Source organism: Vitis vinifera, chromosome 7 (assembly GCF_030704535.1).
Source record: "Vitis vinifera cultivar Pinot Noir 40024 chromosome 7, ASM3070453v1".
Lineage (NCBI taxonomy): Eukaryota > Viridiplantae > Streptophyta > Magnoliopsida > Vitales > Vitaceae > Vitis > Vitis vinifera.
In genome coordinates, this window is record NC_081811.1 from 23902097 (window position 1) to 24043113 (window position 141017).

General features: G+C 35.1%; 16 protein-coding genes and 1 long non-coding RNA gene across 25 annotated transcripts in view; 4 read left to right on the forward strand and 13 right to left on the reverse strand.

Moving 5' to 3' along the window:
• Nucleotides 1–1643: 1643 nt before the first annotated feature.
• LOC100245696 (polyadenylate-binding protein 2) lies at nt 1644–3349 on the reverse strand. The gene is made up of 3 exons (XM_002266986.5): nt 3067–3349; nt 2853–2955; nt 1644–1958 (listed from the first exon to the last, which is right to left on the reverse strand). The coding sequence occupies exons 1-3, from the start codon at nt 3187–3189 to the stop codon at nt 1816–1818; spliced, it is 369 nt and encodes a 122-aa protein (XP_002267022.2). The 5' UTR covers nt 3190–3349; the 3' UTR covers nt 1644–1815.
• Nucleotides 3350–6270: 2921 nt separating this feature from the next.
• LOC100262864 (ABC transporter G family member 1) lies at nt 6271–10908 on the reverse strand. Its single transcript, XM_002267081.5, has 8 exons — nt 9906–10908; nt 8787–8866; nt 7942–8406; nt 7761–7847; nt 7519–7644; nt 7229–7423; nt 7054–7140; nt 6271–6945 (listed from the first exon to the last, which is right to left on the reverse strand). Exons 1-8 carry the CDS (start codon nt 10864–10866, stop codon nt 6271–6273), a joined length of 2676 nt encoding a protein of 891 aa, XP_002267117.5. The 5' UTR covers nt 10867–10908.
• A 7427-nt stretch (nt 10909–18335) lies between these two features.
• Nucleotides 18336–28139, reverse strand: LOC100261064 (ABC transporter G family member 1). Its single transcript, XM_059738534.1, has 9 exons — nt 27711–28139; nt 21488–21631; nt 21078–21157; nt 20348–20812; nt 20178–20264; nt 19943–20068; nt 19636–19830; nt 19401–19487; nt 18336–19078 (listed from the first exon to the last, which is right to left on the reverse strand). The coding sequence occupies exons 1-9, from the start codon at nt 28060–28062 to the stop codon at nt 18389–18391; spliced, it is 2226 nt and encodes a 741-aa protein (XP_059594517.1). The 5' UTR covers nt 28063–28139; the 3' UTR covers nt 18336–18388.
• On the reverse strand, nt 25213–26310 carry LOC132254095 (uncharacterized). Its single transcript, XM_059738533.1, has 2 exons — nt 25815–26310; nt 25213–25707 (listed from the first exon to the last, which is right to left on the reverse strand). Exons 1-2 carry the CDS (start codon nt 26269–26271, stop codon nt 25679–25681), a joined length of 486 nt encoding a protein of 161 aa, XP_059594516.1. The 5' UTR covers nt 26272–26310; the 3' UTR covers nt 25213–25678.
• A 14824-nt stretch (nt 28140–42963) lies between the features above and the next one.
• Nucleotides 42964–43555, reverse strand: LOC132254096 (uncharacterized). The gene is made up of 2 exons (XR_009466221.1): nt 43467–43555; nt 42964–43376 (listed from the first exon to the last, which is right to left on the reverse strand). It is a non-coding gene; the product is annotated as an uncharacterized LOC132254096 (long non-coding RNA).
• On the forward strand, nt 43392–46354 carry LOC100262838 (ras-related protein Rab11A-like). Its single transcript, XM_002273494.5, has 2 exons — nt 43392–43832; nt 45667–46354. The coding sequence occupies exons 1-2, from the start codon at nt 43600–43602 to the stop codon at nt 46112–46114; spliced, it is 681 nt and encodes a 226-aa protein (XP_002273530.1). The 5' UTR covers nt 43392–43599; the 3' UTR covers nt 46115–46354.
• Nucleotides 46355–46747: 393 nt separating this feature from the next.
• On the reverse strand, nt 46748–60219 carry LOC100247473 (uncharacterized). Its single transcript, XM_010654371.3, has 15 exons — nt 59962–60219; nt 59548–59636; nt 55096–55162; nt 54865–54980; nt 54306–54372; nt 54094–54142; nt 53745–53830; nt 53313–53578; nt 53170–53225; nt 52255–52340; nt 50683–50775; nt 48822–49140; nt 47983–48521; nt 47304–47538; nt 46748–47219 (listed from the first exon to the last, which is right to left on the reverse strand). Exons 1-15 carry the CDS (start codon nt 60133–60135, stop codon nt 46948–46950), a joined length of 2514 nt encoding a protein of 837 aa, XP_010652673.2. The 5' UTR covers nt 60136–60219; the 3' UTR covers nt 46748–46947.
• Nucleotides 60220–65302: 5083 nt separating this feature from the next.
• On the forward strand, nt 65303–67484 carry LOC100242338 (peroxidase 17). The gene is made up of 3 exons (XM_002271047.4): nt 65303–66067; nt 66148–66339; nt 66696–67484. The coding sequence occupies exons 1-3, from the start codon at nt 65873–65875 to the stop codon at nt 67287–67289; spliced, it is 981 nt and encodes a 326-aa protein (XP_002271083.1). The 5' UTR covers nt 65303–65872; the 3' UTR covers nt 67290–67484.
• Nucleotides 67485–71225: 3741 nt separating this feature from the next.
• Nucleotides 71226–77399, reverse strand: LOC100257717 (small ribosomal subunit protein eS6). Of its 3 annotated transcripts, none has more exons than XM_010654374.3 (7): nt 77258–77399; nt 77099–77163; nt 73318–73375; nt 73125–73233; nt 72669–72941; nt 72284–72571; nt 71226–71600 (listed from the first exon to the last, which is right to left on the reverse strand). In XM_010654374.3, exons 1-6 carry the CDS (start codon nt 77261–77263, stop codon nt 72333–72335), a joined length of 750 nt encoding a protein of 249 aa, XP_010652676.1. In that variant the 5' UTR covers nt 77264–77399; the 3' UTR covers nt 71226–71600; nt 72284–72332. The 3 variants fall into 3 exon arrangements, with proteins under 3 accessions (XP_010652676.1, XP_010652675.1, XP_002273865.1); XM_010654373.3 differs by having other exon boundaries at nt 71226–71609; XM_002273829.5 differs by lacking the exon at nt 71226–71600 and having other exon boundaries at nt 72100–72571.
• A 2144-nt stretch (nt 77400–79543) lies between these two features.
• Nucleotides 79544–84033, reverse strand: LOC100260262 (serine/threonine-protein kinase SAPK2). Of its 2 annotated transcripts, XM_002262695.5 has the most exons (9): nt 82680–84027; nt 82404–82478; nt 81410–81511; nt 81044–81097; nt 80849–80941; nt 80678–80770; nt 80454–80558; nt 80261–80359; nt 79544–80174 (listed from the first exon to the last, which is right to left on the reverse strand). In XM_002262695.5, the coding sequence occupies exons 1-9, from the start codon at nt 82797–82799 to the stop codon at nt 79899–79901; spliced, it is 1017 nt and encodes a 338-aa protein (XP_002262731.2). In that variant the 5' UTR covers nt 82800–84027; the 3' UTR covers nt 79544–79898. The 2 variants fall into 2 exon arrangements, with proteins under 2 accessions (XP_002262731.2, XP_059594518.1); XM_059738535.1 differs by having other exon boundaries at nt 80678–80941; nt 82680–84033.
• A 609-nt stretch (nt 84034–84642) lies between these two features.
• On the reverse strand, nt 84643–89219 carry LOC100242628 (lanC-like protein GCL1). The gene is made up of 5 exons (XM_002262656.5): nt 88656–89219; nt 88370–88560; nt 87633–87744; nt 85683–86153; nt 84643–85237 (listed from the first exon to the last, which is right to left on the reverse strand). Exons 1-5 carry the CDS (start codon nt 88803–88805, stop codon nt 84896–84898), a joined length of 1266 nt encoding a protein of 421 aa, XP_002262692.1. The 5' UTR covers nt 88806–89219; the 3' UTR covers nt 84643–84895.
• Nucleotides 89220–101692: 12473 nt separating this feature from the next.
• Nucleotides 101693–104041, forward strand: LOC100264912 (14-3-3-like protein). Of its 2 annotated transcripts, XM_002262766.5 has the most exons (4): nt 101693–102471; nt 102866–102988; nt 103431–103547; nt 103639–104041. In XM_002262766.5, exons 1-4 carry the CDS (start codon nt 101995–101997, stop codon nt 103687–103689), a joined length of 768 nt encoding a protein of 255 aa, XP_002262802.1. In that variant the 5' UTR covers nt 101693–101994; the 3' UTR covers nt 103690–104041. The 2 variants fall into 2 exon arrangements, with proteins under 2 accessions (XP_002262802.1, XP_059594520.1); XM_059738537.1 differs by having other exon boundaries at nt 103431–104041.
• A 4560-nt stretch (nt 104042–108601) lies between these two features.
• On the reverse strand, nt 108602–111741 carry LOC100249503 (WEB family protein At3g02930, chloroplastic). Of its 3 annotated transcripts, none has more exons than XM_019221232.2 (3): nt 111470–111741; nt 111132–111290; nt 108602–110845 (listed from the first exon to the last, which is right to left on the reverse strand). In XM_019221232.2, the coding sequence occupies exon 3, from the start codon at nt 110815–110817 to the stop codon at nt 108787–108789; it is 2031 nt and encodes a 676-aa protein (XP_019076777.2). In that variant the 5' UTR covers nt 110818–110845; nt 111132–111290; nt 111470–111741; the 3' UTR covers nt 108602–108786. The 3 variants fall into 3 exon arrangements, with proteins under 3 accessions (XP_019076777.2, XP_059594519.1, XP_010652682.2); XM_059738536.1 differs by having other exon boundaries at nt 111406–111703; XM_010654380.3 differs by having other exon boundaries at nt 111384–111703.
• A 1008-nt stretch (nt 111742–112749) lies between these two features.
• On the reverse strand, nt 112750–117718 carry LOC100854306 (pentatricopeptide repeat-containing protein At4g02750). Of its 2 annotated transcripts, XM_010654383.3 has the most exons (3): nt 116813–117707; nt 114014–114076; nt 112750–113653 (listed from the first exon to the last, which is right to left on the reverse strand). In XM_010654383.3, exons 1-3 carry the CDS (start codon nt 117627–117629, stop codon nt 113121–113123), a joined length of 1413 nt encoding a protein of 470 aa, XP_010652685.2. In that variant the 5' UTR covers nt 117630–117707; the 3' UTR covers nt 112750–113120. The 2 variants fall into 2 exon arrangements, with proteins under 2 accessions (XP_010652685.2, XP_003632478.2); XM_003632430.4 differs by having other exon boundaries at nt 112750–114076; nt 116813–117718.
• A 2141-nt stretch (nt 117719–119859) lies between these two features.
• Nucleotides 119860–121398, reverse strand: LOC100265845 (histone H3.3). The gene is given in 5 exon segments (NM_001281103.1): nt 119860–120294; nt 120383–120473; nt 120629–120705; nt 120791–120862; nt 121372–121398. Coding segments are annotated over 4 exon segments (411 nt in total). The 5' UTR covers nt 121372–121398; the 3' UTR covers nt 119860–120123.
• Nucleotides 121399–122892: 1494 nt separating this feature from the next.
• Nucleotides 122893–132413, reverse strand: LOC100248830 (uncharacterized). Its single transcript, XM_003632427.4, has 9 exons — nt 131669–132413; nt 127172–127384; nt 126805–127059; nt 126059–126125; nt 125777–125968; nt 125504–125598; nt 124329–124511; nt 124082–124218; nt 122893–123637 (listed from the first exon to the last, which is right to left on the reverse strand). Exons 1-9 carry the CDS (start codon nt 132158–132160, stop codon nt 123451–123453), a joined length of 1821 nt encoding a protein of 606 aa, XP_003632475.2. The 5' UTR covers nt 132161–132413; the 3' UTR covers nt 122893–123450.
• Nucleotides 132414–140230: 7817 nt separating this feature from the next.
• LOC100263482 (uncharacterized) overlaps nt 140231–141017 on the forward strand; it is a 33734-nt gene continuing 32947 nt past the window's right edge. The window contains exons 1-2 of one of the 2 annotated variants that reach the window (XM_002264372.5): nt 140231–140654; nt 140884–140960. In XM_002264372.5, the coding sequence (XP_002264408.2) occupies nt 140487–140654; nt 140884–140960 (245 nt within the window). In that variant the 5' untranslated portion in view covers nt 140231–140486. The remainder of the gene's footprint in view (nt 140655–140883; nt 140961–141017) is intronic. The other variant, XM_019221043.2, reaches the window with a different exon arrangement.

The following is a 141017-nucleotide window of genomic DNA, read 5'->3' on the forward strand; positions in this document are numbered from 1 at the left end:
TGAAAATGTTGTCAAATAGACCCTTAATTTTTTAGATTTCTTTTTTACCAAGTTTGAGACCCACACTTCATTCCACCTCAAGCCTTACATCTAATCTCATTTAGAAAAAAAAAAGGCCTCAAGATCAGATTTAGCTTTTCAAAACATTGATTAGAACTGACATAGAATAGGACTCTTTACTCTCCTATAATAAACAGTGAGCATTTTCACAAAAGCAGAATGGTCATCATATCAGTGTTATACACACTACTTTGATGCACCTAGTATTGAACAATTTTTAACACTGATGATGTCTTAATGAGATGAATGATACTATGTTAAAGCTTTTGTATCAAATCTACAACCAAATATGATCAACAGCAATGCCCTCTAAGAGTATTACACTTCAGCTATTAGTAAGGGCAACAAGTGATCAAGTGGATCATGATATAAGATTTTTTTTTCCCTTGCAAATGCACAAGCATTTTACCAACAGACGAAGACGTGTACCATCTTTGATATGGCACATATGTTATGGCTTATTCAACCTTGGTAAAAAACGAGATCAAGGCAATTGGAAAAGCAAAAAATCATGGTGAATGGGATATCATGATTCCAATAGTGCATTACATTATTTAAGTAAAGAGTCTGAAATTATTGAGCTTAGAATCATAGGATGAACAAAGCTGGCAATTTCTGACCCAGGTTCGCCACCTGCCACCCATGCAAAATAGCCAGATAGAGGTAGGGATTTTCTGTTACAAAGTGGAATTGTATCCAGCTAAACAACCCAAACTCTGCTGGATCAATCAACTCCAAGGGGTGTAATTAAGGCTCTCATGATTAGAGTGGAATTTAATAATCAATTATTTTAACATTTTAAACCATATTATTCATATTGGTTCATTTTTTTCTTCATATCATCTTAATTTTAAAACAACTTTATATTTTAAAGCCAGTCAGTGGGTTAACCTGGGCCCATATTTTTCAGCCCATTAATAATAAAATAGAGCTTGAGCTAGATACTCTTGGATTCAACCCTACTTTAAAAACCCATAAATCCAAATGCGACTTTGTGAAGCCTACAGAAGATCCTATTTCCCAACAAATAAAATCATTATAAATTTCTAAAATTCATTAACTCCAACAAATAAAAATAAAAATTATGTCTTCTCATTACTCATATAACAATATCATACTCTCAGAAGTTTTTCTAAGATCATTTCCAGGATCTATTAACAGATGCATACAACAAAAACATTTCTGCGTTAACAAACTCCAAATATCATGACACCTACGGTCATATATGGTATTAATAAATGCATAATAGGACTTCAAACCAACTACTAGACATTTTAACTCTAACATATGATTAAAAAAAATTCAGCATACCCCAAAAGGTCCAATATACCTTGAGCAGCTTCTAACATATATATAGTTTTAGTGATCCGTTAACTACAAACAGAACTAGAACTTAATTAAAATATCTGCAAGAAGTATAAATAACTAAAAATATCACATATTTCCAGGAAATAATTAAAGGATACGAACAGGAAGAGAACATTATTCACAATCTGAAGATTTTGTGAGAAGAGAGGGGAGAGCATATGTCCCACAAGTATACAAATGGATATATGGAAAGAAAAACTAATTATGGCCAGTAGTGACTGCATAAATGTTTGATTGTAAGTTCCTTGATTGATTAAAACAAGAAGTTCCAGCCAATTAGAGATATTAAAAAAAAAAAAAAACTACTGATGCAATTCCAAGAAAACCGTATATCAGACATTTTTGTTTTGGATATATAAATAAAAAAACAATATATCAGACACATGTTCATACTTCATAAAAGAATAGTATTTTAGAAAAAGGAGAAGTATGAACAGAAGAAAGGAATCTGATTCTCACATTGCCCACAAACACCGACCGTGAATCAGCCTCCTCCTTGTTTGCTTGAGTAACAGCCGCACTAGCAGGATCTAAGACATGCACATAAATCAAATGAGCAGGGTATTTAAGTAATAAACTTAATTCCAAAGATGTGTTAGTGCCACTGTTTGAATAATTGAGACTTATAATAAGCAAGTTGCTTCAAATTGCTTTAAAGGAACAGAAAATGAGCAGCAGCATCCCCCTCGATTCAAATCATTTACCATTACAGATCTACCAGGCATTAACTGTACTATGCCTTCCCAAGACTACTGTACTTCTTATAGTGCAGCAAACTCATTAACACATCAGAATATATATATATAAGAGATAATCTAAAACATCGTCTCTAACATGAATATCAAACAATTCATCCAATCAATTATTCAACAAAATCAAAGAGAGCCAGAATTATCACCACCCAAAATGCATAAAATACTACACATGATCAAACAGAAGCAGCATCAAAACTGAATCCTAAACCTTAATGCCCCTTTGGTTGCTCAGACAAAGCAAGGGAATTTAAAAGAAAAAAAAACCAACGGTTTTTTTTTTTTTTTTTGGCTGCGTGTTTTGGATGAGAAAATAGAAGCTGTGATTAAGAGCACCTAACGACTAACGAGCTTATGGGGTGAAACCCAAGTACACTGGGAGTACCCAGAGAGTGCAAAAGCAAAAAAATAAAAATAAGTACAAAATAAAAACATAACAGCACAAAAACCAGAACTAAGGGAAAGCGCCTAAACAACCTGTCTATTAGTCAATTGCTCAAATGAAATCCATAAGGGAGAGGTCAAACCCCCAGGGGCCCTAGTCCAATCAAACAACATAGGATTCAAAACTTCACTTTTTCATCTTTTCCCAAATTGCCGCAGCAACCAAACAAAGGACACCAGATCCAAAACCCTAGATTCTAAGAAACAAAGAGGAAGAAAAAAAGGGACCTTGAACAGCGCCCATTTCCTTCTCCACTTTAGCTTGCATCTCACGAAGAGCCGCTGCCTCCTCCTCCATCTCCTTCAGCCTTTTCTTCATCTCATCCAGCTCCTGATCAAAACCAGATACATAAAATCGAAGCGATTAGGTTTGTTTCAAGTCATTAGGGTTTTGCTCTTCCTGTCAAAATTGAAAGAAAGAATGGAGGTAGAGAGAAAGGACCTTCACAGCGTCGTCGTCGTTGGTGGCCATATCGACGTCGGCGTTGTGAGCGTCCATGTCTCCTTCCATTTCGCCCTCGTCGGGGATCTCTCCTCCGTACACCTCGTGCTCTTCTTCGTCCATTTCACCGTTTTCTCTCTCTACAGATGAGGTTATTTGTATATATATACACGTGAGAATTGATAATGCCAAGGCTGGAGAGCCAGGATAGGATGCTCATGTAATAACCTAGGAAGAACGACGACGTTTTGAATAAAAAAGGAAAAACGTCGCCGTTTCATCTGGTTTCCTGCTATGAAGTGTCAAGCATGAACCATACAAAATTTAAAATACGAACGCCAAAATCTTTAAAGTAAAATTACCAAACAGGGTAAGGAAAAAATAAATAAGAAAAAGATATAAAAATCAAGAAAAATAGGTCAAAGGGAAAATAATAATAAAAATTATACAATTTTATTATAGGAAATTAAATTATTTGAAACATATTTTTCTCAAAAATAAATTAAAAAATTTTAGGTTTTTTTTTCCAAAAACCAGAAAAAGAAAAAAATAACAATTGTCAATTTATCTTTAATAAAAATTAAAATCCTAAGATTAGTGTGTTATTTTATGCAAGTAACAATAAATTTTAATAATTGTTCATGATTAAATAAAAACTTTATTACCCTAATAAAATGAGTAGTTATTTTTTATAGGCATTTATCAATTGAATAACACATAAATATTAGTAGAAAAAAAATTAAAAATTTTAAATTAAATTATATTATAATGTTAGTGTATTTGTAATAAAGGTATAATAAAAAAAAAATTAGTTTAAAAAAAAAAAAGTTCAATGTAGCTCGTTTTAGCCACATGGTTACAATTTTTTTATTAATAATGAAATAATATAACTATATGATAATTTTATAAAATAATACATGTTTGTATAAATTACTTTTAAAAACAACTAAAAGATATAAAGTTTGTTTGGAAATAGTTTTTTATTTTCTAGAACAAAAAAACTATAAAACACGTTTGATAACTAGAAATTATTTTCTATTATCAAAAAACAAAAATATGGTATTTTTAGATAATATATTTTAATTGTTTTCACTTATTTTTTTAGAGGTGTTTTAAAAAACAATTATACAAACATATATATATACAATGATTAAAACTAAACTTGTGGATATAAAAATTATTTTAAAAAATATTAAAAACAAGTTAAAAACATTTTAGGTTCCAAAATAGACTTTTGTTCTATAAAATAATAGAGAACAGTTTTCAAAAATGGTTCTTAAAAACTATTTTTTAGAATTGTTTTAAAAAATAATTGCCAATTAAGATCATATTTACCGTTTTTAATAAATTTTTATATTTTAAATCATAATTACTTGTCTAATCAGACATTTAGGTTAAGAACGAGTGTGAAAAATGGTAAAAGCATAAGTAAAAAGTTGTACAAAAATACAAAATATATAGGAATTAATGGTATCATTAGATTTACCTTGAAAATAATTTATCTTTAATATTAACAAAAATTTAAAACTACTATTTATTGGAAATTTTAAATAGTAATTTATAATACTTTTAATGAATATATTTTTCTTGTTAATTAATTTTTATATTTTAAAATAATATTAATTAACAGATCAACTATTTTACACTAAAGAAAAATATGCAAGAACAATATGCAATATATTTTAGAATTATTATTTTTTTAATAAAAGGGTCAAAGTTATAATAGTGTACTCTCGATAACATCAAATATATACCTAAAAGTTTTTAAAAAATTATGAATATAAGTTTCAGAAATTTTATTTTTAAAAGAATTTAAAAATTTAATTAAAAATCTTTCAATAGTTTTGGTAGATTTTATTTATTTTTATTTTTTTATCCTAGAAAGGTTTAAGAAAATTTAGAAAATCTTTTATATAAAGTAACGTAAAATTATATACAAGTTCTATGATGCGTGGAAACTTTCCATGGCATGGTACACATGCAAGTACTTTTTAAAATTAAATTAATAATTTTTTTATTTTTCCAAAACATATGAAAATTGATTGTGTACTAAATCTGCCGCCAGGTGAAATATTGTGATTTGATTAATTTTTATGATTGCATGTGTGAAAAGAAGGCCATGCAAATCTGAATTATCAAAAAAGTTACAGGTATTTACCTGCTAGGGCATCAAGAATAGTTGACTTGCCACAACCAGAAGGACCCAGTACCTCACCCGGTTGAGCATACCCGGTGAGCCCCTGTAGAATTGCTCGGCGTCCATTCTTGCCATCTGGCACGGTCACCCACAGGTCCTTCCATGTCAAGAATACACCATTCGGCTTGGCCATGGAACCGATATCAATGTGTGTAACAAAGTTTCCTTCTCCCTTCTGCTGCCCTACTGCGTCAACCTCCAGTGATTTTTCAAAGCTGGAATGGATCACTAGAGATGGCGATCTATGGATATCTGAGTGAGGATGTGGTGGTGCAGAATGGGAAAAATTTTCCCGTGCTAGAAAACATATCTTCTTCGGAACCTATGCTTCCCATCTTTGAATTGCCATCAACTTTCTCAGGTGATGCCGATGGGCTTGGAATGAGTGTCCATCTAGGCACATCGACTCTGTCATTTTTCATGGTATCGGTTGAAGGCGACCTTGGTGTCCATCTAGGCATATGAATCTGAGAGTCCATGCTGGATCTTATCAGAGTCTCAAAGCAAGAGAGATATAAAGCTGGAGAGTCTATTAGTTGAGCTTTCCGTATTGATGTGTGGCACCGCACATCGTCAACCAACACAAGCATAGACAGGGAGAGGCTTCCAACTCAAACCAACTTTGGACAGTTGCACCCAACATAATGAGATAGTTAATTGGAATATTTCCTCTAAGTTATAACCTTTGTTATAGTCCCTTAATTTGACTGGAATCCAATCTGGACAAAAGACACTCCTAGTTCAGGAAGTTCAAATTTATAATTGTTGACAGAGTGCGGACGTTGATTCATCAGTGTGTACATTTCAATAAAGCATAAAATAAGTCTAAAAAATTATTCATTCAGAATTTGAGAGTAATGAGAAGTTACATCATCAATTTTGAGATGACTGCAAATCATCCACTGACAAGCACGCAGCTGAATTTCAGAGTAATCAGGAGTTACATCTTTGACCTGCAGCTACTAGAATACAAGAAAAATAAATAGTACGCCAATAAAGTTTGGGGACTAGGCATATTGTGGATCAATAGGGTCTTCTAGAATTTGCTTGGACTTCTCAGGCGGAACAGCAAAAAGACCTCTGATCATAGGCTTAACCTTTTCAACGGTCTTTATTATCCCCAGAAACATGAGGCGGTACAGAACCACCATTCCAAATAAGATAGCAAGATCAATCCACTTAGAGTAGCCCATCTCCACTTGCCAAACGTTTTGCAGGATTTCTTCACCAGTAATGGTGGGTGCTCCTCCTACTTGATTGTTGGGAAATGTCAACCCTTCGAACTCATTTTTGTAGAATCCTTGGTTTGCATACTTATGGAAGGCAATGTAATACATCGGATATTTCCAAAAAGGATTGGGAAGATCATTCGGCAATCGGAAGAAGCCCCCGCACAGCATCATCACACCTTGAATTCCTGCGCCTGTTATGATTCCCATGAGGAAATCTGGTACGATACTCGCCACCATCATCATTAGGCTCTCAACCAACATCATGCACACAAACAATAGTATAGCGAAATAGACGAAGTGTTCAAATCCCTTCTGAAGGTGGACGAGGTAATAAGCGATTGCTCCGGGGATTAAAGATATCATAAGCAGGTAAGGAATTGAAGAAAGTGAGTTTCCTATAACAAATGCTCCAACGCCATAGTGCCCGTTTAATCTTTCTCGCCCAAAGATCTGATTATGATGAGGAAAAAGGTCAAAGGTCAAACGTCAACCACTATCAGTTAATATAGAACATATGTTTAACGAATTAATGAATTGACATTAAGAAAATAGACCAACCTTCATGTCCTCTACAAATGAAGGGAATCCACCAATTGCCATGAAAGTCAAGAATGCTGCAACAAACATGAGCATCGATCCCCTAGCCTGTAGATTTTGGAGCAGAGTTATTGGCTTAGATTTTGTGAATAATAATTGGAGACAACCAGTATTTGTGTCGTTCCTTATTAATTACCTGAATGGAGCCGTAAGAGAAGCCGATGTCATAGAAGATAGTCCCAACACATAAACACAATGCAATGTAGATTGCAAGTCGAAGCCAGTAATAGCCTAGATCACGATACATGTTCACGAAGGATCTCTTAGTAAGAACAAGACACTGGGTGGCGAAGCTAGCCTGGCTTCCCTTTTTCTCAAGCACTCCTCCTTTCTGCAAAACAAAAAGAGATCCGTTTGAGTAATCCCTTGTATATCTTTTTCAATAACTTGAAAACCAACTGTAGTCTGATTAAATTGCATGTATACCTGTTGGCATATCTCAGACACCCGCCCTTGAACCTGCTGGCAAGTCTCAGATGACTTATAGGCTCTTACAAGAATGTTAATTGCTTCTTCTGTGCTTGTTGCGCCACCAAGTCCTTCCTCGATGTCCTAAAATAGTAAGAGCCACAGTAGTAGTATATTAGAGTTTGAATAGGCTAAAAAGTGGTCGAGTACCTTGAATTCTTTATTAAGAACTGGGAATTGTATATAGGAAGACTGCTTACTAAGTCGAAGTCCTTGTTTATAGTTCTAAGGTAGTGATCAGATGGGTTTCTCAGAGATGGGCAAGGGAAGCCATTCTTAGCAAAAAACTGCAAATAAAATAGAAGAGGAATATTTCATAAAGTGGTAGGTGCAATGAAACGACTCTCGATTGTGAATGCATCTTGAAAGAGATTAAAATACCTCATTTGCCATTGAAGCAGGACCAAAGTAGACTGTTTTACCAGAGGAGAGAAGGCAGAGATTGTGAAAAAGCTCAAAAACCTCACTGCTAGGTTGATGGATTGATGCAATAACAGTGATTCCCTCTCGGTGAGCAAGCTTAACAATGCGGTCCATGACATGGTAAGAAGCTGCACTGTCTAGGCCACTGGTGGGCTCATCTAGAAAGAGTAGCTTTGGACGCGTCAAGATTTCAATGCAGATGCTAACCCTCCTCTTCTGTCCACCACTGAGGCCTTTCTTTCCCCACCCTCCTATTCTTGTCTCTATGCAGTCTTGCAACCCCATCTCGCATATCGTCATTTCAGCTCTTTCCTTCTTAGCCGAGGTAGGCATGGAGCCTGGGAGTTGGAGCTGTGCAGAATAGTGTACAGCTTCCCTTACTGTTAATGTGGTCATTAGAGTATCGTCTTGAGTCACATAGGCCTACATTATGAGAAACCATGGCAGAACCTTCATTACAACAAGGAAAATAAGTTCCTTTAAATCCCTTTAAAGCATTTAACTGGCCAAAAACCGCCAATGTTTGTACTCGTTTCTAGTGCAAGGTTTCGTCGAGAAATCAAATTCTTCGTCAGTTCATACCCTTTTCAAAAAGTCATCAAATCTGACGACAGATTGGCAAATAAAAACAATAAGGGAAAAGTGTGTTTGCACACACCCATCTGAGAAAAACGACGCTCTGGATTTGAAAGGAAAACGAAAAGACTCCCGACTTTTGCAAATTGGATATTTCTTGCATTAATTGCTATTGAACTTCAGATCATATCTTCAGAGTTTTGTCTCCTTTTTCAAAGTCTGCTTACCGAAGTTCCGAAAGCAAGTCTTTGCTTTCTACCATTAATGAGAATTTCCCCTGCTTGCCTTGTGTTTGAACCTAATCTTCCTGCAATAAATTCGCATATTTGTCAATAAGCGTTCTTCAACGTTCTCCCGCATGCATATAGTATGATGTAATTCACGAATAATATCATTTAAACTTAACACGTTTTTCATGGGTTTAGATTAATTATACTTGTGTTCGGTCAAAGATGTGTTCACCTATATAACACATTTAATAAATATATAATTTTTAGGTTAATATGCAGAACACGTAAATTTAATTCAAATTCAATCATTTAATAATATTAACCTAATTATAATTTTAAACTATTAAACTCAAATTTGAATTAATTTAATTTTTTCTAAATAAATTGGTTAATTAGATCAAAAAATATCTTGTTGGAATATTAATCATATAGACTTATATATGATTTAACTTAATTTTATTATTAAATAGGAGGATATAATTATTAAATAGATGATTTGACATGTGTTTAATAATTAGATAATGTTTAAGTTTATATTTTTTAAGCGATTACCTAAATTTTGATAATACAAAAACATGACACATCAAGGCAAAATGTCGTCCAAAAATATATCATCATATAATTTTATAGGAAAATGATGCATTTTTGTGATTTTGTTAGAAAAAAAAAATTGAATGATTCTAAACGTAACTAAGTGTTTAAAGGTAAGAATAATTAGGTTTTTGAACTATGTCGATAACTAAATCAATTTCAGAGTCACGTCATGGGTTCAACAACAGGAGCCCATGACGGGAGAGGAATCGTTAGGTGTGCCATGCTTAGTGTGTAAAGCTAGGAAATATGTAGGTCTTGCTATAAACCTCATGATGAATCCAGGCCTGAAAAAGGTTTTTTGTGTGGAAATTATTTAGGTCTTTGCTATAAATCTCATGATGAATACAAATACAGGCCTGAACAGGGTGTTTTGTGTGAAAAACGAAGAGTAAGTGTGAATGAGTGGAATCGGTGAATAGGATAAGATTAGCTTGATCTCACCTGCAAATGAGATATGGGTAAGTTCATCATGATGCAAGTGCGAGAAAAATGCTATTCAAGTTAGAGATAGACAAATCTTACCAGCTAATGCATCCAGAAGAGTTGACTTGCCACAGCCAGAAGGACCCATGATGGCCAATACCTCACCCGGCTGGGCATATCCAGTTAGGCGCTGTAGAATGGGACGTCGCCCACTTTGCTGGTCTGGCACCGTCACCCATAGGTCCTTCCAAGTCAAGAAAACACCATTGGATTTGGATGTGAAATCCATATCAATATTCCGCGTGACATTGTTTTTGTTTTGCTTTGGCTGTTCAACATCTGGTTTCTGCGATGACGTTTTTACCTTGGGAAGGTTTCTCAGAGATGGGGCTTCAAGCAGAAGTGAATCAAGTGGTGGTCTGGTGCTAGTTGAAATGGAGTCACTGTTGAATGGGAAAAACTTTTCCATGTCAGAGGACATGTCTTCCTCAGAAGCCACGCTTCCCCTCTCCAGATCATCAAAACTCTCATTCCTCGAGGGCCCTTTTGGTGATCTTGATGGGCTTGGACTTGGGGTCCACCTAGGGACATGGCTCGCCCTGGGTGAGCTTGGTGGGCTTAGTTCCAAACTCTCATTCTTCATGGCCCCTTTCGGTGAGCTTGGTGGGATTAGATTTTGGGTCCATGTTGGCAAATGGGTCCCCATCTCCAATTCATCAAAGTTCTCATCCCTTATTTGCCTTTTTGGCGAGCTTGGTCGGCTTGGACTTTGGTTCCATTTAGGCAAGTGGGTCCCTTTCGTTGAGCTTGGTTCGAAACTCTCATTCTGCATGTACCCTCTTGGTGAGCTTGTATTTGGCTCGTTTGGGTTCCATCTAGGCACCTGGTTCCCTCCTTGTGAGCTTGGTGGGTTTGACTCAAAACTCTCACTCTTCATGGCTCGTTTTGGTGAGCTTGGTGGACTTGGACTTGGTGCCCATCTAGGCACATTGGGTCCCCTTGGTGAGCTTGTAGGACTTGGAGTTGGGGTCCATCTAGGCACCTGAATTGTAGTCTCCATGCTCAACTTTCCATAGAGTGATGAAGCAATAGAATATTCAAGTGAAAAGAGAGCTATGATTTGCGTTGGTTCAATGACTCTACTCCTACCAGCATTTATAAGGTTGAAAAGCTACAATATTTGCCGCGTTATGCCGGCCTCTTCACCCACTAAAGCCAATTATCCAGATTCTATCTCTCTTTCATCCAAGAAAAAAATATAATAACAATCCAAAAAGATGAATACATTTTTTTTCTTTTTTTTATAAACGCATAGTTGTTGGAGACGATTTCAATTTGAAATGGTCAAGAAACATAAAGAACACTAGTCCAAAATGGAAATTATCCATAAGAATCATCAAAAACAATGACATAATTATAATAAATCAATCTATTTCACTTGCCTCCAACTCTATGAACCTCTCTACTTCCTAACATTTGAATTCTTCGGTCCAGGAAACTTCCAAAATGAGAATGGACCAGAGACATGGTCAAATTCGAGGATATAGTTCAATCCTATTCCATCACTGTAGACAGTGACAGGTGACAACACGCGGGTATGCTGAAATCCTCTATTCACGAGCTTAAGGTTGGCCGGCTGCAGCACCACTTGAGAACGACTCAAACTCAATCGTGTCATACGTACGTGTATTATGTGGATTCCATTCTTCAATTGTTAAAACGATTCTTAGTGAGTCTTAATATTTGATACCATCAGCTATGGAGTCAATATGTATATCATTTGTTTTCGTATGGTAAAAATAATAATAATAATAATAATAATAAAATATAATCCAATTTAAATTAATCATTTGTTAAAATATGATAGTGAGGCCAAAAGACATAGGAAGTGAGTCCCCTCGTACCATCATTGTTGAAACAGTTAGGAAGTTTGCTTTTCATGTCTACTTTGTTTTGTTTTTACTTATTTCCTCGTGTATAACAAAATTTTCCTCGACATCATCATCCCTATCAAGAGAAAATTAAAACAAGAAAAAGAAGAAAATACCAGCAGAGAGCCATGGTGATGATTTCTGTTTCATGCTAGATAAGATTAGGGAGAATTGTGTTTTGTGCCCAACTGGGCCCAAAAATTGATAAAAGATCCTCATAAGTTTCATATTTAAACCCAACACCTAAAGAAAGTCTACAAATTGAAAAGAAGGATATGAAACATTTAATTTTCCAAAAATGCCCTTTTATTGTCAAAAAGAAAAAGAAAACAACTAACTTCCCACTCTCTTTCATTCTTTTTTTCTCTCTCTCTTTCATCATTTACCTTATCTTTTTCTCTCACATATTAATTGGTGGGACATGTAAATTAATTATTTTCTAGAAATGTGTTACTATTTTCATCAATTATTTTTCTCCCAAAAACCATGCCTAATAAATTAAATATTGGTAATCAATGGTTGAAAAGGATTATTACTATATTTTTAAAGTAAATTTTTTTTAAATACTTCATAAAATATTTTTTTTAAACTTACAAAATATATAATAAATAATTTTTAAACACCTTAAAAAATATTATTATTCTTTTTTATCCAATATATATATAAATATCTTTAAGGTTGTAGACAATTATTTGAATATTTTCTCTATTTTTTGGACAATACATTGATATTGTTTTAATATATTATTTTGTAACATAATCATCTTTTAACTAATGGTGATAATTAATTTTTAATTGAATAATGTATTATAACTTAATAATTTGAAAAATATTCAAATGCCTTTTTAAATCTAAAATAGATGTGGACTTGACATGATTTAAATTATTAAAGCATAATGTCATTAAGTCAAGCAAATGTATCATATTAAGAGATGTGTATGTAAATTATATCATAATTTTCTCTTTTTTTATTTTTTTTCCTCGTACATGATATCTTTTGTATAAAGTTTTGTAGATGAAAAATAATAAAATCTTTTGTTATGTAAAGAGGTATAACAACACATTAAAATTGAAAAGAGAATATAATGGAATACAAATTAGATGAAAATCACTTTAAATAAGGATATAATAGAAAACATATAAATGTAAGAAAAAACCAATTTAGATGAAATTTAAAATAAAAAATCAAAGAAAATAAATTAAAAGTAATAATATAAAAATCGTAGAATCTTTAAAACTATAATTACAACAAAAAAATTATTTTAAATTAACTTGATAATTTAAATTAATGATTTTTTATTAAAAAAAATTACAAATGTTACAAAGATAATTTTTTATCCTTTTTAATTCTATTTAAATATGGTTTTTTTAATATCTGCTAACATTATGTTTATAAAGATAAAATAGTAAAAATATATATTTCATTCGGTTTACTTATAATAAACACTTTAAATGTGATTAATTTTAATTTTATTTCCTATGTTTTAATTTTGGTAGAGAAGATCTAAATGACATAGTTTGGTAAAAAAATATTCATAATTTTTCCTCAACAGTTATTATATGTTGTTTATATTGTCTTAAGTTATTTGAAACAATGACATTAATGTGTTATCCATTTATATTAATTTGATTTCACAAAAAAAAAAAGGTAATACCTAAATATTATGGTTAATTTTCCTTTATATAGGATGTAAATGTTGTAAGAAAAAATATTGTTAAAACTACTTAAATGAAATATGCAATTACAAATTTTGAATGATGAAATTTAAAATTTCAAATTAAAACAATTTTTAGGTGAAGGAATGTGTGGGGGAAAAGTGTTCAATCCTTAGGTGACAAGAAAAAAAAAAGTTCAGAATTGATTAAAATCTTGCATAAAAGATAACCTTGTACACCCTTGTATAATTAATACATTTACCCTATACAGTTAGTACATTGCCTTACACAGTGAGTGGAATACTCTTTTATAGTTAGTGTAACACCCTTATATAATAGTGCAAATTTCATAAACAATTTATGGGTAACAAAAAAAATAAAGAAATGATTCAAAATCGACTAAAATCTTTCACAAATGGTAGCCTTGTACACCCTTGTACACTTAGTATATTTCCCTTGTACACTTAGTACATTTCCCTTGTACAGTTAATGTAACATCATTGTACAATGGTGCAATATATCCTTCTTAAGTTGTGTGTCCACGTAGATATATTAATCTTATTTCTAATGGTTTGGCTAACAAAACGGTGGATGAATTACGATTAAATTTTTTTTCCCCAAACATTATTACTAAGAAAAGTATCGAAATTTTCATGTGAAAATTAAATAAATTGCATGACGTAGGTATGCAATCTATGGGTGACAAGGAAAATGAAAAAGTGATTCAAAATCGATTAAATTTTTTTATAGATGGTAGTCTTGCACACCCTTGTACACTTAGTACATTTTCCTTGTACAATTAGTGTAATACTATTGTACAATATATCTATCCTAAGTAATATGTCCATGTAGGTGTGTTAACCATAATTCTAATGGTTTAACTAATAAAAGGATGGATGAATTAGGGTTAATTTTTTTTTCCCCAAACATCATTATTGGAGAAAGTATCGGAATTTTCATATGGGAGTTAAATAAAGTGCATGACATGAGTATGCAATTTGTGGGTGACAAGGAAAATAAAGGAGTGGTTCAAAATAGATTGAAATCTTTTATAAATGGTAATCTTATACACTGCTTGTACACTTAGTACATTTCCCTTATACAATTAGTAAATACTCTTGTATAGTGACACAAATTTCATATTCCCGTAGTGCATATATGCCTATATTTGTATTAAACATGATTCTAGTAGTTTGATTAAAAAAATGATGAAAAACTTCAATCCAATTTTTTTATGAACATATTACATTTTTGTGAAAAAAATATACAATTGACCAATTCCTTTATTTAATTGTGAACATATTATATTTTAAAAATAAAAAAGAATAATTAATAAATGAAATTTAATTCTTTTTATTATCTTAGTATTAAACAAGGTCTTCAATTTTCATTTTTAAAAATATTTTTCATTTTTTTAATTAAATGTATTTTCAAAAAGAGACAATATAGAAAATAAAAATAGTTTTTAAAAATAAAAAAATAATAAAAACTAGAAAAATATTTTAAAACCAAACTCAAACATAATCTATATAATTTTTAACTACTTGTTTTTATTTAAAATGAGTAAACATATCATTTAACCCTTTTGTATGAGAAAAAAATCAATCTCTACTGTACTATGTATTGATATAATCCATTTCTAAATACGAAAACATTTTAGTTGGATATTTAAAATAAAAACTCTTCATCTATCCTCTTTCTCTCTTTTTCTTTTTTCTCATTTCAATAAATTTTCAATTAATTCAAATCATTAAAAAAATTCCTTAATAAACAAATTTGGAACATTCATATAACTTATTACAAAAGTCTATGTTCAAAAAATGATTAAACTATGGAAAGAAAAAGATTAAAAAAAAAACTTTAAACTTTTTATTTTATAATAATAAAAAAAATAAACTTTAAAATACTTTTTAGTATAAAAGAAAAAAATAGTAAATATATTTATTTTAAATAGTGTTTTAATCATTAAATTAATTACTTGTAAAATGTAAAAAATAATTTTTATTCATTTAAATTAATATTTTTTTCAAAAGTATGTTCCAAAATAATTTTTGAATCATTAATATAATTTTTATTTATTTATAATTTAAAAATAGAAAATAATGTTGATTTTTCAATTATTTTTAAAGGAGTTTAAAAAATAAAAAAAAATAAAAAAATGATTAAATAGAAGAGAATTTGATGGATGGGGCATGTAAAGAGTGGTGGTATAAAGACAAAATGATGGATGTAAGTAAAAATGGGTATTTTTGTCTATTCCAACTTTATATCCTTATAATCAATTATAGGTGTTTGGAGGATTTTTTATTAATTTTTGGGCCTAGCTGGCCCAAAACACAATTCTCCCATGAGATTAATGTTATCACAATGTGTATGTGTACGTGTATGGGTGTCTATTTCTAGGTAGATGTCTGACCACTTCAAATAATAATGCTTACGTAATATGGAAGTCCACGGTGCCAGTTGTTGTAGGCCTTCTCATACTTCATTTTTATTGTGGGGATGGCGGATTAATTAGATATTTAATAGAGGAAGAAAAAAAATACTTAAATTTCATCCTAAGATGTCCCCTTCTAATAGTATTCTATATCCTTGATAGCATCATTCTTGACATATATGGCATCCTTCTGCTTGTATGTCTCCCAGCAAAGCACACATATTTATAGCAAGACTAGGTGACTAGGTGATTACGTTTTCCTAATGTTATGACTTATGACTGGTGACTTAATGTGAGAGTGAGTTAGCTTAATGGAAAGGGTGTATGAAACTCATGGAGACGGGCTAACGTGCATCAAACTGAGACATGGAATGATCCAGCACCACTGCAAAAACAATGAAATTTTTCCTTGGTTCTCAAGATTGTGTTTGAAGCTCTCCAATAAATTAAGGAGCTTATTATATGGAGTCAATGCATTCTCTCCAACCCCATCTTACCCCCCGCATCCGCTTTATCTTTGTCAGGGTCCCTCGACCCTCTCATATCGATGTAGTTGGGTTCAACTGGTTGCATGATTCAAAGCCAACTGGTTGTAAAGGAATTTACTCTGGTTTCTAGTAAAGACTATGACAATACTTTTAGCTTAGTATTCAAGTTAACCTCTCTCTTTCTCTCTCTCTCTGAACATGCACCAACCAAATATCAAGAATGCTTTCTTAAATCATATGTATTTATTAAAAAAAGTCTTTGTATGCATGGCCTAAAACAAATGGCTTCTTCTTGGTTTAAAATTTTCTTTCAATTTTGTCTTCGTTTTGGTTTTTACTATGACATAATTGATTTGTCTTTATTTGTGTATTGTACCAACATTATGACTATGATCGATTCTTCTTACTTATATAGACGATATTCTTGTTTACAGCAATAGTGACAGTTTTATCAAAGACTTAATTGTCAAACTCATTGAGAAATTTGCATGTGGAAATTAAATGGCTCCCTAGTGGATTATCTCTCTCCCAAACAAAACACATGTAAAACTCACAAAAAACAAAGATGCTTGAAAGCTCTCTTATTGCGTTGATCAGCTGTGGCCATTAAAGCTAAGTCCACTTCTTACAATGCCGATCTTGTTGATGCTTTATCCATGTATCGTTGGTGCATTGCAATATTTAAGAAAAGACTTCATATTATTCATGTCATTAATCAGGTTCACCAACATTTGAACAATTATTTTAAAAAGTATTTTTAATATTTAAAAAATAAAAAATTTTAAATATTAAAAAAACTAAAAGTACTTTTTAAAATTATTATCAAATATATTTTTACAATATATTTGATAGTGATTTTATAAAGTATTTATAGTATTTATAATATTTGAAAATTTTTATTTTTAAAGTATTAAAGATGTTATAAACATTTCCTAAAATCATTGTCAAACATACTCTTAATTCACTTAGTAGCCAAATTAACAAATATCTTACAATATCCTAAAGAAATTAATCAAACATTTTGGACACAAAAAGGTTGTTATGGGAACTTTGTCACATGGCATATGGTCTCCTATGCTTCTCAACCGGTTAATATATACTTTTACAAAACGTTTGCTTAAAGTTACCTTTGCATTATTTTGAGCCAGTATTAAAGATGTTATTAACATTTTCTAAAATCATTGTCAAACATACTCTTAATTCATTTAATAGTCAAATTAACAAATATCTTACAATATCCTAAAGAAATTAATCGAACATTTCATTTTGGACACAGAAAGGTTGTTATGGGAACTTTGTCACATGGCATATGGTCTCCTATGCTTCTCAACCGGTTAATATATACTTTTACAAAACGTTTGCTAAAAGCTACCTTTGCATTATTTCGAGCCAAGCTGGGCATTTATTTTGATTCCGAACAAGTTTGGGGGGGTCGAGAAATAATCCTACGATCATGGAGGCACCCAATTGGACACTCAGATTGAGTGCCGAGTCACAGTTGCCAAAGATAGCACGGAGTTGAACCCCTTTGATAGTGACTGCCATGAATACAATTGTAATCTTTTTATTTTTATATCTTTTTGCACCTTATATATTTTGAACTTATTCACCAATAAAAAAAAATAAAAAAAATAAATGCTTCCATTGTCCAAAATATTAGATTTTTCAAATTATACACTCAATTTTACTAATTAACAAAAATAAATTTGTTAGACAATTTTTTCTTATAGTTTGCATACCTTCAAATTAAGTTCCATCCAAAATGTACCTCAGCATCTTATGACTTAGGTGATGTTTGTTTTTTTGACTTTTTACTGAAAACCATTTAGTTTTAGAATTTAAGTTGTTTGTTTTTTTACTTTTTCATGACTTATTATAAATTTTTTATTAAATAGAAAAAGCCAAAATATGTAGTTTTTTCTAAATAAAAAAAATAACATAATGATTTTTTTTATTTTTTAATACTTAATAGAAATAAAATACTACAAAAACAAAAATAAAATACTTAATAGAAGTAAGCTAACCAATAGGAACATCAAAGTACACCACGGACAAGATTATGAAGATCTCACTACATTTTTGCTGCATGTAAATAGGGGGATGACGGGGGATTTTCTATGATTTGCTTGGATTTCTCAGGAGAGGCAACCATCAGATCTTTGATCATGAGCTTAACCTTTTCAACAGTCTTTATAATTCCCAGAAATAGGAGTCGATAGAGAACCACCATCCCAAATAAGATAGCAACATCAACCCACTTAGAGTAACCCGTCTCCACTTGCCAAACGTTCTGCAAGATTTCTTCACCACTAATGGTGGGTGGTCCTCCTGCTTGATTGTTAGGGAATGTTAATCCTTGAAACTCGTTCTTGTAGAAGCCTTGGTTTGCATACTTATGGAAGGCAATGTAGTACATTGGGTATCTCCAAAAAGGCTTAGGAAGATCATTTGGCAATCGGAAGAAGCCCCCGTTCAACATCATCACACCCTGAATTCCTGCGCCTGTTATGATTCCCATGAGGAAGTCTGGCACGATGCTCGCCACAATCATCATTAGGCTCTCAACCAACATCATACATACAAATAGCATCAAAGCAAAGTAGACGAAGTGTTCAAACCCCTTGTGAAGTCCAACAAGGTAATACGCAATTACTCCAGGAATCAAAGAGATCATAAGCAAGTAAGGAATGGAAGAAAACGTGTTCCCCACCACAAATGCGCCAACACCGTAGTGACCATTTAATCTTTCTCGCCCAAATATCTGTTTTTTGATCAGAAAACAAATATATATATTTCAGTTAAATTAACAACATAAAATAGGATGACTAAAACAAACAGTTGGGCATTGACTAACAAAATAAACTAACCTTCATGTCCTCCACAAAAGAAGGGAACCCCCCAATTGCCATGAAAGTCAAGAATGCTGCAACAAACATGAGCATGGATCCTCTAGCCTGGAATTTCGTAAGTGAAATATTTGAGTGTATGTTTTGTGGATAATCATTTGGAAACCATAAATTCATGTAATTTTCTCTTCATATATAATAATATTTAATATTATTTGTAGGACAAAATAAACTAACCTTCATGTCCTCCACAAAAGAAGGGAACCCCCCAATTGCCATGAAAGTCAAGAATGCTGCAACAAACATGAGCATGGATCCTCTAGCCTGGAATTTCGTAAGTGAAATATTTGAGTGTATGTTTTGTGGATAATCATTTGGAAACCATAAATTCATGTAATTTTCTCTTCATATATAATAATATTTAATATTATTTGTAGGACATAAATGGATTCGTCCATCCTTGTTGAGTTACCTGAATTGAGCCATAGCTGAAGCCAATATCATAGAAGATAGTTCCCACACATAAACACAACGCAATATAGATTGCAAGACGGAGCCAGTAATAGCCTAGATCACGGTACATGTTCACAGAGGATCTCCTAGTAAGAACAAGGCACTGGGTAATGAAGCTAGCCTGGCTTCCCTTTTTCTCAAGTAGTCCTCCTTTCTACAAGACAAAAATCCATTACCCACTGAGTGTTGAGCTCTACATAAACCATCTAAATTGTACACAAATCTATATTAACCAAAAAAATGGCAGCATTTAATAATTTGCATACCAGTTGGCAGATCTCATATACCCGGCACTGAACTTGTTGGCAAATCTCAGATGACTTGTAGGACTTTATGAGAGTGTTAATGGCTTCTTCCGTGTTGGTGGTGCCACCATGCCCTTGTTCAGTATCCTAATTAATGACAGTATCCATAGTATTTATTAGATTTTGAAGAGTGGATGATCAGTAACTTCAAGGGCAGTCAAATAATATCTTACTCAGAATAAGGAAGAATACTTACCGAGTCGAAGTCCTTGTTTATGGTTCTAAGGTAGTGATCAGATGGGTTTCTCAGAGCCGGGCATGGGAAGCCATTCGAATCAAAAAACTGAAAAGAAAATTGAATAGGAATAAATAGAAGATAAAGTGATGGGTGCAATGAAGCAGAACCGAAGAGGCTATATGTAGTACCTCTTTTGCCATTGAAGCAGAACCGAAGTATACCGTTTTACCAGAAGAGAGAAGACACAGATTGTGAAAGACCTCAAAAACTTCACTGCTAGGTTGATGGATTGATGCAACAACAGTTATTCCATCATGACGAGCAAGCTTAACGATGCGGCTCATAACATGGTAAGAAGCTGCACTGTCTAGCCCACTGGTAGGCTCATCCAGAAAGAGGAGCCTGGGGCGTGTCAGGATTTCAATGCAAATGCTAACCCTCCTCTTTTGTCCACCACTAAGGCCTTTTACGCTCCACCCTCCTATTCTAGTGTTCATGGCATCTTGCAACCCCATTTCTCTTATTGTCATTTCAGCTCTTTCCTTCTTTTCAGATCTGGACATGGAGTCTGGCAGTTGGAGCTGCGCAGAGTAGTACACAGCTTCCCTTACGGTTAATGTGGTCATCAGAGTATCATCTTGAGTCACATAGGCCTACGTTGTGGGAATCCAGGAAAGACATCAGTTGCGTTGCAGGAAGAGCCACGGAAGCAAAGAGAAAAAAATATTCAGAAAAAAGTAAGAAGAAATATTAAAATGCCTTTTTAAAACAAAATTGGTGATGAAGGTTTGAAAAATATGTATTTTTTTTAATAATTTATTTCCTTTCCTCAACAAAAATATTTTTAAACTTTTTCTTATCTTTTTATTTTCTAATAGTTTTTTTCTTCATATTTTTCATTTTTATCCTCTTTCTTACCGAAGTTCCAAAAGCAAGTCTCTGTTTGCTACCATTGACAAGAATCTCCCCAGACTGCCTTGTGTTTGAAGCTAATCTCCCTGCAATAATAAGCAAATTTTTAGCAGGTACTCTTTCATTTCTGAAACAATCGGGGTCAACTTAAAACATTTCATGATCTCAATCACTTTCCAACCCCAGATTCAACATTAAAAGTCCACAAGAATTTGTCAAACAAACAAACGAAAATACAGAAAGACAGCAAGATTATCCAGCTAATTAGTCCTTAAACAATACAAGTTCAGATTGGCCAACTGCATGGAAAACTATAATTATATTGTTCTATTTCCTCATTGCATGCGTGAAAAGAGAAGGGAAAGCCCTGCCAAGTCTGAACACAAATATTTATGACTAGTTGCATTGTTACGTACCTGCCAACGCATCAAGAAGAGTTGACTTGCCACAACCAGAAGGACCCATGATGGCCAATACCTCACCCGGCTGAGCATACCCGGCTAGCCCCTGAAGGATTGCCCGGCGTCCACTTTCGTCGTCAGAGACAGTCACCCACAGGTGATAACAAAATTTCATGTCTTCTCCATTAACACCAAAACACACATATAGAATATATTCAACAATTAATCTTTAGATAGGAACCAACCTGAATCCATTTTGACGCTTTTGATGAAGACGGTATGGATCTTCTAAGGCTGATGGAGGGCACCACCTTTCTCTGAATTCTCTCAGGCAATGGGAGCGGGAGAGAGAGCGGTTTAGTTCTTTCAAAAGGATGTGATCATTACAAAAGACACAAGCCAAAGCCCTTTTATACCCTCCTGCCTTAGGGACCATACCCATTGGTTATTGGGCCTCACAGGCCTTAGGCCCATCATCTAAAGCCCGTGATGGCATTGGGCTCTACACATTAGGTGGCCCATACTCAAGATTAAATCATAAATTGCATGCGAAAAGATAGATTAATCCTGGACAATGTTTAATATATTGTCGGTCCACATTTATTCTATCAATCTCCCACTTGGACCACATATATATTACAAACAATGTTCATGATAATACTTTATTGAGCTCATCTTTGCTATCTTATTCAAAATATCCTTAAACAATCCGGTCTACTAATTATGCTAACATAGGATTAAAGCGGCCTTGGTTAATCATAATTATAACTTGACCTATCATCAATCACAACATTAACAAAATTAGCAACATGGATCAAGTATGGATGTGTAGCATGGAAATTACATAGAATATGATTTTTAATATGTCTATTTCCAATTGGTCTTATTTTACAACTAAAAGATAGTCAAATAACACTTTCAACACTTGATGCTAAACTGCTTCTGAAAGTCATCATTTCAATTCAGAGTGTTCAAATACAATAGTCTTTAAAATCAAAGTCTGTACAGATAACACAACATAATATCACATCAAGAAAATAAACACAATATCTAAATACAAACTCCCACTATTCTGACACATCATCAATGTGTACAACACCCATATGTGTGACGTGCTCATGATATACTTTGGGTGGCAAACCCTTAGTGAGTGGATCAGCAATCATGGAGTTTGTACTTATGTGTTCAATCGATACTTGAAGACTCTGAACTCTCTCTTTCACAACCAAGAACTTGATGTCAATGTGTTTGGACTTTGACGAACTTCGGTTGTTCTTAGAATATAATTCTGCGGCCTTATTATCATAGTTGATTCTCAATGGTTTCTCAACCCCATCAACTATTCGTAATTGAGTGACAAAATTCCGCAGCCATATCCCATGGTTTGATGCTTCGTAACAAGCTATGAATTCTGCCTCCATGGTGGAAGAAGCAACAAGTGTTTGTTTAACACTTTTCCATGAAACTGCTCCTCCAGCTAACATGAAGATGTAGCTTGAAGTGGATCTCCTACTATCAAGACATCCCGCGAAATCGGAATCCGAATATCCCACGATCTCTAAGTGACTTGATCTACGGTATGTGAGCATGTAATCTTTAGTTCTTTGTAAATACCGCATAACCCGTTTTGCCTTTTTCCAATGATCCATACCTGGGTTACTTAAATATCTGCCTAACATTCCAACAATGTACCCAATATCCGGACGCGTACAAACTTGTGCATACATGAGACTTCCTACTGCCGAGGCATAGGGAAATCTCTCCATATCTTTCTTCTCAAGTTCATTTTTCGGACATTGGTGCAAACTAAACTTATCGCCTTTTGCTACAGGCGTGTCTCCTGGTGCACAATTGCTCTTGCCAAATCTACTCAACACCTTATCGATGTAGGCCTTTTGTGATAACCCAAGTATACCTCTTGAACGATCCCTATGGATCTGTATACCCAACACAAAAGATGCATTACCAAGATCCTTCATGTCAAATTTACTAGACAGAAATCGCTTGGTTTCATGCAAAAGTCCCACATCACTGCTTGCAAGTAGAATATCATCAACATATAACACCAAGATAATGAATTTGCTCCCACTGAACTTAAGGTATATGCATTGATCAACAGTGTTCTCTTTAAAACCAAATGAAGTAATCACTTGATCAAACTTTCGGTACCATTGTCGGGATGCTTGCTTTAAACCATATATGGACCTTTTTAATCTGCATACAAGTTGCTTTGAATCTTTAGACTCAAAGTTCTCCGGTTGCACCATGTATATTGTCTCATCAATGTTGCCATTAAGAAACGCAGTTTTAACGTCCATTTGATGTAGCTCTAAATCATAATGAGCTACAAGTGCCATGATGATTCTAAAGGAGTCCTTTGATGAAACTGGTGAAAATGTCTCCTTATAATCAATGCCTTCCTTTTGAGTGAAACCTTTTGCAACTAGGCGTGCCTTATACCTAACAATATTGCCTTTTGAATCCCGCTTGGTTTTAAAAATCCATTTACAACCAATCGGTTTTACACCTTTAGGCAACTCTACTAGGTCCCAAACACCATTGTCTTTCATTGATTTCATCTCATCCTTCATGACTTCTATCCACTTTTCAGAATTAGAACTTTGTTTGACTTGACTTACTGAAATTGGATCGTCTTCCAGACCCATGTCAAACTCATGTTCTTGGAAATATACAACATAATCATCTGAAATTGTACTTCTCCTTTCTCTAGTGGATCTCCTTAGTGGCACTTGTACTTGAGGTTCTTGAGGTTGTTGAGTTACCTCTTGATGAACTTGAATCGGTTCCATAACTTGAGCAGGAGGAATCTCAGGTGTGTCTTGAATCCCTGTTATCGACTGTACATTCTGAATAGTGTCATTAAACATAATATGACCATGTCCAGTCGCAATAATAGGAATATTAACAAATTCCTCTTCAAAGACCACCTTTCTTAATGGCTCTCTCCCACTTAACTCAACATCCTCAATGAACTTAGCATTGCCCGTTTCAAAGAAGGATCTAGTTGAGGGATCATAAAATTTGAAACCTCTTGACCTTTCAGAATACCCTACAAAGTAGCAGCTCACTGTTCTGGAGTCCAATTTCTTTTCATTTGGCTTGTAAGGCCTAGCTTCAGCTGGACAACCCCAGACATGCAAGTGCCTAATACTAGGTTTCTTGCTAGTCCATAACTCATATGGGGTTTTGGCTACTGCTTTGCTTGGTACTCTATTCAAAATATAAACTGCAGTTTTAATGGCTTCGCCCCAAAGTGATTCTGGTAAGGTGGAATGACTGATCATACTTCTTACCATATCCTTAAGAGTACGGTTTCGTCTCTCTGCTACACCATTTTGGCTTGGAGTCCCTGGCATGGTGTACTGAGGAACGATACCACACTCCATCAAATATTTGGCGAATGGCCCTGGACGTTGTTCACCTGATCCGTCATATCTACCATAGTATTCACCTCCACGGTCAGATCTGACGGCTTTTATTTTCTTACTTAGTTGGTTCTCAACTTCAGCTTTGAAATTCTTGAAAACATCCAATGACTGAGACTTTTCATTAATCAAATAAAGATAGTCATAACGCGAGTAATCGTCAATGAAAGTGATAAAATATTGTTGTCCATTCCAAGAAGGGGTTGGAAATGGACCACAAATGTCTGTATGTATCAATTCCAAGACGTCACTGCACCTATTAGCATTCTTTTTCCTCATATTTGTTTGTTTTCCCTTAATGCACTCTATACAGACTTGAAAGTCTGAGAAATCAAGTGGATCAAGAATTCCTTCTAACACAAGCCTTTGAATTTGTTGATTTGAAATATGACCCAAACGCTTGTGCCATAACATTGATGAATTCTCATTCATTAATTTTCGCTTAATGCCATAATTACTTGAATGCAAGGTTTCATTTCCATTAGTGGCCTTTATGTTCAATTTATATAGTTTGTCTGTTAGACTACCTATACCAATAATATTTGAATTTAGATAAAGACTAACCATTCCATTTCCAAATGAACAACAATATCCAAATTTGTCCAAACATGAAACAGAAATTAAATTCCGTCTAAACGACGGTACTACAAAAGTCTCTTCCAAATCCAATGTACATCCAGAGTCTAACTGTAATCTGAAAAGACCAATAGCCTTGACTGCAGCCTTGTTGCCATTTCCCACATAGATGTATCTTTCACCATCAATTGGCATTCGGCTCCTTAGGCAACCCTGCATAGTGACACTTATGTGAGTAGTTGCACCCGTATCTATCCACCAAGTGTCAGTAGGCACTACAGCTAAATTAATTTCTGAACAAACAAAGTTGAGAAGTGTACCTTTCTTTTCACGCCAAGCAGCGTATTTGGTACATGTCTTCTTCATATGACCAGCCTTCTTGTAAAAGAAACAAGTGATCTCCTTATCTTGTTTCTTTTGCTCCTTTTGCTTTGATGTCCCAGAAACTGCAGTTTGTTTTCCTTTATTGTCCCTCTTTCTTTTCTTGTTGGTACCAAATCCCTGAGATGTGGAAGCCAAGTGAGCACTTTCTATCTTTTCTTGCTTCAATCTCTCTTCCTCTTGCACACATTGAGCAATAAGCTCATTCAAAGTCCATTTTTCCTTTTGTGTATTGTAACTGATTTTGAATGGACTGAATTGTGTAGGCAGAGAGATCAAGACCAAGTGCACGAGTATGTCTTCCGACAACTCTAACTTTAGTGCCTTGACTCTCGTCACAAGATTAGACATTTCCATAATGTACTCCCTGATATTCTCTTTCCCTTTATACCGCATAGAGACAAGCTTACTAAGAATAGTGCTTGTTTCAACCTTTTCGTTTGCAGCGAATCAGTTTGCTATTTGGTCCAAGAATGCCTTGGCTTGGGTTTCCTCAGGTATTGCACCCCTTATTGCTTCTGGAATTGAGTGCTTCATAATCATTAGACTCATGCGATTAGATCGCTCCCATTTTTCCATAGTAGACCTTTGCTCAGCAGTGCTGGCACTAGTAAGATCTGAAGGGCGATCCTCCCTTAATGCAAAGTCTAAATCCATGCACCCGAGCACAATTATAACGTGCTCTTTCCATTTCTTGAAGTTTGTGCCATTAAGCACAGGAATGTTATTCACATTTGCAGATATAGAAGATGCTGAATTCATAATAATAAAGCTCACAATTAGTCAAATAAGCATCATACATACATGAATAAATAAACATCATGCAAGATACCCAGCACAAACATTAATATTCAGTCTTTGGACAAAAATATTAACTTGTAATTGATATCCTTATACAAAATTAATTCATAAATATTGACAATAAAACCGAAAAACAATATGTTTGTCTTTGGACTAACATATCGAATGCAAGATAAACATTATATGTCATATATTTATGACTACTTTATCTATTATTATTTCAAAATAATCTTCCTTTGGGCCGATTATTTTAAATAACAATAATATGTTTACATATTATAAAATAAATAAATTATATAATACAAGTCACTTTGGCAACCGACATACACAATTCATTTATTTTAAAATATAAAACACAAATGTAATAAGAAATGGTAAATTCTCTATATTTAACATAGTAAAGAGAAGAGAATACAAAAATTTATCAAAATCATGATGATTTATGGTATAAAATCATATGTAAACACAAAGTTCTCATAGCTCAGTTCGGTTGAGCACAAGGCTTCCAACCATGTGGTCGTGGGTTCGAGCCCCATTGGTGGCCTTATTCATTTTTCCAACCTTTTTTTTTTTTTTTTTAATAAAAAAAAAACCTCCAACAGCAGTGCACCCTAAATGGTGCTGGAGACGATGCCGGAAGTGGCACCTCAGAGCACGCCCCCGGAACGGCAGCCTCCCTGCAGCGCGCACCCAGCGCGCACCCAGCGCGCACGCAGCGCGCACGCAGCGCGCACCCAGCGCGCACCCAGCGCGCACCCAGCGCGCACCCAGCGCGCACGCAGCGCGCACCCAGCGCGCACCCAGCGCGCACGCAGCGCGCACCCAGCGCGCACGCAGCGCGCACCCAGCGCATACCCATTGGTTATTGGGCCTCACGGGCCTTAGGCCCATCATCTAAAGCCCGTGATGGCATTGGGCTCTACACATTAGGTGGCCCATACTCAAGATTAAATCATAAATTGCATGGGAAAAGATAGATTAATCCTGGACAATGTTTAATATATTGTCGGTCCACATTTATTCTATCAACAGGTCCTTCCATGTCAAGAATACGTCGTTGAGGCCAATATCATTGCACGTAAAGAAGTTCTCGACTCCATTGTGTTGTAAACCTAATTCCGTTTGTAGTGACGTAGTAAGGTTGGATTCAATTCTTAGGGAGGGAAGTTCATGGATATCTGAATGTGGAGGTTGTCCAGTATTATCAGATATGGAAGCAACGCTGAAAGGAAACAGCCTTCCCATGGTGGAAGACCTGTCTTCCTCAGAAACTATGCTCCCAGTCTCCAGATCATCAACTCTCTCACTCTTCATGGCCTCTTTTAGAGGCGATGTAGTTGGGCTCGAACCTGGCGCCCATCTGGGCACATAAACTTGAGACTCCATGGGAGTAGTACTCAAGATTCAAGCGCAACAACAAAGGGGATCTAGACTAGAGTAACGGGACCTTATGTTTTCACTGGCCTGCGAGGTGTTGCAGCTCTATGGGAACTAGGACCACTATTTATAAACAAATTTGGAAGCACGATATCCGGTGAGATAAGGGCTATTTGGCTGAGCTTTGACCCAAAATAATGCTTTTAAAAAAAAAATCCAAAAAATAAAGTGGTTTTGAAAATAATGCCCGAACTAATGCGTCTGTGCCACATAAGCTGCCACGTCATAAAACCGTAGTTACCAACTACGGTTTTATTTTTCTAAAGTGTTTAGAAACCGTAGTTACCAACCACGGTTTTAATTTAAAATGGTCAAAGCCGCAGTTGGTGACTACGGCTTTAACTTTCCTTTTACCTTTTACCTTTTCCCCTTTCCCGATTACACATTTCACTTTCCCAAATTCAAACCTTCCTATTTTTCCCAATTCAAATATATTATTTAAAAATATCTTTGACATACCATTAACTTTGAAGTTCTTCTGGGTGACTTCATCCTGAAGTTCTGCCATTGCTCTCCCTTTGACGTGTTCTTCAAACTCAATTCATATACCTATATATATGGATAATAATAAATTTTTATGCAAGGCTTCTCAATGTGACAGATTGTACAAATAAGGCTGGAATTTCTACTTTATCAGTTACGAATGGAATTATTGTCACTTAAGGAAAATTTAAAATTTCCCTTTGACGATTACAAACTTCCTTTCTTAATGATTCTCTTCCATCTTCTCGTGTGAATCAAAAATCATGGATGGAAAACTGTTTGGATTTTAGAATGATTAAGGAAACATTCTTATTTGTTTGAAATGATTCTGAAATATTCCTCTGTCCTGTTTTTTTATAAGAGAAATGGTTGTCCAGCAAGAAAAGCCAGATATAGAAAATCCAGCTTGGGAAATCACCCCTACTTTCTCCTAACAAGATTTGTTTCATAATTCAATGGCTGGGAATTCATTTTCATGGTCTAAAACGAACTTTCACACCAATCCAGCCTTGTGGGTGGGTGTTTAATGATTTTGCCTCTAAAGGGTCTGAAACAAATTTTACCTAAAAAATTCATGAAATTCTGTTTGATCCCAAATAAACCAGGCTGGACTCCACTGGCCTTGAATCACTAGGGGTTGAGGTTTTGGCTTTCATTCCTTTTTGGGATTTTACATACATAGTCCAAGAATTGGGGTAAATACATAACTATCATTGGTTTTAAATTTTGTCTGTTTTTACGTTTATAAATTTATTCTATTAATAAAATTTATCTTTTAAAGAAATTTCATGTGAAAATATTTTAGGTAGGTGAGTTTAATAATTCTCTAAAAACTAAATTTTATTATTTAAAAAATATTTTATAAAGTGCTAACTGATTAAATATATTTGCACTAAACTTGAAGGAGTGTAAATGAAATTTGACAATAATTTCCGTATATTAATTGTCTATACTTTCAATGTGATATGCCCTATGATTCACAAGTCTCAAAGGGTTTATTTGAGGCAAGTGTTTAGATGAAAGTAAGTCAAGAATTTCCTTAATGAAATCTATGGAGTAACTTTTAGGGTGTACGTTCTCTCCTCTTTCACTTTCTTAAGTTTAAAACACAAAAAAATAAAAAATAAAATCAAATTTCCTTCTATTTCAGATCTCCTTTTTCTGATTTCTCCCATAAAAACCATTACAAATCTTCTGAAGTATTAATGTGAATGCATGGTAACTAGTTTGGCATGGGAATGGGGAATAATGGAGATGGGGATGGGAATGGTCCTCCAGGGAGAGAAAATCCAAATATAAGAATTGCAACTACTTTTATCTAGTGATGAAAAAAACGGATATTATCTTCGAAATATCGGCCATATTTTGGATGTCAAAGGTGGATGAAACGATTTTGGCCATCGAGAGGAATTTCGGTAAATATCGGCTTTTGTTTTTATTAGCTATAAATGTTCCCTTGAAAATAAAAAATAGTTATTTACTCATATGTTTTATTTGTATTACATGAGGAAAATTTTATACATAAATCTTATAATTATTAATAAAAAAATAATAGCAAAGACCTTTTATGAGCAATGTTTTATGTCGAAAAATTCACGTTTTTCAACAGTTTTTTTATTGGATTAATTTATTTTATTATTCAACAAATTGATAACCATTTAAGACAAATTGTTGATTTTATTTTCCTTCCATTTTTCCTTACATTTAGTAATTTGGACATTTCCCTGTTAAGCTATGACATTATGCCTTTTGACAAATTGGGCCTACTTTGAGCATATTATTCTTTATTCATATAATTATTTTTATTCTGCTAATGGATATGTTTTGTATATCAGACCATTGAAAGCAGTCCGAGCTAATGGATATGTTTTAATGTCGAAATTGATTTCTAGTGAATTCAAAATCCGAGTAATTTTTTCATTAATATATTTTGTTCTATTTTTTATTAATTTCATTTTTTCATTAATCAACTATTGACTTTTATGTTGGCATCAATTTTATTAAAATTAAAATCAATTTTATTAAAATTAAAATCAATTTTATTAAAATTAAAATCAATTTTATTAAAATTAAAATTAATATTCAATAGTTATAAATTAAAATTAAATTTAATATTAATTTATAAATAATTTTTTTTCCCTATATTTAAAATTAATATTAAATGGATTTATAAAATGTTTATTTGTTTGCATTTTTTATATTCAAATAATGTTTATATATATATATATATATATATATACAAATGATTTTTTTTTATAATTGTATATTTGATATTTTATTAATATATTTTTTGTGGTGGGTTACTTTTATTTTATTTTGAGTTTTTAACTTTTTTTTTAATTTTTTTAATCAAATATCAAGTGATTCATGGATAATAACATAATTATTTAAATTATATATTATTTAATACTTGATAATATTCAATTTTATTTTAATATATGATATTTTATTAAAAAAAATTTGGGCGATTATTTTTTATTTAATTTTAAGATTATTGTAATTGTTTAACTCAAAATTTATTGATTTATAACCCACTATCTAAGTTTTGAATTAAACTTCTATAAAACATTTATCTATGATTATATTTGTATCATAGATAGCTATTTAAATTAAAAATTTATTATTATTAAGTGATTTATATTTTTCCCCCCTAATGCGTAAGAAGGTGTTTTATTATATAATTTTGTATTCACATGTTAAAAGATTATACGCAATTTCTTTTGCTATTATTTTCATTAATTATTAAACCATTTGATATTGTATTTTTTGTAGGTAAATCATGTCTGAGTGTATTGTTCCTGTTATTTGCTTTTATAAAGGAAAAATGTTGAGGACAGAAACAGATGTAAAGTATATTGGGGATGAAGCTGTAATTGTGCCTTTGGATGTGCCTGTTAGTGCAACCTACGAACACTTGTTATCTATGATATACTCGAGAACTGGCATTGACAAAAAACAATTTCAAGTAGTCCTCAACTGTCGGTATCCTTTAAAAAGGGAAAATAGGTTCCAACCTTGTCCAATATGGGATGATAATAGTTTATCTCAAATGTTGAAATTGGTTAACACATTTGGAATGAACGAAATTGAATTATATATTGAACAAGTGCCAGTACAACCACGGGTGAGAGGGCAATTATTGGGTAACTTCACACAATTATTACTCGGACAAAATGATAATGTTGAGGAATTTGAGTATGGTTGTGGACCTAGTAGTGCCCCTGTTGCAATGACTTATGAGTGTAGAGCAGATGAAGATGAAGATGAAGAAGAATGTGAATCCCAAGAAGGTGATGATCAAAGTGAGAGAGCAGAAGATATTCAACATGATGACGATAGGGTGTTTGAAGTTATTGATGAGGAAAACAATAATGTTAATGTTGTTTCATCTTTCTTAGCTCTTCACGAAGCAATGGAAGGTGAACAAGGGAGATATGTCTTTGTGGATGGGGAAGGTTGTGATATGTCAAATAACCCAGATCCTGAGGACCCAATAGAGTTTTCCCCTGTTCAGTATCACTCGGCACCATCATTGCAGTTTGAAAATGTAGAAAACATTGGTAATGCCGTTTCAAGTGTCTGGACGCCATGGGGGAACACTAATATTGGAAACTCGGGTGGAGAGTTCATGGTTGGCCAAGTTTTTAATTCAAAAGCAGATTTACAACATGCTGCGAAGTTGTACTCTATTAGTGCACATCAAGAGTACGTTGTTGTTGAGTCAACTACAAAGTTGTTAGTCTTAAGATGCAAGAAGGCTAAGCAATCTCAATGTCCATGGAAACTCCGTGCTATGGTTGTAAAAGGTACAACTTCATTTGCAATCAATAAATACAACGGTCCGCACAAATGTGTCAATCCTTGCTTGAATCGGGACCATCAACAATTAGATTCCAACTTGATTGCTGCTCATATCCAAGGAATGATTAAGGCACAATTCACATTGTCAGTGGCTGCTATTCAAGCAAGTATTGTGGAGAAATTTGGATACCAAATATCATACAAAAAGGCATCTAAAGCGAAGCTTAAAGCTCTTACAAACTTATTTGGTGATTTTTATAAGTCATATGCAGAGCTGCCATAGTTTTTCATTGCCTTAGAGCAGGCAAATCCAGGATGTGTTGTTATTTCAAAAACATTTCGTGGTATTATGGAGAATACAGAGATATTTCAGCGAGTTTTTTGGGCATTTCATCCATCTATTGAAGGATTCAAGCATTGTCGGCCTGTACTCAGTATTGATGGTACACATTTGTATGGCAAGTATAAAGGCACTTTAATGATTGCTATGGGTTGTGATGGAAATAATCAGTTATTCCCATTGGCTTTTGCCCTAACAGAGGGCGAGAATATTGATAGTTGGGGCTGGTTTTTGACATGTATTAGAACCAGAGTAACTCATAGGAGGGGGCTTTATGTTATATCAGATCGACATCCAGGCATTATGACTGCAATGAGCGATGTTCATCTTGGTTGGTCTGAGCCATATGCATATCATAGGGTTTGTATGCGTCATCTTGCCAGTAATTTTATGACTCGATTCAAGGATAAAATATTGAAAAATCTGATGTGCAGAGCAGCCTTAGCAACCAAGATTGAAAAATTCAATAAACATATGAACACAATTGGGAGGATTAATGCAGCCGCACAACAATGGTTGGAAGCAATCCCTTTTGAGAAATGGGCGCTCTCTCATGACGGAGGTCGAAGGTATGGCATCATGACTACAAACATGTCGGAGGTGTTCAATAGTGTGCTTAAAGGGGCTCGTAGCTTACCCATAACTGCTTTGGTTCAATTGACATTTTTTCGGCTAAATAGTTACTTTGTTGTGAGAATGGAACAAGGTGCTAATCGACTTGCTTCAAATGAGGAATACACTCCATATGTTGATGCTAAGATTAAGGCAAATGTGGTTAAGGCGGGATCTCATGAGATTGTTTTATATGATCACATCCGAGGACAATTTCATGTGAAGACTAATAAGGGTACTAAGAGTAGCTCAACTCGTGGTCGAACATATCGCATCAACTTACAGGAGTATGCATGCACATGTGGTAAAACACTCATATATGGATTCCCATGTAGCCATATTCTAGCAGCATGTCATTTTCGTTCAGTTGATTTTAGACCACTTGTTCAACACTACTACAGTACACAATCGTACTATAATTCTTGGGCACCCTTGTTTCATCCTATTTTCAATGTATATGAGTGGCCTCCTTATGATGGTCCAATTATCGTGCCTGCTGAGTCGATGAAACGTGCATCAAGTGGACGACCTAAATCGAGCCGTTTACATAATGAAATGGATGTTAGAGAGGGCAAGACTTCTATTACATGTGGGTTATGCAAACAAAGTGGCCACAATCGTCATTCTTGTCAAAACAATAATAGAATTGATTAGACTATGTGATTTATGAATGTAAGTTTATTGGATATTGTGATGTAAGCTACTTTGATACTACCTTTATGCAATTATTGGCTTTGGTTTGATTATAAATATTGATGTTATTTGCATAATCAGGTTATTTGTATTTGGAATAATGTCCATATTATAGGGGATACTTTGTCAAAATTTTGAAATTTTCTATTAAAAATGTTAACAAAATGTTCAATTGTATTTGTATCTCTATTTTTAATTTAGGCTAGTATGACTTGTTTATTGGTCATAAATAAATTGATGTACTTAAATTTATAAAATTGATATATACTTAATATAGGGAAAACTCCATAAATTTTAAAAAAAATTCCATTAGAAATATATTTTTTTTTTTAAAGAATAAGTATTGTTTATTTATCTTCACAATTTTGTTACAGATATGGAGCATAGAGGACATAGTTCTGATCCAGATCCATTAGATACGTCTGTTTTGGTTCTATAGGATAGACACAGGTCTCATTTAGTTGACTCTGGCCAGGTATGTATATGTAAACACATAATATCTCATTAAATAATGGAAAATTTTGCAGTTTATTATCTAACTGACATATTTGTATTTTTACAGCTTGCTTCAGTCTTGACTTGTCGACAGCATGTATCTAGGTTTATGCGGGAGTGGGAGATGGATTCTCGTCTTCGACCTTATATTATTCGATCTGGATTTTATGGTGTATACCGTATTGGACACATTACACTAGATTGGGGATTGATCACTGGTCTAGTTGAGAGATGGCGTCCTGAGACACACACATTTCACTTACCTGTTGGGGAGATGACCATTACTTTACAGGATGTTGCTGTCATATTAGGACTTCGTATTCATGGGCTTCCCATCACTGGCACATGTGACATAGATTGGTCACTGCTATGTTATGAACTTTTAGGAGTGACTCCCCCTATATCTGAGATTAGAGGATCAGCGATATCGACACGATGGCTATGTCACCAGTTCTCTCGGCCACCAGTTGATTTAGATGATTCCACATTAGAGCGGTATGCACGAACTTTCATATTAGGACTCATAGGTTCAGCGCTATTTACAGACAAGAAGGGTACCCACATTCATATGTGTTACCTCCCACTACTTAGAGACTTGACTCAGACATCTATGTATAGTTGGGGTAGTGCAGTATTAGCACACCTATATAGGGAGTTGTGTCGAGCGAGTTTGGACGGTGCCACCGATATTGCTGGATGTGTCACACTATTACAAGTATAATTAATTATTCACATTAGATTAAAATTTCTAGTTGCTTCAAGTTTATAATTTAAGTAAAATTTTAATGTTACATTTTTTTTCCAGTTGTGGTCTTGGGAGAGACTCCACGTGGGTCGCCCTGATTTTGGTTGACCACCAGCCCCTCCAGCAGCCCAGCATTTAGAGCATGATGCAGCCGATGATTTACCAGCTGAGCAGTTGGACCACGAATTACAGGATGAGGCATTTTTACACGAGGGTTTACCACCTGATCCGCTAGGATGTAGGTGGAGAGTACCTTTATCATGGACTCAAAACCCATCACGTGTGTTGACATTTTATCGAGACCAGTTAGATGCACAGACCCATGACCAGGTACATATAAGATGTAATGTGCTATTGTTAACCATTTAAACCTGTACTCAGTATTAATCTCAAATGTTGATTTTAACAAGTTTTATGGGAGCCTTACATGGGAGACTTAGTTGCCCATCTTCCGGCGATATCTCTAGTAGACCAGGAGATTTGGCGGACGATGTCACCTCTTATTTGCTTTGACATTGTCGAGTGGCATCGACCGGAGCGAGTGCTGCGACAGTTTGGCCTTCAACAAGGGATACCTCCATCTTGTTCCATAGAGCTAGACCTCCATTCTGTGGATAGGCGAGGACGGCATAAGTATGATTGGGGAGCATTCCATGCACAGTATATTACCTTATGGGGTAGTCGTGAGGAGCGTATTGCGACGGCACCACCTATGGTGGGTGTTATGCAGTTTCATGATCCATATATGGAGTGGTATCGACGTATTACACGACGTTTGATCACACCCCCTCTCCATAGAGATCAGATGAGGTATCATAGTACAGCAGCAGCTACTCAGTTATTGGTAAGATTTTTTAATTTATAAATGGTATATTAAATTATAATTAATTAAAAATCATTTTTGTTTGTTTAACGTTTTTTTTTTTTTTTAGATCACTGGTATGGTTGAGATTGCTAGTCGATCTACTGGGCCTACTTCAGGTGCATTAGGCGACATTCATCGGATTGCTATTGATATTTTGCATGTTATTGGAGAGGAGCATCGCATACATTCACTCCGTCAGTCGCCTACATCATCATACCCATCCATGAGCCCACCTGTGTCAGCCACTACAGTTAGGATGCAGCCTATTCGAGGCCGAGGGAGAGGTAGTAGACGAGATGATGGGCGAGCTGGTCGACAGCCTCGACGATCTATGCATCCACCTGAGACCATGTTAGCACCATCCACATCATCTACCCCATTTGCACCTGAGGCTTCCACACTTCCCCCTTCACCCCTACCATCACCTTCACCTAGACCTTCTCCCTTAGGGCATGTCGTATCAGATACCACTCTACCATCACCTATATTTCCTACCACAGAGGCCACTATACCTGATGTCACTATACCAGAGACTACCCCACTATCTACTAGTCTACCATCACCTCTACCTTCTCTCGAGGAGACCACTACACCACATGTCACCTCACCATCATCACTTATATCTCCTTTGCTCAAGTCCACTATACCAGATGTTATTATTCCATCTCCTATATCACCTCTTCTAGATGCTACCATATCAGATATCACTATACCTGAGATCACCCCACCATCTACCACTTTACCATCACCTACACGTCTTCCCATAAAGACTACCATGCATCATACCCTTACACATGTTACACAGCTAGATGTATGTCCACCTAGGAGACGTCGTGGTCCACGTAGACGTCGAGTCTTGCCTCCATCAGCTCCATCTCAACCTATACATACTGAGACATGGTAGATTGCACAGATAGATTCCACAGAGATGTCTCTTTATCATAGGCGTCCGCAGAGAAAGAGGAAGACCCCATCATGTGGCACTCATTGAGGATTGTTTTTTAGTTTTTGTGTTTATTTTCATTTGCATTATATTGTTAACTTTTTTTTTTTAATTATGAACAAATTATTATATATTTGAATGAAAATATGATAAATTTTAAACTTAAATTGAACTTATATATATACCACTTACATATAGCAATCTGACAATCTAAAATATTGGTTTTAGGTTTAAATTTAAACTAATTATATTTATAACTAATTAGTTACAACAACACTATATTGATATAGAATAAATAATGTATTAAAAAAAATTTACAATCTAAACCTCCAATCAAAATAATTTTTAAAAATTGAACATTCACATGATTTAAAATTTGAACTTAAAAAATTGGTTTTAGGTTTAAATTTAAAGTTATGATCACCAACTACTATTTTGACTATTTAAAAATAAAAATAAAAAATCATGATTACCAATTACAGTTTTGTGATGTGAATACCTACATGAATACGACACACATCACATTGAAAATTATTTTGAGAATAAAATTATTTTATGAATTTTCTGTTTTAAAGAAATCATTTTTGCCCAAAACTCCCATTAGTACCCAATAAGAAACATTTTTCCTATTATCAATGAATTTACAAAAATATTCCAAAAGCATTTTCATCTATTTACCAAAACAATTAAACTAAATAGTGAATTAATTGGAAAAACAAAAGTATTTTCTTTCTACAATTCTATAGTTTAAGAAGTGGAAAAACAAATTCTTTTAGGTTGGCATTTTAAGTTTAACATTTTAAGTCTTTCCATTCCATTTTGATCTCATTTTGAAAGGAGAAAAATGGAAAAAAAAATTTTAAATAAATTTATCATATTTTAATTTAAGTTCATAATATTATATCTATATGATAATAATTTATTTATATATTTAAATAAATATGCTAAATTTTAAACTTAAATTAAACTTTTATATATATATATATATATATATATATATATATATATATATATATATATATATATATATATATATATATATATATCTATGTGTGTGTGATATTATATACTATTTACATATAATATATAAAAAAATTATTAATTAATATAATAATTTATATTATTTTTTTCTTCAAATAGGCATTTATAATTTATTTATTTTAAATAAACATAATTTATTATATTTTATTTATATTTAATTTTAATTAAATAATTATATTTATATTAAATATAGTGTCAAATGTTTTAATAAAATTTATTTTTATATTTAAATAAAAATGTGATAAATTTTAAACTTAAATTAGACTTTTATATGTGTGTGTGAGAGGTATTATATACCACTTATATATAATATATAAAAAATTATTAATTAATATAATAATTTATATTACTTTTTTATTTTTCTAAATAGGCATTTATAATTTATTTATTTTAAATAAATATAATTTATTATATTTTATTTTAATTAATTAATTATATTTTATTTTAATTAATTAATTATATTTATATTAAATATAGTGCCTATTATTTTAATAAAATTTAAAAATATATTTTTATATCAAATTAAAAATATCAATTATTTAATTTCGTATATTATAATTTTTAAAATAATGAAATAAGTATATTTAAAATCAAAATAATATAATATTTTTATTAAAAAAATTAAAGTTATATATAAATATATATAAAGTTAAAACCGCAGTTGGTGACTACGGCTTTGACCATTTTAAAAAAAAAGTCAAAGTCGTAGTCACCAATTGCGGCTTTGACCATTTTAAAAAAAGTCAAAGCCGTAGTCACCAACTACGGCTTTAAACTTAAAAGTTAAAACCATGGTTGGTAACTACGGTTTCTAAACACTTTTGAAAAATAAAACCGTAGTCACCAACTACGGTTTTATAACGTGGCGGCTTATGTGGCACAGACGCATTAGATCGGACATTATTTTCAAAACCACTTTATTTTTTGGAATTTTTTTTTAAAAAGCATTATTTTGGGTCAAAGCTCTGTTTGGCTTTGGAAAACAGTTTTTAACAACATTTCTTTATGTTTTTTTAAAAAATAAAAATAAAAGTTGTGTTCGAAAAATGAAATTTGGAAAAGATTATTGTTATATATATAAAAAAATATGTTTAGTTGTGTTAATAAAACAGTTTAATAAAACAAATAAAATAAAAAATATATTTGAAAGTTGTTTTTTTAATTAATAAAGGAATTTTTTTCTATTAATTTGATATTATAAATATATAAATAATTTTTATATGTATAATTTATTTAAATTAAAAAATATATTATTTTTTTGATATTTTTATACAAATTATAATTTTTTTAAATAAAAAATAATTTTTTAATAATATATAAATACATTACTTTTAATAATTTAAGAAAAAAGAAAGGGTTTGAAAATAAAGTATGGTCGTCAATGGTAGAATGAAATTGATTTTCCTAAAAACATAAAAAACATAAAAAAATAATATGTTTCTTAAATAAGGAAAAATTTTCTTTTAAAAAATGTTTTCAAGAAAATAACAGAAGGAAAAAAAAGAAAGAAAAAAAGAGAACACTTCCTTCCTCAAACATATTTTTTTATATTCTTTGTTTTTAAAAATAAAAAATAATTATTTAAAAACACCAACCAAACCGGCCCGCACTCTCATCAATGTTCACCTTGGGTTGAAAAATGCTTTCAAAGTCCACCTCATCCAATTTCAATTTTAACGACTTCCATATAAATACTAAGTACACAGTTCATCGATTAAGCACCGGCATTTATTATTAAAACCCGATCAGCTAGCTTCTGTGGTACGGCGCCAACCCTCCTTGACTGCCACCCGGCTTGGACTCATTAAAGATGCCTCTTTTGCAAGTCAATAACAATTGAATTCGGATCAGGAAACTGCCTCAAGAAAACCAATCCAATACTTAGCCATAAATCAAGCACAGTGAATTGAAATGACTGATAAAAAAATTTCAATTTCAACCACTTCCATGTAGATACTAAATGCACAGTTCCTCGATAAAAGCACTTGCATTTTTTATTAAAACCCCGATAGCTAGCTTCTGTCGGTAACGGCGCCATCCTGCTCGACTCCCACCCGACTTGGACTCATTAAAGATGTCTCTTTTGCAAGTCAATAACAATTGAATTCGGATCAGGAAACTGACTCAAGAAACCCAATCCAATACTTAGCCATAAATCAAGCACAGTGAATTGAAATGACTAATAAAAAAAATGCTGTGTGGACTTACATACAATTCTTTATAGATTTGGGTGGATTTTCTTTATTAAGAATGGGGTCGACCGTCGACCGCTCGAACTCGTGGGCACGAGTGGATGGGTCAGGAAATGATGAAGTATATTTTTATTTAAAATGAACGAGGAAGATTAATATTGAACCATGCATGCCTATAAAGCATAATGCGGGCTCCTGTAGCTCGTCATCCGCCGATCAACGGTCACTTACGTATGCTATGACGACATGAAATGAAAAGAGAAGACACGAACAAGGATGATGAATGTAGTTGAAAAACAGGTCGTGAAATTTATATTAAATTTACTAGCTGCTACTGTGCTACATAATGAAGATGAGGTCAGCACTTATGGTAGGGTGGGCAACAAGTCTCTCTACATGTCCACTGCTAGTCAACCAATGCCTCTCCTGCATTTAAGAGAATACTATTTCAAGGTGGTGTACTTGGCCAGGAATCCCCATTTACTAGTGGCGTGTTGGAATTGACGCCCACTTCCATATTTTCTTCCAGTCTGCTGAGAAACAGCCTCCACATTTAATGATGAATTTGGACCTTCCATGGATTTCCAACCAACGCAAGGAATGAGAATTCCTCACATGGAGGACTTCTTAGAATTCTCTGTAATTCTGTGATCGTGGAAAAGCAAAAAAGGAAAATGAAGACCCGATGGGGTCATCCATTAGAATGAGTCACTTATGGAAATTTGAAACTAGTGGGGAATTGATGTTTACATATCTATGGATTGGCTGAATGCGACAGGTCTAAGCCTTGGCGATTAAGGAAGACTATAACACTAACTTAGATAGTGGTGCACCTTGCACGCTATCTTTCGATTGGTGGATTCGTGTAAGTCAAGGTCCATCACTTGCCAGTTTCCAGGTCCTAAATATGCGTCCCTAGCTTTATGTCTTTCACCCAAGGTTTCTAGAAATCTTGTTTGAGTGGAAAGAGGAATCCATGGTGATATTCAACATATCCCTTGGAGCTCCTTTGAAGACATCATTGATGAAGCATTTTTACTTGGTAAAGTAGTTGTAATTCACTAATTTGTATACAAAATGTATAGATTTTTATGAAAAAAGTATGAATTTATGTTATATTCTTAAAAATTATTATCTTTTATGTTGATGTCAAGTCAATCAGAAGTAATACTTCTTCCTTTTTTTCTATAAAAGATGTCTGGACGGGTTGTTCGAACATATCTCCGAAACTCAAGTTAGATGATTAAAGTCAATTTTAGAGGTTTTCCTCCTTTAGAAGTTAAGAAGGAGCTTCTCTTGTGTATATATGCACATGTACCTCGATTTTAAGATGGAAGAGGGTTTTTATAGTATCTGAAACAATGTCATATTTGTGTTGAGATGACTTCTTGACTTTTATAGTCATGATGATAGCACAGTTGGTGACAGAGCAATCATCACCCTTTAAGTTGCTGATATGGATTACTAGTGAGGGGTGACCTAATGGTTCACTTGTCACTTCAGTTCGTAGGCGGTATGGAGCAGCGTGTAGCAACCACCTGCGGAGACAGGGTGACGTCTTATCAATCGTGCTCTTGACATAGGGAGAATGATTGCTTGTGGGAGTAGGTAAGGAGACCCATTCAGAGTGCATTGCATAGTTTTTAGAGGAACACCGCATAACTGGCTATTGATGCTTCCAACTCGGATTGGATATTCGGTCTGGTTACATTCGTCCAGATAGAGGTATAAGGATGCCACATGGAGCCAAGGTGGCCTGCCACTTGGTCACACGGGGAAGCCCCCTACAACATCTATAAGGGCTTTTACATTTTATGTTGGAGTTATTATAATTTTTTTGTTTTTAAAAATAGAAATAAATGAGAAGTTAATGTTTGAATATAAATTAAAAATTTATTTTGATAGTATTTTTTTATAATATAAAAAGTGAATTTTTGAAGAATGCTCCATCAAGTGATTATTTATGAATTAATTTAAATAAATTTCTAATTTTAAAAAAATAAAAAATTACTAAATATCTAACTTTTTCAGAAGGCATTAACAAAAAAAAAAAAAAAAAAACCTATTAAATGCTTGAAACACCATCTAACGCCTCTCAAAATACCTCCCATGTGACCAAACTTCACTTTCTTCTACAAAACCTTTTCTCTTATCAACTAAGTATCAAGCTCCATATGCTTGGTTCTACCATCAATAATAAGATTCCCTACAATTAAAATTATGCTCAAGTTATAATATCAAATAATTATTGGATTGTAAAGTTTAAATTAATCTTGTTGCACTTTGTAGGGTATGTCAAAAGTTCAGCTATAGTTGTGCAAGGTTCGAGCTCATTTGAATTTTATTTTATTTTTCTTATTAAATGACAAGTTTGCTCCATTTATGTATTTAACTCTCTTATAATTTAAGATTTTGTTTTAGGGAGAACAAATTAAAGTGTGATCGCAATTGGGTGGAATATGGTCGAGTCTTCCTTATTGTAGTTTTTTCTTTTTCATGTAATTAGTGGATTATTGGCTATTAATATGCTTTGTAAATGTAGGGATCAAACTAAATTAGGCAATTAACAATCTAAAGATATCTTTATAATATATATGCCAAAAAAGAAATCATGACAATAAATTATTATAAAACAAGAAATGACATATAAAGGTCTATTAATTGCTAGCCATCGCAAACAAAGAACCAGGAAGGGTTGGCAAAAGGGTTACAAGTTGGCCCAACCCAAAACAGGCCCTAGATCCACTTCCACTTTTGAGAAGCCTGATCTGGAAGCCCAATTGTCAGACGCAGAGTTTGAAACCTGTCGGGCCAACCCAAAGACGAAACACTGTCGTTTAGCCCACACTGGAGTGGGTTTTTGCCTTTTTGAAAATCCATCCTTCCTTGAATCTAGCAAATTTTACCCTGAGAAAATCATTTCACTTCACGTGCAAACAATCGGACAGCCCACCCGAGACATGCGCGCACTGTACACACTGACGGCAATATCGTTGTAAAACCCCACCACGCGCTCGCGTCCACAGTTCTCCATCTATTAAACCAATAGATATCTGCCACGCCGTGAAAATGAAAAAGCAATTAGTCTAATTCGCCACGCTCTCTAGCATGTCAATCAATTATTGGCAGACTCACTATACTACCGTGGCAGTCGCAGCATCTGATCCAATGATTTCCTCTTTCATTTATGCATCCTGGGCTTGGCTCAGTTGGCTGTGACTGATCTTGAATCTAGACAGAGAGTGTTCGAGAGAGAGAGAACGGAGTGGTGCGGTGATGGCGAGTGGTGGAGGCTATGGCGATTCGAGCCAAAAGATCGACTACGTTTTCAAAGTGGTTCTGATCGGAGACTCCGCCGTGGGCAAGTCGCAGATACTGGCACGGTTCGCTAGGAACGAGTTCAGTTTGGATTCCAAGGCTACAATCGGGGTTGAGTTCCAGACTCGAACCCTCGTCATCCAACACAAGAGTGTCAAGGCTCAGATCTGGGACACTGCCGGCCAAGAACGGTACCTTTACCAAAATCGCATCTCCATTTCTTCTAATTCATTATTTACTTACGCATTCATATATGCATAATGTTAGGGGTTTTGATTCGATGTTCTACTTGTTATATATCTGTATATGCGGTGGATTTGTTTCTTCTTTATCTTTTTGGTTTAAATATCAAGAGATCGGAGTGGCTTCAGATCGACTGAATCACTTGAAACACTGTTGGATTCCGCTCACTTCTCATGCAGCCTTTTTTTTATGATTTTTTGGCGGAATTGCTGTAAAAATTAGTATGTTTTGCGGCAGAAACGAAAATCAAATCAGTTTACCTGATTCAACTCTTATTCCTTAAGCAATCACCTAACTCGCAATGTAAGTGTGAAATATTTTGTATCTAGAAAACCAAGATAAAATTTGCAAAAGTTAAACTGAAGTATTGTTTTTTATTCAATAATCAGCAGCAAGAGTTGCTGCCAGATTAACATTCTTGTTAAACAAGAAAAAGGAGGATCACTATTAGACTTTGGGATTGCTTTTTGTTTTTGGCTTTAGCTAGACGTTGAAGCCATAACCATAGTCATCATTTTCAAAAGGCAGTATTGGGACTATGTAATCTTCCTGCATAAGCCAAAAAAAAAAAAAAATAGAGCTTTTAAGAGAAGCAACATTTTATTTTATTTTTTGATAGATAAAACAGGATTATAGAAGAGAAGCAACATTTTATTGGTTTCTATTTTAAAGCTATGTTTTAATCCATTAGGTTTTTTAACAAAATTACCCAAATGGGTGTAGAAGCCCTTATTGAGCTTAAAAAGAGCGTTTAGCTTCTCTGAAGCCAATCCAAACATGACTTTAATATGTGGTACTCCAAATTGAGTAGGACCTACCAAACATGATTACATTGGAATACCAGGATGTTTGAATTTAGCTATTTATGTCTGGTTAAAATTCCATTTTTGGCAATCTATTTTTAGCAATTTTTTCTTTTATTTTAGATATCATTCAAATAATGTGTCAGCTTTTGTGTATTTGTAGTGATTGATGCTGACGTTAGTACTAACTGACATATGGATCTTGTTGAAAATCCCATGCATCTTGAACTTGTACTTTTTGGGATCTTGGGCATAACTTAAGCTTATGGCTGACAACTATACAGCCACTTCATAAAATTTAGAAAAACTAGCTTCACTTTCAAATTTTCAAATGAAAAATAAGATTTTGGGACAAGTGAAATTCCAAAATGTTCATTCAGGATACTGATTCCTGTTAGTTATTCTTTTCTCCTTTGGAAGAGACTACCACCCTGTTTCAATATACTTCAGTCCTCAGTGCAAATTATAACATTTGATGATTAGAATCCAAGAAGACCTAAAATTATTTGAAGGTTCTCTGCTACTGCTGTTACTGTTAATATTAACTATTACTACCGTTTTTGTTGTTCATTATTAATTTAATCTATTTTTATCGTTGGTTTTTAATTGCATCAATTTAGTGATTTTATTAGTCTGGTATGATATAGATGTTTCTTCATCTCATTTAAACTAATTGTTGACTTCTGTATGCATTTTTCTTTGGAAGAACTGTTAGTTGTTCTGGATGACTGTCTGCTTTGGAGCAGGAAGTTTTTTGCACTTCGCATTATGTGCTTTTAGTCTTCACCAGGTGCCTAAGCATACTTTAGCTAGATGTAAAAATGCAGGTGGACTTGAAAATTTCTGTCTCATCCAAACCCAGATTTATGCTCCTGCAGCTCTGGATTAATATCATGTTATTATAAAATGAGTGATAATTAAAATTTTCCAATATTCTATCACCAATTGATGATTTTATTTCTGTTCTTGTGGTATGCAGATACAGAGCCGTTACAAGTGCGTATTACAGGGGTGCTGTTGGTGCAATGCTGGTTTACGACATAACTAAACGCCAAAGTTTTGACCACATACCCCGATGGCTGGAAGAGTTGCGTGGTCACGCTGATAAGAACATTGTCATCATTCTGATTGGCAATAAAACTGATCTTGAGGAACAGCGAGCGGTACCCACAGAAGATGCTAAGGAATTTGCTGAGAAGGAAGGACTGTTCTTCTTAGAGACCTCAGCATTAGAAGCAACTAATGTCGAGAATGCCTTCTTGACCGTATTGACTGAAATCTTCAACATTGTGAACAAGAAGAACTTAGTTGCAGGCGAGGATCAAGCAAATGGCAATCCTGCATCTTTGACTGGTAAGAGGATCACTATCCCCGGCCCCGCACAAGAAATTCCAGCTAAGAGCAACATGTGCTGTAAATCTTCATGATTTGATTAGATTGTGGCTTTCAAAATGTGGGATTGACCCTAGGCTCCTTATAGTAATTTTTGAGAATTCGGCTATAGTTTGTTTATATATTTTTTATTTCTTTTATTTAACTCTGTCTAGCTCTAGCAGCAGAGTTGTTGCATGTTTTGAGATGGGAGATAGAACAAAAAACGAAGTTGAAATGTAGATTGCGTTTTGCTGGCCATTTATCTTAAATTTAAGTTTTACGGACTCTTTCAACCCTGTGAGTTCCTTCAAAGGAAAAGAAGTTCAAGTTGCATTCTATTAAGTTCTTGTGCCTTGATGTTGGTCTGACCACCACCTCTGGTACCAAATCGTAAAATGCTGTACAGCAGAGGTTTCTGGTTTCAATGACAATGCTCGTGTCATTGCACAACCCAGTACTGTCCGCTCTGGGTGGCCATGAACCCAAAGTCCAGTGCAGGCATAGAACCCGATACACATCCGAAGCGGACTGTATAAACCAGTGGCACTCAGGGGAGCTTCCAGACTCATCTTGTCAAGATTTAGGCCAGAATGTGAGACCTCAAGCAGATCTTAAAAGTGCACATCGTTTCCAACAGCCAGGTTCTTGTTGTATCCATTTTCAACACCAGTAAAAGTAGTTTAATATGGGAAAAACGTGCAGTCATCTATTATGCCCAACCAGAATCAGTTTCTCTGAAATGGTAAATTACATGAGAGGAATTACATAAAAATATAAATATAAATCTACTTCTGACACTTCGGTTATGAAAAGAAAATTATTAGGATTGAAGCATCATGATTAAAATTAATATAACATAATGGAACCAACAAAATTGGTGATTAATTCAACCAGCAGTGGCCATTTTCACAGGCTCCGTTTCTTCATTCATTTCAACATCATTCGATTCTTCTACCTTTGATTCATCAGCCACATCTGAGGATATGTTTTCAACAGGTGAAGTACCATTTACACCCTCCAAACGCATCAAAAGCCTTTCTTGCATTTCTTGGCATTCAATTGCAGTAACCATCACGGTTAAACTGGCCCTACCCTTCCAGCATCCAATGGCAATCGTCGACACATCCACTTGGATCGGATCCACTGAGGCTTGGGTGCCTGCCAAAGAAGGATAAACAAGGTCAACATACATATGCATGTCTAGCCATCATCTTAACGAACACCCCACATACACCCACATACCTTTTTTCAAGATTACTACGCAACACCCCAACATTAGCTTTGATGCCTTCTCACCAAATTCAGCATCAACAAAATCTGCGTATCTGATGGTTTTATATTGCAAGAGATGCTTGAAGTCTACTGGGGATGCACATAGGATCTGTTTGGTGATGTATGGGAGAAGCAGCGGCAATCCTTCAGATGATATTCGAAATGCACATGATGTAGAGGTACCTTCTCTTGATGTTTGCCGTTCCTGAAACAGAGAGATACTCCACTTCATCAATGATTATAATATCCAACCAAAAAACAGTTTTTCATTACAAATCTGGCTGAGGCAATTGATTAGAATGGTTAGTCATAAGAATCTTCTCTCATAGTCTTTGCATATGGGCACTAAGGTAACACGCAGGCAGTATGCAAATTTTATGTTGGGTCGCAAATTTGCTCATGGCCATAAATGGAAAGGTGGATGATGATCCTACAGATAATTCCAGCCTTCAAATATGGAATGTGGTGGAACAAGGCTGGACCCAGAAACACACACACCAAAAAAAAAAAAAAAAAAAAAGAGACGAAAAAGACAAAACAAAACAAAAAACAAACAAAAGAAGTAGAACCACAATGACCATGTCCCTTCAGAAAAATATTGCAAGAGGGCATTAGAAAGCAAGTCAAACTCAAATATGGAAATACTTACAAACATCTTCAAGCCAACAGAAGTTATCTTCAGTTGCTGCCCCACAAGCAAATTCAGTTCCAGAACATCCTTTACTGATTTTGAGATATAGTAAATTCTTTTCACATGTTTAGAATCACTGTTTCTTGTGACAAGTTGACCATTGAGCACCAAAGAATCACCAACACCATAGAATGTTTTTATGCTATTGATAGTTGCTTCATCCTTAAAGAAAACGACAGGATCGACTCCTTTCCATTTGCCTTGAATTTGTAACTTCCTTTTTCCTCCTGCCTTCTTGGGATCATTTTCCCTATCACCAGGAACTTCCTCTGGTTTATTTTCTTCACACGGTTGGCAAGGATCATGTTCTGAAGCAGTCTCATCTGGTTCATTTTCAACTAAATCAGTATCTGAAGCCGTTTCTGGAAATTTCTCATCTGTATCATCTTCTTGATTAATATTTGGGCTTTCAATGATCTCATTGGATAATTTTTCAGAGCGTTCCTCATTGTTAGAATGCAAGTTTCTTTGCAGATTAACAGATTTCTCCTGAATGGCTGCAAAATAGAAAACAAGATAAAAATTTTAACTTAGGGAAAGAAACAGCAAGGGAGTACAGAGCAAGAATTGTGCTTTATAATAGAAATCTCTCTTCCACTCCCCCCAACCCTTTCCTTGTTTTCTCTTTGTGCTTCCTACAGTATAGTGGATATTGCATAAGTTTACACAATTGAATAAATCCAACTATCTAAAGCTATAGACACTATACCATAGGCATAATGTCCTTTGGTTCACCAAAACCAACAGTTGGCATTGATTTTTAACAACAATATGATAACTGAAATAATTTTAAATACCAGGCAAAGGAGAAAGTTTGTGGAGGACAGCAATGAAGAAGGCTCCAGTATTCTGATCATGAGGCACTATCCTGATGCAACGTTGTAGAGGGTGATCAGAAACTTCCTCCAGAGTTTCAGGATTCTCAGTTGGCTGGAACCCATTTTCAGAATTTACATCACCACCATTCTCATGCTTTTCTCCCAAGCTTACATCTTGTTCATTGTCAGTTGGATCTGTAGCACTCTGACCAGAAGGAAACATGCTGGGAACTATCCCAGCTCTGCGGAACTTGGGAACATCTTTGTAGGAAGCAAGCCACATACCCTTGTCACGAACCTGATATCCAAGTAAATGACTATCAATTGTATTCAATAGAACTCTATATATGATTACAAGGTTAGATAAAGTTGAACTGCTTAGACGCTATTGGGATTGAGACCACAAAATCATTTTTATTTCTAGCTACTGGTTGGGGTGGCAACTGATTGCCACAACAAATATTTGCAAATATATTGGCCCACTTGAAACCCAGATTTTGGAGACTATTCTGTCAAAACATGCTTTTCCTAGTGGGACAAAACCAACAAAACTGATTTGAAAATATCTGAACAGGGAAAAATAAAAAATAAAGGATATTGGATCCGAGTCAGTAAATTTGCATGTGTCATGCCTATAGCCATGATACATTTGATCAAACCCAGTTTCTTCTCCAAGCTCAACAATCCAAGCAGCCAAGAAATGCAAAAAATTTGCCTACTCTTAATAACTAGGGGAGATTTGCACCACAACAAGACAAAGTTTAACAACTCAAAAAGTACAATTTATACCACCTGTTTAATACAGGTATGGGCAAGGGTATGCCTCTAGGACTTAAGATTCAACCAAACTCCATACTTAGGATCTCGGCAATTGCCATTCCAGCATTTATTTGAAGGATCCAATATGGACCAATATATGAAGCAAAGAAAGAAGAGATACAAGGACTAAAGAATCATTTTTAGTAATTCTAGTTCCTATATATCATATTACACTATCAACATGGGGCCTAGAAAAACAAAGGAAGATGCCTCCTCACATCTTGTTGTGAGTCTGACAAGCACATGATTTCATTCTTCTTGGTGGCTATCCCCTCTTGGTTTTGAGTAGGGGTTTGGCAGGTTCTAGGCATTGAAAAATCAATTGCTGGGACAACATGACTGGCTTAATGGTTTGTACATGGATGAAGCGGTGAGTTACCAAAAACGTGCGACAATTCTCTCTCTATTACATCGATGAGTGAGCAAAAAGAAAAAGTGAATAGATGTATGAATTTGGCGTTCCATTCTATCTATCCTGTATTCTTCTATTGGCAACATCTACAAAGATCAAGGTAGTGATTCAAAGCAATAAATTCCTTGAACTGCAAGTCAATATTATTGAAACAAAACCACTAAAAAGTTAAGTTTCTGGACCGGGCAAGTAAAAATGTTTAACAATCCATAAAGGGAAAAAAGTTTTGTAGTTCACCCTTTAGAGCAGAAAAATATATCCAATATAAGAACCAGCCATAAGATGCTTCTAAATATATTTCTACATATTACACAAATAATTAGGGAAAAAGTTTGAAATACAGAAGGTACATTACAGAGGACACACCAATCAATATGAATAAACATGACTCGCATAAAAAGACACTTCTTACATTCCCATATACTGTGGACATGCTTTACTTCAGCATGTGTGAGCTACAAAAAAGCATTTCCTTAAACTGTAATTATATCAACATAGGAAATCTGATGTAAAACTATGAAAAAACAGGAACATTAGCATTTTGTCAACATTGAAACTGAATGTTTAATAGAAAGTAGGTTAACAGGTCCAGTGAAATTAATAACTAACCTTCCATTTCTTAAGACCTGGACGGCGAACAAGTTGAGGGAGCTCACAGGAGACATCAACTAGTTCAACAGACCCTCCACACCTCCGTAAAATCTGAAGAAAAATGAGAAATGATGGTTGAGATTAACAAAAAAATCTAACGTTAGTGGAGGAAGAGGGGCCATGGTAATATGGTGCAGAACCAATAGAATAGACAATTCAATATTAACAAAAATAAATAAATTTAATAAAAGATGAAAAATTAACCCTGATCTCCTTAATGAATAAGGCCCTATTAGGCAGGTGGCTTGGACATTTGGTGTAGGAATGATAGGTTATGGAGAAAGGTGATAGTGAGAAGGCATGATGAGGATATTAAAATAGTTGGAACTTTCCAGAATATTCTCAAGAAATCCTACCTCTTATTACAACTTTTAGAGAAGCATCTTAACTTTTAGACTTTATTTTTAAGACAGCAATCAAATTGTAGGTCACTGAAGGAGAATAGATGAAATTCTGGCATGGTGATTGGCATAGAGACACCCTCCATTTTGGGGTCATTCCTTTTTCATTAAGGTTCAGACCAGCAAACAGAGTACAGTAGGCCTGCTCTTGGTTACCAATTTGTGGGGTCCAGAAGTGGCAAAGTCTCCTAGGGGGGCATTAATACCAGAACTTGGGCCCCAAGAGTAAGGAAAAGAAAGGTGATCAGTGTAGAAGTAGGTCGATCTGCAAATTACATTTTGTTGCATCACCAGTTGGGTACAAATCAGTTGCTTTCCACAAAAATGTACTTGGAACCTATCAACCCCACCCAAGTTAGTTTTTTCCCTTTTTCTTTTGTGTGTTGTGTGTGTGATTTGCATCCATAGATAAGATGTTGATGGGAGATATTTGATAACAAAACGGTCAATCCCCAACCAATGTAACAACTAAGAGAGCTCAATAAGCCATTTGATTTGTTACTCTGTCCCTGCATCTCTTTATTCTGGTGAAAATTTATGGATTGATATGGGATTGTCATGGTTATGCCATGTCACTAGAAGATTTAATAAAATATTGGCTTAGCATAGATTCAATAATGGAAGGTCAGATTCTGTCAAAATTCTCCTGCTTGCTTCTGTGATAGATCTGGAAGAAAAAAGCTGGAGAGGGGTTGAAATGGGAGATGAAGATCGCGGAATGTTCTGGGGTTTTATTTCAGAAAGATCCTGCTATTCTATTTCCACAGATCATTGATCTTCATCATGCAGTCATTGGTTTCTTCCTCTCCTATTAAGCCATTTTGCTCTCTGCATTTACTAGTATCCTTATAAATATGCATAAATTGAGAGGATGTATAAATATAAAATAAAAAGACAAGGATAACAAGTAACAACTGAAATAATAAAATAAAAACTTAAAAAGCAAATATGAATAAGCATATACTACATGAAAGACTGCAATAAAACATTTTCATGACATTAATGGACAACATACAGTTTAGTTAACTATATGTTAAAAGATGTCTGGAGACCTATATACGGAATGTCTAGCTAAACCAATTCAATATTTCATTTATGAAATATTTGTTTCTGATGAATAACACATTACCTCAGCAACCACAGCCTCATTTTCAACTGGATTCATTGAGCAAGTGGAGTAAACCATTCTTCCACCAACTTTAAGCAAAGATATACCTACAATTACCAATAGAATTGCTAAAAGTCAGGTAACATTGCTAACGAATGCTTCAACTTAAGATCAAAGCATATCAACTCAAGATCCACAAATAAAGTACAAATACTAGGGTCAGCACATCTAAAATGTGTTTTCAAACACAAAGCATGAGTTCAACATGAGAATGCAGCATCTAGAACCTCCAAGTTTAAGCAGTGACAACTTTCTAATTTAATGCACTCGATGCCAAACAATATGCTCTGAAATTATTGTTTATTCTTTTATCAACAAAAAAAGCTGTGTTTGGCATTCTCTTATACAAAATAAAACAGATCAAGCACTAGTTAAACCCATAAACAAAATCCAACATTAACATTTCAAGGGAAGCTTAAAGAAACAAAGATGGCACCTAGAAGATTCTTATTTCCTTCATTGAATGGTACTTTAATGATGTATGAATCATCAAGAAAAAAAGACCAATCCCCAAGATCAACTAATATCACTGGTTAAGAAATGGTGGTGGTTAGGCAGGCTCGGATCCACCATAAGCTTTCTGTCAAAGCTGATCCATCCAATGCAAAGAAGACATGAACTATCCAATTGTTTGTTTCCCATTTTCAATCAATCAACTTGTAAGCTGTAAGACATAATTTACTAAGGATATGGTGGATCTCACCCATCACCATCACCATCACCAATTACTGACCTTTAAGCAACATTGAAAAGATGGAATTTAAAACAGCCATGCACATAATATCAATAAGAAATTTTCAACCAAAATCCTAACAAGTGTAAGGCTATAAGGTCATTAGAGTAATTCCCATTATTGAAGATATTCCATGAAGCTACCTCGCATGGCTATCTGAACTTGTAGACAGTGGATCCCATTGCCCATTCCTACATTCCTGTATGAAATAAAAGAAATATTACCAGATGGAAATCTTTATAAAAAGAAACGGTGAATAAAAGGAAAATAACTAAAAAACAGATACCACTTCCTCCAGATATCTGGAGCCTTGCGAAGAGTACCATCTCCACTGCAGGGAACATCACATAAGACACGATCAAACATAAGTTGACTCATACTTTGCTCCTTTACAACACCAATTTCAGAAGAATCTGAGGACAATTTGTTTAAACGACATCCGGGGAAGTGTTGGGCTTCATGATTTGTGACAATCAAGTTGGCAGTGCACATTCTTTTTGTCTGGTGAATAAGAAGATTACATCTTTTGACATCAACATCATTTGCCACAACCTAAACCAAACAGATGATAAGATGAATTAACTTCATGCACATGATCATTGGAATGAGAAATCTCTATCTTATAAAAACCTAACCACTATGCAAATGAACTAGGAATCAGGAACTACAACACTAGAGCAGGATATGGTTAAAAGAGAGAGAGAGAGAGAAATAGAACCATTCCGCCAGGTAATGTTCCTGGTTTGGTTGATCGGTGTATAATCTCAAGTAATTGGAATGTTTTTGAACCTGGCGCTGCACACACTGCAACAAAACAAAAAAAATAAGAAAAAAATTACTGTTATTGCCATCCTATACAAAAATGCAGGAGATTTATAGTATATTTACAAGTTTACTAGTGAATTCAAAGCCCATTTAGCAACAAAAAGATTTTCCAGAAGAAACAGTTATAAGAAGAATAAGCCATCCTTCATGTGGTTATATTTCCCATTAATGCTAGAAAAGAATAGTAACACTATTTGGCTAAAATGAATCAAAGATATTTAAGTTCACAATAAGTAGCTTACTATCAAGTACAAAATGATCAGGAGATACATCCAGGAAGAGGGGCGGGACCTGTGTCATAAGTAATCATGAAATAAGACTATAAGAGAAAGAAAAAAGAGGGGAAAAAACACTTGACCACTATGATGAAGAAGCTATAGATGCCAAGAGACTCAAATTTTTCCAGTGATACTACAAGTAACTCAAAAATGACAAACTTGTAAAGTTGACCCACCATGCTGACAGCTTCCTGCCTTGTGATGTTTCCGATTTCATTTTCTTGCTTTAAGAACTCATGAAACCTGAGAGCAATTGGACAAAAGCATGAAACAAGAGGAAAATAAATAAAAATCCAATAATTAGATGAGTGATTCAAAGCCGTTGATTGCATTTAACCATGGTTGTCAGCATGCAAATTTTATATTTATGTATACACTCAACAGAGAGAGAGCTACTTTGAAGGTGACACACTAGCTAAAGTAAAAGCTTTTATATATTATTTGTCATAAAGGTTGTTCTTTAAATGGTCTCTATCTTTTATAATACATAATTATTCTTCACAAATCAAGATTAATGTCAAATCCATCACTTCTAAAAACATATGCAACAGGAATTATATGGGAAAATTTACAACAAATTTCCAGGACGTATATTCAAGAATTAATGCTTAGACAAAATGTTGATCAATAAGTTCAGTGATTACAGATGACACTTTGGGGAACTACATTTCAAATATACTATTCACCCACTTGAAAAGATGCTAAATAGGACCAATCACACCTTTCATCATATACCTCTCAAGGGTTTGGTTCTTCCTCAGCTGCATACGGGAGTAATTTGATTGCCAAGCAAGATTCTCAGGATACCAAGGCAATGGTCTAATAGCCTCCACTTCACCCCCATCAGTGGCCTGAAAAGAGTAAATAAGTAGGGTGAAAAAAAGCAAGTGATAATAATGGGTAACCATGGTAACACAACCAGAGACATAAGTATAGCTGTGAAAACAAAGAATATGGTCAATCAACCTCAGTTTGAAGGGACTTCATAAAGTCATTCTCCAACTGTGATAGGATATCTGCACAAAACTGGCTACTGCAAAATTAAACACGAAGAAAAAGAATACATTCAGCATTCAAAAAGTGTTTAGGATATTATTTTTTCAGGAATGTGATGAAGTCTCATGATGCAACAGTAAATACACATGGCATCTGAATCATTTTAATAATATGCCTCAAAACATAAAACATTAAGGTAAACCTTATTTTATAAAATTGAAATTACATTGGCCCAACACCCAGATTAAGGATTTGCAGAATTGATTGGATTTTTACAACAATTTCCCTTTTTTTTTTTTTTGCCACTTTTTCTGTTACAAGGAATAGGACCAGGAACCTCTCCTATCCCCAATACATGCCCCTTTTATATGCAAATAGGAATTTATCAAAGAGATGCCTAACAAAAAAGGGGGTGCAACGACATACACAAAGTATAAGAAGACACCCACAAAGAAGGCGGAAAGCTTACACCTTCAAAAGACTAACTTGGACTTAAAATTAATGAAGTCTAATAAAGACAAAAAAAAAAAAAAAGAACCAACAACAAAAGATTTGCTAGACCATAGGAAAAGAGAAAAAAGGAGACTCAAGACTTCTGCTACAAACTCCCAGCTTTCAGGCGTTTTAATACTTTACTCCTTCAAAATGGTTCAGAACTAACACAGAGCAGTCATCCAAACCATCTTGTACCATCATCCAACAGAACATCTTTCAGCCACTATGGAAGCGCCCAAGAGAGACTAAAGGAAGACAATAAGAGATGCCATTAGGAATGAGATAAATCACAATATGATTGGCTGATACTACCTTCCTCTTATGCTGACAATACTCATTAGTTAAAGGTCAACCTCTTCTCTTCAATTGGTCCAAAGTCCAAATCATTTTTCAAAACCACTCTCAAGCAAAGCATCTCACTTTTTAGGAAGCCCAGGAATCCCAAATATTCTTGGTAGGAAAAGAGCTTCCACTCATCGAATCCGAGGAATGATAAAAGGTGTTGACTAAGAACTGCCTATACTTGGTACAACCAAAACCACATTATCTTTGTTGCATTTCATCACCATCACCTCTTTACCTCACTCAAGAAAAGGTCAATACTCTCCAACTTCCTATCATGAAAGTTCCTTGCAGGAACCTAGACCCCCTTGGGATCAGCAATACTATACAAAGAGGGCAAGGAAACACAAAGTTGGGAGTTTCCATGCCACAAATCATACCAGAACTTAGTACGCCTGCCATCACTTACTATTGAGATAGGCCTTCACAACCTATAATAATACATCTCCACAATCTCAAACCCAGGGCAAACCTCCAACACCCTTTACCAAGCAAGGTTTTATTGATTAGAGACAATTTTCTAATGCCCAAATTTCTCTTACAACTTTAAAATGTGTGTATACAATTAAGAGGAGTTCATGCATATATAGAGTTAGACACTTCTCTTCTTAGTCAATATCAAATATTACAATAAGCTACACCCTCGTGAATCACGACATCCTCATCGATAAAAAACAACATCTCCCTTGCAAGGCTAGACATAGTTCTACACCGAGGTAATATTGGCTCTAGTGCCAAACAATAGCCCAATTCACAATATAAGGTTTCTTCTCTAAAGTGTCCTCACACCATAAAAAGTCCCTCCGAACCTTTTCAAGCCTTAGATACACAAACCTAAGAAGTAGAAGAAGGGACATGTAGAAAGTTAGTTAACTCAATGTTGTCCAAGGAGTTAACCTCCCACTCTAGCACAAATAATTATGCCTCCAAGAAGTAAGTCACTTATGAAACCTCTCCTTAACCGCATCTTCCACCACTAGTGAGGCTCTTTGCGGAGGGCTAAATAAATGGACAACAAATTACCCACCCCATAACCCAAAACAATGCGAACCGATCAATGTCAAGCGCATGCACCACCTGAATAAACTCACTCTTCTGAAGATTAATACCCAACCCCTAGATTGCTTCAAAATTAAAAAGAAGCCATCTCAAATGTAAAAGCTAATTCTCATAAGCTTCCCAACTGAATCGCTTGCCTATGACATCCAACCTCAAGGGCTTCATTATCATTATCATTGCTCGTTTTCTTAATGTAAAATGTTTACTAAAAGTTAAAGAATAACTTAGGTGGATGTTATTTTTTTAACATGCATTAGTTGCAACTTTCAACCTCAACTAAAAGTACCAAAAACTTGCATCCCACGTTTTTAGGTTTTGAAACCAAGAATTTTTCCCTAATTCACTTCTATCCATGATCATAACTTCTATCAAATTTGCACCATCATGTCTTTTCTCACAATCTCAACCCACATCCTTGTTAACCTCCCTCTCATCCTCCTCCTTTTAGCACCTTCGAGCACAAATCAAATCACTAAATTATCGAACGATATCTTCTTAGTATTTTGCAATTAATTCATTCATTGAAAACTTGTTAGAGTTGATATACACTTATTACATTACTTATCTGCTTTCTAGACACAAGTTTTATCAAAATCTTTCCATCTCTATTCGCTTAACCTTGTGAAGCACCTCTTCTAACAAGGAACATTGATATCTAGTCACTTGCTTATTTTTATGATTGTTTTTCCTTGTGTCAGCACGTCTACCAACTCTGCCCTTTTCTTTTCGATAGAATACCAACTCTATTCTTCTATCCACTCATGTTTTAACATTCCAAGTTGCTAAGTGAAGACTGCTCCATCAGACATATCTTCACCAACAATTTCCCATGACATAAACTGCCATTAGACCTAAGCACTAATATATAATGTCACTTTTAAAAGACGTTAAATGTTTATTCTCCCTCTTTATTTGCCCTTTCTAACTCTAAAGATGCTTGGGTGGCGGAGTTGTGGCAACATTCTAATGAGGGGGGTGGCTGGAATCCTAACTTCCTGAGGCCCCTAAATGATTGGGAGATTGTCATTGTGGAACCTTTTTTGGCAAGACTTCAAGATAAAGTGGTAGAAAAGGGTAAAGAGGATAAAGTGTGTTGGGTTGAAACGAAGAGTGGGACTTTCTCTGTTAAATCACTTTATGCTAGCCTAGAGACAGGAAGGGTAGTGCAATTTCCTTCAAGTGTTGTGTGGAAAGCATGAGTTCCTCCTAAGGTGTGCTTTTTTGCTTGAGAGGCGACTTGGAGAAAAGCTTTGACTCTTGACCAGCTTCAAAGGAGGGGGTGGTCTTTGGCCAACCGTTGTTTCCTATGTTTGTCTCATGAGGAGGCAATTGACCACATCCTTTTGCATTGTGAGAAGGCAAAGGTGTTGTGGGAGCTATTATTCTCTCTCTTTAGAGTTTTTTGGGTGATACAATCCACAGTTAGAAAGATTCTGCTAGGCTGGCATGGTTCTTTTGTTGGAAGAAAGTAGAAAAAGGTTTGGATGACAGCTCCTTTATGTCTACTCTGAACTATTTGGAAAGAGAGAGATAGAAGATCTTTTGAGAATGTGGAACTCTCAATCTAAAGGCTGAAATACTTGTTTTTGTGTAACTTGTTAACTTGAACCAAACTATTTATAGGTGAAAGATTGATATCTATAGTAGATTTCATTGATTGGTTGGGGTCGGTTTGAGGGAGAGAGTATTTTTTTTGTTTTCTCTTCCATTTTTTGGTGCTTTTTGGTTGCCGCTGTATACATCGTGTGTATTTTGGTGCACCCTTTTTGGCCTTTTTTTTAATACAAATCTCATTTACTAATAAAAAAAAAATCACTTTTAAAAGATATCTTATCTGACCTCTGATTTCTCATATACACGTCTCCTCCAGCCAATACCCTACTTTCTAGGATCTACTATCTATCATTGATCTTAATAAAGATTTCAATAGAGGTTTTATGGTTTGTTTACCCATAATAGTATGCCCATATCTTTCTGGGCTTAGGACAAGCTTACCATGACCACACAATATGCTTGGAAGGGCAATTGTACCTCCTTTATAAGAAAATTAGGGGTTGGAAGGAGAATGCATGTGTAGCAAGAATCAAATTAGCAAGTAAAGTCTCTCATGCATCACTGACATGATAATTATCTAAGAAGAACAATAAAATGCCTGCACATATCCTAATTCAATGATTATATTTCCAAAAACACAGCTATTTTATTATCCCTTAAATTGATAAATGTTTGGATCGTAAGGTAAATTTATTAACATTTCCCCTTCTTTATACATTATGAATATTCCACACATGTAGAATTAAGCAGAACCATTCTATTTTTGTTTAAAAAAAAATAAATTAAATAACATCCTGACTCCATTGTCACAAACCTATGCTGCTAAATTGTTACCAGGAAGAAGAAAAAAATGCCAATTTTCTAAACCATTTTGAGGAATGTCCACTTAACTGCTAGCTTGAATGATCCATGGTGTAGTTTATATTACTCATACAAAAAGATTACTGACTAAAACAAATCATTAAACAGTACCTGGAATTCACTCTGAAAGCGGCGGGCAATGGTTTCCGAATAACACTGTTAAAAGTGTCCCACTCTTCTAGGGACACTATCCCTTGCTCCTACGATTGCAGAAAGCATAAAGTGAAAAAACGGAAAATTTACGAACACTAAACCCACCAAAAACAACGCCAACCAAAGCAAGAATCTCACTTGACTCTGTAAAAATTAGCACATCAACAATGATGAAACGTAATAATGCAAAAAACCCAATTCAGTAAATTAACAAGTGAAAACAACCGCCTCAACCACAAATAAAGAAACACGGTACATCGATTTAAAAGAGAAAAGAAAATCCAATTGAGTGAATCAAATACTGATGCAGTTAGCATTGACCCAAGTAGCGAAAAGGGATCATGAGATCACCAACACATCCACATAAGATACCTTGTAGTACTCATCAAAGGCCGGGTTTTGGGTGGCGAAAGGCTCCCAACCAGAGTTGGTGTTTGAGTCGGAGGACTCGTGTCTGCTACGCTTCCATACATTTTCTCTGTTCTCTCTGAAGTGCTTTCTCTGTGTGCGAGCTCTGTTCCTCCCTCCTCTGCCTCCGCCGCCCATTTTTTTTCTCTTTCTAACTGGTTCTTCCCAATGGACCTGTAATATAGCTGTTTCAATCTTTTGTGCCCTTGCCCGCGGCGGCTGTTTAGGCCTGGAGGATGGATCGGGTGTCCGCTTCTGTAGATCCTGGCAGGATGAAAGCCTATTGGGCTGATGAGGGCCCAAATGGATGACCACTGATCCAATCAGACCCAACTGTATGCTATTAAAGACCTATTTTGAATCATCCTCTTGGATCATGGAGCTATATGCTTAATAGGGATTTTTACAAAAAAAAAAAAAAAATCTTTATATATATGACTATGAGATAGTTTTAAGATATCAATTAAATTTATCCTTTAGAAAGACAACTTCAATTTAAGTATGAAGTTATTTTTTCAAAAAATAACTTCAAAATTCAACTGAAATTATCTTTTCAACAAACAGTTTCTAATTAGATTCCAATCATCCATTTAAAAATATTTTTTATAACTATGATACTTTGAAAAAGTGTTGAATTTTTTTTCAAAATCCTAATCATAAGTAGCGGTAAAAAATTGCAGTTCATTAAGCATGGGATTTGAATATATATATATATTTATGAAAATAAGATAGTTTCAAAGCTATTTCCAAAATTACAGTACTTTTTAAGACATCAATTGGAAGTTGTCTTTTGATGACATACCATTAGTTCAAGTATTGAAGTTGTATTTTTGAGAAGACAACTTCAAAATCTTTCTTAATATGTCCCTTCCAAACTCTATAAGTGGGTGGATGTTAGGCTACACAAGAGAATAAGAGTTGAGGAAATTGCCTTTGAAGCTTTCTAGTCTTGTCTTCAATTTTTTTTCATATGGTGGAACAAACATTCAACCATATTCTTTGAATCAATAAATTTTAATTTAAACATAATTAGATTTAAAGTGTCCATCAACATGGAACTCATCCCCTCATAGATATAAACTTAAATTGATTAATTAGACTTCATGTTTTTCCATTAGATGGGTGGTTGGCTGAAAGCACTTTAGCCATTTGAGGGCATGTACAACACCTTACATCCCATGGCCCAAGGCATGTTAATGGTAGCATGATTAAACTCGAGTAAGACATGTTTACTTGAAAATACTTGTGGGAGTTGTGGCTTCGAGTGATAAACATTGGTAAGAACTTGGTTGAGACAACCTTAAAAGACCAAAGTAAGTTTGTGACATGAGATACAAGCATACACAACACTGTCACACACATGTCACATGACTCATTGGCATGTGTGTGGCAATGACATCGCTAATTAGAGCCTTCAATAACTAAACAACATGATTTAAATGATAAATAATGCTCAAATTATCCAACTTAGTTTGAATTGGTGTTAGTACCCTAATCATAGATCTAATGTCTATTTTGATTTTAATAGCATAATAAAGAGGTAAAAAGAATACAAATAAATGTACACTCTTCAACCATGGTAGAGGAAGAGATTAAATAAACAAACAAAAAAAAAAAAAGACTTGAAGTTTATAGAAAATGATGAGAATCTCCACATGAGCATGGAGAGCAATGTAGGAACATAGAAAATGAGCAAATAAAGGTCATAGAGATGGTTAGGGAGTAAACAACCATGAGAGAGAGAGTTTGAAAATGAGTTCAATCTTTAGAAGCCTAATTTGAAACATGAAGTATGGAACTCAACTAATCGAAGAAATCAAAGAGCAAAAGCTTTGTTCTATTTGCCCTTAGTAAGTTCAAACTTAAGCAATCAAAATGAGAGCAATCATAAACTTTGTACAAAATGGTCCTAAATTTAGAACAAGTTAGGAGAAGCATAAAAAACTAGAAACTTTGTTTGAAATCCTCTTGAATTTGAAACAAGATTTCAGACAAGGCTTATGCCAATTGGAACAACACCATTTCAATCCCAACCAAGCATCTAAACTTCGAACAAAAGCATCCACAAGTCATTCCACTTTGATTTTTGGACTTTTCAAGCACCATCCTAGTTCAAAATGAGTCAAATTAGCTTAAGATTCATGGATTTTATAATTACTTGAAACTTTTTTTTGATATTATTGCCTAATATAGTTATTCCATTGAAGTTCTACGAATCCATTGGAGATTAGTTAGAGGTGAACTCTTTTATTTTCAACTCATTCTTTAATAAAACTTTAGATTTTCTTTTCGATTATTTTCCATTTGAATTTTTTGCTAATAAAACATAAGTTGTGGGAAGAAATCTTCCATCATGTTTAGCTAGTTTGATGTGATCCAGTGAAGACAACATGAAGGTGAAAAACTTATAGGAGTAGCAAGAACACAATAAGCTTTTAAATAGTTTGTTTACATTTTTATGTTTGAATTGATAAAAATAGAATATTTGTGTTAGCTTGACTAAGGTAAGATTCTTACAAAATTATTAGTGATTCTTAGAAAAACTTTGATTACTAGTTAAGTTGATTTGATTTTTTGTTAACAAATCTAACTATCAAATCCTTAAGATATATGTATGTGGGTTGTGAACGTTTAAAACTAAAAACTAAATAAACCATCATATTTAATTGATTTAAGAGATCCATTTTTTAAAGTTAAAATCTTAGTTATATATGAATGCAGATTGGTCTTAAGACTTAAATTTCAACTAAATCAATCATCATGTTTAATTGGTTTAAGAGATCCATTTTCTAAAGTTAAAATCCTAGTTATGGATGCAAATTGGTCTTGAGACTCAAATTCGATCTCAATAGACTTCAATCCTAAACCTAGATTACTTAATGCTTTCTCTCTCACACACACACATCCCTTCCCTCTCTTTCCCCTTTTGGATTCAACATTAGACTTGAAAATCTCCAAAACCCATTTTTTATTTTGTTTATTTTATTAAATATTTTAAGAAATCTTTATTTCTCTTTCATAATCTAAAACCTTTTCTTTTATTTTGTTTATTTTATTAAATATTTTAGAAAATATTTATTCATCTTTTTAGTCTTCTCTATTTCAAATTAGGGTTTAATTAATGTAAATAAATAATTAATCTTTTTAACCTAAAATAATTAGACACATTAGTATTATTCTCAAAGGACGACAACCTGAACAAGTTGTGGTAATTTTATCTCTGATGTACTTAACCAAGGTTATAATGTATTTTAGGCTTTAATATTTTAATATAATAAAATTTTGTGCTCAACATGCAATGGCACACTCATGCGGGCTTGACATTGCAAGCGTAGGATGTTGGTGCTTTGACGAGTTCTTAACATTATTGAAGGTCTAATTTCAATTTTCCAAGTGATGGGTATCTTTTTGGATTTTAGAGAAAATTCATTATGCATATGGAAGGATCCTAGATATCTCTTCATGATAGATTGGAAATGACTCAAAATGCCTTCAGGGAGGGTTTGGTGGTCTCACTTGGGATAACCCAAGGGTGTGTGGTCTATGCCATGGCACGAGCACACCTGGGGCACACCAAGCCTCTTCGCAAACACATGCAAGGCATCGTATAGCTTGCACACACCCAAGTGTACAAGGTCTTGCCTAAGACATAGGAGTGTGGACACAAAGCCATAAGTGGAGCATGGCACATGAAGGATGAGTGCTATGTGGATAAAACAAGATAGGATGCAAGCAATGTGGTGCGTAGATCGACTACACTTGGGTAATGCTATGTGCATGAGTTTTGGGCAACACCAAGGTCAGAAAACCCTATAGCACGTAACGAAAGGGACAAGCATGGAAGGCCAGGGCATGTGGGCACGCAAGGCACGTGCATTAATTGATCGAGGCATGAAGCATGGCTCGTGGCTGACATGTGTGAGCAGTTATCAAAGGGCCTAATGCATGACGAAGTGGCCTCACTTATCAACAGATATGAGGGTGACTGGTTATTGCATGGACAGATGGTTTCCTATCCGTGGGTAACATGGTGTTGTGCATGAAGAGGTGCATAGGCTAGTACTTGCACCACCTGAACCAAGACAAAAGGATATGAGACACATGAGAAGAAGCTAGCTAGAAGCGTGAAGAAACTGCCAAGACCGATGGCAAAGCAAGGGTCGAGTCTCCTAAACGTGGATAGTTAATGAGGGTAATTGGTTGCCTATAAATATCCTATTCTATCACGTATTTGGCAAAGAGTCTCAGCATAAGTTGATGTTTGGTTTGTAAGCCTCGATCTGTTTTGTGAGCAATAATACAAGTTGAAAAGTGACTTCCCATACGTTCTTTGTACTACCTAATGTTGCTTGTGCTAGTTGTGTGCGGGTTTGCACTGATGTGATTGTGGGTCGAGTCTTAGCACTATTATAAGGAAAAAAACACTTGTGGCAAGGAATTTTTGTGACATGACCATGATGGCCATATTTGGATGAAGTCCTCTCCCTCAAACGCTGGAGGCTCCGTTAAATGGGGAGGAATTGCATATGCATCCGTCGCCTGTCTTGGATGGATACAGCTGCGTCTTGATCTAAGTCCGGCCCAAGCATCGACTTACCAGGCCGTGCATCTTCTGATGCCACCCAAAATTAGCATCTAAGATCAGATAAAGAGCATACTTTGGAAAAGGACCTATGCTGTTAGGGATTAGACGTGAGTATCATGGAGCTTTTCCTCACAACCACAAGTGGGTCAATTTTGTATTTAACCATTGGATGCTTGACATGTGTAACCCATTCACCTCAGGATAAGGGAATCCGAGCCCCTCAAACCACATTTTTCTCCCCAAGAAAACGATCCGCCAAAGCCTTTTGGCTGTTTATTTGAAGTTTCAACGACCAATTTGAGCGTCAAAATCCGTAGGTGTTGCTTCTCAACTTGGGGCAAGCCTGCGTACGGGGAAGCTTCCTCTGCCACATATTCAATCATATGTCAACCTGCACAACAACCCAGCTTTGAACCATGAGGCTTCATGGTCTCCAGTTCTGTAAGAAAAAAAGTAGAATGCGTCACATGCTGATTGGAGACCGACCTATATCTGCTCCTCCAACATTTGTATACGTGATCTCCTTTTCCTTTTCTCACAAACAACCCATTTGACTTAAACGCGCATTGATATTTTGCCTCTAAGAAAAAAATCAACCAGGGCATTTTTGTGGTATGTTCTAATTTGTTACGATAACTGGACCACCAGGGTTGGTGAGACTATTTGTTAGTATTTGACCCCATCTCACATAAAACCTTATCACCATGTTACCATTTTAACATCAAAGTTGGGACAATTGAGTGGAGGAAAAAACAAAAAATGTACATCATATGTGAAAACCGCTAACTAGGGAACATTCAATATTTCAAAATTAAGAGAAAGTAGAAACATGGGCATCTTCTTATCTTTATCTTTTAAACCCCTTTTCATTATGTCTTCTTATCCCTTAGAACCTACTCACGCAGATGGGGGGTGTCATCCACGCTGTGATCCTAATTCATGTAGGGATAGTGGGACCGATGGATTGAAAATATAGGGAGAGCAACAGCGGGTGATATGAGGAAATGATTTCAGAGCATCGTGGGTGTCGCAAAGGTTGGCGCAGTGGATCATCACTAACAAACTCCACAGACATGACCTATACCTTACTAAATCACTCACACTTGGAGCCAATTGGCGTCTGTTGCCTCCAAATGCCCCAACAAAACCCTGTAATTTGCTGACACCCATGGAAAAAAAACGATTCTCTTCCTCTGCCCTTCCCTTACATATATCCAAAACCAGATAAAAAAAAACCCCATCGAGCACGCTGCATTAGACCATTTCATATCCATTACTAGTACCCAGAAAATGTCTCTTCTCGTTCTTCTCTGCATCCTCAACATAGCAACCGCCACTGCAGCCCATCTCCGGCCTGGGTTCTACTCTGAATCTTGCCCCGAAGCAGAGTTAATAGTGAGGGAAGTGATGAAGAAGGCCATGATTAAAGAACCCAGGAGTGGGGCATCGGTCATGCGACTACAATTCCATGACTGCTTTGTTAATGTAATTCTACAAACCAGAACTTAATTTTTCTTTTCTCAAATCTTCTAACCTGATATGGGTGATTTTGATGATCTTTTCAGGGGTGTGATGCTTCTTTGTTACTAGATGATACACCAAACATGTTAGGGGAAAAGCTGGCTTTATCGAATATAAACTCGTTAAGATCCTTCGAAGTTATCGACCAAGTGAAGGAAGCATTGGAGAAGTCATGTCCAGAGACGGTTTCTTGCGCAGATATCATAATCATGGCCTCTAGAGATGCGGTGGCACTGGTAAACCTCTTGACTTAATCCTGCTATTTTCATCTCCTTTATACAAGAACTTGCCATGGGGCAGAGTGAATTAATTGAAGCTCTAGGAACTGAGACATGGGCATAAGATGTATTCCCAAAAAGGTCCTTACTTTCAAAGCCCCCAAGTACCAATCCATGCCTTCGGTCATGGTAATTGCTAACCTTTTTCATGTCTGTGAAGGGTACTAGACAGGAGCAGGTGAGCAGTTACTGAGTTAGAATGAGGGAAAAGCCGTTTTGCAAAATGATATATAGGCTATAATTTCTATTAAGCCTTTGGCAATTGGCCTGAAGTTATTATAAGCAATCTCATAAAATGATTTTGTTGTAAACAGAGCGGAGGACCCGACTGGGAAGTGAAGCTAGGAAGAAAAGACAGCTTAACGGCGAGCCAAGAAGACTCGAACAACATCATGCCAAGCCCAAGATCGAACGCTAGTTTCCTCGTAGATCTCTTCAACCAATTCAATCTATCTGTCAAGGATCTTGTAGCCCTTTCTGGTTCACACTCCATCGGACAGGGCAGGTGCTTTTCCATCATGTTTCGACTCTATAACCAATCAGGTACGGGCCGCCCTGACCCTGCCATCGAACCGAAGTATAGAAACAGGCTGAACAAGCTTTGCCCGCTCAACGTAGACCAGAACGTGACAGGAGACCTCGATGCAACACCCGAAATATTTGATAACCAATACTTCAAGGACTTGGTTTCAGGGAGAGGGTTCTTGAATTCAGATGAGACACTATTCACCTATCCGCGGACCAGAAAATTTGTGCAGGTTTATAGTAATGACCAAATTAAATTTTTCAAGGATTTTGCCAAGGCGATGATAAAGATGGGAGACTTGCAGTCTGGGCGGCCAGGAGAGATCAGAAGAAACTGTAGAATGGTTAACAGCCGGTCAGTCGACACACTCCTGGAATCTTAAGTGGAATAAAAAGTAGTTTACTAGTGGGTAGTGGCATTAGAGAACTTAGATGGATAAGTTGACACAATAAGATTAGAGATTTCCCATGCTCTAAATGCCTGAAAAATGATTGTATGCGAGCCATAGATTAATCAGTGAGGAGGCTGCTGTCACTTTTCTATATGATTTGGATATAAGGTAATCTCTATTGCATTATATTCTCGAATGATTCCATTGTTTTCTTCCCACCATTCATCTTCAAGGTCTACCCCCCAATTCATGCCCCTAGAGTGTTTTCCTTTCTAGAATAACAGTCCACTGATACAGAAAAAAGTGTGAAAACATATATTTTCATGGAAACAGGACAGCCATATAATGCATGTAAGGGGTGTGTAGGTTGTGAGATGTGAGGATTGAGCCCAGAGGGGAGAAGAGGACATTGGTCCTACTGACGAAGTAGGGCAATGCACAACCCCTTATAATATGAGTATACAGGATAGTTGCATTGCATATGGTGGCATGCTTTCAAAGGTGGGGTGGGGGGGATCATGGGGAGCAAGCTGGATGCTGCACGAATTTCTAATGATTCAAAGGGGAAAGCTGATCGTCTCTTTTGACATTTGAAAACGAGAGAGAGGGTACAACAATGCTAAATAAATGATGGTGGCCCATGACAAGGAAAGCATGCTTCATCATGGTCCACTGCCTCCCTCCAGACAAAGGCAGTAATTTTCCGCTTTAAAAAGTACAAAAGGCAAATGCTAATTTTCAGGATTTATACCTCTTGCGACTGTTCTTCGTAGAAGCTCATGAACCGACAGGCGGACCTAATTGGTTCGGTTTTCGTTTGATGTTTACATCGGCCTGTGATACACACTATTCCGTCTCCAATTTGAAAACAACGAAGGATGAGAACCAAATCCTATTGAACTTATCTCTTATATTTGTTATTTAAGGGGCACCACTTGATGGAAAGGGAAAGAACCTGATGTTTTTAAAAAATACTTTTAGTATAAAAAAGTATTTTAAAAAAATAATTTGGAACTCGATTCACAGTAATTTTAAAAAGTGTTTATAATATTTTTAATAATTAAAAGTTTTTATCATTCAAGTGTTTGAATTATTAAAAACATTTTTTAAAATCATTATCAAACATACTATTAAATATTAACAAAATTTAAAAAATACTTCTATAAAATTAAAAAATCACTCATAATACTTTTAATTAAAACACTTTGAATAGAATACAACTAAATACACCTACGAGTTTATTTAATAATACTTTTAGAAAACATATCAAATATAACAAGAATTTTTAATGAAAAATAGAATGATGAAATTTAAAAAGTTAAAAAATTACTAATAACATTTCATGAAAAAAACTTGATAAGTGTTTTTCTTTTAGAAAACACCTTTAATGTAAGTATTTTTGCAAGTAAATACCTTCAAACACAATCTCGAAATTAAATACCTTCAAACACAATCTCAATTATATTAGAATTATGCTCTTAAAGTTTTAAACTTATTTCTCGTTTTTTCTTATTTGTAATTCTTATCTTTCTCATTTGTCATTCTCAACTGTAAGACAAGACTAAATTGGGAAAGTGCCCAATCGGGGAGGGTGGGAATTGGGTGAATAAGAACTTTTTTGAAAACTATTTAAATTAACCAACAATTGATGTAATAAATGTAAATAGAGAGGGAAAAAGCATTGCAAATTCATTTTATGATAGTTCAGCTTGCTGATGTCCACTTTCTTCAATCTCCATTTCAAGTGAGAGCTCTACTAACTAATGCTTCAAACCAAACTTGCAACTTGTACAATTAGATTCAATCGCTCCAATGGGTTCTAAAAATCCCTTCAAGCTCAATACTAACTTAAAACTCTAAACATTCAATCTTTCACAAATAGGATATGTTTAATCACGCTCAACCTAACTCAATAATGACTCAATATGATGAAAGTTGGGATGAAAACAAATAGGTGCACTAAAAGATTTGCAAGTGAAGAATTCAATGCACTTGGGTTTGAGAGCTTTGAAAGAGAGAAAATAGTAGATAAACAATTCAATGCAATTGTTCTCTTGTAATTAAACCAACCTCAAACATCTTTTTCTGCATAAATAAGTCTCAACCAGTCGAGCTTTGATTCAACTGGTTGAGTAACCGTTGGATATTTAATAAATTGCAATGATCATTGGTCTTTTCTAGGCTTTGATTAACCCTTAATTGACCTCGATTGGTGCTCAACCGAGAAAGGCAATGCTTCCATCGAGAATACAAAGGTCCTAGAAGAGAGAGAAAGCATTTTGTTGCCTTAATCAATCCTCAATCGAGAAAGACCAACCAATTGAATTGATTTCCAACTAGTTGAAGTAGTTTTGGGAGGGCCTTGCTGCAAAAGCTTCCATTTTTCGATCTAAAGCTTTTTATAACTTATTTATGAACCTTTGTATGTCAATTTGAAATAGTTTTGCCTAAAGTTTTTGAAGATTAACTCAATTTTAAACAATTTATAAACGGTTAAGCTCATTTTTATGAAAACTAAGTAGGAATGAATACATGAAAAAAAAAAAAAAAAAAAAACCTTTAATTCTAAGTGTACTTAAAAGATTCATCTTACAAATTTATCCTAAACTTGATTACTCTTCAAATATTGAAATCTTCAAGCTTTTTCAACCTCTTTTAAGTAAACTTAAGCTTTCTTTTTGTTTTCACGTTAAAACTTAAAACTTTATTTGATTTAAATTTATTAATCCACTTAATCATATTTTATTATCATCAAAACTTACTGAAGAGAACATTTGGGCTAAGATGAACTTTTACTCACTTAGCCAATGGTTTCTCTAACTTAAATTTTTTAAACAATTTTTTTTTTTTAAAGAGGGAGGTGTTGGGATGTCATTTGTTTATTTGGCCCTAGTGCCTAGGCTGAAGAGCCTGCGCGGCGCCCAGAGTGGCCTTCCCAGGATTCGAACTTGGGTCCAAGCCTTAAGGACTTTTGGTTTCTCAATCCATAAAATCTTGGTTTGAATCTTGGTTTGCCTTAGTTTGGATTAGCATTTTTTGGCAACCAATCAGAAGGTAAATGAGTAGTGAAGCTCTATGCAGTGTTTGACTATGTCATTTTATTTATTTTGTCGGGAGTACAATGGCCTAATGTTAAAGTCTTCACACGCACCCACTTGATTTTCCTCAAGTGGTCCACTGATTCAATAAAACTACCCCGAAAAGGATTGGTTATACTCTATCGTCCCATGGAGATAGGACTGATTCTATTCTTTAGAATGTGTATATTTTGTTCAGTAAAATTTTCTTTAGAAAACCGATTGATGCAGCTTACCCAAATTCTAATTTGCTTATCGAGAATTAAAAAAAAAACCCTGATCTTTCCAGAGCCATACAAATAAAGCAACAAAGAGAAGGGGAAATTTTTCTAAAATTAAAAAGTTGGATTTAACATCGTCCTTTTCTCACTTTGAAAGAAGAATAACTGCAACCAGGATCAACAGTAAACTATTTGAAAGGACAACTTGGGTAAGCATCTAATAAAACGCATCGGTTCAAATTGTTGGCGTAATCTTTAATCCCTTTGGAAAGTCAAAAGTGATTATGAAGATGCTTTCATTCTACAAGCACTAACGTGAACTACTTTGTCGTGTTTCGACGATACTGGGTGAATTCATCCACAGCTACCGTTGCTCTTGAGAATAGGTGCAAGGTCACCGACTAAAATAGGGCGGAAGGCAATCGCTTCTACCAGCCCCACTTTCGACTTAAATGGATTTTTAGTTTTTATCAACAAGTAATTATAGAAACACTGAGGAAAATTTGTTGAGTATGTGTTTTTGCATAAGGAGATTCCTTTTTGCCAATTTGCACTTTGCTTGATGAATGTATCCCACCGGCAAACATCAAAGCCATTGTTCCAGAAAAATTAGAAATCACAGGTAGAGATTGTGTATAAGATGATGTTATATCTAGATGTCATCTGTTTGATTTTACCTGCTAACGCGGGTGACAAAATGTTATTTCTAAATATATAAAACTATCATTGAGTTTGAAGTTTTTGGCATTCCCACATCTAATTGCCAAGATCGTAAAACAAGGGTGCTAGATCTAATCAACTAATGAACCATAATGATTCAGGCCAACTAAAGAACCTTATAGAACCTTATAGAGAAGGAACCCGCCCACCAACCAACCAGCCAATCACCCCCATATTCCGTGCCATTGCTACCGACAATCAATTCGATACCTACCGTCACTATCTCCAGAGTCTTTTGTCTCCACGGTCCTTCCTTTTTGACGCATATCCAGCCATTCCTGGAACTTGAACCCCTAAAAGCAACAATTATTTCCAAGAAATTTTTCAAAACCTATAAATATAAAGCTAGTAATACTATTTTCCCCATTATCTTTACCACATGCTTACATAGCATAATAAGTGAAGATTAGATACGTCAGAAAGTCATTAGCATATGCATTCAATGTAAAGTAGGTGGTAAAAAAAAAAGGTAAAATTGGTGAGAAGAATAGCATAACTAACATTACCAATCCAAAACCTATAGTCAACACCTAGTAAAGAAGCATTCCCATATGGTTGAACACTAATGCCAAATATGAATGCTACAAATCCACAGGAAAAAGATCTTAAAGTGAATAGAGAGAAGTAATTCCTACTTTGTTACCAAAAACGTAACCTATGATCATTAACGCATACAACAGGGGCAGAATTGACAACTTCAACCCGCTATAACTAGTTGTAAGTTACTTAGATGTTGAACAAAGACAGAAGTCATGAAAACTCAGGTCAGTTCCAAATGAGATAGAAAGGGAAAAAAATCCAGCCATAGATCTCTATTGATAATTTAAACTGAAGATATCAAGGGAAGAAACTAATCCATATCCCAGTGTAGAAAAAGGCAGAAAACAAAATCTCAAATCCTCAAGAAGCACAATGTTATAACATGCATTACTCCAATTGGGCACTTGAAATATTAGTCAAAATTTACCTTCACTGTGATATCCAGCAATGACATTTACCAAGTATTACCCCAACATCTAAGCTACAATAGATGGCTTTGAGGCAGCAGATAGTCGGGATCTCTTCTTTGCTAAACTCTCACTACGTCTTTCACGCTGCTCCTTCAACCTGGTTGCAAGAAGCTTTTGGTACTCAGCTGCCTCTGACTTGGCTTTTGCAATTCTCTTTTTCTTCTCTGCAATTCTTGCCCGCTTCCTTTGCAAAGTCAAGGGAGTCACCAGCCTCTGTATTTTGGGAGCTTTACTGCACTTCTTACCTGCCAGGCACACAGATAAGACCAATCATACATCTTTAGTAAATAATGTCAGTAAACATATCATATTTCCCATCAAAAAAGAAATTAGAACACCAACCAGATTTAGTAGTAAAAGTTCGGCGATAAGTGTTCACATACTTCCGAACATCATCCTCCTTCGAGAGGTTAAAAAGCTTTCGAATCTTTGAGGCCCTCTTTGGACCTCTCATTCTTGGCTTCTCAACATCAGTCAGTCCGGGAAGTTCACCCTCACCCTTCTTCACGATAACCAAGTTCAAAACTGAGAGGTCCTGGCTAACAATGCATCCACGAACAGCCTTCCTCCTTCGCTCTCCATTACGTCTTCCATATCCACGGAAGCAAGGGGTGCCTGTTCAAGCAAAATGCCAATTCGTATTAGTTTCATCAAGCATCGAGCAAATGCAGAATGAGACAAATTAACCACAATGCTAACAGGAGAAAATGCCCAAATAAACTCCAAAACAATATATAAAAACTGCATTTAATTGTTTCACATCTAAATATGCACAAAGTAGTAGACCAGTCTACCAACCTCTGTGAAGCAGAAGTTGGACTCGGCCTGGGGTCAGTACTCCCTGCTTCATTGGAAAACCTTGCTTGTCACAGCCTCCCATTATTTTGAATACATAACCCTTGAACTCCTGTCAAACACGCTTAAGATACATCAATAAATCATTCCTAACAAAGGGCAAGTTATCCTAAGAAGAATAGTAACAAAATCATACCTCACCCAGTGCATCTCCACTGACCTCCTGTGAGATCCTCTTGTCAAAAAATGCTCGCCTGCATGACAACACTCAAAAATAAGAAAAGCTGATCCTCTGTAAAGTACAAGATGATACTTTATGGGTAAAAATAAGAAAAATTTTGGGAGGACTTTGAGAGAAGTTTTGAGGAAGAATCTTTGGAGAACATTGAGAGAAGAAAATTTGAGAGGGAACCTCAAGAGGGCTATTATGTTCATGGATCCAGCCACTTTGAGAGAAGAGGATTAAAGCTATGGAGAAGGTGCAACCGTGTGAGGTTGTGCAATGGGAAAAAAGGTTAGTAAATGCTTTCGTTTGTTGTTGAAATTTTTAAATCAATCGAATGTAAATGTATGGTCTGCTGTGTGAGAGTTTTAAATGGCATCTTTGCTTATGATTTTTTTAAATTAATGAAATGAATGCATGGCCAATTATGAAATGGTGATTGGATGGTTCTTGTTTGAATTTTTAAATCAAATGAATGGATTGAATACATAGCCAACCATGGATGTCTGATGTGGCATGTTTTTGAATTAAAAAATTCAAAGTGAGATTGAGAATACATAGTCAACCATGGATGTTTGATGTTAGTGACTTGTTTTTATTGAATTAATAATTAAATTTGTATGTGAGATAATACGGTCATAGTGTTAATGACTTGTATTGTTGTGAATTTAAAATCAAACAAATGAAAATTAAAATTAATGTAGTCGTGTAATAGTTATGTTAGTGATCTTTATGACTTTGAATTTTAAAATTAATCAAATGCATATGAGAATCATGCAATGGATGATGTTATTAGCCTTTGTTTATTGATTTTTAAAATTTAAAGTGACAAAGATCACTAACATAGCCATTATACCGCTATATTGATTTTAATTTTCATTTGTTTGATCTTAAGTTCATTAACGCTATGGTCATATTATCTCACATGCCATTTTAATTTTTAATCCAACAAAAACAAGCCAGTAACATCAAACATCCATGACCGACTACATATTCTCAATCTCACTTTGAATTTTTTAATTCAAAAACAACATGCTACTAACATCAAACATTCATGGTCAGCTATGTATTCAATCCATTCATTTGATTCAAAAATTCAAACAAGAACCACTAACTCACCATTCCATAACCGGCCATGCATTCATTTCATTAACTTAAAAAAATCAAAAGCAAATATGTCATTAAAAACTCTCACACAACAACCCATATATTTACATTCTATTGATTTAAAAATTTCAACAAGAAACGAAAGAATTCACTAACCTTTTTTTTCAATTACACAATCTCACGACTACCCCTACTCCATAACTCCAATCCTCTTCTCTCAAAGTGGTCAAGTCCATGAACATAACAGCTCTCCCAAGGTTCCCTCCCAAATTTTCTTCTCTCTATGTTCTACAAAGATTCTTCCTCAAAACTTTTCTCTCAAAGTTCTCACCTCCAAAAAATTTCCAAAAAGTCCCAAAAGTCTCCACTCCAAATTTCATTTCTCCTTTTTATATTCTTCTCTAGAATCTTCTAATTTTCCCCCCTCAATCTTACTTCAAAAATTTAAAATCCCTTCAAGAGAATTCTTCCCCTCACCAAAAACATGAAGACCTCTCCCTTTTCTCAAAAATGCCCCTTTTAGAAAAATCCCACATGCAAGAGACCAATCCTAGAATTTTCTTTTAAGTGAATCCCAAACTCTCACCTGCTCATGCTCACATGACCTCTCATTAAAAAAAAGGATTCATACACTAATGATAAAAATGCAAATCACAGATTAAAAAATAAATTAAAGTCAATCTCATGCTAATAAAAAAATCAAAATATCAATTTCATGCAAAATAAAAAATAAAAATCAAAGTCAACCACATGCAAAATTTAAAAAAAAATCAAAAATAAAAAACAATCATATGCAATTCAAAAATTAAATCAATCACATGCAAAGAAAAAAAAAATCAAAGTATCAATCTCACACAAATAAAAAATCATCCACATACAAAAATAAAAAATCAAAGACAATCACATGCAGTTCAAAAATTAAAATCAATCACATGCAAAAATAAAAAATAAAAAATCAAAAGACCAATCATGCACTTAAAATCAAAATCAATCACACTAAAAATCGGGCATGCACTAAAATATCAAAAATCAATTGTGCACTCAAAATCAAAATCGATCACACACTAAAAAAAATCAAACAACAAGTCAAAGCTCATCTAACCTAAAAATCATGCAATAGAAAAACAAAGTAAAACCTAAATGCACTAAAAATCAACAAAAATCAAACAAAATTCTAAACTAAAATCAGAGGTTACTAGGCAATCACACTAGGGATCCCTAAAAACCCTCCAAAATGTCTCCAAAAGAAGTACAAAGACAGTAATCAAGTGAATTACAGTGGACCACCGATAGAGACTTAATAAAAAAACTCAAAAAAAGACACTAAATGTATAACAAAGGAACAGGGATGAGGGAAAACAACCAAATGATAGTATGTGCTAAGAGGGCAAAATGGAGAGTCCACACTATGCACAAAAGTTTTCAAATTATTCTCCACGTTTTCAATTATTTCTCAATATAAACAACAAAAAGCTCCTGAAAACATTTCAAAATTGTTCTAAAAAGCAACTTGCTTTCATAACAAATTCTCAAAAAACTATTTTCAATAAAAAAATTGACAGTTTTTTAGTTAGAAAAATGATTTCTGTTCTGAAAAACAGAAAAAATAAAATTCAAGACTAGTTCCCAGACACACTCATTGTTTTCCAATCTAATTGTTAAGTCGCCTACTTGGAAGAAAAAGATCCACGTCCACTAAGTTCAAATGCATAATTTTTTTTCCCTCTTCCTACATTTTCCTAACAACCAAACAGTAGAAAATAGAAAAGAACTCCCCACTTATCTAAGAAAAAATTTCCCATTTCCCATTATGAATAAAAAATCTGAATTGAGGTTACTTTAACACATTTGGATCATTTTCCTTATTTCTAATTTACCACCCAAAAAATTTCCATTAATCAATATACAGATAGAAAATATGCATTTACATCATCCCAAACACTGTCATTCATAAAAAGAAAACCAAAAAAAAAGGAACACTACAACCAACTAAGCACTAATTGCCATAAACAAAAATGCAGATTTCTACTCCATACTTCGAAATAACTGCTCCAGTCTCCGGATTCTATAAAGATTTTAGGAGACATATAGCTAAAACAGTAAAATAGAAGTGAATTGTAATTCAAATTTTATAAAAGCACAGAGGAAATCAAACAACATCAACACTATAGAGCAACACTTCATCAGGTGCACAATATTATAATCCACTTTATCAGACAATGTTTCCTTAAAAAGAAGTACAAATGTGGCTAACTTCTTAGAACTTGGAGATTAATTTTCTATAATTTACCCTAAAAAGGGTATGTGTTTCCGTAATGTCACACGACAAGCTCCAGAAGCAAGACTTTCTAAAATTTAACAAATAATTGGAGATGGGGCTACTAAACTTTTAACAAGTGGCAGGCAAAAATCAAGCAGATTCAGTCCCATTAAATGATAGTTTCAAAATTATAGTCTCAAAACGAAAGAATCGGATCACACATAGCGTACATTACAAATTTGCTACTCACTGGATCTACAGTTCTGGAAAATTTGTTCTCATTCAAAGATAATAACGTACATTACAAATTTTAAACAAGAGATAATAACACGAAAATATATTTAATGCCAACAACTGAATAAAATCAAATTCAAAGAAATTTCTTACAGTTTCTGGTCGTCGTCGATTTCGAGCTTTTTCTGACACCCTGTCGTAGGATTCGCAATATTGAACTGCAAGCCCAGAAAAAGCACAGATAAATAATTAATTAATTATAAAAGATAAGAGGTAGGTTTTCATAATGACATAAGGTATGATTCATCTAACCTTCATCTTCGATCGACAGAGGAGGCAGTGAAGATGCCGAGGGTTCAAGAAACGGTAGCACCCTAGGGTTTCTCGCGCGGAACTAGGGTTTTGGCCTTTTTTTTATACGAGTCCGGGGTGTATTGTAGAGGACTGGGTACTCGTCCTAGGAGTTTTGTGGGTACCGTACACGTGGCGATATATCGGTAAATTTCTTTTTTGTTTTCCTTTTTTTTAAGTTAGCAAATACTATATACCATTACAATGTATTCAATAATAATTTTATAAATATTAAAAACGCATTCTAAAGTTACTAAACGAACTCTTAATGTTTTGATATAAGAAATAAGTGTTTTCACGACTTTAATCTCTACCATACAATCAATTATGTTCACTTTGTCATTTGATCTCAGTAATCTTGCTTTACATAAAAATAGCTTGCATCGTTTTTAATAGAGATAATTATATTTTGGATTTAATTGGACTCAAAAATTAAGATTTGATTCATATAAGTTTACCATTTAAGCTCAAGACATAAAGAAAGTGTGAAAATTGAGAAAAATTATATGAATTTTTTATCTTTTCAAAAATGACATTTATTGACTATGAAAAAAAAACATTTATTTAAATTTTATTCCTTTTGTAAATCTCAATAAAATTTAATTTAATTTAGTGATTTGGAAAAAAAATACACATTTTTCCAAAATAAATAAATAAATTATTATTATTATTATGTAAAAATCAAACATTTTGAAAAATATATATATTTAAAATTATGTATGTAAAAAATAACAAAATGTCAAAATTAATTTTTTTTAAATGATATATTTAAAAAAAAAATAGTTTTCTAAAAATAATAAATTTTCAAAATAATTATTAAAAAAACTAAGATAAAAAAATTTATCAAACATTGTGATGAAAAATACTTAAAATAGTTTTGAAGGGTATATTGGTTTTTTCACATTTTATATCATTTCCATCAATTATATAACTTTTATGGATCAAATCTTATTTTTTTTTATTCAGGTCCAAACACACAATTATCCCTATATCTCTCTCACCTCTCACAAAATTTTTTAATCATGGTTAATTGAAATGAGACTTTCATAAATTCAACTTAGGATCCATCTAACAATGATTTAAATAAATATCAAAATCAAATAATTTAAATTCACTTTACGGGTATTTTCTTACTTACATTATGTTAAGTAAAAATATGAAATCATTAAAGTGATTTATAATTAATCATTTAGTAAGCACTTCTTCTCATAATTTTTTTTATCAAATAAAAAATTATCAAAATTATTGATAAAGGTATTTATTTTTATTTTTATTCGAATATTAAATATCAAATAACCAAATTTCTTAAATCTAACCTTGTACTTATACTCAAATATTGTGCCGATCTGATTTTATTTTAGATTTAATTTGTGAATTTGTGGTTCATAATATATATCATGCGCATTGATACTTTCTCTTACATACTTACACATTATAATTTAATAAATTACCAAAATAAATAAATTAATAAAATAAACATATCTCGAACATATTAAGTTCTGAGGATATTGACTCATAATAAGTCATGCAATAAAAGTCGTCTATTTTGAATAGTCGTTTTCATAGATTGAACATGGAATATGATACTCTCGTACCAAGTGTTATACATGTTGACTTACATGTAGCATGTTCATTGATTGAAGCTTAGGTACCATTCAAGTCCACATCATTATCCATGGCCCTTGAACAGTAGATTTTGAGGTTCTTATGTTTTTTTTGTCCTCCTTGGATGGATTCCATAAGCACTAATTGTTTAATGAGAAATTTGCTGTTAACCACAAGTGTGATTGAATTTTAGATCATCTACCATTGAAATCTCCATCATGAAGGATATGGTCCAACTTGAGGATCTAGAATACATTGACAAAAACTATATAAAATGGCGTTAAGATAAGACCAATAATTAATTTAGCCATGAATCTCTAGAAGGATATGTTTTTCAATTGAGACTTTTGAACCAATTGATATTATATGGTCGTCTCCCAATCTACCGCACACCTAGGAGAGTCTTCTAATGGATAACATTTGAAAGTTTTAAATGATTTATGTCTTTTTCTCATCCCACATAACACACCCATCTTGGGCCTCGTCTATCCTAAGACTTTACACCCTCATTCTAGGGTCATTTCCAACCATCATTTTTCCATAGTAGCATTGTTGCATTCCTAACCGATAGAATCACACCCAGCTTCTTTATCCTACTTAGTTAATTCATCTAATGAATGACATGACATGAGACCAGAGAGGTTTGTCCAATCCATGGTGTTATAAACAAGCATACAGCACCCCACATCATTCTATTTGTAGTATATTGCCCCACCTTCAGAAGAAAATGAGGCAGAAGACTATGGTTAGGAGAGCTTGATAAGAGGAAGAAATACATAACTACTAATTTTACAATCACAAGAACAGAAAGAAGAAGAGCATATATAATCCCAATGCCCCTTCACACACAGACTAAACTGACCAGCTTCCATCTAAACTACATTCTAGGCACCACCCTTTGAACAGGATCATTTGATTCCCCCAATCCTGAAAAGAAGACCTTATCCACAACTGCCTTTTCCGTAGGGGGATTGGCTTGCATGATATGAACTTGCACTCACAATGCACAAACAAAATCACCGCTCGCCTCTATATCATCTAGATCAGCATCTTCGTCCAAGTCATCCAAATCCATGCTGGCCCCAAAAAAATGCCCACCAACTTTAGGCCCCTCAATCCGCGCCTCTTGTATTATCTTTACTATATCATCAATACTTTGGGATGGGTCATTTACATAATCAGTTTGGGCGCTAGCTTCTCCTCCTTGCATGAATTCTATGGGCAAGTTCCTTATGAACCATGGATGATTTTGGATTTCTGGAATGGTTATTCTCTACATAGAAAATACGTCACAAATAAAGACTATAATTTTTTTTGAATAAGACTGACAAGTTCAAGGAAGATTCACTAGTTTATCACCTTTTCAGGGTTTGCCACAAATATTCGAGATAGAAGATGTTTACACTCCATTGAAACTCGGACATAGTCTGGAATAGAGTAGTGAACACTAAGTATTCGCTGCCACAAACAATCAACATCTCAACTGCTCAGAAACCACAAATGAAGCAGAAAACTATTAGGTAATTTAAAACCAGTACCATATATAACTAACCGCAATTGTTTTCCTGAAATTTCTTGGATCATCAGGATCTTCAAATGGATAAGCACCAACAAGCATCACATATAAGGTAACCCCACAAGACCAAACATCTGCAATCTGTAATGGTGGAAGAGATAAAAACATTGACCGTTTATTTTAGACATCAAAACTAAGCCCCAAAGTTTTTTTTGTTCTCTTTCTTTTCCATTTTGAGAAAAAAATGAAACAAATATTACCTTTCCATCGTATTCTTTCCTTGATAATACCTCTGGAGCAATGTAGGCTGGTGTTCCCACAGTAGATTTTGGTTGGGAGTGCAACACAGATGACTGCAAAACAAGATGAACAGTCAGTGACCAGTTTAAGCAGGATGGCATTGGTTTCCAAATAAGCAGATGGTCCCTTGCCTTGGAATAGCCAAAGTCGCAAATTTTGAGACGTGGTGCTGGGCTTCCATCTAAGAGTGTATTTTCCAGCTTCAGATCTCGGTGGCAAATTTGCTGGGCCAAAAGGATATTTGTTTTCAGCAAGAAATGCATGGATAAAATTTATTCACAAAGAAATGAACTATCATACAACTTAGATGAATCGGGAATTAGTACCATGGAGTGGCAGTAACTGACTCCTGATATCAGTTGTTGAAAAAAATACCTAGCCTGATAGAAATGCACAGAGAAGAAAAATGAAAGCAAAAAAAAAAAAAAAGAATATATTAGCAAAAATTCTTGAACAAATCAAACGATCCCTACATTACTCAGGAACGACATTTTTTGCAGAAAAATGGAAATGTGTTATGGGGACAATCTTCTTCTATACAATTATAGAGTTTGCTTTCAAACAAAAATTTAACCCCCTCCATACACCAAGAAACTATAAAGACATATGTAAATGCATATATGTATATATATATATATATACACACACACTTGGAGCAAGATTTTTATTATCATTTATCTGTTCTAACTCACCTCATCCTCGCTGAATCTACCGGCATTACATATTCTCTCAAAAAGCTCTCCTCCAGCAGCATATTCCATGACTATAGCCAGATGGGTTGGTGTTAGCAGGACCTACACAGAAACATCCCCTCTTTTTAGAATTCTAATAAACTAACCTGCAGCAGAAGCAAGAACTGATAAGGACCATAAGCAGAGGAATCCAACTCCAATCATTTAAGGAGGGATCTAATACTACTTTCTACTAGCCTGCAAGATCAAAGTGTGTTCGAGTTGTACTTTGATGATCACAATTTGATCCACCTAATTTTTTTTAGCTTCCCAATCATACTATGTGATTGTGTAAAGGACAATGTTTGATTTTACCCTGTTAGTTCTGGAAAGACACAAGAGAAGGGAATGGAAAATGAGAAAGTTTAAACCATTTGGAGTTAGAATTGTTTGCTTGAGATCCCAAATTATAATGTTTCACTTGTATTCTTAGCAGTCAAAGTGGAGAATGATACATTGCATAAACAATGAGAATTAGATACTGGTTCTTGACACTTGACAGTCCTTACTCATCTTAAAAAGAGCACAGAACCAAAGCTTTATCAGAAGTAATTTATCCTGAAAGTGCAGATTACTATTAGAAATCAACACATAATTGTTACATATATTTTTTGTAAAAAGAAATGAGTGATTTTTACGGACTTATGGAGGACATTTTTGTCTATCAAGGGACAAACTGGTTGTCTAGATGAGACGGTTTCAATGCTTGAACCAGTCCCAAATACATACTAAATAACAGATAGGAGGAGCAACGGAGCAGAGCAGGAACCTGAAAGCAAGTGGAACAATACAAGCATAGTTTATATATAACACTAACACCATGGCCTTCCGAAGTTTCCTTTTAGTTGGGGAAATAACATACCCGGAAAAAAAACACAACATAATTCCCTTAGTCAAGAAGAAAACCAAAGAACAAAAATGGCCATCAAAACTGGAAAAAGAATCAGCTATATACCTCCTTAAATCTAACTATATTGGGATGCTTCAAGGACCTGTGATTCATAATCTCCCTCTGTACATGCTCATCAATCTGCAACAGCAAAAGAAAAAAAAAAGGGCTAATCAATCCCAGAAAGCAAAACCCAGATAGAAAACACAGAAGCCAGATGACAATACGAAGAACCAAGCAACACCCAGTTAAAATCATGAAGAGTGAATAACACTTAGATAAGAACAAGAGGGGGGGAAGAAAGAATCAAAGAGAGCTGAGAAAGGAAGATGAAAACAAGACCTTTTGCCCCCTCTCAATATACTTGACAGCATGGAGCTCACCACTCCACTTATCCCTCACAAGCTTGGCCACACCAAAGTTTCCAGACCCTATATCTTTCAAAATCTCATAACGCTCCATTGCTGGTTAGCTGATAGCTTCACCAATCTCAATTGAACAGTCAAATACATACAATACTTCCCCCCCTACTTTCTGTCTCTCTACATCTCTGTGTCAAGCATCTCCATGGCTTTGAAGGAAACGAAAACGAAAAAAGCTGAAAAAATCTTTTTTTAAGAATAACAAAAAAACAAAAGGGCCTTATAATTTAATCGCATAATGGACCAGCCAAAGTCCTTGAAAACAGTGGCATGTTCTGCAACAGTACAAGAGAGGGACAACGACACCTGAAATTACACGTGGCGCAATGCCGGAGGCCTCATATTTTTGCAAGTTGTGATCGACTCCATGCCCCCACCACCCAACACACTTGTGTTCAGGACATGTTCACTCTCTGTACCTAACCCCAGCGTGTCCACCGGGGGCTTTTTAGGTAACCTGTTCAGACAGTTTGGTGCTGCTGAGTTACCGAACAACCCCTCACGTGGCGGCAGTGCAGCGAGTACATGGTGTAGGTAGTCGAGGGAGTAGGGGCGGCGGTCGTGCAGTTCAAAAAATGAACAATTTCCGAGGACATGAGGATTAGGTGACGGAAGGAGGAGGAGGAAATGACGTGGACGGTGGAAAAGGGGGCGGAGGAAGTGGGGAGTGAGAGCTGGCCGCTGTGGGCAATTTGAAGGAGGTAGGCCCCAGTGGTTGAGGTTTCTTTCGTAGGAAGGAATCGACACTTACCGACGAAACAGCGGTGCTTCATGCATTTAATGCACTTTTGTCCTTGTGATTTTCATGGTATAATTCGGAGTTGACTCGAAATTAGTCATTGGACGTTCATTTTCATTAATTTTCACCCTCGATTTAAGTTAACGTCACCTTAAGAACAGTGAATGATCTTTTCAGAGGAGAATCGATTCCCTCACAAGATTAAATATTAATCATAAAGTAGTTTCGTATTTCAAATGGGAGCCCAATGTTGTGCTTTTGACTTCTTCTTTCTTAGTGGGTGGTGGGATGATCATTAGGTTTCTGCGCTCTTAAGCATTAGAAACATGCTGACACTGCAAACACTCCACAATGTCTGGACTCTTGACCCTGCCCCCACCAAATCGTATCGTGTCATCTTTGATTAATATAACAGTTACGTGATTTGATGGGCTAATTGAATCAATTTGGTATGCCAGATATTCAAGATTGTTTGTACAGATGTGCTTATCTTGCAAACATACAGCCGGGCCAAATCCAATAATGCCAAAAAGCTGCCTATGCGGTGGTGAGGCAGCTCACCACCCTTCCTTTTTACATCTATGGACCTACCTTCTGCGAGGATAGATGAAGGTATTCCTTGCAAGGAAGGGAAGAGAGCATTAATCATTCCACTCCAAAGGTCTGTTTTGGCCTGCAGAATGGCAACCTCACTAACACATTTCAGTTGGCAAATGTAAAATGAGTTTAGTTTCAACTTTCGAGCATGGGTTAGGCCGAGCTGTGGGTTGACTGGTTGAGTGGCCTCTACAGCTCCAACATGTTGATTTGGGTCAGTAGCTCATTTTCAAGATCATGGCGTGGAATATAAATAATAAAAGGCTACGCTACTTCTTATGAATTAACAAAAGCAACCGCCAAATTAGCATAAACAGTTTACTACCAAAGGAATTATGTTAGGTTCCTCTTATCAACCTCCATCTCCTGCCCATTTCAAGCCTTCAAGTCTAAATTTTGGACATTTTCAGGGTTCCTGTTCTCCACCATTGGGCATTTGGACTGCCCATTCTACCCATGTTTCAGGGTTGAAGCTAGTCGCTTCATAAATGATTATTTTCACTGTTGGGTACGAGGTATGAACATTTATTCCCAGGGATCCATAATCTTCGAACACCAAGATATGCAAGGATTAGAATATAGTCAAACTCAGATACACGTTTTGCGATAGTAACAAGTGATGTGCTACTCAACATCTGGTAAGGAAAATCAAGATGGGAACCAGATGATGGCACCTCTTCATATTCCTTTCCTGCTTGATATCACAGCACTTCTCTAAAGAGCACATATAGGTACATGTTAGGTTGTATTTCTAGTATAAAGGAGACTTCAGATCAACTTCCCTCATTTCATTTTCTGGCCTAAAGTTCATACCCTGGGAATCTGGAATTTTCTGGGCTAAGCAGATCGAACAAGAGGCAAGCCGTTCCAGCAAGGCCTTGGAAAAGGGAGTATGCATGTTCAGTGGTACCAGCATGTCCAACAGTCACAAGCTTCCCTGCATTATGATACAAGAAACTTGCAAATGCCTTTGCTCTTTCTTCATATACAGGCTCCCCTGTTAGACGATAAAGGGACAGGAATGCGTAAGCATTCCCAGCCACACCATCCGAAAGTCCCACCTTCTTCACCAGTCCATTCTTCCACACAACTTCCCCTGCCTCTATGGCTGCATCTCGGAACTCCCTGTCCCTTGAAAACACCTGCAAACCAAAGAACAAAATTTCACTTTCATTGATTACATCGGGGATGGACATCCCTGCTGTAGGTTTCTCCAAAAGTCAAATCCATGTGACGGAGATGATCAAAGCCTTCACCAATTATTCTTGCCTGCAAATACATCTGCTGTGTACTAGGTTTTAAAGCAATGCATGAGGATGGGAGTTCCAAGCCTCTTGATTTTGGGTTAATAAGGTAGAACTGATCAGATACAATGTACTAATGTTTTTACATGAACCCAAAGAAAACATTCACAAAGCTAACAAAAAGGGCATGCGGAAACAATTCTAAATTTTTGAGAAATTCGTATCAAGGATGGATCCTTATAACATTCCTGCATATACGTATGTCACAATGTAATACCCATTTAGTTGCTTCCCCTGGGCTTTGAATACCATTTCCTAAGCTTGATTATCTGGAGGTACTAACCTGGGATGCTTTACACAGAGTGATGGCCACACCAGTTGCACCGTGAGACCACTGCACCAGTTTGTCCCTTGGGTTCCCTTCAAATGAGGGGTAATTTCCACTGTGAGGAAACCTATTACTCCTCATATATCTTAACGTCCCCTTAACATCTTCACTGTCCTCTTCAGATAGAGGGAAGTGAAGGAGCACCTGCAAGATTCCAGCTAGGCCATGAGCTGCACCCCAATACCTTGTCCCATGCCATCTGTACATAAGTGGGCATGTTGTATTATCAGATGCACCCGCCCTGCCCCCGGCTAACACAGCATTGACAACAGGCATGATAAGGTCATTGGGCAATGTCTGCTCCCCGAGATGCTTGTTTATAAACAAAGCTGCCCACAAAAACCCAGCTCGCCCATAAAGAAGATCATATGACATTCCAAAACCACCTTCCTCAGGACCAACAGGGAGGGCTCTCTCTTGTGCCACCTTTACATGATCAATTAGATAGGCATTAGATAAGGTCCTTTCTTTTTTGAAACTACCAACAATTGTCTAAAAGCAAAACTAATAGTACAAATTGATACGGTAGAGTGCTTTTATATAAATTCTAATTTCATTAGCTGATGAAATTAAAGTGGCCAAAACTGATCTTGCTCTTGCAACATGATAATAATACATGCATTTTTTGGTCAGCACACACTGATAGATCAAAACAGCAAGCCAACTTCCCTTGATTTTTTTCCCTCAAAAAAATGGAGACCGGAACTTACATAAGAGAAGGAAACAAATGATTACAGAGAGAATGGGATTATTCTATGTCCAGATTGCCAATTCAACTTAAATCCAATAAAAATTGAGAGCCTAAGCTTCCAAATATCCAATTTGGGATAAAAACTTGCAAGGCTAACAATACAATGTTGTGAGTCATAAAAGCAACAGAGAATTAAGAACAATCACATGCCTTGCTTTGGATGAATTGCAGCAGAGAAGTGGCTAAACTGATAAATGGCAATTCCTAGCTACATAACACCATCATGTCCCATTTCCAGGTCATAAGCAACCTCACGATGGAGAATCTACTAACAGTCATGTTGGGGCATGAGTCGGGTCCCCAACCTATGTCAATACGTGAGACTTTCCCAAACTCATGGTGAGAAAATTTTTGCATTTGTACTTGCCAACAACCTAGTATACCTCTGCTTCTTAATATCTTTGAGCAGTGGAGATGTTTAATTAGTTGTTAAACAGAACACTATATCTCCTTCCTGCCTCAGGTTGGATACTGGATGAACACTAGAAACTTCCAATACCCGGCTGCTTAGCTGTATCCACGTTATCCCAAAGGGATAGGGACAACCCTTTCCACAAAAGAAGATAAGGGGTTAGGACGTCTCAAAAGCAACAACTTGGTTCCCCATTTGAAATTCAAACAACACCTTTTTCACAAGAGGTGGTCATGTATCCATTTCGCAAGCCACTAAAAGTCTAAAATCGATATTGAGCCATGAACAAGAACTCCAAGCCAAGATAAATACATCATGTATCTACACTATTAGTCTGTTGCTTGCACACTAGACATGGATGTGTTTCTTGTTTTGAAAAGCAGCAGCATGCTAAAGTGAAGCTACAAAGCTTTTCTCCTCACGTGGAGTTTGTGGCCAAGAATTAATGCCATTAATCGTGGGCTGTTCTGTTGTTCACTCTTTCCTCATCCAAATGATTTATTATTTGCCTCTAAATTCTTTGTTGCGCATTAAAGCCTCTCTCCTAAAAGAACTGTGAAAATTATATGGAGTGGCCAGCCCTGGAAAAGCCCACGAGTCATGGCCATATTCACATGGCAAACCTTGGCCTCGTGGGGCATCTTTTGGTGGAAACCTTCCCATTTTCATTTTATTGTGCTACATTTTTGGTTGGTGACAGCGAATCAATGAGATAAGATTTAGGCAATAATAATATTAGTACCTCAAGGAAGAGATCCAAATACATGTCCCGCCTTTGATAGTCCCCAATATGGTTAGCAACCACAGCCCCAAGCGCATAAACTCCTCCGCTACCGCATAAAAACGTCACATGCCTGAATCATTCAAGAAAACGACATCCTGCTTACTGCCTTCTCAAGACAAAATACAAGTCACTTCAGCTCACCACTGTATATCATGTACTACTAGATGTCTACCTAGATTCTATCTTGGATAACGATAACAAGAACTACTGAAAATTACTTAAATAACAGGGAATTTCCTTTGGAATAGTTTATCTTTGAAGGACTTTTTCAATAGACACCAGTAGAATGGAAAATTTTATTTTAAATGATCTTGTGGTCCTAAATAAAAGGCTAATTTTGTGGTCCTCGCTCCTGACACATCTAAAGTTGTCAAGTGGGGAAAAGAATCTGACAAAAATTAAAATTAAAATGTCGCCCTAATCCATTATATATTTTCAATTTTCAGACTAGGCGATTAAGAGGAGTCTATTATGCCACGTGTCACTCCACGAATAAAGGCAAATATATGAAGTAGGTCCTTCATGTGTCACACAATCTCACTGTCTCAGTATCCCCAAATACCTAATGCGTCATCGTCACTCCAATAATCTCCAAAATCAACGGCCTGGATCATTTCTACATATTGTGTTGTTAGCTAATATGTCTTTTGCTTCACCCTTCAACATGGAATGACAAAAGGGTTAAAAGCACTGACCTTGTGAACTCACGTGAGGTCACGGCACACGAGTCAACAATCTCAGCGCACAATAGCAGGTCTTGCTGCCTGCCGGTTGACTCATACGACCTCAAGCAGGCGAACGCTGTCCCCAGCAAGCCGGTGTGTACGGTCGGGTCTATGCCTTTTCTCCATCCTTCGCCACCTCTTTTCCACGTCGCCTCTACCACCTAAACGCCACAGGCATAACAATGACACCATTTCCTTCGGTTAACCTGCACCCACCCACCCCGCAACACTACACTTCACTCCACTTTAGCCTTACCTGGTCCTTGAGAGACATGGCTGCCTTGAGAAAAGTCTCCGTCGGAAGTGACAGATTCGCAGCCGTAGGATCGGGTTTCTGAAACGAATCCAGCCATTCGTTGCTCTCGTCGTGACTTTCCTGAGATGGCAACTTCACCGCCGATGACATGCTTTCTCCCCCTAAAGCTCAAAAATCCAGTAAGCACTAAACACCCCTGTCGATCCTTACCGCTGAAGCCGTGAGAGAAGGAGAAGTAGAAGAGGCTGTTTTTGTAGGCGAGTGAGTGAGGGAGACTGTGCGAATGCGTGGAGTGTGGGTTGAGCGCAACTGCGGTAACTTTATACACGTGTCACATGATCCCGGTCTTACCGAATGAGGTAGAGTCCCGTTGGAATGCATGAGGATCACATGCTAACCTGGGTTTGGGAAGGGATATAGTGTAGGCCCAGTGTACAATTATTACTTATCTTGTCGGTCCATTATCATCACAATCGTCATGTGAGCCTGAGAGGCATCTTTTCATCACCGTCGGATCCAGTTGTTGGAGTGTCGTGATCACACCAACTCAGAACCCCACCTTAGCATCAGCCAACCTAGTTTCAACAAGTGTTCACCAAACAATCCTTTAGATTTAACTTTCATTCACGATGATAGCGTGACCCATGTCAATCAATATAAAATCTTCTTAAATCGGTTGCTCTCATCAAATGCGTTAGGTGACAGGTTAGGGACAAGTCCAAGCCATTCCTTTGTCCTTCTAAAATCTTTAAAATCCGTTCTTAAAAAAAGTGGGTATCAATTCCTATATATCATATTCTTGGTACCAATTCCACATTTCCAATCCATATTAGGATTTTTTTTTCAAAGCTAATATACTTTTTTTTTCTTTCCCTTTTATCTCATATCCTACAAGTTAATTAACACCAACCTCTTATTTCATTATTCAAAAAAGTCGACTTACATCTATTTGAATATTTTTTCAATTGTTTTATGTAACAAGAGAGATAATGATGTGGACAATATTAGTTCGACAACATGTACAAATACCTTAAAATAATCAGTGTTTGATTTTTACTTATGACCATTTAACACTTATCTTGCCTTAAAGTGATCGACTTCTCCATTTGGCTTATACCATTTGCCACTAATCTTGGCTTAAAGTGATTAACTTCTCCACTTGACTTATACTTGATTTTGTACACTTATTTGATATCAATTAGTTTCTTAAAATTAAGGGGATTGCTTAACTCACATGTACTATTTTAGTCAAATGCATGAATTTTTCATCCATAACTTTAAACCAACAATCATCTTAAGCAACTTCTTCATCACTCAATAGATCATTGTTTACAAATAAAGCAAATTTGATCAATTCTTTACATGTTGGGTCATTGTCATCACCACCCACATAATCTTGCAAACATGTAGGTAATGCACGTTAATACTTTGGGTGCCTTGATGACCTATAAGACATGAAATCACAATTGGTGGATATTAAGTTGCATATATTTTTTCCTTCATGTTACTCTTTAAGATCAATGCTAGTATTTGATGGTCATTTTTCATTATAAGCTTTTATCACTTGATTATTACCAATAAAAATTCATTTTTCACCTATGTCATCAAGTTTTTGTCCTAATGCATCGTCCCATGCGTTGCATTCCATGATTGAGGCGATGATGTCTCCAAGGGCATAACGACAACCTGAGCTTGAGCTGCCAATCATATGAGCATATATTCTGCAATCCAACACCCTTAGATGACTAATGTTCCCATGACTCCAAGCTTCTGATGGGGTATGTAACTTGCTCAAGAAATTGCTTCGATAGAAAAGAATTTAGGCATTTGTTTTCAATGCAACATACACCTCATTATGTCCATGATTTTTTTTTCTCTCTACAATTTTATTTTGTTGCAGATTGTACCTTATAGTCATTTGATGCTCAATATCATATTCTTTTTTTTTTTCCAAAAAATTTCACAAATGATATATGTAGACCATTATCTATTCTCAAAATTTTAATGGTATGTCCACTTTGTGTTTCCCATGAGCTTAAAGAAAAATGTGGTGTATCTTCTTTTTATTTTTAAAAAATAAACCCAAATCTCCAAACTAAAATCATCATTAAATGTAATAAAATACATACAATCTATATTTAAGGGAACTTTCACCGAACATAAACCAAAAAGAATCAACTCAAGAGACTTCTTGGTATGATTTTCCTATAACAAAAGGGTTTTTGTGCTTCTTTTTCAAAACACACATTTCACAAGCATTTAGATCATTTTTACCTTTGCGACTAGTCATTTTTAATCATTATTAATAATATAGATGCCTTCACATATACATATCTACTCTTTCACTCAAAGTTGCCCTATACTCAATAGATTTTTATAAAGACTAGAAACATATATCTCGTTGGAAATAGATTTTGGGGATCCATTGTTCAATTTGATAGAAATCTTACATCTATTCTTAAGTGGTACTATTGTATCATTTCCAAACTTTACCTCTAAACTTAAAGTTTGATCGTATTCATAAAATATCTTTTGGTGAAATTTTGGCTATTTGGACCATAGAAAGATGAAGAAAAGGAAAAAAAAAAAAATGGGTACTATTGTATCATTTCCAAACTTTACCTCTAAACTTAAAGTTTGATCGTATTCATAAAATATCTTTTGGTGAAATTTTGGCTATTTGGACCATAGAAAGATGAAGAAAAGGAAAAAAAAAAAATGGGTACTATTGTATCATTTCCAAACTTTACCTCTAAACTTAAAGTTTGATCGTATTCATAAAATATCTTTTGGTGAAGTTTTGGCTATTTGGACCATAGAAAGATGAAGGAAGGAAAAAAAAAAAAAAAAAGGGTAAGACAAAAAATTGCAAAAACTTTTAGATTTTATCAATAGTTTTGGTTTTTTTCTAATCATATAAAATATTTATTTTTGGTGATTTGGCATCGGTCACTGCGGGTTAAATGAGTGGATTTTGGTCAAATGTGTGGAAAGTGTGCATTGTTAAAATATAAAAATTAGGAACAAAGTTGATGAGCACGTAACCATTGGACTATTTTAGCCTTCTTAACTTTTATTCCTAAATATTATATATCTTATGTTTATCTTAATTTTAATTATCTAATTTAATATATTATTAAAAACATAATTATAATAATTATTTTATGAGCCTTTCTTTATATTTTTGTATAATAATTAAATACAAAAGAAGTACAAATTTATAAATAAAATTATAAATATTTTTAAATGAAAAAATCATGCATATGTCATCGTTTATTTTATATTTTGAATATATCTAAATTGAATATATTACTACTTTAAATTCAAATATTTTTTCTTTTTCAAATTCTGCATGGTATTATGGAATATCACAAATTTCTGCATATTGTTATGAAGTCTCGTGAAATTTATCATTTCTTCAATAAAATAACTAATATATATATATATATATATATATATATATATATGTATCATTACCTATGAATCATCATTCATTTCATATTTTGAATGTATCCAAACTAAATATATTACTATTTTAATTTTTTTTTTCAAATTTTGCATATCACAAAATTTATCATTTATTCAATATATATATATATATATTGAGTTGTTTCATGCCTTTTTATGATTTTTGATCAATTTTCATTTCATCGATATTTTTATCCAAATTTCTATTCAATATTTCTCAATATTTTTGTAAGATCCAATTGCCAATATTTTTGTAATTTCTAATATTTTTATCCTTGGTTCCTTTTCTATCCATATGATTACTATAGTTTGTATATTAAAACAAGTACCTTTGTTTTCATTTTTTTGCAACACTACATGTCAATAATAAGGTCTATAAATTTTCACCTAATCTTTCATGGCATTAGCTTGGCAAGTCCTCAGATTCAATCTTCCAGCTCTACATTATGTCTTATAATGACTATATCTTTTACAATATATTAAATATCGATATATCATTTCTTTTAGTTAAAAGATTACCACTTCATCCTATTTATCCTAATCTAGAATTTCTTTGTCATCCATTCTACAAATTTTAACCTTTCTTACTTAATTTAGAATTGTTTTGAGACATTCTTCTTCGTTTCTAACTTAGTTGACGTTGTAATGTTTTTTCCGCCTAAATCTAGGACTTTCCATCTAAGCGTTGTTCATGAGCATGCAAGGAACCCATCAATTCATCCAACTAATTGGTATAAGATTTTTCGATCTTTCAATCTTTCAATTGTTGTTACCTTATATTCAAATTACATGGTTAAAATTTGAAGAATTTTCTTCATAACTTAGAAATCTAAAACATTTTTGTCATTAGATTTCATTTTATTAACAAGGCTAATGTTAGCCAAAAATAATCGGAGACACTTTATATTTTTTCCATTTAAAAAAGGTTGAATTGTCTTCTCAAAATTTGCAATAAAATATTTTGCGCCTTCTTTACCCCTTTATAGATGTTCATAAGGATGTACCATGTACATTTTTAATGATTGCATTTGCTATCTTCTAAAAAAATAGGTGGTTCTATCGATTGATAAAGGTCAAAACAGGCCTTTAAAATTTTTCTTTCTAGAATTCATCAAATTTTCCTTTTGTACTTGGTGTGACTTGTGTTCGATTTGTTGGTACTACAAATCCTTAATTTACTACTTCCCAAATATCCTAATACATAAACAATAATTGTATCTCAATTCTCCAAATTTCAAAATTATTTTTTTATCCAACTTTGAAAATAAGGGTTGGATTGTATTGTTGTTGGTTGTTTGCATATTTAATCGCCAAGCTTAGATGCCAAATATGATCAACTAAAAAAAATCTTTCCAACACAATAATAATTTCTCTATACAAAAAGACAAAACACTATTTAAAAAAAAAAAAAAAGCAAATAATCATAGAAGAAAAAAATTATCCCATATGCATTCTATTTTTTTTTAATGTATATATGAGTGATTATAGAAACTTAAATTCTAATAAAAACCAAATCCTAAAAAAATAAAACTCAAGTACTAATAAAATAATTCTAATATACTGAGGAAATATAGTATTTGTTTAATTAAGACTCCAAGTCAGGGTGAACGATATTTAAACATTATTATCTATAATGCTTTTTGTTAATAATATTTGAATAAAATAAGTATTTAACTTGTGTTAGTAATATTAGGCTAATTCAACCTATGGTAATCACTCTAGAGGAGGGGTGAATAGGGTGATGGTCTCTTTTCGCAAATTTAAACAAGTGAATGTAAGAGACAATTATATGCAAGTATATAATAAGCAATATAAAGACAATTGCATATAAATTAAAGAGTAGGGAAGAGAGAATGCAAACACAAGAGTTTATAGTGGTTCGACGCAACCCGACCTACATCCACTCTCCTCTAGCTTCAATCCCAAGCTTGAAGTTCCACTAATTCAAGGCTTCCAAGTCAAGACTTCAAACTATACAATTAGATTATGGTTCCAATTCACCCTCTTGGACTTTTGGCTCCAAGCACCATTTACACTTCTCAAGAGATACCACACTCTTGAGAAACTTCCTCTCAAAGGTTTACAAATAAATAATCTCACAAAAATCCTAGCACAAAAACTTTAAACTCAAATGATACAAGAAAACTAGGATTGAAATGTGCACTAAGGTTATGTAAGTTTTAGAACAATGGTGCACTCAAAAACACTTTTCCAAGGCTCAAATATAATCAAGAAAGATTTGAGAATATTAAGTTTTTTTAACAATGAAGATTTGAGCCTTTTTATAAAAGAGAAAAGACAAACTAGCCGTTTGGGGGTTCAACCGGTCGACCCCTAGCTCGACCGGTTGACTAGCCGTTAGCATTAAATGCTTGGCAGGTGACCGTTAGCCTCAACCGGTCCTTAACCGGGAAGAGAAGACCACTAGGAGAGAGGGAAACTTTTTGGCCTCCCTCGACTAGTACTCAACCGAACGAGCTCAACCGGTTCAACCGGTTGAGGTGTTAAATGTTGAAAACATGAAATCATTCAATTCTAAAGATATTTAAAACAATATTACTCTTGGATGATTTTGGTGCATAAATAAAGAATGAAATGCATGAAAGTTCTAGTGCACCAACAACCTTACAAAGAGATCTTATGAAGCTTGGGTCTTGAAAAAACTCTTCTCTTTGAGGTGGTCTTCTTCTTCATGATTTCTCATTGGCTTGATTTGTCTTTGTGATTGCCACTTTGGAAATCGTCTTGTCTAATCACACTTGAAATATAATCATTAGTTCTAAATCTTGTTTTGTTATCATCAAAATTAAGATTAACCAAACCTTAGTTTCACAACTTAGATGATGAAAATTAAAATATATGATACATGATTTGAGTGGAAACAAGAATTGGATTTTCTCAAGTTTACTCATTACGATGCAAATGTTCAAGACAATAGTATGGTTAAACTTGAGTTTACTATTATTCTAGCAAATAATACATTAAGATTTATTTGAGCATTAAAGCCCACATCACTTGCATTGTACTTGATTTAGGTACATTAAAAGTCGCATGAAAAATCTAATTCATGAGTTTCTTGCAAGTTAATGAGTTGTTCACAATCGGTTCATGAACTTAGACAATTCATTTGAGGTTATAGTGTATTACCTTATAATTTGATAAATGTTTTGTCTTGGTATTTAAGATAGGTTTCTCATAGTGAAGGCACTAATGTATATGGTTACACATTAGATTGGACTTTATGGTGGATCATGACGTCTACTAATAGAAAGTCATGATTCACCAAGTTATTATGTTGCTTATACTCTCAACCTTGAGAAAATATTGAGCTAGCATTGAAGTCTATTATGGTTTTGTCCTATGAGTGAGACCATAAGATGATCATATATTCCCTATAAATTAGGTTATTGTTGATTAAAGTAAGTGACAATAAGTATTTTTAAGACAAACATCATGATATCTAATGGGTTTGAGATAATGTGTCTCTTTTAGTGATCTTAAAGGCTTATAACCATAAAATTTATGGTGTGATAGTAATTCATTTAATGAAATTTGACGTCTACTATTAATGAATTATAGTATGTCAGTCAATCGCATAATAAAAAAATTTAAGACTTAATGATTGTAAAGGTAATCTTGAAAGGTTAATAACATTTACCTTATTAGATTATAGACACTAGTTCATAGGAGTCTGCATATAGTAGATAGTATATCATAAATCAAATGAATTGATTAAATTGGATTTAATCAATTCTTATTTTGATGTAATGACATATAACACTAGACTGTAGTTGATTCTCAATAGTGGAAAGTCAAGTTAATTTTAGAATTGGATTCTAAGAGAGTAAATATTTTTCTATGGGTCTCATTAGTCTCTACTCAAGCTCATATTTTTTGTTGGCATAAAGGTTTGAGGATTTATAGAGAATTAATCATTTATGTCCATGAAAGCATTTTAGTGAAAGCATAATGTTACATAGGATTTTATAGTTAATTATTTTTATTTATTTAAATTGGGTAAATTAATTAATTGGACCCTATCAAAGGTAATTAATTAATTAAGACCTCGTAGGCTAGTTTAAGTGACTCAAGCCCAAGTTGGGCCAAAATCACTTAAGCCCACAGGAGAGTCTATATAAACCCTATGAGTTTTAAGTTTAGACTCTAACTTTTCAAACCTTTAGTCTTTCATATACCTAGTCTCGTTGCTCTCATCTCAAGGTCTGTAGTCACTCTACACATGTCCTAGACCAAAGAATGAGTGATTGGGAGGAAGATTGTTAGATTTCAAAACCCTCATCATCATCTTCAACAATTGAAATCGATCTAGGAACATCCAAATCATAGGTATTATTCTTTGAGCACCTAAATTTAAGATTCAAAATTTTTAATGTTTGCATAGATCGAGAGATCCTTAGGATAGTCTTACATGCACCCCAATGATATGAGCTTGGAATATAGCAATCTAGATATTCCAAAGACAAGAACAATCCTTATATTTCCACAACATAAAAAACTTAATTCTAGTGTTACAAGAACAACCACTATATTTCCATAGACTAAAAAACCTATAACTTTGAAGCCTAGTAAACATAAAAAGAGAGAGAGACTCTCATAGAAAACTTCTTGTTTTTTCTTTTCAAGCTCTTATTAGGATAAAACCCTTAAAACCATAACATAATGTGACAATAATGGATTTATTATTTATTAGTAAGATTCTAGTTTCCCAATTTTATCTATTCGATTCATATATTATACTCTCTAAGCACCCGAGCATGACATCTCTTGTATTGTACACGATTTAAGTGCATTAGGAGTTGCAAAAAAGATTCAAGTCTTAGGTTTCTTACAAATAGATAATTAGTTCACAATCAATTCATGGACTTAAGCAATCTATTCGATATTGTAGTGCATTACCTCGTAATTGGATGAATAATTGGTCTTGGTTATCATGACGAAGTTTTCATAATGAGTGCACTTAAATGTATGGTTATACATTGGACATTACCTAAATTGAGTCATGACATTAGTCATTGAGTATATAAGGAATTCCATATTACTCAATTCTCTATCCCAAAATCAGGTTAAGAACAACAATTCTCCCCAGGCTTATCTAGATCATAATGGAAAATATATGTATTCGAAAACAATTCTAGGATCTAGATAATGGGATTAAAGTGTTTACCAATAATTTGGATGTTTCCAAATTGTTTCCTTGCGTTGAAGAACAAATCCAAAGTCATAAGAGATATCATAAATTCACGATTTTTCATTTGATGACTCTCTCTTAATGTTAGGCACTCAAATGGTAATAGTTTATAAGGTGAAGATTAAGGCTCTCTCTTTGAAATGTAGAGCATTTTGGTGGAAGAAGATAAAACTCTAATCCTATGGACCCACGTTTTTGTGATGCGTTCCCACTCGATGACACAACTCACTTTTTATTTATTTGGTGAAAATTTGATTTTTTTTTTTTTTTTTATAGAAAAAGACTTGGAGTCGCCACTCATTTTTGTTTTATTTTTAAAGGGAAAACAAAATAAGAAAGAAACCCCTAAGTGTAACTCCTTATTTGGAAAAGATAGTATGTGGAAAACCAAAGTCGGGTTTGGGGGTTAGGTTACCATTGGGAAGGTACGGTGGTGAGCCGTAGCACCCCTCTAAGTCCTATAATAAGATCTCTACTAAATAAGGTGAAGTAAGTATGACAATTAATAATGAAATCAATAGATACCAATGAAATGATCAAATACTAAAATGAATCATGCATAAGAATAAGCAAAGTGAGAGTGAGATCGTACCTTAACAGCAAGTAATGGTGCGCTATAATGGAAACAAGGTTAGCTCAAGTATAAAATTATCACATGCATATCAAAGAACAAGACAAAGATCAAACAATATTCATTAAACATATCAATTGACAATCATAAGAGAAAACTCATATGTAGGGCCTCCACCAAAGCCCAATTTATTTTGCATTAATCAATCCCACAAATTCCATTATTTTGGAATTATAAAAATTGTCTTCATGCTTATTAAAAAAAGAGAAACATAAAATCATTTGAGAAAAAAAAAAAACGAAGTGGAATTAAAATTATTTGAAAATTTGAAGTTTTGAAAATCAAATGTGAAAATTGGAGTTTCGAAAATTATTTGAAAATTGAAGTTTTGAAAATTAAAATTGAGAATTGAAATTTTGAAAAATTATTTGAGAATGGAATTTTTTTAAGAATTAAATTTGAAATTTTGAATTTTGAAGAATTATATGAGAATGGGATTTCCTAAAAATTAAATTTGAAAATTGAAATTTTGGAAAATTATTTGAAAATAAAGATTATGAAAATTGGAATTTTGAAAATTAAATTTAGAAATTGAAGCTTTGAAAAAATTATTTGAAAATTGAAATTTTAAAGATTAAATTTGAAAATTAAGGTTTGGAAAATTAAAGTTTTGAGAATTAAACTTAAAAATTGGAGTTTTGAAAATTGTAAATTTAGAAATTATCTGAAAATTGAAATCTTGAAAGTTTATTTGAAAATGAAAGCTTTTTTTTAAATTAAATTTGAAAATTAGAAATTTGGAAAATTAAACTTTGATATCAGAAATAAAATAAAATAAAAAATCAAAATATGAGACGCAGGAGCAGGATTGCATGCCAAGGTGGTCATGCAAAGTGTGGGTCCAGGTGCAAAATGGTTGTTTTGATCCACGAGCTCTGAGCCCCCCTGCTAATGCGGACATATTTTGAAGTTGTTATGATTGTCCAAAAGACTACTTCCAAAAGTTGGCCTACTCCATGAATCAAACAGCAAGGTCATTGAGGTGTTAACGCTGGTAGTCACTAGCAGCGTCCAAAAAGTGTCGTCATCGTTACTAGTGGTTGGTGCAACTGCCCACATGGCCGAAGCGAATCGAGTTGAGTCATGCGTTACCACCGGAGAAGAACCCAGTTCGCGATCTAGAAATGGGTTTTGACACCACCGCTACCACCACCGATGCCGCCACCTGAAAACTGTGGTACATGCTGTTGCATCTGAGGCAGTTCCTCCTTCATAGTTTCCCTCTTGGCTGCTGCCTCTTTCTTCCTACCAATGTCTACACCATAATGCTGGAGGTACCACCGCTTAAATGGGGTTGCATTCACTCCTTGAGTAATTCCAATCTTTGTTGAGTAATGAAGACACCCATGACCACGACTTCCAAATCTCCTTCTTCATTTCCGAACTTGGCATGGCCACACTAACAGGTGCTAGTGTCAACGTGGTTCCAGGTGTTGGAACCGGTGTGGTGGCCGAAGTATCTACCGGAGGAACTTTCGACCACGTAAGTAGATCGACAGTGGAAGCGTGAGACTCTCTTACCGATGTTGTTTTCTTTGTTCTCTATGGCTCTGGTCACCGTATGAGAGCATGGTAATGAGGTTTCGACATGGAGTTTTCCAGCTTGAGATTTGGATTTTCCGAAAGAAATATTTTGATGGAGGTTTTATCAAGGCTTTGGGTAGTCATGCATGGATTAAAGTGATCATTCGTGTGGGAAAGAATGGGAAGGAATTTATGAGAAATGGGTGGTGGATATGGAGTTGTTGGAGAGAAACCACAGCCATGGTGAAACGAGTAGGGGTAAGATGGGTGACTGTGTAGGCTGCCCAAGCAGTGACTGGTTGGGAAGGATGGTGGTGGTGGGTGTGACACACGGTGATGTGTTCGGAGGAGGTGGGTATGGTGGGTTAGATAATGAGTATGGTGCTGGCTTAGGAATGAGAAGAAATGGAGTTCAAATGGGTTTCCAATGGAAATCTTGTAAGCATTTTATATAGGATCTCAAAACAGGTTCAAGGAAATAGATTAGAAATCCAGTATAAAAATGCATGCAAATAAACTCAAATCCAACAAGAATATGCATAGGTTTCCAATGCTCATATTTAGGCACCAAAATAGAATCCTAGTATTCACAAAAAAATAATGGAACCTCGTAAAAAAGAAATAAACAAGCATGTTATAGAAAACATACATGTGCTACTCCCTTCCTGTAGTCCTCTATTACAATCCCATTCACCCCTTGCTCCTTCCTTCTCCTCTGTTTTTCTTCTTCCTCTTTCTGGTCCCCCCAAACGTCTCCGTTTCTTCCTTCTTAACCCTTCTTTCCTTACCCACTTCACTGCTCCAGCCATTCCTCTATCATCTGTTTAGAATATCCCATCATGAGCGTAGAGGTAGGCGGTCCTCCATGAATAGATGTGATCCCATGCAGCCCTTCAACACTTGAAGAATCCGACTCTCACTCCTTCCTACAACAAGTTGCCAGTTATCCGGATGTGAGAAAAAAATAAAAATAAAACCTTCTCCACAAAGGGGTTTACAAATCCCTAAGAGGTATTTATAATGTTCTTGTTAGGCTTAAGTGACTTTAGCCCACGTTGGGCTTAGGTCACTTAATCTAACAAAAAAATTGGTCCTAATTAATTAATTAACTCAATAAAATTATTTAATTAATAAAGAGTTATTTGATTAAAAGGGTTTTTGAAAACCCAATTTTTGAAATTTGACCTCCCATCCTTTTTTAGTCTTATTTTGACAAAAATATCCTCATTATTTTCTTGTAAAAATAACCCTCTCTTTTAAAACCTACGTGTAAATACTTGAAATGGTAAAGGGCATTTGTGTAAAAAATCGGGTTACTTTTCAAGAAAAATATGGAAATGATTAGATTCACAATTTAGATGTTATTATCCATTTTTTAAAAAATATTTCATTAATCAATTAGTCTAATCTAGAGATACTATTCACTAACCCTATGCAATCTTACATAAACCAAAATACTTTTATACACATAAATGAATTAAAAATAAATCTACCCATCATAAATCGTGTCATTAAAGTATATGAGTTCTTGCAAAGACCATTAGACCTATAAAACAGTACTAACTCCCTCAAAATCCAATTATGACATTGACTCAATATTCGACTATAGAAAGTCAATTGCACTTTAGTACTTTATGTAAATAACAATGAAGAACTAAGTGGTCGAATTCATGACTTGTTATTCATTATATACAATCTCCTCATGAATCGATGTCTCTAATCTAACGAAATGAAAACTATCAATCTCTTAAAACCATCTTTGAGTTCCAGATCCCCTATAATGTAATCAATTGACATATCTTAACTCACCAAGAACTAATGTCTTAGAAACAACTCTTAGAAAATTAATAAAAATAATTAAAATATATTATTAGAAAACCTAATTTTTAGAACAAGTTAAAAAAAGAAAAAAAAATATTTTTTTTATTAAAACATATTAAACATGTTTTTGAATATAGATATAGTTTTTTTTTTCTTTCTAAAATTAGAATATTTTTTTGTATAAAAAAAAGGTTCCTGATTTATATAAGAAAGTACTTCTTAATATTAGGAAATATTTTTAATTATTTCAAAAATCATTTTCATCCTTTTTCAAAGTCACTCGAGGGTGAATTTGACTCACCTCTTGAGGTTTAAACTAAACATATTTAGTTATCATTTGTTTAAAATTTTATAAAAATAGATGTGATTTTGATCGTGAAGGCATATTATTAAATGCAACTAACACATAACTTAATTCGTTGATTATTTATATTTAATTTTGAACTTAATAAAGTCTAATAGCGAACCGGACGAGAAGTGTAGGAAGTTCAACTGTATAATCAAGTGGAGGCGAGGCCCTTCGGATCCGCCACATTTCACTCATCATGGTTCAAATTGCAAGACACATCGACAGCTGTCAAAGGCCTCTCTCTCTAAAAAGAACCGCTCCTTTCATCGTCCCTGCATTTCCATCTTTCCTTTTCTCTCTCCTCCTTCGCATTTCTCCCTAGATCGAAGCTTCATCCATGGCGGCTACTTCAGCTCGCGAAGAGAATGTTTACATGGCGAAGCTGGCCGAGCAAGCCGAGCGCTACGAGGAGATGGTTCAATTCATGGAAAAAGTGACCGCCGAAGCCGAGGAGCTGACCGTGGAGGAGCGCAATCTCCTCTCTGTTGCCTACAAGAACGTGATCGGCGCGCGCCGAGCCTCTTGGCGCATCATCTCCTCCATTGAGCAGAAGGAGGAGAGCCGTGGCAACGAGGACCACGTCGCTACCATCCGTGGCTACAGATCCAAGATCGAGTCCGAGCTGTCCTCCATCTGCGACGGTATTCTTCGCCTGCTGGATTCGCGGCTTATCCCTTCGGCTACGTCCGGTGACTCGAAGGTGTTTTATTTGAAGATGAAGGGCGATTATCATCGCTATCTGGCTGAGTTCAAGACCGGAGCCGAGAGGAAAGAGGCGGCGGAGAGCACTCTCGCAGCTTATAAATCGGCGCAGGTTAGATCTTGTATTAGGGTTAGGGTTTTACTTGGTGCCTTTTATTTCAGTCGAGTTTTTTTTTTTTTTTTGTGCTATTACATTTTCTGTTTCGTATTTCACAAGCCGAGGTTAGGGTTTTATTTTTCTATAACGTTCAACTTTCCTTTTCATTTTTTCCCTTTTTGTTTGGTGATATAGAAATTCAATATTTGTTTCTGACTCTTAGATTTTGGAGTTACGGTTTGTCCCTGAACATTGATTATTTCTTTATTATTATTATTATTAGAAGAAAAATATTTAAAGAAATTTTATTTGAGGACTAATTTGACTTAATTTTGTCTTTGCATGATATGGCATATGCTGTTTTTTAACTAATTAAAAACAAGGTCATTAACGATATTTGTGTTGCCAGGATATTGCAACAGTGGAATTGGCTCCAACCCATCCTATTCGCCTGGGACTTGCACTTAACTTCTCTGTCTTTTACTATGAGATTCTGAATTCCCCGGATCGTGCTTGTAATCTTGCTAAACAGGTGAGGAAAAACAAATTAGTTTTGGAAATTAGAGCAGCATTGTTCGATTTGACTGTATTTCCAGGTTAATTTACCTTATATGGAAATGGATTTGGAATTTAACTTTTTTATTTCATGGGCCAGATCCCAAATCCATTAGAAAAAAAATGTTTTTCTGCTCTATGTGACAATTAATCAAAGATTTTCAAATTCCACAAAATTGAAATTCTGGACAAGATCTAATTTCAAACCCTGCTGTTTGGTTGTTTTATATACAAATGGATGTGGAAATGAATTTATATTTCATAGACATGAGAGATCCTGAAAGTAGTTCCATGGTAAAAGAAGGATCTTTGTAGTCATTGATGTTGGATCTTTGTACTTTGAAGATGTATTGGTATGAGCTGTTTGGATTTGTTCATTGTTCCAGTGTAATTTGATGGTTCTCCACTGTTTTGACCAGGCTTTTGATGAAGCCATTGCTGAGTTGGATACCCTGGGAGAGGAGTCTTACAAGGACAGCACTTTGATAATGCAGCTTCTTCGTGATAACCTGACTTTGTGGACTTCAGATATGCAGGTCATTATTATCTTCTATTTGAATTGGTATGGTTGTCATCTTTCTCACTGTAGGTTTACTTATGGGATGTATTTTGTTGGTTCTGATTCAGGATGATGGTGGTGATGAGATCAAAGAAGCACCCAAACATGATGAGGAATAGTGAAGTTCCGGTCATATAGGATTAGTGTCTCCTTTTCCCTTTTTTTTTTCTCTCCTTTTTTCCTTTTTTTTTTTAATGGTTTGTTTTTCAATTGGAAAAGGTGTTTGGTACTGGTTCTCCAGGGTTATAGTTGTTAGGAGTTCCAGCCATGATTTGCAAACCGTTGGAAGTATCATTCACTGCTAGTCTGCTATTTTCGGGCTTTTATTGATGTCTTTCTGATGTTTTCACTCTTAGAGAATTTGAAGGTTAATGTTTGTGTCGAGCCCCAGTGGCTTTTCTGTTTGTTGATGGTTTAACTGGTACATTGTCTTTTATGTTGGTGCATTTGATTAAGGATATTATTCAGAAATGTCATGCTCATTGTGATGTGGCAAATATTGCTGTCTCAATCCACACCAAATTCTTTTTCAGCAATACCTAATCCCCCCGGTAGTGCCTAAAATTTTCCAGGGCGTAAATGTTGCTGTTGGTGGGTCTGGGATCATAATGGGAGTCCTTGATTTGATGGATCCCCATATCACAATGACTGTTAAGCTGCATAGGGATTAAGAGAGCCAGATTGTTGAAGGTGCAGGTGCAACTTATAATGGTTTCAGTTAGGCTAAAATGGTTTACAAGGCTGAGCCCCAGTTCCTTTGGAAAGAAATAGGAGATAGCGGAAGTAGGCATCGTCATAAAAATTGAACGGAGAGATCCAAGATATGTGCTCAAACAGTAGGAAGCATTGAGAGAGACTCTTGGATTTTAATGCGAAGAGATTTTTGTTGTTTCAATAAAAAGCAAGGAAAGTGATTTCTCAGCCTATGCAGTTGTGCTTATTTTCTGACTCTATTAGTGGAGTGGTTGAGTGGAAGTTGTGTGGTATTATCATTCCTTTGTGTCTGCCATGTAAAAAATGAAAGCTCTGTCTTGTAGTGTAGGTCTAGGCCTTAGGGATGATTATTATTTCTTACTCTCGATGTTGATAGCCTTAACTAGGATCAATCTGATCAGAAGAGCGTCCGCGTCCTAACAGTTCTCCTATGGCCCGAGAGGCCGTCTGCCCCTTGCCCGGCACGCCTAAAGACCGTTCCATGTCGGAACAGTCCAATTATTCTAGCGAATTGCGCTGGCCCATCGTTCCAGCCTGCCTAGCCGGTCCAAACGACCCCCCTTTCCTTTTTCTTCTCCCTTTTTACATGTCAAATTTTACAAATATTTCTTTTGACCAAAAATTTAAAAAGAGAATCGTAAATGCATACACCTATAATCTTTATACATCCACCCATTTTTCTTTGAACTAATAGGAGACGGCAACCTAAGCCGAGGTTTAGAAGTTGGAAGTTGTGTCATCGTGGACTAGCCCGATTGGAATATGCTCCTAGATGTATGGAGCTTGGCTGATGCAAATAATGAGACGAGATTGGAGCATTTTGTGATGAAATGGAGTGCCAAAACTCATCATGTGTCGAACCCTCCAGAAGCAAATCATAAGCGACATGGAAAGCAATATAAGGGGTTTAATTTACCAACATGACTGCATCGGATTAAGACTAGTAGGACTTTTGATGCACTCCAGGGGTGAAAAGAAATAAAGGAAAAAGAATTAGAAAACAATACCACATAAAACTTAGTAACAAGAAGGTAGACTCTAAAAAGAGTTGGAAAGATAATGTCATTATTTCTTCATCACCGTCTCTTAAGAGGTATATGGAAAAGGTCATCCTACAACCTATCCTAACCTCCCTCCACGAGTAGGTACCCCTACTCCTCTCATTTTTTTTGAGAGTGAGAGATCCTAGAGACAAGACTCCTATCATTGTTGTCGAGAGGAGATGTACCATGTCCTCATCCTATGCTTCTTGACACAAAATAGGACAAGAAAGCTCCCCTAACTCTACGAGGTAGCAAGGAGTCATGTTCATGACCATTACCACCATGAACACACGACCTTTATGATGTGTGGAAACATCAGTATAAAAGAACTCTCACCACCTTTATTGTATCATTTTTAACTTGAGCAGCACAGAGGGATAATGTGTTAGAATAAATGTGGACCACATCATACTATTGTTCAATATTTAGCTATCCATATATATATTATTTCTATTTGATCTAGAGTATGGACCACTTTATATGTAGAGCCCAATGCCATAACGGGTCTTAGATAATATACCTAAAACTCCGAGACCCGATAGTCCAAAGGGTATGGTCTCTAAGGTATAAAGAGTATATATAGGAAAAAATGTATGTTCCTTTTAATAATCACATCTTTTGAATAAGAACGGAATTCGTTCTCTCCTGCTCCCATCGTCAGAGAGATTACATAATCAGTAGATAGCCCTCTACAACCTTAGAAGATCCATATCTCTTCATCAAAAGCATAATGGATTCAGGTTAATTCCCCATCTAGAGATCAAGACATGTTTTAAGATCAGGATATATATATATATATCCTGTATCTACTTTTGGTGATAATGGAGAATAAAACTCCCACATAATGGTCATAAGCTCAAGAGGGACAATGGTCATCCTAACCCCTTGCTCTCGCTATGTCTTCTTAACTCTTTGCAGATCTTAGATAACCATTATGCCCTATTGGCACATGCCATAACTTTTTCATTTAGTTCACAAAATGTAAGGAATGAGAAAAGATATTATATTCTCACCCAAACAATTTCACTAATTGTAAAGTTTTTTAAGATAGGAAATTCATCCTCGCTCCGAAACTATAATATGATAAATAAATAAATAAAAATTGTGGTTTTTATTTATATTTTTATTGAATTGTTATTTGAAGTTCATAAAAATATGGACATTGAATAAAACTTTGTAATATAAAATTCTAAGTCTAAATAGACAATATATAGGTTTCAAATTAAAATAATATTTATTTTCTTATACTATTATTATTAATCTTATCATAAAATAGTAAGAGAGTACTTAAAATTTTTAGACCTAATTGAAGAACAAATTATTGAGGCCTCGTCTATTAGTACAAGTGATATTAATAAGATTGAAGTGTGTGTGATAAAATTTAATACTTATTACTGAATAACTTAAATTAATTTTAAGTAAAATTACATTTAAATTGTAAACTTAATTCTTACTTTAAGTATTAAAATTATTTGATAAAATTAACTTAGAATTTATTCTAAATCATCAAATTAACATATTTATCCTCATAAATTATAACTAAGACAAATGAGATCGAGTAACAATGGAGATCATAAAGTAACAAAATAGATCATGAAAGTAATTAGGGCAAATGAAGATAAAAATGTAAAATATATATATATAGACTTAAGAATAAGTTAATTATTTTGACCTATTACTTAAAATTATTTTTAACTTTAAGTTATATCATTAAATTATTTATCAAATATACTTAATTTATTTAATGACTTAAATTAAATTATTAAATCATATTAAGTTATTAAGTTAGTCTACCAAACACTCACTAAAATGCTCTTTTCACTCTTAAATCTTAATCTCCAATGAGTTATAAAGTTTTTGCATATTCTATAATTTTATTATATTTACATCTATATTAGTTTATGTTCTTTTATTAGTTTTTGATTTTTAAATTTGATTACATATACATCAATCTTGATCTCCAAATTTTTTTCTTTTTCTTTTTTCCATGATACAACTTGTTTAATTAGCAAGAAACCAAAAATTCAAGGCAAATGTTTAAGAAGGGGATAAATGTCATGGAAAAAACATTATACAAAATATAACTTAAAGGTTTTAGAAAGAATGGAGCCTGTTTGGCAGAATTTTTAAAAACGGTTTTCCTTTTTAAAAAAAAATAGAAAATAGTTTTAAAAACTTCTTTGACACTATTTGATTATTATTTTCTATTTCAGTTTTTAAAAATAAAATAAAATAGAAAACAACTTTTAAAAAAACAGTAAAAGTTGTTTTCACCAATTTTTAAAAACAATAGAAAAACACACACACACTCTATTATTTATCTTCTATATAGAATTATTATTTTTTAATTTCTTTTTTATTAGACAAATTAACTCCAATTTAAACAAGACTTAATACATTGAATTGGTATACAAGTCCATTACTTTTTTAAAATAATTTAAAACTTAAATAATAAACTCATTAATACCATAAATTATTAATATGATAAAATATTTTTTTTCTAACATATAATAAAATAGTATTTTTCTATTAAAAATATAATTTATTATTTTACTATAATATTATTATTTAAATTTTACTAAAAATTATATATTTTTTAATTTATTTGTAATTACAAAATTATTTTCATTTTGAAGAACACTTCAATTAAATTTAATTAATTAATGTTATATAAGTTGAATTTAAAATGTTTTTACAAAATAAAAAAAAATAACAAAAAAAAAACAATTTATCCAAACAAGTCTTTTTGTTTTTTATTTTTAAAATCCTTTATCATTATTTTTATAAAACATTTAAAAACTTTTTTTGGTTTTTGAACTTTAAAAAAAAAAAAAAACATAAGAAATCATGTTCAAACAAGATTTAAAAAAAATAAAAAATAAAAAGTAAATTACTTATTTGACTTATATTAAAAATGAAATTAAAATTATTTTTATCTTAGTAATTTTTTTCACTACAATAAAAAAAATTGTTTCTTAATTAAAAAAATATTTATCTTTAACTTATACATAATTGTAGATTTAATTTTTATTTTTTTAATAAGACTTAACTGGAATTTATTTTATATTATTATAAATTAAATTTATAATTTTTTTATAAAACAAAAGTAAGACATTGCTTTTAAAAACAATACAAATTCTTTTATCCAAACAAGTTTTTTGTTTTTTGTTTAAAAAAAACTTTTTAAAAAACATTTTACCAAACACTTCTATTTAAAATAAAAAATTAAAACTATTTTTTATTCTCTACAAGAACTATTTTCGAAAACAGTCCGTGCTCAAAACCTTCTCACAAAGACACTTTTTTATGATGTAAATGCAAATTGTATGTCCACATTGTAATAAATTACAGTAGAATGTTGGCATTGTAATTCAAACATTTGCAATTTTCAACAAACCCCAAAAAAAAAAAAAAATTTACCATTACAATGCCAAAATCTATGAGGGTGGACCCAAAATCTTATTGGGCATTCGGCTCATTCATACCTGCTTTCTGGTGAAAACTTCTTCTCCTGATAAGGTCTCCAAACCTTCGGAGCAATGCTTTCTTTTTTCTGTGTGAGCTCCTTTCATGCTCTGCCTCATCAAAATGCTGCCCTTCTAGATTATCAAAATCTTCTGAACATATTGTTTCTCCATCATCAGTGAAAATGGAGGAAGACATTTTCCGGTGATGGTGCACCGGCATAGGTGGTGATTTTGTATCAAATATGGAGCCCTTAAGTGCCTCCTCTATGAGGAAATCTTCATCTTCATCCTTGGGCTTAACTGGTATTTTCAGCTCTTCTAGGTCAAAACTAAAGGTGTTCCTCGCTTTCTTACCATCATGATGCTCCTTCAGGGGTGGTTTCTGTGCTTTAACTTCTGCCACCTCCTTGTCTTCTGCTTTCACCTTGGCTGTTGGTTTATGAGTCTTAACCTCTGCAACCTCCTTGTCTTCTGGTTTCACCTTAGCATTTGGTTTATGTGCCTTAACCTCTGCCACTTCCTTGTCTTCTGGTTTCACTTTGGCCGTTGGTTTATGAGTCTTAACCTCTGCCACCTCCTTCTCTTCTGTTTTGACTTCCTTTGCTGAGACCGTAGAGAGCAAATACTTCAGTTCCTTGATGTTCTCATTAGCTGCAGCTTCACTGACCCGAAGCCGTTCGTTTTCTCGGGTGAAAAAATCCAAAGCATCATCTTTTTCAGTCAGACAATCCTTGAGTTGGGAATTTTCTGCCCTGGCAATCCCTGCTGCTTCTTTTGCCACATTAGATTCGTTTAGGGCCTGTCTAAGGATATCCCGCAACTTGTGATTCTCTTCCCTTGATGCCTTCTTCATGTCCTCAGCAGCTTTCATCGACTCCGTCATTCTAGTATTCTCTTGTTGTATGGCAATCTTTTCCTCTTCAGCCTCTTTCATGCAATTGACAAATTCAGTTTCCTTCAAATTCCAGGCCAGAAGTGATTCCTCGGCTTCTGATCTCAATCGCTCTGAAATGTTCCTACAACATTCCATTTCTTTCCTTGCTTCATCTAAGAGTATTTGATACTTGCTTTCGGTGCTCTTCAATGTCTGCTTCAATTGCTCAGCCTCCTCTTTTTTATTCGCCAGTTCTGCTTGTGTTGAACTGAGCTTCTCCTTTGCTCGATTGGCTTCAGTGGCAACTTCTGTGAGGGCTAATGCTAGATCATCCATGGCTTTCTTGCTCTTTTCTTCTGCCTCTAAAGCCAACTTCAGCTCAGACTTTAGCAAGCCCATTTCTTGAAGCACAGCCTGAGTCTGTGATGAAGCAAGATGTTCAGCCTCTTGGGCATGAGCCAGATTCCCTTTTGCCTGATGAAGATCAGACTTGAGACTCTCTAATTCTTCTTTTCTGGAATGGGAATTCTCAAGGCAGTTGTTAAATAAATCGAGATCCCTACTACTTTGTCCATATGAGCCCTCCAAGCTCTGCACCCTGTCATGAAGAGAAGCAATTTCAAGCTTGGACTCTTCAAGCAAAATCTTGGTTTGCTCAAGCTGCTTTGTTTGGGAGACCAGTGAATCAAACACTTGGGCTTCCGAGTTCTTTTTTTTCTCTAGCTCTCTCTCCAGCTCCTGAATTCTCGCCTTACTTTCAGACAATGAATCCACTGTGTGACTCTCTGTAATTTTGGCAATATTAAGCTCCTTCTTCAACTTATCAACTGCAGCATCCCTCTCTGCCAATTTCAGTTCCACTAGTTGCACCTTTTCAAGTTCAAGTCTCAAAGATTCCATACCCTTCTCTTTGAGTTGCAATTCTCGAGTTGCATCAGATAGTGACTTCTTTGCCGCACTGAGCTCTGTGTATAGCTCTCCTGATCTCTTAGAGGACAATGCTTCACTTAGCCTCATGTTGGCCTCCTGAGCCACTTTCTTCATCTCTCTCAGCTCATCAACTGCTCGATCTCTTTCTTCCTCTGCCTCATACAGTTGCTTCTGAGTCTTCCTCAGTTCATCTTGAATGTTACCCATATGTTGCTGCATCTCTGAGATTCGGATGCCCTGTTTCTACCTAAAATTACACCAAAATTCATCACATTCAATTCATTCAAAACAGCCTTTGCGAAAATGGGCTGATCCTCTAAATCACATGAAACCAATCCAATTTCGCAAATTGGGTCCCATTCAACTCCAGCTCATATCAAACTAAAAGTTCAATTCTATGCTATTTTAGATTCAAAGACTGGTTGATGCCATAAATTACATAAAACCCATCATCATATTGAAAATAAATAAATTAAAAATCAAGCAAATCCAACTATAAATCAAAGCAGAAGTCATCAAACCGACGATCATACCTCGCCTAAATCCCTTGCTTTCGAGGGATTTCGTGTTAGAGAGGAAGAGACTTGCGACTAATTTCCTATTTCAGTGAGGCACCATTGCAACCTTTCCACGCGGAGATGGCTTCAGAAATAACCCATGAAAATTCGTTTGGAAAGTCCACAAGAAACGCCCTACAAATCACAAATATTCCAAACATCAAAACCGAAGCAACAAAAGCATGGAAAAGAAACAATAGAACCCACCAAAGCTAAAACTAGAGAAACCTGAATCAAACGAGAAACTAACCAAACCGGCTAATTGGAAAAGCATGGATCTTTTATATACTTGAGAAGAGAGGGAGTCACGATACCTGGGTTTGAAAGGCAACATATTGGATTTGTGATACTGCTGATATGTATCTTCTATATTTAGGAACTCAGGTAAATTTAGGAGGAAAATTGTGTGCATGGAGAGAAAGGTTGGTTAAAATTCCTAAGTTGACGGGCCTTCTTGTAATCCAACCTATAGCTTTGCTTTGCCGTAATCGGAAATGTGAGAGAAAGAGAATATTTTGGTGGTTATTTGGCTGACGACAACCGCCAAAACCGACCAATTGGGCTGAGTCTGACCTTTTTTAATTTATTTGTGTCTCTTGCTCTCCGCCGGCAGCTGGGCCCTTGGGTTCTATTCCATGATGGGATTGGGCCTTTAATGTTACCTGGACATTCAGTCCAAACAAAAAAGGAAAAACTGAACTTACCAGTGACATGTTCCAGTTTGAAGATTAATCACATCTGGTTCCATAGAAAAATTTCTAGCCGTGATGAAAAAATTTCAATTCAAATCGTCTAAATAAATAATGAATTAAAAATTTTCATGATGGGAAATACCGAAGATGACAAATTAGACAAAAATTAAAATTATATGATTTTACAAATAAAATGATTTAATATTATTTTTTTCAAATACTTCTGACTCAAATTTTAGTTTCATATACAATAAATAAAATTCTTCCATTCACCTCTCCACTCTCAAACCTTCTCCATTTACCTTCTCTATTCAACTTTACAATGTTCTAAAATTTTTATATAATCTATAATTTTATTTTAGTTGTTTGGTGTGTTAAATTTAATTTTAATTTTTTTACCACATCTAGAAAATATTCTTAAATGCTAAAATTAATTATTGTTAATATTTTTTCTGGCATGGTTTGGATAGGTAATATTAAATATCAAAAAAATATATATTAAAGGTACGAAAATGTAAGAAGGGTGTGAATCATATCCTCCCCACATTCTCCATTTCCTTCAAATTTTACTTTTTTAAATTTTTAAGATTTATTTTTTCGCTTGAATAAGAATAAAATAGCTCAATAATACTAATTTAAATTTTTAAATTTTGTTTATATACTTTCAATATTTCATCCAATCTTCTCCATAAAGAAAAATAAATAAATTAATAATACTAATCTTTCACAATGACTACTTAATTTAATATATTTATAAATGATTTTTTTTTCATAAGATCTTACGATTATAAGTCTACTTCCTATAATAAATGTCTTTCATAAGACAAATTCTTGAAATTCCTTAGTTATGCCAAATTGTTTATGAGGAATTTAAAACCAATCCATTTCAGAACACACATCAATTCGCCCATGTATCAATTTATGTTCAATCATTTCTCCGACCGTTCTTACAAATTACCCATTAGACGACATATTTCCTGAATTCCAAATTCAGGATAACAGAAAATTTTCGATCTTCACATGCATTATGATTCCTTTTTCTTGTCATTCCAACATTTTGCCATTCTTTTATCTTCTATAATTACATCTCGCTTGTATTCACAACATCCAGTGACTATTTGCCCCTTCTCTGTTTCACCAGAATATGTCGGTCCAGTTGCATGGTTAGGAAATACAACGGGGAACCTTATGGATTTAGCTGAATGGGGATTTCAAGTTCTTCAGGATCAAGCTTTCTCTTCTTCACCCAAAATATAGGCTTAAAAGTTGCAATTCAACAGGAACATGCTGAAAAAACTTCTTCAATATCATCATCCGCTATCATCTGTAACTTCATCCCCTTGAGCTCCAAACGAATTCTATGAATTTCTGGATGAGATGCATCATCTCCCAAGAAGAAATGCACTTTATTGTCAATCTCCATCCAGCTATATGCAGGTTGCTTCTTAACTCCCTGTTCTCTCATCAAACCTCTCACTCTTGTAACTTCCCCCCACATGCCTGCAGCAGCATATATATTAGATAGGACAACATAAGCCCCTGAGTTTTGGGGCTCCAATTCCACAATTTTCTTAGCTGCCAATTCACCTAACTTTACATTTAGATGAACATGACAGGCTGCAAGAAGAGCACCCCATATCCCACAATCTGCCTCAAACGGCATCTCTTGGATTATCTTGTAGGCCTTCTCCACCTGACCTCCTCGACTCAATATGTCAACCAAGCAAGCAAAGTGTTCAGGCCTGGGGACAATTTTGTAACTTTCAATCATTGAATTAAACCAATTGAGGCTCTCATGCACCTTTCCTGCATGACCACAAGCAGATAATAAGCTCAGAAATGTTATCCCATCTGGTTCAACCCTATTCGATCTCATCTCACCAAAGGAAGCAAGAGCTCTGTCATAGAAGCCATGTCGCGCAAATGCAGCAATCATGGCATTCCATGAGACGACATCTGGATGGTCAATTTGTCTGAAAGCTAGTTCAGAATCAAGGATGCTACCACATTTGCAGTACATAGTAATCAAAGCATTGCATATGGATATACGTGATTCATACCCACTCTTGAGAACAAGTACATGAGTTTTTCTTCCTTCTTGCAATGATGCAAGACTAGAACATGCAGTAAGAACTGAAATAAGGGTTGAGTGATCTGGCTGCATACCCATCTTGAGCATTTGCGAATGTAACTTCAATGCTTCCTCACCACTTCCATTTTGTGCATAACCTATAAAATATTAGTTGTCCTTAGTAACTGTCAAGGTATATGTAATCAGGTTGCATACCCAGATTAAAACACTCAAAACACTTTAAGCACTTTAATTCCTTAAATTTAGGGGATTGTTAGAAACAAAGGGATGTAAACAAAAAGATCTTTTTCCTAAACTGCGATTTTAAACATCAGGAGCCATAAATTAAATAAAAATCTTAATGATACCAGCTTATGGCATGATTGGGGAAAAAAAATTTCCACAGTACAATTCTAATTGCAATTGCTTTTATTCAATTCAATGATTGACAAGAAAAATAAAATAATAAATAATTGCACCAACTTAGATCGATCAAATACTAGAAGAAGTGCATTCCTTGATCCAATTTCTCATATCTACCACCACCTTTTTCTCTCTTGAGAGATGAGTGCATTTGTTGAATCGACTTAGCTCAAAAATGAGTCTCAAATGTCTCTCCCACTGCACCACAACATCACAGTACCAATTGGCTCAGCAGAAATTGTTGATTAACCAAGTTTAAGATAGGATCCATAATGACATTTGTCAAAAACAATTTTGATAGTTCAATAATAAAAAATCTCATGGGAGGCTGCTTTAATTTACAATCTACGTGCATGGGACATGGTATTATGATGGAACCCAGAACATTAATCTTCTAGCGTCTCTACCTCAGATCGGAAACCTAGGCCCTTAAATGCTACAATCAAGCAATTGAAACATACAATATGTACCAAATGATAAAACCGCTCCACTCTCTGCTTACCAAAGGAGAGGCCATATGCGAACTGCTCAGTTGATGGCATAGGAGTTTTGACAAAACTGTAGGATCCCACTTGCATATGCATATTAGTTGCATATAATGTAATAACTTAGATGATAGCTATATTATAGATTCTCTTGACCACAATATATGATGTTAGCTTTTGACATGCAGAAAAAACACATCCTCAACAACTCAGCACCACCTAGTCATTTGATCAGCAATCACTTGGAACTTTGTAATGAGAGCTAGTACAAATTCAACAACCATTTTTCCCACTAGCCCTAGTGTTAGAACTAGCCATTGGAGGGCACAACATGGGCACGTGTGGCAGCACCTTGCATCCACATGGCCCAAGGCATGTTAGTGGTAGCATGTCTAAACTCAAGCAAGGCGTTGTGGCTAACTAACTCATGGCAGTGTTGCAGCTTCCAAAGACATCATAGGTGGGAACTTGGTTGAAGTAGCCTTGATGGGATTAGAGCAAAGGCTGAGTGGCACTAGTGCAGCAAGGCTGTGGGTAAGAGGGCAACAGGCAGTGCTGCAAGCGCACACAACATTGCTGGCACATGTTGCACAACTTGGAGGCACGCTGTGCAGTAATGGCAGCTTGTGGTGAGTCTGGTGACACAACAAGTGTTGGATGTTGGTGCTTTGATGGGTTCTTTATGTTGCCAGAAGCCTAAGAAGAATTTTCCAAGTGATAGGGTGTTTCCCCAAATTTCCTATAATTAGAGAAAATTCATTATATCTGTGGAAGCATCCTCAATATCCCCTCCTGACATATTGGAGATGGCTCAGATGTTGTTTAAAAATAGGTGGGTGGGGGGAGAGGGAACGGACAGGGGGCTGGTGTGGTGGTCTCACTTGGGGTAACCCAAGAGTGTGGGCTATAGCATGGCACATGCACACCCTAGGCACATTAAGCCTCTCCACGGATGAGTGTAAGGTACCACTAGGGTTTGCACACACCCAAGTGCACAATAGCTTGGGCGAGGTATTGTAGAGTGGACGCAAAGCCATGAATGAAGCATGGCACATGTAGGATGTGCTATGTAGCTGAGACAAGGTACGGGCAACTTGATGCATGGACTGCACGTAAGCAATGCTATGTGCATGAGTCTTGGGCATGACAAAGATCAGGATAACTCTACAACACATGCTGAGAGGCTCTAATGCTAAGCAAGGGTTAACTTGGCAAGGCATACATGAGCATATGAGTGCATGCATGCATGCAACACATGTGGAGTGGTTGGTTGAAGCATGCAGACACAAGGAAGGGGAACACATGGAGCTGGTTAAGGCTTAGACTTGTGAGTAACATGTGTGGATAGTTACAAAGGTGACTGATGCATGCAGATGTAGACCCTACTCATCAGAAAACATGGGGTTGTGCTGCAGAAATACATAGACCACATAGCAACATCTGAAGTAAGGCGAAAGTGTGTGGAACACAGCACCTGAGAAGAAGTTGCAAGCATGGGGAAATTGCCAAGAACGTGACCTAGCATGGGTTGCGCCTCCAAAACATGGACAGTTATTGAGGGTTTTTGGCTGTCTATAAATACCCTATTGGAATATGAAGAAGTTTATGTAAGCTTTGATTTCTTGTACTGTGTGGAATAATACAAGTTGGGAAGTGATTTCCTGTACGTTTCTTGTCTTACTTTGAGTGCTTGTGTTGTTTTGTTAGTGGGTGCCATAAGTGTGGGTTGACTAATTCAAGTCTTAGCACCATCACAAGAAAAAAAACGTGTGGCTAAATTCTTGTGACGCTTAGCATAGTTGATATCCAGGTAGCCAGAGGCAGTACTGGCTAAATATCAAACTCTTTGATGAGTGTTACTGTATGCCACAACACCATTGAGCATTGGTGGACAAAGACACAAAATAACACAGAAATAGCCACAACGCCTAAGACCACCATGTTAAATTGCTCTCACTGTAGATGAATGATAGAAGTTCCACATACCTGTTATCATTGCATTCCAAGAGGCAAGGTCCCTACACGGGATTTGATCAAACAGAATTTTTGCTTTGTCCGTCTTCCCTTCCTTACAATATCCTGTGATCATCGCTGTCATTGCAACAATATTTTTATCTGGCATTTGCTCAAACAGGTTCTCGGCCTCGTCAAATTTCCCATTCTCAACATACCCACTAATCATCACCGTCCAAGAAACAACATTCTTCTGCGGCATACAATTAAATAAAGCTCGTGCTTGCTCAATCTCCCCTATCTTGGCATACCCATCAACCATAGCAGTATATGAAATTACGTTCCTCCTTGGCATCTCTTCAAAAAGCCTACTAGCTTCCTCGACTCGATCATACCTAACTAATCCCGAAATCATGGCATTCCATGATGCTGTATTTCTCTGAGGCATTGCCTGAAAATACTGCCACGCTTCGTCGATCCTCTCATCCTCGATACATCCAGCAATCATGGAATTCCAAGAAACCACATTTTTGGTGGGCATCAATCCAAACAACCTCTTGGACTCATCAAAGCACCCATTTTGCCAGTAGCCAGTAATAATAGAATTCCAAGAAACGGTATCTCTATGGGGCATTTCGTCGAACAGTTGGCGGGCGGCTCCAATGTTGCCGGCACGAGCAAGATTGCCAATCTGGACATTGAAGGCATAAACATCTTGGGTGGAGAAAAGCTTAATGGATAGAGGATGGAATTGGCGATTAAAGGAATGGAAAATTGGAAGGAAAATGGTTCGAATGATGGAGGGAGATCTGGGTAGAAAACAAGGTGGGGAGAAACAGATGACAAGCATAGAGTCCAACCACCATACAGCTAGTCCTAAAGCGTCTAGTTTCTAGAGCTTAGTGGCTTTACCAAAGTGCTATTTGGTCATGTTTTCTTATGTTTATTTTCAAAATCTGTTATCAAATAAAAAAACAAAAAAAATAATTTTTTAGTATTTTATTAAAAAAAGGTTATTTTATAAGTTGCTTTTAAAATAGAAAATTGGAAATCTTGTTTGGATAAATTATTACTTTTAAATAATTTTTCTGTTTTGATTTTACAAAAATATTATATATTCAATTTCTATAATATTAATTAAATTTAATTCAAGTTTAATTAAAAATGAAAACAGTTTTATGTATGAATAAATTAAAATATTCATTAAATAATAAATTTTTAATTATGTATGAATCTATTTACATAGCAAGAAAATTGAAAATATAAAATTATGTGTATAAGAGGGATGATAAAGCCATCTTTCATGATATATCAATTTTTATTTATTATTTTTTATAATAATTAGATCAATAGTTTTATTTTTTTATTTTGTTAAACTTATTAATAAATTCAATATAAATTGTAACTTGATTTAAAATTTATTTTTCTAATGATGAAAATTGTAAAAATAAAATTATGTACCAAAAATAAATAAATAATAGTCAGTATAAATCAATTTTTATTGATTTCTAATATTAATGGATTCACTATTAAATTTCAAATTATTTTGAAAAATTACTACACTCGGTTTTGATGAATCTAATATATTAAGTTTTGTTTAATTCAAAATTTATTTGTTTAATAAAAAAATGATATATATAATTCTATGTAGAAACAAAAGGTAATAATTGTATCATTATTTAAATTTTAAGTTATTTTTAAAAATTATTATAATATATTAAATAATTTAAAATAAATTTTGGTCGACTTTCCAATATTATTGAGTTTCATTGCTTTCTAATATTAATTAAATAAGTTTTTTAATTTTAAATCATTTTTAAAAATTAATAAATTCCTATGTCAAATATAATTTGATTTGAAAATTTTTAAAGAAGTTAACTGAAATTTAGAAAAGTACAAATAATTTAAAAAAAATTATATTTAAAAATTTTGGGTATTAATATTAGACTGTGAAAAGAGAAGAAAAATGATATTATGTTTAATTTTATTGTTTTATTTAATGATTATTTTTATTTCTTTTGTATTTTACCTATGTTTTAAAAAATTTGTAAAAACAGTTTCTATTTGTTGAAAATTAAAAAGAATGACGTTATGAATTTTTTAAAATAAAAAATAAAAAACTATTTTTAATCATTTCGAAAGGCTTTTAATATTTTATATTTGCCGGTCAAAGGTAATTTACCCCTTCGGTATCAAATATGGTGAATTTACGCTCGATACAGCCTTTGATGCAATTCAAAACTTGAGTTGGGCCCAAAATGGCCTCTAAGCCTAAAAGACACATCATGGATGGACTCACCTTTTTTGCTTAAAACATTTTTATTTTTAGAAAAAAATTACACGTAGGAAAAGAAAATAACAAGGCAAAAAAAGTAATATATATCATCTTATTGAAGAAAAACTAAATCTTTGAATATCATATCATATCAAACCTTTTCCATCTTTATTGTTTTTTCTTTTTAAAGAAATGGTCGTCAGAATAAATGTTTTCACATTTTGCCTCCTCTTTTCATCAATAATTTCTTTTTGTAACAGCCATGAAATTAGTATAAAATTCAGTAAAAAAATTTAATAAAAAATAGCAAATGAAGGCCTTTGAATAGAAAATAGCAAAGCAAAGCCTTGATAAAAAAATTTCAAATTCTGCACGCCAACTCATTAATCAGGGTAACCCCCTTCCTCCTCTTTAAAACCGAAATATTTCCATCAAGGCCATGAATGCCTAAAATATGGATCCTTACTCCATGCTTTTTTCTATGCAAAATTCTCCCATACGTTTCAAGTTTTGTTTCCTTTAATACCCCTTTCATCTTTTTTGAGAAATCATAAAAAATTATTCTTGCTTGGCCAGTTTTTCCCTTCCAAGGGATGGGAGAGCCAAACATAGATATAAAATCATATCAGGACGGGTATGAACCAAAACCTAACTTATGTCACAATTTTATAGTTAACAAGTTGATGCAAAGGGGGACCGAAGGCAGAGTTCAGATTTCGTAATGGTATTTTCTCAATAGAAATGAATGCAGTGAAGTCGTCCACTGGACATAAGAAATCATAAACCAAACAATTGTAAAGGAAATGGAATGAGACAGACCTACATTAGATGATTAAAGATGTTCACACATTAGTATGAAGTACCATTTGAAAAGGAACACAATTGACTAGAAATATACCAAATTGAAATCCTCCATCACAAAAAAAAAACACCACCTTGATAACTGCACACCACCATTACCAAGCATCATATAGTTCTAATCCTTGCACTACCTCTGCCTAAGGACCTAAATCTAAACACTTATAAAGAACACCACCATCAACAACTACGGGGCTCCATCACCTTCCAATTAAGCACGCTCACCCCTGATTCTCCTGGCGAGTTGAATATCCTTGGGCATGATTGTAACACGCTTAGCATGGATTGCACAGAGGTTAGTGTCTTCAAACAGACCCACAAGGTAGGCCTCCGCGGCCTCCTGCAGTGCCAGCACAGCATGGCTCTGGAAACGCAGATCAGTCTGCAACCAAACCCAAGCGCATAAACCCAGTCATTATCTCTCAATGATTTAAACAAACTTGTGATCAATACTTATCCTACTCCTTTACCTTGAAGTCCTGGGCAATTTCTCTGACCAGCCTCTGGAATGGGAGTTTCCTGATCAAAAGCTCAGTGCTCTTCTGGTACTTTCGAATTTCACTGAACAACAAAAAAGTATTCAAACAATTGATTGCTGTAAATCAATATAATGTACATAATAAGGAAACAGCACACAAAACAACTAAGCATTAGATAAATTCAACATACAAATCAAACACTAGAGAAATAAAAACACGACAAAAACGATGACTCACCGAAGGGCGACGGTACCAGGGCGGTAACGATGAGGCTTCTTCACACCACCAGTGGTTGGGGCAGACTTGCGGGCAGCCTGAAGAACAATATAAATCAGAAACACAACAACCAAAATTTATAATCAGAAACATACACAGAAAAAAAAAAAAAAAAGCACGCACCTTGGTCGCGAGTTGCTTCCTAGGAGCCTTTCCTCCCGTGGACTTACGAGCAGTTTGCTTGGTACGAGCCATCTGCAACAATTTCAAATAACATGAACCACAAAGAACATATGTGTGCATCGATTTTCTTGTTTGAAAGGGAGAAAAAATTCTAATCATAATCGTAACCCTAACCCTGGCCCCAATCCTTACTTGCAATGCCGTTGAAACGCTTACAAACAAAACGATTCGACAGAAGGACACATGGAAGTCCCAATTTGATTCTTGTTTTTCAAATTATACTATATAAATTTATTGTTTCTTCGAAGTTGCAGAAAATTGTAAACTTTCTCATCCACCAAACAAACAAAACATCAAGCCACGAACATAGCATATAAGGAAATTAAAGTCAACCATATGTGAAGCCCTAATAGATCCAATCATCCAATTCAAAGCCCAACCCCAAACCTAATTTTCGTAACATGATTACACTTTTTTAAACCCTAATACCAGATTTCTAAGGCGGGAAGAAATCAAAACTTGATATTGAAATCTAAATTACAAAAAAAAAAAATTTAAAATTAAAATAATAAATTACTTACCTCTCTCTCTCCCTCTCGAGCTTCTTCCTCTCTCTACCAAGACAATAAAGTTTGAAAAGTTTAGGGGTAAGCCCCATTATATAGAGGCAAGCGGTCGGCGATGGACATAAATCGGACGGTTAGAAATCATTATTCGTGTGCTTTTTCAGTGTCTTATCGGACGGATTTAGTGGCAGGTAGTTGTGTTTTCTCTGCTTAGGTGGACGGCTGGGATGTTATGTCAGGGTGAGGCACGGATCGTAAGGGGTTCAACATTCGATTTCTATTGGTTGGGGAAACCCATTCTTTTTCCAAGTGAAAAGAGAGGGGAACTGAAATGTTAAAAAGATGGCTATCGTTGAAAAGCCACATTGAAACTTCAGATGAGGTTTAAATTTTAAAAATTAATTGGGTTCTGATTTGAGTATGCCACCGGTCTACCACAGGGCTAGGTCGGGGCTAACATGGCTCGAAAGTCCTTTATTTTATTATTTTATTTTATTTTTTGAAAAAAAATAAAGATTTTTAACCACTCTGGATCATCTGTATTTGTTTCAAGAGTTATCCCTTAACCAAATTGAGATTGAGCATCCCATGAAATTTTGAGTTGAGGTTAAATTGGAGTCAAAATATTAAAAAATAAATAAATAAATAAAATGGTAATGCATTATATATAATAAAGCGAATTGTCAAAAAATCAATTAAAATAATGGTTTAAAAATCATTTTAAACAAAGCTTTTAAAAATAGGAAGAATCATTCATTTTTATAAAAAAAATATTGATATTTAAAATTTTAGTATTTTATGATTTAACAAATGGACAAATTAAGTTAATCATACGCTAAAAGAAAATTCGATTATGCGTAATCAATTCAAATCGTGACCAATTAAAAGTTGCCGTATTATATAAATTTTTTTAAATAAAATAATATCATGGGGAGATGGGCTCACACAATGACAACAAATTCTTTTTCATTTAGGTAGTAATAATAATAATATATTAAAAAAAACTACTAATTAGAATAAGATATCACAAGTGAATTGGATATTAAGATTTTTTTCTCAAAAACTTCATCAGGCAGTGAAAATTACAAGATGTCTCAAGCTTGGGTATAACTTCTTGTCAGTATGAATTAGTAAATGTTATGATATTTAATGAACAAAGAATCTAGACCATTGGAAATAAACGATGAATAAAACTTAGCTAAAAGGGTATAAATAAATCAAATCAAGATACAAATAATAAGGCCATTAAAAATATATACTTGGCATAACAAGAGTCCATTTTTGGTAAAATACCAAAAATGTACACTTCGGTACTGTAACCGAATCCTTCTAAATTAAGCTCGTGTCAGCTTTGGGTGCTGCACTTTGTAAGTATGGATTAACTTGCGAGATAAATATGTCCGGCAAGTCTGAGTGGACTCGTCTTCAAGTAACATTTAAGGCAACCCAACTCAAAATAAAGCTGAACCTCAAAGCAGTTCGAAAACTGGATAAATCGGACCAATATGTAGTCCGCTTTATTTTAAGAAACATATATATAAGAAAAAAACTATTGCAAGGATTCAATCATTTTTCACAGGCCTCATATTCCAAAGTTCCCAAAACAATCAAAACTGCATCCTGCCCTTTAACTAACTTCTACAATAATATTCGTGACAACAAAGCCGCCTGAAAGAGAAAAAAGAGGGAACAAAAATTCAACCTCCTCTCTCTTTGAGTACCTGATTTTCTTTTATAAAGGTATAAACAAATTAGGACTAATTTGTAACAAGCAGAACATCAATCTTCAATGAGCCCCATAAACAATTAACCCACTATGCAAGAACAAACCCAGTACATCGCCAAACACCCCTCCAACAGAACAACAGAACCACCATACAATATCGGTAGAAACATTGGGGTTGCATATAAGCACTAAAACAAGCAAAAGCAACTCCCACTGATGGATTCCTCTCTACATGACAACCTATGGCCTGTTGTTGACATTCTTCACTGACGTCCCTTGAAAAACTCAAGGGGTGGAGTTCAAGGATACTTTCTCCTGTTGAACCACCAAAGGAGGTAGTAATCTTGTTTCTCAAATTTCTGTCCTAATCACAAACCGTTGAAGGAGAAACACTCAGCAACCCCAAGGTGGTTTGCCAGTTGGAGGACTGCAGATTGCACAGCATCAGAGTTTGGAGAGACAGAACTGGGAAGCTGGGGCAAGCAAAGGGGCAGATATTGTTCACTATCTTCTGGAGGGCAGAAGAGAGACAGCACACATCGGCAAAATATGAATCTGGACATACCACAACAAATAAGCAGATTTGTGCTTTAATAAGCCAAAAATAATAGCATTCAGGATTCTTTTAAATGTAATGGATGTCCTCATGTTATTTAATTCACCGGCAAGAGTATTTTGCTGAATTATTTTTTTCCTTTTTTGTAACGGAAAATGGTGAACTGCACCTGTTGCAATCTTGTTAATTCTTATTCAGTTACTAGTAATGTTTAAAAGTGACAAATGTTGCAGATGATTCCAAAACCGTTGCATAATTGCAGCAAATTTTCTTTTAATGCTTGTTGCACTTCAAAATTCATCTTCCCATTGATTTTGAAATTCTTGCTGAGATTCTGTTGTTACCACTAACTTTTCTTCCCCAAGGTTACCAAATAATTTCTGAATTCCAATACACCCCAGAAATAATCATGAATTTGTTAGTATCATTAAATGAAAGATTACCTAAGAATAAGTCGCCTCAGAAATGGATCCGATAAAACTTGAGCCCAGACCAGATCCAAGCTAGTGGATGTACACAGTATTACTTCCCACTCAGACAAGGCAGTGGAGAGTATTTTGTCAGCATCATTGTAAGCATCCTGAAAGCAGGAACTTATGAGCAAATAAAATCAACTAGACTAAAATGTCTCTTGGAGATTCAACCAGAGAGAAAAAAAGAAAAGAAAAGAAGAAGAAGCTATCAACACACCGAATCTGTGTCAGAAAATGAAAGGCCAACCAATTCATAGAAAGCCTGTAGAGGAGCAGTCAGGAAGAATGTGAACTGACTTCCATTCTGTGTCGTATCAAAGCCAAATGGCCCCTTGAATGCTGGCTTCAAAGGGGAAAGAAGTAGGGCAGCCGTCTCTCCCCTTTCTGCACCGTGTAAATCCTGAAAATAATTAACATATAGTATAAGCAAACAGAGAGAGAAACAAGAAATTGAATAGGAAAAGACAATGCAGCAAAAATCCTAAATCAAGCCTGCATTGAACATAATCATACAGAATTTTAGAAATTTTGACTTAAAAATATTCTATAAATATCCTTGTCTACCGCTTCAGGTTAAAAATCCAACTTTCAATGACAATGCAACCCAAAGGTGACTTTAATGGGCAAGTATAGGATAACTATAAAAGGCACCATTCAAAAAAAGGGGACTGCAATCCAAGTACACAGGATGTATACAAGGGCACTCAAACAAGAGAAGCCCCTAAAGAAGAAAAAACAAGGCTATACACAGAAACCAAGCCTATCAATAAAATCCAGCCCAGATATCAAAGCCCCTAGAGATCCGAGATCAATCCCAAAATAAGAAAACAAAAAAAAGGAAGTAATATCATACATTCTTGCTGCAATTGATGATAATGCGGTTTTCTGAGTACAAACAACATCTATATACTAAATGCCAACCTCCTCTCATGAGCTGATCAATTGTGAAGATCTTTTCCCACATTCTCCACCCAAACAAAAGACTCTAGGCGGAGCACCTGGAATCCAAATGTAAACTATTTTTTTTTTGCCATTTATGCAACTAAAATATAAATAGGAGAGATAGCGATGGCCAGAATCGGAATGTATTTGGACCTCACGGTTACACCATTAACCTGCTCTATCAGGTCATGGGCAACTATAATTTGACTTGACATCAATGATATAGTTATTCTTAAAAAAGGGTTTATCCCAACAGCTTTCTCTCAATCATCATCAAGATGTACTGTCCGACCAAATCAAAACTTCAAAACCAAACATGGATTGTAGGCATGACATCTATCACCAAATGTCATCTTTTGAAAGAAGTAACACCTAGTTTAGAAGCTATACACTGCTGTAGAATAATTTGAAGCAGTGTAGCAAGTTATATACAAGTTTTGACAAACCTGCCTTGAATGCATGGCTGTTGTCACTATCAATAATCAAGAAAAGTGGTCTTCTGGTAAAAGGAATTATATCACCAGGGTAAAGGTTATTATTTGAACCTGAAAAAGGGAAAGAGTAAAGGAAACAGTGAGTAGAATGATAAAACAGGAACTCCTTAAATTTTTATCATCTATAACATGGACAACAACCTAGAAGAACAATTATTCTTTTAGATTAAATGCACAAACCCCTCCCAGTAAAAACTATTCATCGCATAAATTCAACATAGGCACCTACCTCCATTTCCTTTTGGACATAAACACAGAAAATTTTCATGACAATCACTCGAGTGTCCCTTGTTATTAACAGGAGCTTCAGGCATAGAGCTATCCAGTTCATGTGAGATCTCAGAAACAACCTTGACTTTTGAAGATTTCCTTGTACCTCCAGAATTCTCCATCTGAGAAATATTACCCCGGCCAGACTTCCCTGCATAACTGATCAGCAATGTAAACAATCTTTGATGGCAACAAAATGATTGTTCAATTTTTGAATTAGTGATTAAGAAGCAAAATTAACCTGATGCTGATAGATACACGAGCATAACACTATCTGGAGGGAGCTCCTCACAGATGGTAGCAATAACCTGCGCAACAGAATGTTACCAGCATTAAACTAGCTAATTGCATTCAAGAAGGGTGAAAATATGCATATGAACCACAAGGTATACATTGTAGCAAATTATGTTAACAACTAAAGACACTAGCATCTCTCAGTTACAGGGGACATAAAAGAAAGAAATTTGAGGACACAAATACTGTGTTTCATCATATCTGCATCTTCCATAAGTAAATAATAACTGCCAGTGTCACAGGAAGACCGGCACAAGAACATAAACCACCATATACCACATCAACCACTGTAAAGTCTGTAATATGAAGGCAAATTGATCATATTCATGCTTCATGTTGAGGGCAAAACATACACAGATTCCCATAAACCATGGTCAGCACACATTTTTCTAAGTTGATATGCCTCATGTTTGAGGCATGTCAACCAGGTTCCTCCTATTTGAGGAGCAGAAGGTAAGATTGGAACAGTAATGGCATGCCTATTACGTTATATGCTTGTGTGTTGAGGACACAATCATGCATTGTAATCCTAGTTACTAAAAAATGACAGATATAGCCTCCTGAGAATAAAGAACAACTATTTCAATCTGAGCTATTTCCTGATTCCTCAAATAGAAGCCTAACTAAGTTGCCCCTTACCCCAGAGCAACATAATTGCAGTAGATGCAGCAATCTTATCACGTCAATACTTACTGCTATCAAATGTGTCACAGATGGACGATAGAGAATAGCCTTCCTCGGATTTGGAGGCAGAGTTGGATCAGTCATATCCACCACCAAGTTTATGTCAATCAATCCAGAGGTTCCAGAATGATCAGTCAAAGCACCATTTTCATTTAATTTCTCATTTAATTCAACTTGCCGCTTTTGGTAGAAAGACCCACTAGGTTCCCATTCCAAACATTGCAGCATTCTGTAAGTATCCAAAGTAAGTTCCGCAAATTTGACCTAAAAGTGGCAATATGTGAATAGGTCAAGAAGCTCCTTTTGCACAGTGACTTTCTAATAATTGAACACTGAAAGCCAATGACAAGTCATGTAAACATTTAAAATCATTTACCTCATTTCGATGATAGCTTGCCAGCAGCGCATCTCGAAATTTGAGCATTTTCTTGGCATGGAAACGGGCTACATATGGGACAGAAGATGGATATGAATCGAACAAATTGCAATATCTCAACGGCCTCACATTCATAAAGGCTGTTTCTACTTTCATAAAACGGACGATTTCTTGTACAACTAATGTCCACTCTCTGAAGTTATTTTTGGTTTCCTGAAAAGAAATAGTAGGTCAGTTTAAGATTTTTGAGGAGAAAAAGTTAAAATATCATTCATCAAGCAACATAGTAAGTTGAATACAAGTAATTTTCATTTTTCATAAGAGCATGAAAAAGGTTGACTTACAACTTAAAATCTTACCATGCATACTGAAACAGAAAAATTATCCATGCTGAAATCTTACAAGCAAACTATTGAAATCTACATGAGAGTTTTAAGTTAATATACTCTCACGATGGAAGACAACAAAGAAAGGTGTGACAGAAAAGCCAATAAATTTAAGGAAATAAATTCCGACTTCCTATTCCATGGCTGTCTTTGTCTCACACACACATGGAAGCATGTACATACACAACTTCATTCAACAACCGTTTCAATACATGGCATTGTGACTTTGGGGCTGCCTTTCCATATGCATCCCAGTACAAAAACTGGTTAAAAGAAACCTGAGATTCAGTGTATGAACTTATGCATATTACACAGTAAAGACAGCTGATCTGCACTATCATTAACTTCTGAAACATGTGCTAGAGCCTGAAAATCGACTCAGGAGAAGGCATCTGCAATCACAAGCGATGTCAAATGCCACTGGGTGGGCAAAGTTCCAACCAAAATTGCCTTTTTTGCTTGGGAAGCTACTTGGGGGAAGGTCCTCACCTTGGATATGCTGCAAAGAAGAGGGTGGCACTTACCTAATCGGTGTTTTTTGTGTGGGTGCGAAGAGGAAACGATCAATCACATACTAATTCATTGTACAGTGGCAAAAGGTTTATGGAACATCATTCTTGCGTTGTGTGGTGTACAGTGGGTCTTTCCAAATTCAGTAAAGGAGGTCCTTAGTAGTTGGAAAGGTTCTTTTGTGGGGAGGAAAAGAAAAGAAGTGTGGAAGTCCATCCCGCTATTCATTTTCTGAACTATATGGAAGGAGAGGAATAGGCTAGCTTTTAAAGGGGGGGTGTTGGCTTATCAGAAATTAAAAACGTCGCTTGTATACTCTATTTGGGGTTGGGCTAAAGTGTACATTGATATGGAGTCGAAATCCCTAATAGGTTTCTTGGAGTGGTTTGCCTCCAATTAGGGCTTGGTTCGTGTTGTTTTTTGTTTTGAGGGTTGGTAGCTTGTATACTTCCTGTATGCCTTGAGGCTATTTGCCGTTTTATATATATATCATTTGCTTATCAAAAAAAAAAAATGCCACTGGCATGATGTGGCATTTGAGTGCCTTTGCAACTTTGCAGAACTCTAGCTCTAATTTGAGTATGATTTGGCAGTGACACACAGTACATCTTAATTTATATAGTGGTCCAAAATTTTGCATTAAATTGAGTAAGCTACTCAGAACCTGAAAATTTAATCCCATATACCTAATGCTGTTGATTTTCAGTGGTATTGCAGTGCAAGAATGTTCAACAGCTTCCAGCATCATTTCAACAAGACTTCAAATCTTGAATGTCCAACACTAATCTCTTTTATCAACTTAAAACTAGTTAATTGAAGAAAAGCAACACATCCACCTTAAAATTTTCAAGAAAGGCTTAAAAAGGCCACAACCTACAGCCTTTCCTTCCCTAAAATATTTTCATCTATAAAAAGAAAAAAAAAATTCACCACTCAATTTCAGATCGTCATCTATTTTGTTATCATTTTTACTTCTAGACTAACATCCACTTGCACTGACAGCTGCTTCTTCCCACTGCTATAATGTGGGATAACATAGTATCAATCAGCATGCACCTTCTAGTTGCATGCATAAACATCAACAACATAATATGACATAAGATCTGAAAAGGATACTGTGTCTCAATTACTGAACAATATAAGAATGTTAATCATCTATAAAGCATTTTCCATGTCCAAAGGATAAAAGTTATAGTTGCAGAATACACTGCCTTTTTACTGTCTGCCAAACAGGAAAAAGGAGAAAGAAACATATTGAAACTTCCCAATTACGCTTCTTCTTTTAATAAGATGCCACTGCATTACCCAATGGACCATTGTAAGACAAAATGAAAAACCTTGAACAGAAAATTGGTGAGTGCACAATTTACTACTAATTTTTTGTTGCAACGGCCTTGATTAACTTTCATTTAAAGAGCTTTAATTTTAAGGTCATTAAAAACAAATTTTTCCTTTCAATATAAGTATATGGATCAAAAACAGATAATATGATTTAGTAAAAATTGCAGGAATTTGACGTTCAATTCTGTCCTATTAAATAGATCCATAATTCAGATGAGGCCTATAGCAGAACATGAAGATAAAATGTCAAATATCAAATCAGAAATATCTTAAAATCCAAGCCATCCGATGTTTTGGCCGAAGAACCAAATTGAATCAAACCACATCAACTAGGCCAACCGCCACTAAGAAAAGATAAAGAAGGAAATGAGACATAGTTTCATGTTTCTAGGTTTGACTGCTCTATTGCTCTTTTAAAAAAAAAATAGTAAAAATGAATAAAATAATAAAAAAGAGGTAGGAAAAATGATAAAGAATATGCCCTCTGAGTTTTATACTTTTGGTCTACTTCCTACTGAGTTGTTTAGTTCCAAGAAGTTGCTATGTCATAAGGTTTTGCTTGTAATATCTGTTGATCTTACTAAATAACAAAAAATGCTGACAAATTAGCGAACCCAGGAAAGTCCCTTCTTCATAGAGCTTTGTCTCTTCTTTCCCCCTCTATGATCTAGAGCTCATAGCCCAGCCATTCAGTGGGATCACCAGTCCAACCAGTAGATTGCCTACTAAATGTGACTGGTGCAATCTTCCATGCTAACTTCTCATGAGTGCATGATTTTTCTAGTGATACTTGAACTTGAAACCAGTACCCTCAAAATATTTCCTGTTCTATTCCTTCACAAACTTAGAACAGTAGTTAAGATGATTTAAAGAGACCCATTCACTCATCTGCAAAATTTTATATATTCCATTCAGATTTCAGACATTCAAAGACTATTTGATCATTCAAACAAACTCTGCTGTGCAACAGTGATTTTGGAACAAGCTCATTAAATAGCATTTTCCTACCACTTTCCTTGTTAACTTAAGGCCTGTCCAACAGTTCCTTTACATCACTCAATTTCTCTAGAACAAACCAGTGCATGTCTATCCTTTGCTACACATCCCAAATGCTTTTCCCAGGTTGACATATTCAGTAGTTGAAACCTATTCATCCCCCAGGAATAATTGAAATTCATGACTTAATTGTGAAAAAAATATAGTGAATCATGATTAGGAAGAGCAACACATATTAATTAAAAATGTGGGAACAAAAGCTCTCTTTCCATGTTAATTAGGACTGATTGAGGAATTTTGCAAATAATAGGACGATTTTTGTATGACACAGAATAATGTTTGGCATAAGTTTGGATTTTCATGAATCATTTAGGCTATGTTTGGTTCTCAGAAAATTTGAGAGAAAATGCAAGAGAAAGAAAATACAAAGGAAAAATAGAAGGAAAGAAAAAGTGAAGAAAAATAAAAAATGGATTAAAAGTTGATAAGTTATTTTTATTTTTTACTTCAAACTCATTTTATTTATTTTAACTCATTAATATAAAGATTAAATAATTTTAAAGTACATAAGTTTTTAATTAGTTTTAATTATATTTGATTTTCTTTTATATTTTTCATAGGACAACCAAACATGAAAAAATCATTTTCCTTTGCATTTTTTTTCTTTCCTTAGTATTTTCCGGGAACCAAACATAACCTTAGTAATTTATTGAACAAGATTTAAACTCAGCTTATAAATCTGATTTTTAAGGATCATAATAACAGTTCAAAAGCAACTTGATACAGATCAGGATAATCATTATGACTTGAATAAAAAAATAATTGCCTAATAGATAATTCAAATGACATCTAATACCGATCTTGTATATCTAGATCTGATCATCAAACTCGCAAAACCCAAACAAGTGCAACTATCTCCAAAACTCGCACAGTTACCCTTGTTCTCAAAGCTTTTTTTATAATCCCAATCATGATTTACATTGCATATGTTCTTTCCAAATGATGCTCTTGCCTACAATGTCATTCACAGGCTAGCCAGTTCTTTTTCACACATAAAAAAATAAAATAAAATAAAATAAAAATAGCAGGCTTGGGAGCTTCAGGTGTGAATTAAAATAAAAAAAGTTAAAAAAAATCGAAATAAAACCACCAAATTGGCCTAAATTCAGCTTCGATTCCACAAATTCCACTAAAACAGCTCACTACTGTAATCAGCAACAACAACAGAAGGCATATATTTTCTACTAATATAGAGGGAAATTACCCGAAAAGTGACCTTGCAATCATCAACCAGAGCCCTAAAGCGCTCCACAAGAACCCGCACCATCTCCGAACGATTCAATAACAATGAAACCAACAAAAACCTTGCGTAAAACCTCAATTCCTTGAATCTCACTCCCAGATCCTTCATCGAACCCTTGGATCCCTGAAAATACCCCCTATTTAGAATCGCCTCGTAAAAAATATATGATTCGAGCAAGAACCTAGCCTCGCTCGTCCTCATGTACTGCCCGAAGTAAAGCTGACCAATCCGACTCGCGATCTCGCCGATTTCCCACCGTTGCAAGCCCGCCTCAACCAGTTTCAACCTGTTCTCCTGCTGATACTGCCAGAGCCTCGTGTAAGCCTTGAACACCTTCTGGAAATAGTGGTTCGGCCCGCGTCCGTATGTCGGAACGTCTCTAACCCTAGCGAACTTCTGGTCCGCGCTCTCCACCAGAGCTCGGAATGTCCTTGCGACGACGTTGTCGCCCATGCCGCACCTTCCTCACTTCTCCGAACGCCCGTAATCGCTGCCGGTCATTGGAAAATCCTCGTCGCCGGGGAATACGAGAGAAAGAAATTTTGACAGAGGTAAGAAGAAAGAGAGAGGTGTTGGACTTTTCGGTAGTCAGCCGTGGATTTATGGTATCATCAAAATATTCTTTTTCTTTATTTTTTTTTTCGTTCTGTGATTCACAGTGGCGGCGTTGGAGAGAGAGAGAGTGAATAAAATTTAGAAAGACCGAGCGTCTCAGGGTAGCATCAAATTTGGATTATTTGATCGGTGACATTTTTCTTTATCCTTTTTTTTTTTTTTTGTGGTGATGACGAGGGAAAAGGCAGGGAGAGCTGCTACCGCATTCACCGAAAGCACGTGTTTCCTAAATCTCAACCGTTAGATTAATTCTAGTTCGGTCTTTAGGGGATCCAACGCCGCAGAACTAACGAGAACAAACACATTAGTAATTTGCTAGAATCGCTACCAATCGGCGGTAAATAAATGCTGATTTTGTAGAGGTGCCCCAATATCTTAATTTATTTTCTTTATTACAATATCCTGAAGTTTTATTTGTCTACACACCCCTGTAATGACGTCAAAGCGCATGGTGACTCTTGTATCTAAAATGACGTGAATGCCCCTCTGATGACTGATTATTTTGGAGTGTAGATGGTATGGTCCCAATTTTATATTTTTTTGGATATCGGCAGTTAACAAGTGGCCTTTATTTGGAAGTTGGTATCAGGATAGGCTACAGGAAAAAAACAACCTACTCGAATTTGATTTCTTTGAAAAGTTTGATTGAGACTCTTTTAAAATTTTCCCATAAATAAAAATAAAATTAGCCATATAAAATTCCGAGATAATTCGAACTATTTTGAAATTGAGCTGGCACATATTGAAATAGACACTTGTGAGACACACCATTGAAGAAAAATTAATATAATTTTATAACTCAAGCTTGGAGATTTAACATCGACATTGGCCCAAAAGAACTTCAAGGGATATTTGATAAAAAGTTAATTATGTAAATGTAAAAAAAAAAAAATTATATCTTATTTTTCCATATCCCTCAAATCAAGTGGAATGATTTTTTATTTAATATTTTTCTCTTTTTCTAATATTTTTCGAGAACCTTATACACTTTAAATATTTTTTATTAAAAAAAATTATATAATGATAAAGATAAATTAAATAATTCATTATTTTTATTATTGTCAACTATTTATAAGTTTTTTTTTAATTTAAAACTCATTTTTTCAAATAAAGTTTGAATTGTTATTTTGAATTTAAGATAGAGAATTGGATGAATATTTGATACCAATTCTTTAACCATCTTCAAAATAAGTGACGATTGCTTAATCCAGAGTCAAACACAAAGCGCAAATCACTAGGACATGGCAAAATTTAAAATGTTATCGTACACCTCGATGGTTGATATTATGGTATTAGGAGAGATTCCTTCTTCAATGCTTTCAGAAAAATAAAAAAATAAAAAACATCCACCTACCGTTCGAGAAGGAGCATCTTTTGGAAATGAAAACTTTTTTGACTCTCCATGATATTAAATTTGGAGCTAATCGATCACATAAGGAAAATGTGGAACCAATGAGTATGAAATGTGACGTATTTAATTGCATTAACATCAGACTGACATGCAAGACTGGATTGGGATACTTAACTCCATCACGGGAAGGCTGGAGCCTGGAGGTGAAACGGGGATCAAGCAACCGCCATCTTCCTCGGCTCTGGACCACTTAATTTCATGTGGACAGGAGAATGAAACCAAATGTTTGGTTGGCAAAGGAATCAAGCATATAAAGAATGGTACTTCCATATAAGTTGAAAAAAATAATTATTATTTTTAGGTTTTCCGAGTGGTCCATCCTGGAGAGTGATCAAAATTTTATTAGACTTCCCGGATAGGTTACTGTCCAAAAGTGTAAGATCCACTGATACATGATAGTTATAATATTATAAGTGATTATAAAATTTATAAAAATATTTCGTAAGTTTTGTTAAATATTTAAAAAAATTTAGAAGTATTTTTTGAAAACAGTTTCAAACAAATTCTTATAAAAAGACACTTAGTATTTATTTTTCTTGATATAACTCCACCGAATTTTTTTTTTTTTGAAAAGATGTGATGCAACTTCGACAAACCTATTATAAAATTATCAAAATTTTGACCGGTATATGGTATTGGCTGGGAGTCGGGGACAGTTTTGGACCTTAAGAGCCTATTAATGGAGGATTTGTTTCAAGTCCAACACAAGTCTAATCACTCCATCGTTTTATTTGTCCAGTTTTGATCAATCATTTCCATCTGTTGCCTCCCCGCGTCCTTTTTTTCTCCGCAACCAACTGTTGGCATTGCCGCATTGTCAGGATGTTAGAAATGACTGGTCAATAATGGTGGAAATAATAAGCCACATGGCTCCATGGTTTCTTCAGAAGAATTTCACAAAAGATAAAAGCATCCGTAAGATTTTACATATTGTCTTGCCTGCGAAAACATGGACAATGTTCTTTCCTCCTCCTCCTTCTTAACCTATGTGAGCTTAGCAGTGTTTTTCATACTAAATTCATTACACATCTCTTCAATTATTATATACCTTCTAGGTGTGTTCATTTCAAGAGTTGACTTTCCTGAAAGAACAAGGCATCCGCAATGCATGAAGATGGCAGACATGGATGTCCCCCATGGTAACTCCAGAGATTTATGTCTGCTAGCAAAATAATTCACTTTCCCATCGTGTCACAATCATTACAACCCTTTCTCAGAACATGGGTGATTTACCATTCATGTGAATTGTTTCTTTCAAAATTGGGTTGAAAAAATATTCCCCAACAACAGCATTTTTGGATTTCCATACGATTCAAAAAGGTTTCGGTTTGCTTTCCAATTTCAAATGTTTCAGAATTGGGAGAAAAGGCTCATATCAATAGACATGAGCGTTTGCACTGCCCACTAGGGCTTGGTATTTTTTGGGTACATGTGTGAAAGACTGTTTCAACACTTAATTGGTAAATCATTGAGAAAAAATAACTCAAATTATATGACTTGCAGTTGCAGGTAAGGGATGAGGAGATGGGGGGGTGGTTGGTGTTGATGAGTGAGACCTCTCAACGCTGTCCCAGCGTCCCAAAAATGAACCCGTATATCTTGATTGGTTTGCTATTAATTTATGGGGGAGTGGTTGGATGTCAATTGTCTGAATCGTGTTATCTTGCACTCCACATCTACAGTAAATACACCATATTATATACATTATGTTTCTATTATGACATGGATATAAAGATAAAGCTCCTCCTGTCTTTAGTCCCAACATGGCTTTATCTTCTTTTGCCATTTTCAATGGAGGTCCTTTTCTCTACTTTATTAGGTGAAAGCATTGTCTACTCTCCCTTATTTTGTATCCTTTATATTGGGCATCTCCTTTCATGCAAAACACTACTTTTTTTCTCAAGATTGTGATCACTGATTTCAGATTTCAATTAGGTAAACACATGTGGTTGATTTTGAAAATCGTGTGTCGTTCACATCGAAGGGCTTTCAGCCTGGGTGGTGAAAAGTGGTTAAGCTCATAAGTCCATTCCAAAAAATGTTTAGGCAGTGATGCTATTTGACTCGTGTGTGATTCATTAGGTGCCATGTTTAAGTCAAACTTTGAAGTGATATCATTGCCAGGGGGTGGTTCAATCACCGCAAATGAGAAAATAGTTTGGCAATTGAGTGGCTTTGGAAAAGAGGATAAAGGTAAGGGCAATTCATTCATGCCATAAAAGCTGGAAAAGAAAGCAATGGGCACCGAAGGCAGTGCAATATTGCATAGCTTTCTCAACTCTACTTGAGAATCTTCTAAAGCATCCCTATTTAAGGGTCAAAAGAGGGAGGAGCAAGTGATAAAAGCTAACGAAGAAAAAGAGTTGGCTAATGATGAAAGAGAGGGAAAGGAAGCTTCAAACTTTGACAGTTAGTGTGAGTGGATGTGTGGGTTGAGGTTCCAGGGTTTTGGCCCATTTTGTCCCTCACTAGTATTTGAAATAGGACCACTGACATGGATCAGAGAAGTTGTTGGTTTGGTTGGAAGTTGGCACTCTGGCACTGTGGTCTGTAGACTCTGTACCCATGTAGATGTGAACAATGTCTTTTGAGTTTTGAGAGAGGGTCCTGTTCAAGAAAAAGTTCATGCCCGCCCACTGTGGCGCACCATGTGTTCTGAGCCATCTGTGTGTTTTTGAAGTGAATATTCATGTTGCTCCAATCATGGGTTATGGTAGGCCAGCCAGGCCAGAGGCATCAAGAATCGAATCCAAGAAGGGCAAAATGGCTACAGTTCCCATACTCATAATATTGTTTCAAATAAAATCCCTACATTGGGTCATGATTTTGAGGTAAGACCATGCACTAAGTTAGGGTCCACGTTAACACTAAATCATCAATGAACTTGGTGTCCCATGGGAACCATGTTACAGCCAGCAGGTTAATTATTTGGTGTAAAAGAGGATGAGTTTTTGAGTAGGTAATTAATTTTGACCTCTGAGAGTAATTCAGATGGTTTTGCTGGATAGGGTTGAATGCAAGTTGCAGTAGTTCTTTTGTTTTTGTTCTGTTTTGTTTAACATCATCACACTCGTGCATCTACAATACATATGCCAAAAATCACTTTAATGTTTTGCAACTGAAAGATGTTTTTGGCCTTTTGGGTAAACTAATCCATCCAAGAAAATTTAACCATATGCTTTCATATTTGCCATTTGTCCCTATATTCTTGAATGGTTGGTTGCACCACTTGGGAGTGTTTCCAGTTAGGCCCCTGGTGTCAGCCCCTTAGACCCTTGACTTAACCATGGAGGAATAGGCCTCATAGGTTGGGGCCTTGCACCCATGAAAGCCTAGGATGAAAGTAGAGAAATCATGGAGGTTTGGTGGTTCAAACTCCAGGAGCCATGTGAGGAGGCCGCGGGCAAGCCAGACGCGCACCATGGGCGAGCCAGACGCGCATCGCGAGCGGGCCAGAGACGCACCGCGCACGCACACGGGCGACCCAGATGCGCACCGCGAGCGCACTGAGGGCGAGCCAGACATGCACCGCGTGCGCACCAAATGAGCACCGCGTGCGCACTTGACTTAGGTGGTGCAAATGAAGGCTAACTTGGAATTTTAATTTATAATAAAAATTATATTTCATTATGCATCCTCAGACATAGTGATGTCTCCTCAAGAAACAATGAAAACGGCCCGTATTGCTCTTTAAAAGGGGGGGGGGTAGGTGACTCAAAGGAGGGAGCCACCAAGAGGAAGCCTTGACCGCACCAAGGGGGCACCATGGCACGGCCTTGGCGTGCCAAAGACACACGACGCAACTCGAGCAAGCACACATGGGCTCCACGACATGTGTGTTATGTACCCCGTGGCCGCAACGGCACAAGGCCTGGTGCGGCCTACCTTCTCCCCGCGCAGGCACGAGGGCGCCTAAGCCTTGTGCGGTGAGCCAGCTGATGAAACCATGGGCGCAATGCCATGGTCTGATGGCTCTAGTAGTTGACTCGCACTGAGATGCCTACGCACAACACAGGGGCGCCATGCCCTGTGAGCTAAGAAGGATTAGCCATGGGCGCAATGCCATGGCTCGTTATTAAGAAGCTGGGAAGCAAGCAACAAGCCCAAGCCATGGGCACCTAGACATGGCAAGGGCTCAGACATCAGTGTGAGGAAGGCACACTGATGCACCGGATGCTTGGTCAGACGGCTGGTGCACGTGGCCTAGCTCAGAGGGCCTTGATCAAAGGTAAGCTGATGGGCACCCGGTCACAAGAGGCACCTTGAGGGGGAGGGGTCGACTTGTTAGGGGGACTCACCAGTAGCTTGGCGAGCAAGACCCGATGAGATGGCAGTGCAGCTAGCTCAGACAACCAGTGACCAAGTCAAGCCGTCTTTGACTTGCAGTTGGCTGAAGGAGATGGCCAGTGCAAGTGGGTGGCAAGTGCAGCCCACTATCTGGGTGGTGGGTGGTTATGCAGGACAGTTGAGAGCAGTTCTAGCCAGTTGCATGACCACCTAGTTGGCTCCAAGATTTGAATTGAGGGAATTCAAATTTGTAACTGCAGATGAGTCATTTAAATAGGGCTCCTACAGCCTTGAAACAACGGGAAAGAGTTTGGGGAAAGGGTTCCTTCTCGTATGCCTTGGGTGAGTGGATTGTATTCTGGTTCAAGAAGCAATTTTGTCTTATAGGAGTGATTAATACAAGTTGGGAAAGGATTTTCCTGTAACCTCGTGTGTCCGTGTTGTTTGTTATTTCTGTATTCTACTCTGTTCTTCTAAACGTTGGGAAGGGAAGGTTGGCTAAGGACGGGTCCTTAGCATCGCATAATCGTGAAAAATTTAGTGAGATAACCAAGGGTGTGACACTTAGCATGGTTTGGGCTTTGAACTCAGATCATGCCCTAACCCCTGGTCATGCCAGAAACTTGGAACCCAAGTTTTGGTGTGCTACCATAAAAGCCCAATACACCAGTTTCATCATCGATTTTTCTATGGGGCCTGGGAGATGAGCCTCATAGACCAAACACTGGCATAACAATGGCCGACCTAAAGCCAAACCCCAAACAAGCCATCTTAGTCAAGATTAATCGATGGCCTAGTTTATGTATTATTTAATTTAAAATTGAAACTATTACTTAAACAAATTATTAAATTAGTTGTAGAACAAAAAATTGAAAGAAAGATAAAAAGAAGGAAAGATAGAATGGAAAGGGAACAATGTTTTTTCTTTCTTTCTTTCTATAATCATATGATACCTTATTTAGAAGGTTCTTTGTACATAAGTTGCCGTATTCGCTCAAAAAAATTTAAGCCCCGAGCATGTACATCTCGTCCGAGATGACGTACTGTGGGTCAATGCCCTGCAACTCATATTCCAAAATCAGTAATCTGCTGACATAGTTTGAGAGGTGGCATCAGAACGATTTGCATAATGGACAGAGCGAGCTTAAGCCAATCCATGCAGGAATCTTGAATACCAGGGTTATGCCTTTTTTAAGTGCACTTGAGCTTCCCTGCTTGTAACTGGTTTTCCTCTGTTTGGTGGGGGATGGGGGGCAGTAGTTGGTGAATGTGTATGAAGTTCTTGAATCCCAAGTTACATGCAAAGGGGGTGTTTGCGCTTGAATAGCCCTTGCGTTAGTTCATTTCCTTTGCATTTTGAATAATGATTTTCAGCTTTACTTAGGAATGGGGGAATTTACAAATGTTTCCTCTCCTCTCTTTGATAAATAAAATGACCAAATCAAGATTCTATACGGACAAAATTCCTGTATAGGTTTGTCCACATCAAGGGATTATAATATTGGATGAATGTCATAAATTTTGTTGTATAGTGATAAAGTCTATATCATCTTCCATTGCTAAAAAAAGGCAAGAAATTAAGTGTATGGGTTGTGTCAAAGTCCCATTTTTTTGTACTCACTAATCAATCATTTGTATCATATGATATCCCATGTTACCAAATAAAGTTTTTTGTGCTTTATAAATACGAGTCTCTCTTAATTTTGTAGACATGTTTAAAACCATTAATTTTTATTTAAACTTAAATCAAATAACATCTGTACAATTAAGTGTGAGTTTTTATAAAATGATGTCAAAGTCGTTTATCCATCCTGATGTGGGGACATAATTTTAAAGTCATGATGATTCATTTGACTCTAAAATAAATAATATTTGTATAATTAGGTATAAATAATTATATATTAATTTATAATATTTTAAATTAATGTTATTTTTTAATATATTTGTAATCCTTCAAAAGGCCAAAACTTGTATCATAGTTAAGCTAAGCAAATTGTTTGACTGTAAGTTCAAGACCAAAATGAAAGGGAAGAAAAACGAATAAAACAAACACTTATTTTTTTATTTGCAATAGGTAGGCATTTAATTAAAATATAGTAATTTAACAGTTTCAGGTATGACCAATTTTTTCGTCATTTATTATTTTTAGTTTTTTGTATAATGTTAATGGGTCATTAATCAGGTGAATGAGTAATTATTTCCCGCAAATTGGGTCGAGTAAGAGTGGGCCCAGGAGAGTCCGGGTCCGCACAAGACCGAAAGCCGAAACGCATTGCGCGCAATGTCAGAGATCACCGACGCAAGACACGCGGGGAGGTGCCGCACTTGAGCATCAAATCTATTTGCAGCGATCGGAGCTCCGCTTACGCTTCTCGGGTTCCCTTGACCTGGTCTCTCCTCCTCTTCCTCAAAACTTGTCACTGTAAAGAGGGAGGGTTCTAGAGAGAGACAAAGGGAGCGTCAGAGATGTGGGTCTTCTATCTGATCTCGCTGCCCCTAACCCTAGGCATGGTCGTATTGACGCTTAAATACTTCGCCGGCCCCGGCATACCTCGCTACGTGTTTTTCACCGTCGGCTACGCCTGGTTCTGTTCTCTCTCAATCATCATAATTGTCCCCGCAGATATCTGGACGGTAATTATTCTAATTGGAACATGTCAACTGTGAATCGGATGGGACCTGAAACGAATTTATTGGGTTTTGAATGGATTTGATTTGATTTCGTGTGAATTAGGATTCCACAATTGGTTGAATTGGATTTGTGGATGTCGGATTTGGATTTGTTTATTTAAGCATTGGAACATTTGTTGTATCGATTGAATTGATTTTAGTAACGCAATTGGTTCATGCATTTGTTGAACAGGCAATAACTGAACATCCGAACGGAGTTATTTCCTTCTTTTGGAGCTGGTCATATTGGAGTACCTTTTTACTTACTTGGTATGTCATGGACGAACTTATATACCGGCTGCTTTTTGTATTTTTGATTCTTGTATG

Excerpts from the sequence above, each read along its gene's own strand:
- LOC100242628 (XM_002262656.5), bottom strand. The coding sequence starts at position 88,805 with ATGTCATCGGCGGTGAAGTTGCCATCTCAGGAAAGTCACGACGAGAGC. Across the intron at positions 86,154-87,632 it reads ATTTGGATCTCTTCCTTGAG|GTGGCACAAGAGAGAGCCCT; the intron begins GTACTAATATTA and ends GATCATGTAAAG. Across the intron at positions 85,238-85,682 it reads CTCTGTGTAAAGCATCCCAG|GTGTTTTCAAGGGACAGGGA; the intron begins GTTAGTACCTCC and ends TTTGGTTTGCAG.
- LOC100262864 (XM_002267081.5), bottom strand. The coding sequence starts at position 10,866 with ATGGAGACTACAATTCAGGTGCCTAGATGGACCCCAACTCCAAGTCCT. Across the intron at positions 7,848-7,941 it reads CTGCTTCAATGGCAAATGAG|TTTTTTGCTAAGAATGGCTT; the intron begins GTATTTTAATCT and ends TTTTATTTGCAG. Across the intron at positions 6,946-7,053 it reads CATTTGTAGAGGACATGAAG|ATCTTTGGGCGAGAAAGATT; the intron begins GTTGGTCTATTT and ends CATCATAATCAG.
- LOC100261064 (XM_059738534.1), bottom strand. The coding sequence starts at position 28,062 with ATGGAGTCTCAAGTTTATGTGCCCAGATGGGCGCCAGGTTCGAGCCCA. Across the intron at positions 20,265-20,347 it reads CTGCTTCAATGGCAAAAGAG|TTTTTTGATTCGAATGGCTT; the intron begins GTACTACATATA and ends TTTTCTTTTCAG. Across the intron at positions 19,079-19,400 it reads CTTTTGTGGAGGACATGAAG|ATATTTGGGCGAGAAAGATT; the intron begins GTTAGTTTATTT and ends ATCAAAAAACAG.
- LOC100245696 (XM_002266986.5), bottom strand. The coding sequence starts at position 3,189 with ATGGACGAAGAAGAGCACGAGGTGTACGGAGGAGAGATCCCCGACGAG. Across the intron at positions 2,956-3,066 it reads ACGACGACGACGCTGTGAAG|GAGCTGGATGAGATGAAGAA; the intron begins GTCCTTTCTCTC and ends GGTTTTGATCAG. Across the intron at positions 1,959-2,852 it reads GGAAATGGGCGCTGTTCAAG|ATCCTGCTAGTGCGGCTGTT; the intron begins GTCCCTTTTTTT and ends TGCATGTCTTAG.
- LOC100264912 (XM_059738537.1), top strand. The coding sequence starts at position 101,995 with ATGGCGGCTACTTCAGCTCGCGAAGAGAATGTTTACATGGCGAAGCTG. Across the intron at positions 102,472-102,865 it reads CAGCTTATAAATCGGCGCAG|GATATTGCAACAGTGGAATT; the intron begins GTTAGATCTTGT and ends TTGTGTTGCCAG. Across the intron at positions 102,989-103,430 it reads CTTGTAATCTTGCTAAACAG|GCTTTTGATGAAGCCATTGC; the intron begins GTGAGGAAAAAC and ends TGTTTTGACCAG.
- LOC132254095 (XM_059738533.1), bottom strand. The coding sequence starts at position 26,271 with ATGCGGTATAAAGGGAAAGAGAATATCAGGGAGTACATTATGGAAATG. Across the intron at positions 25,708-25,814 it reads TGCTTGGCGTGAAAAGAAAG|GGTTGCCTAAGGAGCCGAAT; the intron begins GTACACTTCTCA and ends GTCACTATGCAG.
- LOC100262838 (XM_002273494.5), top strand. The coding sequence starts at position 43,600 with ATGGCGAGTGGTGGAGGCTATGGCGATTCGAGCCAAAAGATCGACTAC. Across the intron at positions 43,833-45,666 it reads GACACTGCCGGCCAAGAACG|ATACAGAGCCGTTACAAGTG; the intron begins GTACCTTTACCA and ends TGTGGTATGCAG.
- LOC100260262 (XM_059738535.1), bottom strand. The coding sequence starts at position 82,799 with ATGGAGCGTTATGAGATTTTGAAAGATATAGGGTCTGGAAACTTTGGT. Across the intron at positions 81,098-81,409 it reads GTAGATTCAGCGAGGATGAG|GCTAGGTATTTTTTTCAACA; the intron begins GTGAGTTAGAAC and ends CATTTCTATCAG. Across the intron at positions 80,175-80,260 it reads TTGTGGCAAACCCTGAAAAG|AGAATAACCATTCCAGAAAT; the intron begins GTGATAAACTAG and ends TTTTCTATGTAG.
- LOC100854306 (XM_003632430.4), bottom strand. The coding sequence starts at position 117,629 with ATGCTTGTCATCTGTTTCTCCCCACCTTGTTTTCTACCCAGATCTCCC. Across the intron at positions 114,077-116,812 it reads TTGGAATGCAATGATAACAG|GTTATGCACAAAATGGAAGT; the intron begins GTATGTGGAACT and ends AATATTTTATAG.
- LOC100247473 (XM_010654371.3), bottom strand. The coding sequence starts at position 60,135 with ATGGGCGGCGGAGGCAGAGGAGGGAGGAACAGAGCTCGCACACAGAGA. Across the intron at positions 55,163-59,547 it reads GCTTTCAGAGTGAATTCCAG|TAGCCAGTTTTGTGCAGATA; the intron begins GTACTGTTTAAT and ends TTAATTTTGCAG. Across the intron at positions 53,831-54,093 it reads TGATCATTTTGTACTTGATA|TGTGTGCAGCGCCAGGTTCA; the intron begins GTAAGCTACTTA and ends GTTTTGTTGCAG.
- LOC100248830 (XM_003632427.4), bottom strand. The coding sequence starts at position 132,160 with ATGGGCGACAACGTCGTCGCAAGGACATTCCGAGCTCTGGTGGAGAGC. Across the intron at positions 126,126-126,804 it reads CTGTGACACATTTGATAGCA|GTTATTGCTACCATCTGTGA; the intron begins GTAAGTATTGAC and ends TCTGTTGCGCAG. Across the intron at positions 125,969-126,058 it reads CGTGTATCTATCAGCATCAG|GGAAGTCTGGCCGGGGTAAT; the intron begins GTTAATTTTGCT and ends TCAGTTATGCAG.
- LOC100242338 (XM_002271047.4), top strand. The coding sequence starts at position 65,873 with ATGTCTCTTCTCGTTCTTCTCTGCATCCTCAACATAGCAACCGCCACT. Across the intron at positions 66,068-66,147 it reads TCCATGACTGCTTTGTTAAT|GGGTGTGATGCTTCTTTGTT; the intron begins GTAATTCTACAA and ends TGATCTTTTCAG. Across the intron at positions 66,340-66,695 it reads CTAGAGATGCGGTGGCACTG|AGCGGAGGACCCGACTGGGA; the intron begins GTAAACCTCTTG and ends TGTTGTAAACAG.
- LOC100249503 (XM_019221232.2), bottom strand. The coding sequence starts at position 110,817 with ATGCAGCAACATATGGGTAACATTCAAGATGAACTGAGGAAGACTCAG.
- LOC100257717 (XM_010654374.3), bottom strand. Across the intron at positions 72,942-73,124 it reads CCAACTTCTGCTTCACAGAG|GCACCCCTTGCTTCCGTGGA; the intron begins GTTGGTAGACTG and ends TTGCTTGAACAG. Across the intron at positions 72,572-72,668 it reads AACTTTTACTACTAAATCTG|GTAAGAAGTGCAGTAAAGCT; the intron begins GTTGGTGTTCTA and ends TGTGCCTGGCAG.